Source organism: Schistocerca gregaria, chromosome 8, assembly GCF_023897955.1.
Source record: "Schistocerca gregaria isolate iqSchGreg1 chromosome 8, iqSchGreg1.2, whole genome shotgun sequence".
NCBI classification, from domain to species: domain Eukaryota; kingdom Metazoa; phylum Arthropoda; class Insecta; order Orthoptera; family Acrididae; genus Schistocerca; species Schistocerca gregaria.
This window is the reverse complement of record NC_064927.1, coordinates 307,971,090-308,115,268: the sequence shown is the minus strand read 5'-3', so window position 1 is coordinate 308,115,268 and position 144,179 is coordinate 307,971,090. Positions and strand designations below refer to the sequence as shown.

The window sequence follows — 144,179 nt, the reverse complement described above, 5'->3', positions numbered from 1 at the left end:
CCTTAGGTCATTATGACGCAATTTTTAAAACATTTTTATGCTAGTAAACAAATAGGCTACGTTTATTAAACAAGGGAAAAGCAATTCAACCAAAATAAGCTATATTTCATTAAGTAAACTAATTTCAAAATTAGAGTTACATTTGCGTAAGATAAAAGATTCACTTTTAAAAAGACAGAAAATGTATACAAAATTTGAAGAGATGCCAATCTAATTCTAATTAAAACTTTGTTGGCCGATTTTGCTGAAAATCTTACTAGTTCTCACGGCAGGGGCCTATCTTTTAAAACATCAAGAAAAACCAAAGTCTCATGGTGTTTTTTTTAATTATGATCACAATCCCTTCCTCACACAGGCAGTGAGAAGCAAAATCAATCATACAAAGCGAACTGAAATGAGTACCTGATTTACTTCTACATGATGATGTACGTACGCACAGCCTCGTAAAAAACAGAGAGAGAGGGAGAGAGACGAGAAGAGAATGGAGTGATTGCAGAGAAGATGAAAAAGTACTTGTACTTAAAGCAGCTGTCTTTCTAAGTCCATATGTCAGAGACGTGAAAATACACTGTCCAAAATTCCGCAACCAGACAAAGAAGCTATTTAGGAAATGAAACAGGAGATGTATCAGAGGGCTATACGTCAGCACATTGAAAACATGATAAGCCCACAACGTTGTCTTCAACCAAAAAGCGAACCGTGGCAGGAGAGGGAGACAAAATTTCCAGATGTAGCCAGGGCGCTAACTAGCCTCGGTATCCAAGAATATAATAGACATCATTATGGAAAGATTGGCATTTCAAAAACGACAATTGGATAGGAATAAATTGGGCAACAAAGCTTTCTTGCTATTTCCTTTCTACAATGGATCAGTTACCACAACAAGAAGCCTTTCACAAAAGACTGAAAATAACGGAAATATTCTGAAATGCTGTGACAAATCCTGGACGTGTCTGACTTCGTTCCAGTTCTAGGAGAGTCCACCTCAGGGTCTTCGTACGCGGCATATTCAACTGCAACACCACCACTGTACAGCCAAGGCGATTCGAAATCTGAAGTGAATTTATTGTGTGGACTCTGAATCTTCCACTAAGCAGTTCATTATCTCTGTCTATTGACGAAATAATTCTCCGTGTCATCACGAAATCTCCTGCTGTCCCTTTTAATTCCCTCCCTATCTTTGCTTCGCTAGGGTATGGTAACCGTGACAGAAGAGTCACTCGTCCCCAGTGTCGAATTAGCCACGTAGCAGGAGTTAGCAAATGCTATGCTACAGGCTCCACGCGTTGGGGGGAGAGTTTTTTTTTTTTTTTTTTTTTTTTTGTAATTCAAGTATAGCATGTATTTATTGCAAGGAGACTAGTGAAGAAGGTAAATTATCTCACCATTTGATTAAGTTCGCAACATTCTGCCGACTTATTAATAATGTATCTGGCGTCAGGGTGAAGAACAGGGTAACTGGTGCGTCGGAGTTAACCTCGATGGCCAGCAATAACTTCTTAGTGACATTTAGTTCATGCAACAAACCCCTTGCATGCAACCAATGTCACCCAGCACAATAATTACAAATGTAAAATCGCATGAGTGTCCACGTTGCCAACCGCGACTCAAAATGGGCAGTCGACACAAGTCCCGAGAGGTACAGACATCTAACAATCTGTACTTGGAGACCAATCGTAACTTCTCTTAGAAAGTAGAAGTTTATTGAGTGGGTGACATCGATTTTAGGTTGTGATTCGAAAGTCAGTTACTTAGGAGAGGGAACCACTGAAGCATAAGGTAAGGTCCTTGTTTGTTTATATATACCCAGAAGTTTAAACAGTAAAAAAAAGTATGTTGGTTCTCGGTATGTAACCATGTAGGAATCAGATATTTGTGTTGGATATCGTCATAAAACACGGTAGTTTTTATCTGGATAATTTCGAATACAGTAGACATTTATTTAGCTCGCAGAATTTGTTTACTCTTACTACTGATATGTACTTGGCAGTTTTAATACCACGATGGGACATCATCGACTTGAAGTCATATTTCAAAGAGAAAAACAGAACAGCGGTGAAATGAGTTTTGACCATCTGTGATGTACATTTTAAGCATTAGTACGTTGCAGTACCTCCCTCTCCCGTCCCCCCACTGTACCCTCTTATGGTAAGGCGTGAAGCACGATCACAACTAATTGGCTAAAGAATAATATTAATACCAGGGTAACAGTTTTCAATTTACGAATGTGTAGTGCTGAAGAATGGTGTAGCTCTTAAATCTGTACTTCACATTAGTATTGTCAGCGTTACAATTCAGAGGAAGTGTTCCCTTAACGGCATCTCTAACAATTTTTCAAAGGATAGTGATCTGGGGTAACGTCCATCCAGCTACTCAAGACATTGGAAGTGAAATTCATTCAATATTGGACATAGCTTATCTGTATATGAGCCAGTACTCTTTGAAAGATACGCTCAGTGGTTTTCACTGTATTGTGAATTTACACATGTAAAAAATTGTAACTTGAAGACGTCTGTACGAAGGAAATACTTAAGAAAACTGAATGTGAGTGTGTTTTTTTTTAAGAAGAGCCATTGAAGCGAAAAAAATGGTATTTAGAAATTACGGGGATTACTCCAAAAGAAATGCACACTACTTTTGTAAAAATACAGTTTTCATTCTGCATGTGTGAAAGTTCTACAGTGTGTAGATACATCCTTCATGCTTGTTTTCAAACTTAGTTCAACCTGTTCCCGTGAGTGGCGCCGTCACAGCATGTCTTCAAGATGGCTGTTATACTTGACGTTCGTCAGAAGCGACGTGTTGTCATCGAATTCCTGTGCTGTGAAAACTAGACAGTGGGAAACATACACAACAGGTTGAAAAAGGTGTGTGGAGATGCTGCTGTCGATCGCAGTACAGTTAGTCAGTGGGCAAGTAGGTTACGCGATGAAAGTGGGCACGGCAATATTGAGTATTGTCCTCGCAGCGGCAGGCCTCGTACTGCACACATTCCAGACAATGTGCAGAGAGTTAACGAATTGGTGATTGTTGACAGACACATCACAGTGAACGAATTGTCACGCCACGTTTAAACAGGGGAAGGAAGTGTTTGCAGAATACTGAAAGTGTTGGTGTTAAAAAAGGTTTGTGCCAGGTGGGTTCCCAGGTTGTTGACAGTGGCTCACAAAGAAACAAGAAAGACGGTACGCAGCGAACTTTTTCAACAGTACGAGAACGGTGGAGATGAATTTCTTGGAAGAATTGTGACAGGTGATGCAACATGGCTCCACATTTTTCACCACAGGCGAAGTGGCAATCAATGGAGTGGCATCATGCAAATTCACCCAAGAAAAAAATTCAAAACGACACCTTCTGCTTGAAAAGTTATGGGTACGGTGTTTTTCGATTCAGAAGGACTCCTGCTTGTGGACATCATGCCAGGTGGAACCACCATAAATTCTGATGCACATGTGACAACACTGAAGAAACTTCAAGCTCGACTGAGTCATGTTCGACCACATCGGCAAAGACTCGCATTCGGGAGGACGACTGTTCAATCCCGTCTCCACCCATCCTGATTTAGGTTTTCCGTGATTTCCCTAAATCGTTTCAGGCAAATACCGGGATGGTTCCTTTGAAAGGGCACGGCCGATTTCCTTTCCAATCCTTACCTAACCCGAGCTTGCGCTCCATCTCTAATGACCTCGTTGTCGACGGGACGTTAAACACTAACCACCACCACCACCACCACATCGGCAAAAGCAGGATGTTTTGCTGTTGCCCGACAGTGCACGACCACATGTCCGTCAAAAAACCATGGAAACGATCACAAAACTCAGAAGGACAACACTGAAACACCCGCCTTACAATCCTGACCTGGCTCCATGTGACTATCATCTCTTTGGGAAACTGATAGAGACTCTCTTCGTGGAACAGGGTTTGAAGATGATGACTCCCTTGTGCACGCTGCCAAACAGTGGCTCCAACAGGTTGGTCCAGAATTTTATGGTACGGGTGTACAGGCGCTGGTTCCAAGATGGCATAAGGCAGTTGAGAGGGATGGAATTTATGTGGAGAAATGAAAATATTGTTCCTCAAGGATGTCTCTACACACTGTAAAACTTTCAAACATGTAGAATAAAAGATGGATTAAAAAAATAGTGTGCATTTCTTTTGGAGTGACCCTCGTATGTGTGTATTTCTGTACTCGCACCACGCAAAAATTAATGCACGGAATTGGATGTGATTTTCAGTTGTATTTTTGCAGGTGTAACTTAAAATGTGATACAGCTTTCGTTTTGCCACGCCAGGTAGAATCAAAGCTACCGCATAAAAGCATGACGTGCTGTTACAAACTATAGGACATTGTCGCTTGTTGCAATCAAATGTGCCCTCAGGACGGCAAAGCTCCGTGAGACGCCGCCCGCGCCGGCGTCTTTTATGTGCGGACGAAGTCACTGGTAAAAGCTAGTTGCAGTATAAAAATGTACAAAGCAAACATGTCTCTGGCACCAGTTACAGACTAATAAAGCACGTCAACAGTCTTGAAAGTATATTTCGCGTGAAGTGCCGAAAAAACAGTGTACGGGAGAGCGGTTAAGTGTGCGTGGCGTTGGCTTCTTTTAATGTTCGTTGCACGAAACTAGGCTCACAACTGTCACCATTTAGTAAATTTTTAGCAAAGAGTGTTTATTAATGTGTTGTTTTCGATCATTCTAATTTCTCTAACAACAGAAACAAGTCCGGGCTTATCTCAGACAGTCCCACCGCGCAATGGACAACCTTGTATGCGGTCAAAACGAAGACACATCCGGAGAAAGCCAGGCTTGTGACGACACTAAACAGGTAGGCAATCTTCTTCTACCTGGTTTTATCGTCATTCCGGAAACGGCAGACTCTTTAGTTCCATGTTCTTCATCCGTTGACAAGGATCTGTCTCCCGAAACTACAACACTGACCATTAAAATCGCTACACTAGAAGAAATGTAGATGATAAACAGGTATTCATTGGACAAATATATTATGCTAGAACTGACATGTGATTAAATTTTCACGCCATTTGGGTGCATAGATCCTTGATACGCCTGAGCATTGAGTCAAACAGAGCTTGGATGGCGTGTACAGGTACAGCTGCCCATGCAGCTTCAACACGATACCACAGTTCGTCAAGAGTAGTGACTGGCGTATTGTGACGAGTCAGATGTTCGGCAACCACTGATCAGACGTTTATGATTGGTGAGAAATCTGGAGAATGTGCTCGCCAGGGCAGCAGTCAAATACTTTCTGTTCCCAGAAAGGCCCGTACAGGACCTGCAACATGCGGTCGTGCATTATCCTGCTGAAATGTAGGATTTCGCAGTGATCGAATGAAGGGTAGAGCCACGGGTCGTAACACATCTGAAATGTAACATCCACTGCTCAAAGTGCCGTCAGTGCGAACAAGAGGTGACCGAGACGTGTAACCTATGACACCCCATACGATAACATCGGTTAATGGCGAATACACGCTTCCAATGTGCGTTCACCGCGATGACGCCAGACACTGATGCGACCATCATGATGCTGTAAACAGAACCTGGATTCATCCGAAAAAATGACGTTTTGCCATTCGTGCTCCCAGGTTCGTCGTTGAGTACACCATCGCAGGCGCTCCTGTCTCTGATGCAGCGTCAAGGGTAACCGCAGTCATGGTCTCCGAGCTGATAGTCCATGCTGCTGCAAACGTCGTCGAACTGTTCGTGCGGATGGTTGTCTTGCAAACGTACCCATCTGTTAACTAAGGGATCGAGACGTGGCCGCATGATCCGTTACAGCCATGCGGATAAGATGCCTGTCATCTCGACTGCTAGTGATACGAGGCCATTGGGATCCAGCATAGCGTTCCGTATTACCCTCCTGAACCCACCAATTCCATATTTTGCTAACAGTCATTGGATCTCGACCAACGTGAGCAGCAATGTCGCTTTACGATAAACCGCAATCGCGATAGACTACAATCCGGCCTTTATCAAAGTCGGAAACGTGATGGCACACATTTCTCCTTCTTACACGAGGCATCACAACAACGTTTCACCAGGCAACGCCGGTCAACTGCTGTTTAGGAATCTCACACTTAAAGCAGAGGCACAGTGAGAACATCGCGGGATCGTCATGTCTCAAAGGAGAGAACGGATGAAGTGAGCGAGTGAGTCAGTCATTGTGTTGTTTTGAAACATCATATGAAACATGTTATCTCGAACGATGTTGTAATGCAAACCACTGTTCGAGGTAACATACCAAGCGACAAAAAGATTCAAAATTGGGTAGCAATAATAGACTGCAACAGTACAGACTAACAACATCAAAATTATGACAATATAAATAATAACTATAGAAAAGCTTCTCCTTTCTTTTGTCAAAATCTTAAGCACACTTCACTTGCCAAGTTATTGCTCCTGGGCCGTTGAAACGATTGCAAGAAAGCTCCTATCTGCAGCCTATTTGTTTGCCCTCGCACTGGGAAAATTTGTTGTGCATGTCAAGCTATGTTCGAAAATGAATCCATCACGTTTTTTGACATAGCTATAAAGAATGCAGCAACTTTGAAAAATTTTCCTTGCGAATTCCTTGTCACCTACAATACAAATATGTAGAACACGCTACTTATTCTAAAATTCCACAGTGCATCTTGCAAGCTGTACTTGTAATTGTAGATTCTTTTTTCATTGGTTAAGCCCTTTTGTGCGTATGGTCGCATTACATGCCGTTACGCCTCATTTCCAAGAAGTAGCAGAGATACTGTTGGTCCTGCCAATGGAAGGGGTTTTTGTTCTGGAAGATGTAGTTACCCTGCTTAGAGTCTCTTGCAGAAATCTGAATTCTTGAAAATACTTGAATCAGCCTCGTGGTCATACGTATCAACGTCAGTAGCTGTGAAGTTGCACCATGTATCACATACAGCGGCTGACACAAGAAAAAAAATTTTTTTTTTCAATTGAAGCACTTAGTAACAAAACTGTCGGGCATTTCAAATGAATATTGGGCTTCAAAAAACACTTCATGGGGCCTTGATTTTATTTCATGGTACCAACATGCGACTGGCGATGTTAAAAAAGAAAAAAAAAGAAAAAAAATAAAAATAAAAAAAAATGGTTCAAATGGCTCTGAGCACTATGGGACTCAACATCTTAGGTCATAAGTCCCCTAGAACTTAGAACTACTTAAACCTAACTAACCTAAGGACATCACACACACCCATGCCCGAGGCAGGATTCGAACCTGCGACCGTAGCAGCCCCATGGTTCCGGACTGCAGCGCCAGAACTGCACGGCCACTGCGGCCGGCGACTGGCGATGTCACCTGTACAAAGATTAGCTATGACCCTGAGGTAAGTAGGATAGGTAAATGAAAAAATTCTACAGTCAGTCGTTATTTATTCATTATTTTTTCATTACAGCATAGGTACTGAATTTAGTAGTTATCTTGAGACATACCATGTAATTGGTCAGGTGAGAGTACATTCGGTCTGCTTTGAACCGTTATTGATCTTAATGTGTTGGTACTCGGTCGAGGCAGGCTAGCAAACAGGGTCGAAAGTGGCAAAATAGCTTCGTGCCGAATCTGGTCTAGAACTGTGTATAGCTTATGTAGGGGACGGTACTGATTATTTACAAAGGTCGTAATTGTTTTTAAGTCAATTACATGATTAATTGAAGAAGACTAGCGCATGATCTGTGCGTAGATGAACATTGGGTGTGAGAACTGCTGATGTGCTGTCTGTGTCTGACTGAAATATGGTTCGGTGTTTGTAATAATAAACAATGAACAGCGACTGCTGTGCGATCTATTTCAAAATGTATGTATTATATTTAACATTTCAATTTTTGCTGACTGTTTAGTGTAATCATCCAACTTTTTGATTAGCTTCATCAAGGAGACACAAAATGTTCTGTCTTCACTATGTTCTGCCATTTCAATTCATACAGCTTTTTAAGTTTTGTTTTGAAAAGATGTAAGCATTTTCTTTTTCTTATTCACTGTAGTCGTTGCACGTTATTAGTTGCAGTAGGTGGCGAAGCTTTGGATTTTCAATAGTTGCTGATGGTGATAGGTGACTTACAGTACTTAGTTGTGGTTCATTTCTCAGAGTGTTGTAGTTTAAAAAAGTTTTTGCTCTTTTGGCATGTGAAACAAAGAATAGCAATTCGTCGTAATATCTTTTTTTCCGCTTCTTTGCACCTTGTCTGGATGTAAAACATTTCTGGGCTTGATGCTCAGGCCGAAAATTGCATTTAGCTCGAATGTCTTTCCCTAAGTAAAAACAAGACTATATATTTACCTACTTATACCTGAATTTCATTTGTTACAGATTTATGGTGTCAGGCAACAGTTTTCATGACACTGTACATTGTTAAGCAAATTTGTAAGTGCAGGTTGCATACATTCGGTGGTGAACTTGATTGATTTGTGGCCCCCTACCTCTTCCATTAACCTAGTGTTACCCTAATTGATTTACGACCTCCTGGGCGTTGATTTATGATGCCCTGAGGATAATCCCTCCTTCTGAGAAACTCATACCCCTCCTCCTTCTCCCCTACCTCTCTGAGAAATTCCCAACCCTTCCCCTACCCCTCACCGATAAAAGCTCACTTATGATATCAAATTAATTGACTAACCAATTCAGTTGATCAGTCAATTGTCCCCTCCCCTCTTGGGAAATCCCCCAGCCCTTCCCTTTCCCCTTCCCTCCCAGAAAAGAATTGGCATGATAATTGCTCAGCCTGTGCAGAGCTGCTGGTGTGGAGGATACAAATATTACACCGTCCAGCAACTACATGTCCTAATTAAATAATTACACTGTTGCAGACTGGAGGTGTTGTCTTGCTGATTCCAATAAGGCACATGTGTACACATTGTAATGTGCAGGAATCGACTGAGGTAGTGCAAAATGCCACCACCAGAATGTGTCTCACCCATCACCCCCGCCCACCTCAACCCTCCCAGAAAAACTTGGAGAAAAAAATTCGCTGAGCTGTAGGTGTGAGAGGAGATAGGATCCCATCTGTCCCCTCCCCTCTTGGAAACCCTGCCTCACTTCTGATATCAAATTAATTGATTATTAATTAAATTGATAAAAAATTGGTGGGAAATAGCTTATCCACTAATATGACATCAAGGGTTTTTCCTTGTATGTTTAGCTCAAAATCCTATATGTTATAATACTGTCACTATTGGGATTTGATCCCTTGATTCCCCCACCCCTTTCTGAATGTACTGACACACTTTTTATTGATAGACTTGATCTTAACCCTTACAGATCACACTAAACGTATCTAGCAAAAACAGAGGTCTTTAAACAATGTTTGAGAATTATGCATGTCTCATGTACAGTTTATGATGGCACTTTTTACGATTGTGGAAAAAAAGAACACACATTGCATGCAAGTCGCACACTGAGGGGAGTTGGTCTGCTGGCATGACTCAGAGTGGCATCCATCTCGCTTTCCCACTTGCTGTGCACTAACCACATGTGCAGGGCCGCTGGCAACCCTTTGAGTCCTGAGCATTGGGTGGGAGGCGTCAGGTCACATACAAAACTTAACACACCCAAGGAATGCATGATATAGGATGTTGGTTTTGACACCAGGCCCAGTTCCTATCTCTCTCTCTCTCTCTCTCTCTCTCTCTCTCTCTCTCTCTCTCTCTCTCTCTCTCTGCCTCAAGTGGTTACTTCCTGTTTGTGCGGAACAATATGTGCGAACTAACACAGACCAAGATCTCCTCTCCACTCCTCCCCTCCCTTCCATCTCCCCTCACCCATCCTGCAGACCTGACACTGGTAGCTGGTGCATCGCTTTGTTCTCACACTTACACTGCTATGCAACAAAGATATTTAAGAAGAAGTAGGTAGTGTCTGTCAGGTGCCACACTGTCCCTTCCCTTGTCCTGAACAAAGCAACAGGTACGTGGGAAATCCCCAGCCTTCTGAAAATGTTGGGGTGAGAAAGATGTCTTGGAAAATCCCCTCAAACTGTCAGACTGACTGACTAATTGATTAAATTGATACCCTTGTGTGGGACAGTTTCTCCTTGCAGCCTATCGGTGGATACTAGGGCTGTTATATTTGGTGGGACTCGATCCTGCAACCACAAGGTTTCCAAACTTCCCTGTATTTCTTTTTCTTTCCTTGCCTCCTATTGCTGGATACTGGCACAGTTACATCAATTGATGGTAAGTCCACTGCATTGGAAGGAGCTGAAAATTTCAAATCTGCGGAGATATTGGATAGATGACTGTGCTTGCAGTACCACTACTGGCAACAATAATTTCATGTCTCGATTGGAAGCGGTGCTGTATAAAATCATAGGTCGTATTTCAAATATCAGCGTGAATTTACACTACCATGGTGTGTGAATTGCTGACCACTATGGGTCTGCCAAGTGTATTTTATAAAGTCCCATAAGCTACGCCAGGACAAAGGAGGATGAAGAAAGGGTCTACCAATAGATGGGATAGTAAAAACAACAACTAACACTGTGATACAGAGTGCCCTGCAATGTATTGAGAGGTGCTAAACTGCAATTCCAGATTGCTGAAAACACACATACATACAGTCCATTCATATCCCAGATGTCCACAAGTTGTGCATCCATCCCCTCATACACAGCCAGTGCCAATTCTCAGAGGCTGGAAAAAACTGCTGCTGTGACTGCAGCCACAGTCATGGATGAGATGTCCACTAGAGTGCTAGTGATTTGGATGTTAACAATATGTCTAGCGCAAACACTTGTCAATGATCGATATTCAATCCATCAATTTGTGATGGAGATTACATGCAACAGAGGCAATAGCCAAGGCTGCCCAGCACATACTGAGTATTAGTTCACTATTCACCTTCTCAGATGGTGACACAGTAAGATCAGCTAAACATAGTCGTCCTAGGAATTATGACTGTAGCACCAATCTGGTGACATTCGACGACGAGCGAAATATCGCAAATACCTCATCCTGACAACTGTGGCTCTGGAAATAGCAGTTTCCCAAAATTAAATATCAATATCTATAAACTCCTTATGACTACACGTAATTTTCATGTAAAATCTCTCATACTCTTACGGCTATCAATGCCTTGAAATTCACAATGTTCCATGTCAATCCACACCTTCCCTACAAGTGGACACAATCATTTTCTTTGCATGTGTTGGAACATAAGCAATAGTAGCTTCAGCATAACATTTCCTATTATGGTTTATAGGCATGTAACACCCGAAAAAAATTATGGTATGTCCAATTCACACCAGTTGGTTATCATTTCGCACTGCCCAGGGGCCAAACTTCTGATTCCAACACTTCAACGAAACCCTTTCGTATTTTTGAAAACTGTAAATCCAGCCACCACAGTGATGTCTTATATACTCGCCACCAAGTTGGAATTTGTGTTAGTGCATTTGACTATTGTTCTATGTTAAAACGCATAACTATCATAGACCTAACACCCAGATCATACAGATTTGTCGACTAAGACATCATTGCGAGCGCAATATTGTTGGTTATGTTCATTTGTGGTTAATTTTCAGGGCCAAGCGAATGGGTAGAGAACGGTTTGCATGTTACAAACCTGTTCTGTATCGAGTATCTAAGCACATTTTAATTTCCTCTTGCTACACACTGTACGTGTTTCACACTTTGGAGGAGGAACACTCTGAGACTGATCTTGCTGGCAAAAATGAGTTTGTTACGAAAGAAAAGGGCCTGTTAGAAAGCCATACAAAGATTTTCTTTGTTACATGTGTGAGAGTAACTATGACTTTGATCACTATTGAAATTACACCATGCATACTGGACGCCCAGAGAGTTCCGCAACAGCGTATGCAAGCTACATTTTTGTGACCAACCAGCAGCCAGGTAGGTGCGGTTCCCTTTGTACATGCGGTTCCCTCTGTTCACGGCGGTGTCCTTTGCTGGGGAATACCCACCTCAAATGGCTACTTCCAGCACCTCAAACAACTGCACCGCAGACCACGGTGTCCCAGAATTCTGCACCCCTATTGGTTAATGATGAGGCAGGTGTTCCAGAATACTGTGTTCCTGTTGTCTGATGCTGAATCAGTGAAGGCACATAAACTCTACCCTCTCCATTCCCCAGTCTCATTCTGCCTTCATCCGCCGCCGTTGTGTAATGTCGATTGTCCTGTTCTCACTTGTATGTGTTAATTGTTATTTTGGTTCATCCCTGATTTAACACAAAGCATTCAGCGGCATCAAGCAGTAGCAGTACCAATGGTGGCAAGCGGCAGAGACCATTAGGGGTTTATGGAGAATTGCCTGGTAACTGCAGATTCAAATCGAAATCTGCTAACTTTTTTTTCACTAAGGATTTCGCAGTGTTGAATACATGTCGTCTTATTGTTTCAGCGTAAATCCATTGAATCAGTGATGAACATACTGCTGAGATGCATCAGCGCCAGTAAGAGCAGTGGCAGATGCATAAGCGGCAGCAAGAGCAGCAGTTATATCGTCGTAAGTATATATTGTCTTCTTCCTTTTTATAGTATACGTAATTTCTTACTAAAAAAAATCATTATATACATTATATGTTGCATATTCTTTGCTATTATAGAAAATTTTGAGGGACCAAAATCAGTAACTGCAACTTTTTCTTCCACTAAGAATTTTGTAGTAGTATTAAATACATGTCGTGTTATTGTTTCAGTATTTGTCCATTGGGTAACTGACCAGCTGGATGCTTTTCTTAATGTACTTAATTTCTTTCATCATATACATAATATATTGCATATTCTTTACTACTGTAGATGATTTCTATGATTAAAAGTGATAACTGTAATTTTTATCACCAAGAGTTTCATAGTAGTACTGAATACATGTCGTCTTATTGTTTCAGTATTTGTCCAGCAGATAACTGAGCAGTTGGATACCGAGAAGAAGCAGCGACAGCACTATAAGTAGAACATATATTTTTTCTTTGTAGTACTATGTATACGTAACATGTTGCTGTTTGACAAAAGTTTTATTGTATATGTAATTTTGTGCATATTCTTTGCTGTTGTAGATGATATCCTGGCAAAAGAAGAAGAACAAGGAGGGGCAAGCCCTGAGGATAAGCAGGAGCCATCGCAGATCTCCTGTAAGTGCATGTCCTAAGAAATATTTTTGTAATCAATATTTTCTGTTGTAGGTTGTATGAATGAGATGGATAGGGGCTCTGCACCTATTTGGCCAAGGACGAGATGCTACAGTAGTTGGAGGAAATGGAGAGTGAGCTGCGTCGCCATGAAGAGATGTCAGATGCCCTGAGGGAGGTACCAAAGAGACAGAGCGATACAGGTAATTTACACAGGGAGTAAGTGGTATAAGCCGCCAAAATTATACAGACTGTACATGTTACTGTGCTTTACCAAAAGTCTAATCAAATGATGTTATATCACATTCTATTTTTGTATTCCTAAAATATTTATATTTTTCTGTTTACATTGTCAAATGATGACACACCACCTTGTTTGTGTATTATCAACATCAACGAGGCCGTCAGAGAAAGGTAACAGATGAACCAGAGCAATGTAAACATTGGGCATGTACAGCGACATGGTGTGGCAGCTAGGTACTATCGAAACATGCAATGTAAACAGTCACCAGTTTGTCAAGAATGTGTAATTCGTTTTACTTGAACAATGAACTTGGTACAACCAGACATTTTCTCTTTTACAACATTACCATAACGAAGGTTGTGGTAGTAAGAAAGAGCTAACATCAAATAAAATGTGCATAATTGGTTGTGCATTTGTTACAATTAACTGGTTCCTCAGTACCATAACGAAAATTAAACTAGGATTAGTTTCTTTTGATGCAACAGTACCATAATGACAATGAAAGTAACATAATTTTGTTTCCTGTTACACCAATATTACAACAAGTGTTCAAAGTGCCCCCCATTCAATTCAACACATGCTTCATTACAGCGAACTCAGTTTTGTCATACTTATTCATACACAGACTCACGTTTGCCTTTATGGTATTGGCAGCATAAAAAATCCTCTGCGTAAGTTGATCCACATTATTTACTTGCTGATCATACATAATCCAGTGGATTTAAATCAGGACTGCACACTGGCAATCGACGTGCACCAAAACATCCTATTCATCATCCTGGAAATCGTCTATTCAAAAATCTTCATACTCTGTGACAAGTGGGGTGGAGCACCATCGTGGAGGAACCACATGTTGCGACTTAAGTTTCACGGAATATTTTCTAATAAAGTTGGTAGCAATGTTGCCTCTGTAAAGGTTCAGTAATTGTTACCAGTAAACCATGCAGATAAAAAGTAACGCTCAATACTGTAATCGTCGATTACACCCACCCATGCATTTACCCATGCAGATTAGTAAACAGCCAGTATCTCTCAATCTATGCAAATTAAATATATACGTATAAGCTGTATTCTGTCATAATTTATTCAATAATAAAGCAAAAGTACCTCAGAACAGACAATATGTTTTTCATGCGGAATTAAAGGCAAAGATAACTACTGTACTTCGCTATGAATCAGTTGCAAAATAATCAAGTAAAAGGAGAGAATAATGATGATACAAACCTTTCATGAGCAGTAGCAAATGTATATTGTGTGGGAAGCATTCTTGATAAGTTCCTACAGCTTCCCTTGCAACACTTTTTGCCTCACCATAAATTAAATGATTATCGCATAGTTGAGTGATGGTAAATATCCCTTTCATCCTAATATTTAAGGATACAGGGTACTTTCCTGGCTCAATATTATGTAAAAATCAACACCTATTCTTCCAGGCACTGTTTATAATGTATATGTTTTACAGATTTTTTTGTTGATATCAGGTAATGCAGTACACTTTCTAAACAAATTAGAAGTATTTTGAATGTTTTTGAACCTGATTAGAGTTGTTAAAAAATTGCAAAGAAATTGAAGCAATTTTTTTTTTCAAAATGCTTCCTCAAATTGAAGTACCATTTAATCCTGTGTTATACATTTGAAAGAGACCACATTTTTACCAGATATGCATGACATGATGGTTGAGGTACTATGATGAGGTCCCATACTCCGAGGAGCATAGGGGACGATGCGGGAGACCCGCACCGCTGTTGCAATTGCCTTCCTCCGACCATAATGAGGATAAATGATGATGATGATGAAAACAACACAACACCCAATCATCCCAAGGCAGGAAAAAATCCCTCACCCCGCTGGGAATCGAACCCGGGATCCCCTGCATGGGAAGTGAGAACGCTACCGCAAGAGCACGAGCTACAGACATTTCAGTACTAGAATCTGTTTAATTGCACCTATTATGTATATTACAAGGATAAAAATATCACATCTTACCTTTTAATTTTTATAATTATTTTCCTAATAAAAATGTTATTTTTTTTATAATTTAGTTGATTTTACAATAAAGCTTAGGTCTACTACATAAGTATAGACTATTCCAAGATACAGAAAAATTAGAACAATGCTTTATAAACTTTAGGAAATATTTGTACCTGAATTCTGAAAAATATAATTTGCAGAAGAAAGCGAATGAAGATATGAGTCCAATGAAACTGTGTCTGAGAATATTCACGAAGCATGGTCTTCATCCTACAGCATTTCTTCAAGCTTTCTCTTGGCATTTCTTTTAGCACTTCTTGCTTCTTTGGTAACTTGAAGAGCGAAACTTTCAGCTTCATGCACCCGTTTGTCTGTCTCACGCAAGCAATTCATCTTCCATATTAGAGCTACATTTTATGCTTAAGTTTCTCAAGACTTCCAACTTGCCTATCACTCCATTATTGAAACATATCACTGCATCTACTACACCAACTTTTAATGTATTTAGTCCTACAAAAACATTCTTCGGTTGTCTTTCCCATATGGAATCGTTGAAACATTCATTTGTATCCTGAGTGACCCCATGAAGACATTTACAAAGCAAAACGGGGTCAATCAGGTCTCTAAAAATTGGTTTTATTTCATTCATAACAGACTCAGGAAGAGAATGCTTATGGTGGTATATTTGACCACTTTCTTTTGCTTTTCGGTAACCATGACAAGAATCTGTTCCTTTAGGGCAAAGTCCGTGAACAGGGTGCTCAACTGTGGACAACTTAAGAAAGTAGGTGGCCCATACAGGTTTCTCATTGCTGTAACATTATTCAGTGATGCAGTTGGTCTAATGGCCAGTCCACAGTAACTCTGAAGGAGATCTATTTCAGTTTCTGTCAATCTCCCTCAGCCAGGCAGAGATTTTCCATCAGATAGCAACTTTCCTTTCATTTCTCTTCATAGCTTCCTCAATCTAGCATCAATCCTCTTCTGCACATGTCCACAACACTCCAGTTTTATTACCAAGGTATCACCATAAACATTGAACTCATTAATTTTATTGAAAGCTTCAGAGCCCTCATCACCTAGGTACTTCATATATCCAACGTTATAAATGGGCACCGACCTCTGAAATAGTTTTAGAGCTACATACCTCTACTGTAACCATCATAATTCTTAGAACACTGATGTTCAATAAATCCTTCAGTGTTACCATGGCAGGTGAGGCAGTACTTAGATACGCACTCAGCATCAACAACTTTTCCATTCTCCAGAGAAGTAGCACTTAACAACACCATTCAAGGAACAATGTCCTTGATGTTGCTATGTCCCATCAAGTGCAACAGTAATGTCCTGGTTCCAAAAATATTTACAGTTTTGTAACTGCAACAAGAACGGCGGTGGGTTTGCCACTAATGAAAACATGGTGGGACCGAACTTGAGCGGACCTCAAACAAATAAGATGGTCGAACGGGAATGGAAGGACAAGCACGATGACAGACAACTGAGCAAGACACCAAGATCAACAACAAAGTATTAAGCAATGGAGTCACAAGAGATAACCTCACGAAATCAAAACAATGTCCACTCATAAACAGGAAGTAAGCACACGCAATGTAAACACGATGTCTGTAAGCGAGATATCAACTAACTCAACACGAATACCAGACTGCCTCGCTGAGTGAGAGGCAGCAGCCTAAATACACGACAGGGTATGTCGCTATTGGCTGCTGGGACCACGTGCTCCACAATGGAGCCCTCACGTTACAGACTCAGGGCCAGGATCGTGCGCAGCCACGACTTACGGCATGACTGCTGAAGAGACTTACATGCCATCTGGGATGGCTTCGAAACCCATGTTGCTCAGTACCAGATACAGTTTCTTCTACTGCGTGTTTCATAGATGCTTCACACACAACCGTCAAGGCACCTAAAAGTATTTTTATGTACTTGCTGAACCTATTGGGAGGAGGAGGAATGTCCATCAAACTACAAAACGTTTGAGCACCCCATTTTCCTTTTACTATTGCTCACACTGCATACACTAACTTCAAATACACATCATCTGAATTATGCACAATGTTCAAAGTCATTTTTGAGGTAGATTTAATGCAGGATCTACACAGAACTAATTTTGACAGTAAACATGTCCTGCTACTTTGTTGTTCAGTTATTTCCAGACAGCCTACACCATCACATTGTTTAAATTTCTCCACTTCCTTTATCAAAGAAGATAAGATGCCCACATCAGCAACAACAAATCCACTACAAACAGCGTACCTGTTAACAAAAGAAATTTGAATCACCAGGAGGCATGCCATGTGGGAGCTTCTTCCCTGAAGAACTGTTACATAGGTTACTTTCAACAGTATTGCTTGTTTTGTTTGTGAACTGGTTACCACAGAATCTCCTTTTCTTGTATTTCTTGATGCGTGGCATAGTTCGTATTTATTGCACACTAAAGTATACGTACTTCCACAAATATATGTAATTCTTGGGCAACAAACATTCAGTGACACGTGAACAAACTGCTTCAGCGAAAGAAAAGTAAATACTAGTAAAGATAACCATTTACAGACACTACACACCTGCACTGTTACCAGTATATACAATGTATCATACGTACGAGGGTCGGTCAAAAAGTAATGCCTCCCATTTTTTTTCTACTTAAAAAAATTAAGTTAAGTGAAAAATTTGAATTTGGCGCCATTCCTCAAACCTTCTTCTGCAATCCACTGCAGTAGTAACTTTCTGTGTCAACAGGTGGCAGCACAGCAGAAGTTTGTAAGATGGCCGACATCGATGTTCGTTTGAGACAGCATTGTGTGATTGAATTCTTGAATGCAGAAGTTGAAACGCCCATACGCATTCATGAAAGACTGAAGAAGGTGTATGGTGTTGTGACAGTGGATGTCAGCACTGTTAGACGATGGGTTCGTCGTTGTAAGGAAGCTGAAGGGCAAACACCGTTGACTGACGAAAAGCGGAGCGGCAGGCCGGTGAGTGCAGTGACTCCACACAACATTCAGCAAGTTAATGACATCATTGGTGGTGACCGTCGGGTGACTGCAGATGAAGTGTGTGCATTATTTCTCTTAGTAAAGGCAGTGTGATCACGATTATTAAACAATTGGGGTACTCAAAAGTTTGTGCACGGTGGTTTCCAAGAATGTTAACTGATCAGAATAAAGAGGCAAGGAAAACAATAGCCTCCCAACACTTGCAGCGCTTCCGTTTGGAGGGAGATGAGTTTCTGAAAAAAATTGTGACTGGGGACGAAACATGGGTGCATTTTTTTGAACCCGAATCAAAGAGGCAGTCAATGGAATGGCGTCACACAAGCTCGCCGAGGAAGAAAAAATTCAAATCTGTGCGATCGGCAGGGAAAGTTATGGCAACAGTTTTCTGGGATACAGAGGGTGTGATTCTGGTTGATTTTTTGGAGCAGGGATGCACAATAAATTCTGTTCAATACGTCACAACCCTCAAAAAACTTAAAGCACGTCTTCAGCGAGTTCGCCCAACAAAATCAATGGCAGATGTTCTTCTTTTGCATGACAATGCAAGACCACACACCAGTCGTCACACCTCTGACGAGATTGTCAAAATTGGATGGGAAGTTTTGCCTCATCCCCCATACAGCCCTGACCTGGCACCATCAGACTTCCATCTGTTCGGGCCACTAAAAGAAGCTCATCGTGGGATTCATTTTGAAGATGAGGAGGCCGTCAAAACATCCGTGCGTCAATGGCTTAAAGGAAGCAGAGCTGTGATTTTTACCGTGCTGGGATACATGCCCTTGTTCAAAGATAGACCAAAACTGTAGAGATGGGCGGAGATTACATTGAAAAATGACAAAATGATCCTCAATGTTGTGGTTTTCAACCTATGTAATTGCATTTAAATTTCCTGACAATTAAACGTAGAAAAAAAATAGGAGGCATTACTTTTTGACTGACCCTCGTATAATCGCTGGAAACAGAACATTCACAGTTCTTTTAGAAATAATACTGATTTCTGTAACAGAAATAAAGGGGGCAAGGTGGCATACATGACCGTAACTTTAAAATTTGATATACATAGCCCATTTTTCATTTGAAACCCTATAATGTATATATCAATATAATCAGGAAATACTATAGAATTTAATAAAGTCATAAAAAATTTAGTATTTTCTGCCATTTATAAGTACCCTGTATCCTTAACGGAGCTGCAATAATGTCTCCACAGATAAATTGATGAATGCTGACAATTCGCATATTACAGTGATGTAAGCACACAGGCAATTGTGATCTTTGTGTTTGCAACACACACATGATGTCAATACGGGCAGCAGTAATGTCTGATTTTCCAAAAACATTGCCCTGAGATGAACTGTTTTTTTCTGGGACAACCATAAGAAATAAACAAACATGTTAGTAGACACTTTAAATCAGTTACTTGTGTTCTACTAACCAGATTTTCTGGCAGCTTATACGATTTATATTCTATATATACATGTACTCATTCTACTTAAAAATAACTAATATTCTTTCTTTCTTTGCAGCATCAGGCGATGTCTGGAATGTTGTACTTAATTTCATTATTCTCTCTCTCTCTCTCTCTCTCTTCTACAGTGGCTGAGCCAGGGAAACATTTCCACAATACGCCATGGTGAAGGTACCCAGGTCCGATGAGGCATACCTTGCCAGTTGGGGGCACCGCTAGTCGCCATGCGGAAAGCCATGGTGGCCACTGCTGCCCCCACTGCTGTGCCACAGCACAGCTCTGACGTCCGTGGGCCACCCTCTATCCAGCAAGTGGGTCAGAGCTGCAGCAGCAACAGCCACTGCCAGCCTGCTGAGACTGGCTTGATACCGTAACATTTCCTTCTTCTTCTTCTTCACCTCCTCATCCTCATCGATCTCATTAGGTATGGCACCTCACCACAAGCAGCCTAGTCATTGTCATCAACTAATTGTAGTTATAATATTGGTAATAGCAGTTATCCTGTGGTTAGTGTCAGTTCCATTTCCTTTCTTTTTAATGAAGGACCTCAGGTCAATGACGACATATCACAGAGTATTCAGTGATTCCAGACGCCTTACAGAAGTGAATCTCGTTCATAAGAACCGAGAAGCCAGCAGGAGGGTACCATGAGCCTTTTGGGTTTTTAAGAGCATGCCTTCCTGCCTTGGAAATTGAACTCCTTGAGGTTGTTAATGATCCTTGGTATCCCTGCACTAAATGTGGCACAGTTCTATTGCACTGGTCTGTTGCATGCCTCCAAAGTTGCCTCTGACATTGAAGAGTCAAGTCTTCATTATGTTTGTGGTGAAAATGGCGTCATTTCATGATGCACATCCTTATAAGATATGCATATCCTTATAAGAAACAAAAATTGGTGTACGTGCATGAAACAGACACAACTTAAATACAGACAACAGCAAATAAAATACATAATTAAGTTTCTGCTGGATAGGACAAAATTTTCTTCATTATTTTAAAAAGATGCAATCATTCACTCTTACCCATTCTAGTTCACTGATACAGTTAACTTTCTTGTGAAAGGAAAAGCATCATGTAAATAAAATAGAAAGAAACTTCCACATGGGAAAAATATATTAAAAACAAAGATTCGAAGACTTACCAAGCGGGAAAGCGCCGGTAGACAGGCACAATAAAATAACACACAAACACACACACAAACATATTTTAGGAAAGGTCATTCAACATCATCTGCTGTATGTGATCTACCACAAACAATATTGATTAAATTAGATGACAGAGAAATGGGGCCATGCTTGTTTCTAAATCTATCAAATGAATTTATATGGTTTCCCACTGGCTGCTACTTAATAAACTGAAAACTACTAGCTGCTAGTTAATAAACTTAAAACTAAGGGTATCATAAGAATGGCTAGAAGTCTCTTCCAGTCATACTTTCAGCAGAGGTGCCAAGTTATACCAGCTGGACACAATGAGACTCAAATTATTAGGATGTACAGCTATGGTGAGACAAACTGAGCCACAAGAATCATTATGAAGCTTTTATTATCCATATTATATATTAAAGATCTACCCAGAGAACAAGGTAGAATCATTCTGGCACTTTTATTATCCATATTATATGAGGTTCTTTTAAATGAAACCTGGTCAGTGTGTCTACCTTTGCCTTACACATAAGGTGGCACCGTCTAACTGTGGGTATGGTGGCGCCATCTGTTGGTAGAGAGACTGATGCATGCACACCATCTGATGTTGCATAGTGCCAGTGTGGTTTCATGCCGAAGAGAAGGTGGTCACACAAGTTATCATCCTCTACCAAACACGCAGGCGAGTAAGCACAAAAAACAAGGAGTGATTCGATTTTAGGTGGCAGAGGGAGCTTGGGGCCATGAAATGTATCGACGGATGAAAGATGTGTACACTGAGGACAGTCTGAGTCATTCAAGTGTTGTGGAATGGCACAAATGATTTATTAATAGGCACGAGTCACTGGAAGACGAGCCCGACGGGCTCATCGTGTCATTACACCAGAAATGGTCCGGAAGTGATTGCTTTAGTCTTGGACAGCTGCAGAATCACCGTTAATGAGATCTGTTGGTTACTGTGTATTAGCGTGAGCTTTGCCCACACCATAATGCATCAGCAGTTGAACTTTCAAAAATTTGTGCTGTGAAGATGACATTGCAGCAGTTTCGGTGGGAAATGCTGGAACATCCGACATACCATCTCGACCTTTCACCATGTGACTTTCATATGCTTGGAAGCTGTTTGCAGACATTGATTCACAATGGCTGAAGAAGTGTGTGACTGGGTCTAGGTCTGAATCTGACAACTGGCGGCTGTTTCTTCAAGGATGAAATCAACCAGCTACTATCACAATGGGATAAATGTGCCAACAGTTTTGGTGACTATTTTCGAGTATGTGTGCTGCATATAACTACAATTTGAGTTAATAAAATCGTTACCATTACTTTACACTAGCGTCTGGGTTTCATTTGAACACCCCTTATATATTAAATGAAGCAGTGCACTGAAACATTGTCTGATGATGGTATGAAATTAATACTGTATGACACAACTGCCTACCTTGGGGTCCAAATGGCCTCCATTTTCTTTTTGACATAACCCCATCTATCCTGTTCTCCTAACTGAGTAAGGAACTATTAGTTCCAAAAGGTAGAACAGTGTCATGTTTTCTATGTGCCCATCAGCAATACTGGACTTTCGTGTTTTTTAGGGGACTATTGACCAGCAATACTCTCTTAAAACTTTTAGAGTTTCCTTAACAGAATTTTTCTTTCTATACAAATAACAATGCCATAATGTTAAGACAGGCATCCTCCTCATTTAACATCATGTTGATCTTTTATGACAGAAATAAAAAAAAAAATTCTGTTCCTGCAAAGACAACAATGTACATTCAACATCACAAGTGTGTGTGTGTGTATGGCATACTCTGCATTTGCGTTATCATACCTCACCTATGGAACAGAAGTATGGAGATATAAATAAAGTAATCCTCCTTTTAAAAAATGCAATTAGGATTCTGTTAAATCTCTGCTGTAATGAGACTTGTAAAGGGATGTTCATATGCAAGAAATTAATTATTCTGGCATCACTATATTTGACTGATATCTAGCAAAATGTCATTCTTTTTTCGGTGTCTGTTAATGACTCAATGGTTCTACTGTTTGGTAAGTCACTCCTACACAATTTACATTGTCAGAACCTACCATACCATATTTATATTGCCTAGTGGCTCCCTTCTGTCCTAACTTCATGCTGCTCATACTTTGTTACTGTCTCATAATTTACATCTGATTTGTCTCCCCCCTTATTGCCCGTCCACATTTTCCTTCTCACCTTTGTTATGGACATGCATCAACAGCCATGAATAGCATAATTATGTGCGACTTTTGTGGCACTCTGTAGACCAGTTGCACCACTCACCCATGAGAGGGCTGCATGATGTCATAAATGTCACATCTGGCTGGAGTAATAACACCTGAAGTAGCTTATACAGAAATATTTAACAGTGGCGCCTTACAGTTTACGAGTTGACAATTCTGCTTCTGTGCCAGCATGTGATGATGCTAGTGTCGTCCTCCGAAACACTGCTGTTTCATGACTTAATGTGAAATTTAAAAGATATCTAACAAACAAGTACAGCTATTTTATGTCATACTTAATATTTATGAAAGACATAATTTCTATTGATACTTCATTGTGGAATATACTTTTCACAAATACTGAAACATCCATATTTGTTATTAAGATAGTGTCACAAGAACATTATTCCTTTGTTTCATAGAATGATGTCAACAAAGAAAATTTAGATTAAAGTAAAAAGGTCCTCCAAATGTTGAAAATTTCTGCATTTCTTCATATCCACAATGTCCTAGAATTACTCTGTTTTACACCATATCTTGGAAATAAACTCGGCTTTTATGTGCTTCTGTAATAAAAAGGAAACAATAATAATAATAATGATACTCTTCAATAAATATTTGTGCAAGAATACTTTCAGGAACAAGTTCACCAACTTACTTCGTAATTTTTTCTGTTGCTTCTTGTGTAGTTCTTTATTTTTTTGTAGGTCAAGCATTATATTTAAACTATTTTCTTCTAAAATACCTGTCACTCTTAGATCAAGCTGCAGGAGTGTCTGGTTATGTTTCAGACCATCTTCAAGATATTTACCTCCTTTCTAGAACCACAAATATGGTAGTTCTTGATAATGTGATATAAACTATTACATGGAGTTAAGAAATATTAAAGTTAAATGGTCAATCTGATAAAGCATGAATGCAATTACGATAAAAACATGATGAGTACAGTAAAATAATGAATGAAACAAATATATTACAAGAAACATAAAAAAGCTTTACACTGGTACTGAGACATAATTACAATAGTAAGTGGCATCACTGACTGCAGAAATTCACGGGAAGTTTCAGTTTGGAATGATTTGCTTCCTTTGGTTGCACTGCACTTTCCCACAGTAAAACAGTGTGAATGTTTGACTATCAGGGTAGCTCTTTAGTGTAGATGACTATGGTGGGTGAATACAGAAAGTAGTTAATTCATGGTGATGAAGGAAAACTGAGATGGTGAAATGGAGTATTGGCACCATGGACACTGTTATATACCCTCAGTTCGTAAAACAATACAGATATGTTTGGAACTGAGTTTAGATTATTAATGTACAGTGTGCTGGTAATACATGCCATCGTTTATGCTCCCTAAGCAGCTAAAATGTGGGCAATGGACATTTCTTTCACAAGAAGATTCAAAATATCTATTTACGGATTTAATACCAACATACTGGAGGAATTACTGACTTCATTTGTGGAGGCTGATAGTGCCTAGGGGAACCTGACAAAAAGATGTCTTAGCTAAATCTGTTGTCACATTCTGCATAGAATCATTATTTGCTGTGCAATAAAATAATCCTGCTTGAAGTTAGGCGAATCACCATAGAAACTGGCTACTCAAATGCCTGAGGCTTCTGAAGCTTCAATTGACAGGATATTGAATGAAAAGCTACGCTACCACAAGGTGTGCATGCGCTGGGTGGCGCACATGCTTTCAGAAGTCCGCAAACAGCAGTGTGTCAACTGAGCTTGGAAGCTCTGGATTGAATGCAACAAGAATAAGGAAGACTCTTTTGATTCCATTGTTACGGGGGATAAATCGTGCTGCCATTACATTACTCTGGAAACAAAACAACAATCACGCCATTGGAAACACTGCATCGCCACCACCAAAGAAGTTTAAGCAGCAGCTGTCAGCAGGAAAATCATGGCATCGGTGTTTTGTGACCAGTGTGCTGTACTGCTCATTGATTTTATGCCTAGAGGGACCACCATAAACTTGACAGGTTATTGCAAGGCCTAGAAGAAGTTCAGATGGGCAATCCAAAATCGTCCTAGGGGAAAACTCAGCGAAGACATAAGGCTGCACCCTGACAATGCCCGTTCACATGTGTCTCAACAAACGAAGGAGTTAATCAACAAATTTGGCTGAGGTGTCACTGACCATGCCCCCCTTACAGCCCCGATTTGGCACCCAGTGATTTCCATATGTTTCCAAAATTGAAGGAGCACCTAGGTAGTCTATGATTCCAGCCGGACAAGGAGTAGAAAGAAGAAGTTTCTAAGTTTCTCAACGGTTTGGCAGCAGACTTCTTTGAGGTGGAAATGCAAAAGTAGATTACTCAACAGAAAAACTACATAGAAAAAAATGGAGACTATGTGGAAAAATAGCTTAAAGATCAATGTTTCCAATGGTGTAATCGTTTTTTTAATAAAAAATTCTTTGTGTCTAAAATACTGTGGGCACCTTATTTTTGAAACAACTGTCATATTTTGCAGGCCTGGAGGAAACTTATTCCTGAGATGGGATCAAGGCACTGGAACATCGTTGGACGAAGTGTATTAATATAAAAGGAGACTACATAGAAAAATTAAAAAAGGTTTCAATGATGTAAGTACTTTTTTTCTATTCTGTTCCAAGAAATTTTCAAACCACTCTTGTACTTGGTGAAAAAAGTGGAGTTCAGACATGAATCTATGCCTACAAAAGATAAAGATGTAATCATCATAGTGCACTGGAGAACAAGGGCTGATGCTTTGCTTGCCTGTTATTCGTCTACATAAATGATTTACCCATGATAGTGGAGGACTCTTCAAAAATGGTCATCTCTGCTGATGATACATGTTTAATGCATATTGATAAATGATTCAAGAAACATCCATACCAGACACAGCCAGAATAATAATGGTAAAGGTTTACAATTGGTTTGAGCCAACATCTTAACCCTTGATCTTACAAAAACTCACATTACACAACTTTTAACAAATAAAAATGTGTGAAATACACCAGAAGTAGAAATCAACAGGCATACACTTCTATCATAAATTCTTCTAGATGCCACTATAAGGAAAATTTATTTACATAAAAATGTTTATTAAAGATGTGGCAATCCTTCTTTCTCTTCATCAGCTCTTCAGGAGTAAGAATCTGAACTGTATCCTGCAACACTTAGCACATTTATTGATTCATATGACTATGAGGTTCCTGTATTCATGTGTTTGTCAGTTACATGACCTACCTCATCAAGTTGGTTATTGGAGAGGTCAAGTATTCGGAGACTCTGATTCTTGACCAGCATCTCCCCAATACTCAAGGCCCCAACTGAAGTAATAGTACATCCAGCTAAGTTCAGTTCCGCCAACCGTCCTTCTTCCATCAATGCCAATGCTGCACAGAGGAATGCCACTCCCTCATCCTTTATCATTGAATTAAGACGCAGGTTAAGGCACTTCAGAGGACAGCTTCCACCATGAGAAATGCCATATGCCAGACCTTCTGCACCCTTTGATCCTAGGTTAAAGTGGAAAATTCACAATCACTGCCTTATTCTTATTAATTAAAATGAATGTACATGATTGATGTAATGATAGCTAGTCCTTAATTAGTACATGGAGACTCTGCTAACAACAATGTCTACTGCAGAGAGGAAACTCTCTGATTAGCAACACTGGCCTGGTGTGAAATATGTGAGAACTATCATTCAGTGTGCTTTATGTTTCCATGAACAATTACGCATAACTGTTTTGTTACCACATGCTACATTTATTACATTTCAGGGTAAATTCTACATTGGTGACCCACAATGAATGCATACAACTCATTTGAATGCTTTTACATTCTCAGTTCACATACTGCTCATTGAGGATAGAGCCATCTTGCAACTGCCATGCACTGAAACTCCTATGAGACGACAATGTCTTCTGTACAGATGCATTTAGAGTTTTGCAGCAAAACACTCAGCAGCTGATGCTATTTAAGCATGACAAGGTCACTCTCAGTGCAGTGTCACCACTGCTGATAATGCTAACTATGACACTGAACAATGTATCCCTGCAGACAATCTATCAGAGGATTTTGCTTAAGACTTTACTTGGGATGCATATCATTCCATACTGTGTGCTAGCTTCTTTGATATGTGAATTCTCGAATGTTCATTGATGTTGACAGGCCTACTGCAACATGTCCAACCTTGGTCAATCTTTTCACACATCACATGATCCAACCTTTCAGACAATTTCCGGACATTGCTACTGAATTTTACATCCACACCACGTATGGATAATGTGAACTCATCTGTTATACCTACTCGAACATTGTCCTGGAAATCTGCAGAAACATGCATCAACTATTCCACCACCCAGTTTGGTTCACAATTTAAGCTGCCTCCATTCAGCTCAAATCAATCTGTGATTTGGGTTACAATTGCTCAGTGTATTCTGTTCAACCATGGCTTCTCAGATGACAGTGTAAAATTTACATCAAAATAATTAACAACCAACGCATAAAGGAAATTTTATTTCCTTACCAGTTTCAAGCACTTACTGCCCCTCATCAGAAGGGTGTACAGAAAAATTTACCACAAGAATATTAAAATTAAGAATGAAAAGTATAAAAATTTTTAAAATTTAAAGATAAAAAATGGTACATACTTATAACTACTGCATTATTTGCAAGTATCCACACTAAGGAGCATGCAGCATATTAAAACAAAAACTTAAAGTGCACATAAGCAGCATAATAAGTAATATATACACTGAAGAGCCAAAGAAACTGGTGCACCTGCCTAATATCATGTAGGGCTCCCGTGAGTATGCAGAAGTGCTGCAACATGACTTGGAATGGACTCAACTAATGTCTGAAGTAGTGTTGGAAGGAACTGACACCATTAATCCTGCAGGGTTGTCCATAGATCCGTAAGAGTATGAGGGAGTGGAGATCTCTTCTGAGCAGCACATTGCAAGGCATCCCAGATATGCTTAATAATGTTCATATTTGGGGAGTCTGATAGCCAGTAGAAGTGTGTAAACTCAGAAAAGCGCTCCTGGAGCCTCTCTGTGGCCATTCTGGATGTGTGGGGTATCACATTGTCCTGCTGGAATTGCCCAATTCTATCAGAATGCACAACGGGAATGAATGGACTCACGTAATCAGACTGATGCTTACGGATGTGTCAACTGTTAGCGTCGTACCTAGATGCATCAGGGGTCCTATATCATTCCAGTTGCACATGCCCCACCCCATTGCAGAGCCTCCACCAGCTTGAAGAGGGTCCATGGATTCATGAGGTTATCTCCATCTCCACACACATCAATCCGCTCGATGCAATTTGGAACGACACTCATCCGCCCAAGCAACATGTTTCCAGTTATCAACAGTGCAATGTCAGTGTTGATGGGCCCACGCAAGGCATAAAGCTTTGTGTTGTGCAGTCATCAAGGGTACATGAGTGAGCCTTTGACTCTGAAAGCCCATGTAAATGATGTTTTGTTGAATGGTTTGAATGCAGACTCTTGTTGATGGCCCACCATTGAAATCTGAAGCAATTTGCAGAAGGGTTACATTTCTGTCAAGTTGAATGTTTCTCTTCAGTCGTTGCTGGCCTCTTCTTGCAGGATCTTTTTCTAGCCACAGCGATGTTGGAGATTTGATGTTTTACTGGATTCCTGATATTCACAGTTCATTGCAGCAGTAGTAACCTATCTAACAACTGTGCCAGACACTTGCCATCATATATAGCAGTGTCGTATTCTGCCTGTTTACATATCTCTGTATTTGAATATGCAGGCCTATACCAGTTTCTTTGATGCTTCAGTGTGCAAAAGCCTAATGACAAACAAAAAAAGTTAATAGTTACAACAAGTGGCACTATAGGTGGGAAATTTGGGAACTAATCTCTAAACAGCTGTAGTGAGGTCAGCAGCATATTAACAGGGAACCTGTTAGCAAAAACCAATTGCAACGCTTATCATGCGGCTGGAAACTGTCACTGGAATAAGTGGCAAGACAGTTTTCAACCACTTGCTAGTATTAAGTATTGGAAAGTGGCTACAGAGGAAATGAGGTGAGGGCACAATTGTGTTATAGTGAAACAGCCAGTACTGGAATATTTGCAGGTCACAAGTACAATTCGTGAAAGATTTGTAACAAGTGGTATTCATACCAATTGTGTGATATACATATTTCTAAACTGGTGTAGAGACATCAGTAGTGTGGTAGCAGGAAACAAAGCCACACAAAGAGCGTGCAGGAAGCAATAACTGGGGTAATTGAGGAAACAATTCCTAGGCAGTAGCTAAAACAGAGTCAAAAGTAACCAGAGGTAAAATGTTACAGTGGAATAACTAGTTCAGAAATGCATACAAAGTCCAAAATGCTCTTCCTGAAGTAAATGTACCTAACAATATTCATGTAAGCTGTATGAAGTAACTACAATAGGTTTGGCTACCTGACTGAATGACTAAGACTACTCATTAACCATAAACACTACTTGCAAATATAAAATAGAGGATCTGTAACTTTAAGAGTAGCATGTCTGTAGGTCATTGTTTACATACAGCTAACCATCTGTAGCAAAAATAAATCACCACCTGTAAGTTGTCGATGGTTTAGTGTCTGCAACAATAAATGGCTAACTACTGAACAATGTTTTCCTCAACTGAAAATGCTTAACTTGTTATACAAGGGTAAGTCAATTATTATCCACAAAGTAGTTATAAAATTTTATTGTAAGCAAATAGGAAATTTACAAGAACATCATTTTTCAACATAGTCTCCTTGCATTTCAACGTACTTGGTCCATCGTTGTACAAGCTTCCTGATGCCCTCATAAAGGAAGGTTCTCAGTTGAGCTGTGAGCCAGATATCCACTGCTTCTTTCACTGCTTCATCTGAGGCAAATCGACGGCCCCTTAATGCCTGTTTGAGTGGACCAAACAAGTGATAGTCAGAAGGGGCAACATCGGGACTATATGGAGGATGAGCCAGTACTTCAAATTTGAGTTTATGGAGGATTTCAGCAGCATGAGAATCAGTACGCAGGCGGGCATTGTCGTGCAACAACACAACACCTTTTGACAGCAATCGTCGGCGTTTGCTTCAAATTGCAGGCTTTAGCCCGGCAGTAAGCAGAACAGTAGGCAGAACAGTGACTAATTTGCAGACGATGTGCCCCTTTGTCAATAGTTAATCGTCTGTCTAAGTGAATCATTTCAGGTGTATGCTTAATGGTTTCTTAATTTGTGGCAGTAAACGGTCGTTCGGTTCCTTCACCGTGTGTAACACTTGTGCGACCATTTTGGAATTTTGCAATCCATTCGTAGACACTCCATTGTGGCAAAATACTGTTCCCGTACTGTACCAAAAGTCTTCAATGAATTTCAGCCCTTGATATGCCTTCTGACCACAAAAAATGGATCACCGAACGTTGCTCTTTTTTGGTGCAAATAGACAGCAGAGCAGCCATGATTAACAGCATGGCAGCTATAACAAAACTAACCTAGCAGCTTGAAAATTGCAAAGATATAACAACAAATAAACAAAGCCTGCATCATCAACGTAAAACAACAGTATGACCAAAATAAACAAAAATATAACTAAATTACAGATAATAATTGACTTACCCTCATAACTGCAGATGCCTAACAACTTGTAACTATTAATGGTCAACTTACTATACTCCATTCAATGAAATAAGATGGCCTGTAAATACACCAAGATGCAGGAGTAAAGCACTTCTGTTGAAGAGTGAAAAATACGGGGAATGCTTACTCTGTGTGGCTGCGTCTGTTGCGCGCATAAGTCATTAGTGTACATTGCTATACATCAGTGATTTTAGAATCTCATTGTAAAGTCCCTCATTTTTAAAAGACCAATTACTGATTATTAATGTGGGAAAAGTGTTTGTAACTGCATTTGGCATTTATTGTTTCTGTGCCCACCCAATAGCCATTCTTTTTTTCATTGGTATTACATACGAGTAAACTTGTTCTGCCATCCTTCACAGATACAACAGCGGAGGTTGATGACTCACTTGCAAATCCATCCAAGAAGCGAATAAAGAAGAGCTCATTAAATTCTGAAGAGAAACATTTGGTTCTTAATCTTTATAAAATGGAACTGTTGCATCCAGAGCAGTCAATGGTCACTTTTGTTTTGAAAACAGCTAAGTCTACAGATGCTGATCATTCTTCAATGTGTCGTATGATAAGTGAGTACAAGGACACACTCTCTCTGAAGTCTCCCAAGAAAGAAAAATCACAACAGAATCTTTCAGAAAGTGTTGATGATTCTGATAGGAATGCAATATGAAGGAAAGTACACTCCTGGAAATGGAAAAAAGAACACATTGACACCGGTGTGTCAGACCCACCATACTTGCTCCGGACACTGCGAGAGGGCTGTACAAGCAATGATCACACGCACGGCACAGCGGACACACCAGGAACCGCGGTGTTGGCCGTCGAATGGCGCTAGCTGCGCAGCATTTGTGCACCGCCGCCGTCAGTGTCAGCCAGTTTGCCGTGGCATACGGAGCTCCATCGCAGTCTTTAACACTGGTAGCATGCCGCGACAGTGTGGACGTGAACCGTATGTGCAGTTGACGGACTTTGAGCGAGGGCGTATAGTGGGCATGCGGGAGGCCGGGTAGATGTACCGCCGAATTGCTCAACACGTGGGGCATGAGGTCTCCACAGTACATCGATGTTGTCGCCAGTGGTCGGCGGAAGGTGCACGTGCCTGTCGACCACTGGCGACGCACAGATGCACGCCAAGACCGTAGGATCCTACGCAGTGCCGTAGGGGACCGCACCGCCACTTCCCAGCAAATTAGGGACACTGTTGCTCCTGGGCTATCGGCGAGGACCATTCGCAACCGTCTCCATGAAGCTGGGCTACGGTCCCGCACACCGTTAGACCGTCTTCCGCTCACGCCCCAACATCGTGCAGCCCGCCTCCAGTGGTGTCGCGACAGGCATGAATGGAGGGACGAATGGAGACGTGTCGTCTTCAGCGATGAGAGTCGCTTCTGCCTTGGTGCCAATGATGGTCGTATGCGTGTTTGGCGCCGTGCAGATGAGCGCCACAATCAGGACTGCATACGATGGAGGCACACAGGGCCAACACCCGGCATCATGGTGTGGGGAGCGATCTCCTACACTGGCCGTACACCTCTGGTGATCGTCGAGGGGACACTGAATAGTGCACGGTACATCCAAACCGTCATCGAACCCATCGTCCTACCATTCCTAGAGCGGCAAGGGAACTTGCTGTTCCAACAGGACAATGCACGTCCGCATGTATCCCGTGCCACCCAACGTGCTCTAGAAGGTGTAAGTCAACTACCCTGGCCAGCAAGATCTCCAGATCTGTCGCCCATTGAGCATGTTTGGGACTGGATGAAGCATCGTCTCACGCGGTCTGCACGTCCAGCACGAACTCTGGTCCAACTGAGGCGCCAGGTGGAAATGGCATGGCAAGCCGTTCCACAGGACTACATCCAGCATCTCTACGATCGTCTCCATGGGAGAATAGCAGCCTGCATTGCTGCGAAAGGTGGATATACACTGTACTAGTGCCGACATTGTGCATGCTCTGTTGCCTGTGTCTATGTGCCGGTGGTTCTGTCAGTGTGATCATGTGATGTATCTGACCCCAGGAATGTGTCAATAAAGTTTCCCCTTCCTGGGACAATGAATTCACGGTGTTCTTATTTCAATTTCCAGGGGTGTATATTAACTTTTTTTCATAACATATTGCCAAAAGTTGACAAAGTGATTGCTTCTGTGAATACAGGTCCAGATTTGGGAAGTTTTTGGTGAACTATATTTTATAAATAATTAAAAAAAATGAATTTTAAACATGTTTGACGTGGATGTAATAGCATGCTAAAGTCAGAGACGACATTATTTTATGGAGGTGGCATTATCTATGAACCATTATACTGCTGAGAGATCAAGGAAGACCCATTTACTATTTGGACGAGACATGGTTGAATGCAGGACATACCAGAGTATCTTCTGGATACCATAACATCCTTTAAAAAAGCAGTTCTGTCCAGATCATCCACCAAAAAAAGAGGGCCACTGGGTAAAAAAACACCAGATTACCACACATGTTGCAAACAAGGGGTGTTTGTGGGCTTCCGTAACAGTGGAGACTATTATGAGGATACATGCACTGATATGTTTGAGAAGTGATTTCAAGATAATCTCCCTCAGCTTCATGAAAACACAGTTATTGTTCTTGATAAAGCTCTGTACCATTCTCATCAAAAAGGAAATGCATCTAATGTTAAGTCCAATAAGCAAGATATATCAGAATGGCTACAATCTAAAAATATCACTTTTGAAGATGACATTTTGAAGTAAGAATTACTGTAGCACACAATGAATATGCAAGACATGAAACAGATAAGAGTGCAGGGAAAACTGATCTTCCTCCATACCACTATGAATTAAATGCCATCAAGTTAATTTGGGCCAGAATCAAAGGCTGTATTGCAGCAAAATACATAACATACAAAATGTCAGATGTTCAAGAACTATTAGAACAAGTTGAAAGAACTGTGACTGCAGAAGAGTGGAACAAATGTGTCCTCCATGTGTTGAAAAATTTTGAAACACAAATGTGTAAATTAGTCTGCATTATAGAGGAGAGAGAAGAGCGTTTTGTTATAAATCACAATTAAAGTAGTTTAAGTTTGACAGAATGAACTTAGTTTTATCATTTCTTTAATATTGTATAGAATTGTATAAAAAAGTTAAAAACTAACTGTATGTAACAAATGTACCAACAGTAAAAGGTTGACTAATTGTAGCTGTGAGCAGCTGTTTTAATGTGACTGTACATAGCTAACTAAAAGTAAATAAATGTAACAGTATATGGCCAAGCTATGGGTGTCAAATAATACTAATGTGTTACTGGTTGTAAATAGCAAATTAACCTTGTGAAATGATGGTACCATACAATTAAAGCTGGCCTTACGTGTCACGGTGGTCACTAAATAGAACATAGACACTCTCTGTGCCTTCCTCGCAGAAGTCCTCTGTGGTGAGCTACTCCCTCCGCCTGCAGACTTTGTGCTGCAAGTAGCACAGACGAAGATTTGAGAACCCCGCACCCTCATCACACAAGCCCAACAACACATCGCATGGCTCTGGATACTGCCTCCACAGCTGCATAGTTCTCTGAAAATCTTCATCTATAAGCCACTAATAGAGTGCAGCTACTTCATGCTCTGGGATGACACTATCTGCCCTGTACTAAATATGCCTTATACTGGCCCTTGCGCAGCCATCAGACGAGGCACTAACACTTTCAACATATTGCTTCATGGTAGGCTTACCATTGCAGTGGTTAACTGATAGAAACCAGCTTTCCCTTTTGTGACATCACCCATACTGACAATGAACAAATACTGACAGCACATTCATATTCCAACTAGACATGCAGCACTTTCTGCCAGGCAATATTCAGGTTGAACTAGTTGATGATTTCCCTATGTTGAGGGGTGGCTTGAGATAAATCAGACTGGAAACTGATTTATTACCTGACATTTCTCCCATACTTCCAAAATGATGAGCACTGTGTACACAGCTGCAATCACATCATGACTCTTGGAATGAGGGCTTCCTCACCATCAAGACTCCTAGGACATCACAATGACTACAACTGATCTCTGCAGGATTACATCAACAACCCAGCTATTTTACCATGCCCACACTCTAGCAAAGCACCATTAATCATTCTCGTTGCACCCAACCTTCATGTCACCTCACGAAATAATATCTATATGCCATGGAGCACAATCGATGTCATTGTGCCCTTACCCTGTGTTCAATGAGAAATGGCCCAAATGCATGTTGCTTGGAAACCAGTCACAGTGTGATTCATCGCGTGCACACACATGAAGGCAATTGCAATAGTGTTGCTTCTAGGCTATGTCCTCCTCCCGAGGCTCTACACTCCCAGAGGACGTGGTGGGAGTCAGGGGGCTTGTGTGGTCTTGGCCAGTGACAACAGCAGCAACAGAGAGGTCAATCTCAGACTAATGACACTGGCCTGATTTGGAATGCCTGAGGAATTATGATTGTGTTTTGTTATGTCTTCCATTAACATATATGTACTCATTCTGTGTCAGCTATGGAATAAAGTGCATGTTATATGTAATTGTGTCATTACTATATGTTACCTTCATCTCACCCTGGGGTAAAATCTACAGGTATATTACTTTGTCAGATAACTCCAGATATTCAATCATCCACAAGATGCAAACCATGCAAGTTCTTTGTTAGTAATGAAAAGCATTAAAAATCACTATATTTTCCAGTACTACTTTTATATTTTCAGTATTAAAAATCTCTGTCAATTGCAAAACATTGTTGCAACTGTGTAATAAGGCAAGTTCAGTCAAGGCACATCTGTATATTCCATACACACAGACCAATCAAGACAAGTGCACAAGGTACGCAACGATAATGAACAGTATGTTGTCTGCATCCATGATAGCTTTTCCTATGCAACAGGATTAGTATCACTGGTATTAAATTACATGACAGAAAGATTGTTGCTGGTAACCTTTAGTTACATGCTTTATTACAGCTGTTCAGATCTGTTACAACAAAATTAGTGTTTGCCTCTTTAATCATGAAAATACCTTGATGGGCACATGATGCTGAATACTACAACACCAAAGCATTTATTTCAACTATTTCCACTTGTTACAGAAGTCATTGCCTCGATTTCCTGGTGACTGTACAGCAGCATCATATAAATAGCACCCAAAAGTAGTATTACATAGGAGGTTGACGCAACACTGTCTTGGCTTCCTGGATGCAAGATTGCTGCAATGACATCATAATATGGTTGATAGCCTGTGGTCCAGTGGTGTCATTAGCTGTTAAACTCCCACAATATGTGCTGAAATGTGACATGTTGGATTCTCTTTTCATGGATACCTGTTTGACACCCTCCTGTGACAATCTCTTTATGTGCCACCAAGAGGAAACCTTCCTAGCCATCCATGACTCCAAATCCTTTGCCTGGAGGGGGGTACATTAATTCAATGATTATGTCCTCATAATCTAGACCAACATACTATTCTCATTCTTCAACAGAAACACCTTCTCTCCCATCTGCTTCACCAGGTCCTTCTCAACAAGCATGTCAGCTTTCTAGACATTGACCACCACCTCACTCATGGATCCATCACAAACTCTGTCCATATTGAGCCCTCTAATCATGAACAATACCTGCATTTTGACAGCTGCTATCCTTTCCACACCAAAAGTCACTTCTCTGTAGTCTGGACAGCACATTTCCAGTAAAAAGCAATCCCTTGCAGATCTTGTAAAGGCCTTCACCGACAGACATTACTCCCCCCCCCCCCCCCACACACACACACCTAATCCTGTGACCACCACCAGGAACCAGCTCAAAAGGAGCATCCCTCTCATCATCCAAAATTATCTGGACTGGAACAACTAAACTAAATCCTTCACCAAAGGCTTCAGCTACTTATCTTTTTGCCCAGAAATGAGGAACCCACAGTAAAGCAGCAGAATGGGAGTGTCTCATCTGGAGTTAAGATAGAATGAAAACTTAATAAAAAATTATTAAAATCAATACAGACTGGTTCAAGCCACTACTATTTTCCATGTCCCTAACCTCTTAATAATGGTCTGCAGTAGCTGGATGGAGACTGCAGGATTAGAGGTGAAGCATAAAACAATAAATCATCCTGTTAAGAGCTCTAATGCATGTGAATACTGCTAGTGGATTACTTCTATCGAGAACACTGATAAACATAATATCGTTCACTTTATTAGACAACTTTATGCTAAAACAAATATGCACATTATACTGCTCTGGGTACTACATGACAGATTTGATTAGATTGTTTTCTTTCTATAGAGCCAAAAAATGAGATGATTCTTGATGGGTGAATATAATACTTACTACTCTGATCATTTGTCAGGAGATTGTCGAAATAGGTGAATACAATGCAGTAAATTGGAACAGCTAATATTCACAGAATTAACAGGCTGTCAGAATGAAACATTGTTATGCACAATTAATAAATTTATTATACAAAAAATATCTAATCTTGACAGTTGTGACCAACTGCTCTCAAAACTGAATTCTAACAGACGTTTTTACATAAGCTGGCTTAACACTCTGTGTTAAGATATTCATCTAAAGAGTAGAAGGAGTTGCCTATCGAAAAGTCATTCAAACTCTGTTTAAACCATGCTTTATCTGAAACCAAGTTTTTAATGGTTGCTGGCAATTTATTAAAAATGCGTGCTCCTGACTATTGGACCCCTTTTGAACAAGGTAAGTACTTTTATGTCTTTATGCAGATTGTTCTAATTTAACATATAAAGCCATTAAAAGTCTTAAGTGATAAGGTTTCATCATAAGCAGCTTCAGTTTTCTGAGCGAATCCTTTTGCCACTGATCTGGCATAATGCTGCACTTTACTTTCACTTCTGATTTTTTTTCTTAAACACTCATTTACACTGCACAGCACTAGCACTTCCTGGGACATCTACCATTTCTTCAAAAGCTTGGATCTCTACATCCATAGCACGTACCCATTTTTCCACATTAGGTCTACAAATGGCCCCTTCCACAGTTGTTGGGTCCTCCATCAGATCTGAAGTTCCTGCAGAGAACGTTGGGTCCTCCATCAGATCTGAAGTTCCTGCAGAGAGATAAGTCTCCCAATCATAATATCTCCTATTTGGTTTGAACTGCCACTGTGATCCTTTGATTTCTACACTTCATCTTCTTGTAAAACAAGTTTTTTGATCATCAGTTACTTCCTCTGACTTAAATGAGTCTTCTGAAGCATCATGCGAGCTTTCTCTCAATACATGACCAGTCTCCTTTTCTCCTTTTTCCTCCACTAAACTCATGATTTCTTCAGGATTCTTTACTTTAACTTCTACATCACTGACATTTTCCATTGTAATTATATCTGCACTTATCACTAAATAATTTGCTTGAAGATCATAGAGCCTTTAACCTTTAGCGGTATTGCTATATCCCACTCAGATGATTTATTTTGCCTTTTTATCCCATTTGGTTCTCTTAACTTTAGGAATATGTGGCAAGACCTTGCTTTCATTTATTCTGAGATGACTAATATTTGGTTTCTTGCCAGTCCACAGTTCATATAGTATTTAATTCCCTAAACTTGAGTTTACTGACCTTTTGTACAAATATACTACACTATTAACAGCTTCAGAATCTTTTGTAAAGTTTACCATCAAAAAATATAGATTTTGCCTTTTCTACAACAATTTTATTTAGTCAGCTGATGTATAATCCCATGATTTTTCAACACACTGCCAAAACTCAGACAACAGAATTCTTCAGCATTACTTACTCTTTTTATTTTGATTTTCCTATCTCATTGATTTTCTAGTTTTTTTTTTTAAATTCTTGAAATTTTTCCCAAGTTTAAGCCTTTTTCTTTAGAAAATACGCAAATACAATTTGGCTAAATCATCTTCAAAAATAAGAAAATACTTTGTACCACCTAATGATATAACTTCCATTAGCCCACAGATCTGTATTTATAACTTAAAGTGGCTTAGCAACTGTACTACCTTCATGTGGAAATGGCTGTCTCGTTTGATTGTCTTGATTATATACTACACGATTCTGTTTGCTAATACCAGTACTGATGTTAATGTCTTCACACACCATGCCTTCAGCAGCACCACCTTTGAATTCTATAAGATTCTTTGCATTTAAATGTCATAATTGTCTATGAGAACTAGATGCAGTAACATTTCTTAAAAAAAAAAGCTTCTTCTGTCAATATTCAGCTTATAACACCATTAACAAGATCTGTTGTTGCATCTGATTCGTGGTTGCTGTTAAAAATATTACAGAGATCACTACTAAATTCAACAGAGTTTCCTTGTTCAGCTAATGTACTCAATGGCAGTGAATTTTATGTCAGTTCTAGAGCACATTCATTTTTCACTTAACATCATATAAAGTATTTCCAACTACTTTTGTTAAATCTACTTCTCCAGAGTATAACACAAGAAGTTCTGTATGATTTGCTACCACAATTTTATGCATGATATCATCATGCACAATATTCTTCATCCCAGTTTTATTTGCAGTGAGATGCACATTAGTACCCATATCAACATACCAGTCGTTTCTATTAAAAGAACTACTTATTGCTACTTACCATAAAGAAGACATGGTAAGTTGCAGAGAGGCGCAATTAAAAGACACTTATATAAAGCTTTTGCCCACAGCTTTCATCAGTAAAAGAGAGACCACACCCCATTCACACACACAAGCATGCACACCTCATACACATATGACTGCCAATTCCAGCATTTCCTACCTGGAGTTTCCATTGTTTGAAAAGAACCACTTAGAAGCACTACACTGGAGGAATTTGTGGTTCCATTTTGTTCGATATCATTAACCTCATGGTTTGGGCACCTTTACTTTTAAAATGTCCTGGCTTTCTGCACTTACCGCAAATAACTCCTTTCTTACCTGACTTGTCAAACAACAACTTCAGTTTCTGCTATGAATCACTGCTGTTTTTGCTTCTTTTGCATGCAAATACAAAGATGGATCAGTAGTACCAATTATTTCCACCTTTGACTTGGCATCTACAGATACAACTACTTCTGAGATACATTTTGCCAGTCCTAGGAGAATAAGCATGTTCTTGATTACAAAAGCCCAGTCTCCATAGTTTTCACTCCCTTTCAACTTTGGCACACAAACCAAATAATTTGTCACCATCTTTGTTGGGTAAAACAATTCTTCTATTTAAGAACAGTATCCTAGTTGGCTCCATAACATGTTAAAAAATAGAGTTCTAATGCGTAAGCATAAGCATGTGGATGCTGCTAGTAGATTACTTCTATTGAGAACACTGATAAACATTATACTGTACATTTTTATTGGCCCACTTCATGCTAAAGCAAACTTGCATACTGTATTGCTCTGAGTGATGTATGACATACAGTATGACAAACATGGTACATGACAAGACATGACACAACACTGGTAAGTAGACAGACAGTCAAGTGGGCACATAATGAGATTAAGCAAAGACACTGGTACATAAAAGCAAAGACACACAAAGAACATGGTTCACCCTAGTCCACAGATGTTCATTTAGATGATTCTAACTAAATTTAACACACCCACAAATGGTGAGCATTATATACAGTAGGTCTTCTAAATGTAGATGTATCAACCAGCAGTAATTTGATGCTTACCATGGCTCTCTATGGGACACCACTCCACTCTCAATCTAGTGAAATAGAATGTGGCCAACATAGGATCTTAGTAATATTTAGACAAGGAAGGATTCGATAAATATAGGAAGTCAACCAGTAGAATACACGTGTGGAGTTCTTCTCAGCATTGCGAGCCTTAGGTGGCCTGCTGTATGTCTGCCTCACCCACAGCGAAGTTATCAATAGATGCATATTGGACACTACCAAGAACAGTGTACAGGGCTTTGGATTTCACCTCCCATATCAAGAACAAGAAAATGCACACATCCTCATTGTTAGAAATGAAATTCCAATTTTGTCAATCCATGATTTCTTTGTGCTGTCAAAAGAGTGGATCCATGCTAGCTGTCATGGTGACCCTGAGCATACTGTTCTGCTATTGCCTAGATAATGTCAAGTTTTTATTTGTTTCCAGACTTGTGTAAATACAGCTGATATTTGAGATCAGGATTTTGTGTATTAAATCCTCCTCAAGTTTACTACACAGTTGTGAAACTTGTCATTTGTTTAATTGACTTCAGGAACGCCTGTGATGACATTTTATTGATTTTCTTAGTCTGTCTTACTTTTGTCTTGTAACCCAAATGTGGGGGTTATCTGTACTTGGCCTCTACTTGAACTTTTGCAGCAGGGTGCACACATCTGTTCACAGAATGGCAACCACCATTCTACAAAGTAATAAGCTGTGTCCCAAGTTGCCCTTTAGATGTCAATGTGGATTTGTCAGCAACCTGATGTATCATCCTTGGGGGAAGATCTACATGCCCCTTGATGCTGTTAAAGTGACCAAACACAGTCACTGTAAAATTGGGTCCCTCTTAGTGCCAAAATGTGTCTTTGTTTTTCACTTGTCCTTACCTCCTATGTGAAGAAGAGTGGTTGGGGATAGAATTTATAATAATAGTTATTATTTTTTTAAAATGGACCACTAGCATTTTAACTGTCTCCATGTTGTTCATCATTTGCTTGGAGGAGACTGTGGCTATTTTCAGTGTGTACTCTTTTGTTCATTCCTGTAAACACATTTTAATAAATTTTAGAAACATTTATTTGTTTTATTGAATTAACTTTGGAACCACATTCTTCACAGTTGTGGACAATGTTAAAAAGATTGGTGACCACTGAGCCTTTTGGTTTGTTCACCTGGGAAAATGGAATTTGTTTCATGATTTTGATTTCTTGGACTTTCTATCCCTCAAGAGGAACACGACTCTCTTCTCCACACTGGAAGGATATTTGAACACTTGACCTAACAGTCACAAGAGCTGCATTCTGTTAATATACTGGTTAACCAAATTTCCTGCAGATAACCCATCCATACATAACCTAGATGTTGACATTTGTAGCAGTATAACTGGTAAACAATGTAAAGATTATTGTAAAGAGAGGAAATCTTGCCTTTGTGTACATTGACAAATCTGGTGAACTCAGTTGAATATAAAGCTGGTTGTTTTGTTTTAGATCCCTACTCACTAATGTCATTGTATTACTTACATCTGTTACCTCATCACTGTCCCACTTGTCTTCAAGCTGATTAATGTCAGCTGGCATTACTGCTATAAACAGTATTATGCTTTACATATCACATGGCATATTCCTCCAGTGTACTGGCATCCATTATCTGTAATACTTGGCATTTTGTCACCATTTCAATTAACAGAGACCCATTATCGGCCTTTTAATGCATTTTAACTGATACTCCCGGTGGTTTCTCTCCTTTATAACAGAACAACCCTAAATCCAGGCCATCTTAGGTTGATGGGTGTTAGCTCTCTCTGCTAGTCCACAAGAAATCTAAACACAGAACACTTTGCACGTGGGTGCTCAATATTTGGCATCAGCTATTTTACAGGATTATAAAGACACAATGAGAATTATGCCATGTTAATGTATGGCTTGACTCACTACACATATCTGAAGTTTCTTCTTCATGAGGAAATTTACAGAAAGCAATGAATGAATGATTAATCAATGTGTATAGAAACTTGTTCACTATATTGTTCATTAAGGTTTACTGTAATTATCATTTTACTCTTTTCTAACTGATGTATTAGAAAGTCTGATCAGTGTCTTCCTCTAATAACCAATTATTTGAGCACACTAACTTTTTGATAGTTACACTCAACCATCATTAACATTTGTTCACTCATAGTTCATTTAGCAATATTTTATAGGCTATGTTTGTTATGGCGCTTTTCTACCTCAACTAGATTTGTCATTATTCTTGGACAGGAGAATCCCTTGCCTGAGTGAAAATAATATCGTATTAACCATTGCCTAACTTCCAACTTATATATTTTTCTTGGCACCCATAACATTTATTTGTTATTGACAATTACTTTCTTGCACTAGATGAATGTTTGATACTAATGTATACTACTGGAATTCACAGTTTGAGACAAAGATGCTATCAACTAAAAAAAAAACAAAGACAAATCAGCAGTGACATACCAATCATATTGTTACACAGATTTAGAATATTCAATGTTGGATGAGATTGCAGCAACTTTCCTAAGGCCATTGCACCTGCATCACCCACCAAACAATGTGAAAAATCCAGTTCAATTAGTGTTTTATTGTTGACAAGATGTTGTAGCAGAGCAGCAAGGCGGATGTCATCCAATGTGCAACGATGTAGCCTGTAGAACAAAACTTCTTTTTCAGAAGCATGTAAATACACAGTACAGTATGAAGTCTTTTGTTATTTTTGTAGGTGTTATGCACCTATGCTCAAATTTTTAAAATGTAAATAATATCATTGTGGAATCTTTGATTATTCTGATTCAAATGTTCATTTAAAAGAGACAAATATGGGGAAGTAGGGAAAATAAAGTTGTAAAGCTCAGTCAATGTGATTTCAGTTTTATTTTTAGAGTAATTTTTGTCACTATCGGACTAGAGTATAGGAAATTTACATGGAGGACACACTTCAATACAAAATAAATATGACCATGTACCTAATACTAACATTTGTCTCTTATACATCTAAGATATTAAAAGTTATTTAGTTGAAAAATGACACTTTGAAATAAAGCAGTACAAGTCAAATTACTTTGTTATTGTCCATTTAGAACAGGTAACACACTTCCCTAACAATGTCTAAAGACATCCAGTCTTGTCAATCGCAGAAGCCCCTTCATTTATGTTCTACTATCAGTATGTTCCTCAATGACAATTACTGATTCATAAACACAACATTGTTTCAAACATAAATCTCATAATTAATCCTGTGTGCTTTTCTCCAAAATAACTGATTTACTGAAACATTTGTCTCCTAGGATGTAACATAACACTTTCAACTCTTAATTATCTTTCTACCAAATTCTTTATACTATTTAGCCACGATGCAGCCGCATGTGACCACTCAATGCAGGAGCCCCACAAGGACTCTACTGCCAATACCAAGATGGCACATGAAGACTACTGCTGCGGCACTGTTGTCATTAAACAGAAACAATGCTTTCTCAGAGAAAGGGCACACTGAGCTTCAAAAGTTCCAGAAGCCAGCAATAAGTAAGGAGTTTAACACCCCTTACACTCCCCCTCCCCCACTGCCAGTAGAATTTTTCCAAAACTGTGAGAAAAAAGTTTTTAAAGTCCCCCCTTCCCTCACCTCCCAAGAAAAAATCAAACAAGAAGGAGAAAAAGAGAGAGAGAGATACAGATAAAGATAGAGATAGATAGATAGATAGATAGATAGATAGAGAGAGAGAGAGAGAGAGAGAGAGAGAGAGAGAGAGAGAGAGAGAGAGAGGGGGGGGAGAGGGGGGGAGGAGAGAGGGGGGGGACGAGAGAGGGCGGGAGGAGAGAGGGCGGGAGGAGAGAGGGCGGGAGGAGAGAGGGCGGGAGGAGAGAGGGCGGGAGGAGAGAGGGGGGGGAGGAGAAACAAGAAGAAGAAAACAGAAATTCCACAGAAATTTTGACTTAGCAACAAGATCCCTACAGAAACAAATAACTGATTCCCAACCCAGCAATGGTTTCCTCCTGAGTTGTTATACTATAATACAACAAAAATATCATGCACATACCACACTCTGTCACCCATACAACAAAAATTTACAGCAATTCATATTTTGATTAGCATATTTGATAAGTGGACAGTCAACAGAAATAGCAATGAAAATGGTTGGGAAAAAAAAGGATAATTCATTTTTGTGTCAAATCTAAGTCTCTGTAACATACACCTTATCATCAATTTTTCTCCTTAAACAGAATATGTTTCTTTTTCTCTAGCCCAACATCACATCACTTAAAATACCTTATGACAGTAATCATACATGATATTTCACCCCCAGCAGTCATATTTCCATAAATTCTGGAATTATGATAATGTCAACTGACTTTTGTATTCAAACGCTGATCAGTCTATTCAAAAGGAATATTACTATACATATAATGGCTGCTTAGTACATAGCAGAAAGCATAAAAATGCAAATTTTCATTAAACTGCAGCTTAATTAGTACCATCTGATTACCTAACACAGTAAAGCATTTTAAACTGTACCTCAGCTAGTATGTTATTACTTATGTGATATCAAATTAAACTGAACATGAATTTATACATCTAAGGCAAACAACATGACACCAAGGTCAAGCATATTGTCTATCATGACATAAAGAATTAGATAATACTTTGTTTTTGTGTGGGTAATGTAAGATTAGCAAAGAATCCGGTATATAAATATGTAAAAAACATTTATAACACAAAGAAATACAAGCTGAGGATTAGCCATCTTGAACAAAACACTTACAAACACATGTCTAAGTGACACATTAATGTTTTGGTACAACACGTTTAGCAAAGTACTCACTCAATGGCAGGTGGATGTAGCAACTAATTTTGACATTCCTGCTCCTGTTGTGGATGCCAGGCAAGCATGGTGAGCACTGATTGATGCATAATAGCCATCGATATGGGTGAAGGTTGCTGACCTGCATGCAGTCCTTCTCAGCATATGTTGCCATGATGGCAGTACAGGAGGTCCAAAGAACAGTCACAGTTCTGTGCATTGCAGTGAACGTGGCCAGGTGGAAGGGGACACTGCATTACATCATAGCTCCCTCCCACTGTCATCTCAGCAGCTCCCCAGACATATAAATAATGAATGGCTCAGCGACAGTACACCCAATTAGAATCATAGCACTGCACAATGGATAACACTCCTACTCCTCTATCCATCAACTCATAAGTGTTGCAATTAAAAAAAAAGGTCAAAGAGAAAGAATATTCTACTATTCACTGGAAAGACAATCTACATTTCTGTTAGCCAAACATATCTGCAGTATTTTAACACAAACAGTATGTAGATACTAAGAAAATCAATGTTCATAAATATTTGACATGTCCTTTTATTTGTAAGTGCCACTCAGGCTTCTTGTGGCCATACAACATGCACAATACACCATGCCAATCCCTTCTCCCTTTCTTTCTTCTCCTCTTCCATTGTGTAATATATATGCCTTTGTAAAAGGTCGAATGAGAATAAACAACTTCAGTTCAGCATAGCCTGCTCTGTGCCATTCTGTACATGCGTTTATCCTTGTCTGTTCATTCCTTTCTCATTCCACTAAATCCTGTGTTTCTGTCAGTGACTCGGTGGGCTGTAATAATATTACACATACTTGTAGCAGTAATTGTGTCTTCTCTTGTTCTCTTTGTGTTTCCTCTCGTTTCCCATTACTTCTACTCTGATCCATTTTGTGGAGATCTTCCTCATGCCTGGTCTACTGTTTCGGGTATTGCGCCTGTTAAATGATCACAATCTTCACATATTAGCCATTGCATCACACCACATTTGATGTTATTCTCTTTGTACCATACTTCAAAATACTGATTACTTCCCATTCCCTTTTCCAAAAATTCTGTGTACATTTTGTTACAGCCCTGACAGTATGTAACATTAGAAATGAAATTTAAACTCTCCTCTTTTGTCATTTTCAATTTGTATTTTTACAAGATCATCATCTCAAATTCAGCAAATGACAAATGTTCTTTTTCTTGCTTTCCACCATCTTCAACTTTCTTCTCACGAGCTAATAAACTCTGACATCTCAGTTTTGAGTCTTGTTTTCATTTTGTAACAGTCAGCTTTTTCTCCTCTACAACAATAATCTTTGCATCCTCTGCCTAAATATTGCTTTTTAAAGTACATTCCTTATCTACTGACAAGACAGCTTAATCTGTACCAAAAAAGTTAGCAACCAACTGTGTACTATCATGGACTGTGCATGTGCTAGTTGTTTTACCATCTCAGATCACATCAGCTGGCTTTCTGCTATGTTCAGAGCTAGATATTTCAGTTAACAAGTTAGTGTCTAAAATTGCTTCTAAATGTGACTCTATAACTATTGAACATTCTGTGAGAATAGGTGTATTTTTCATATCTTCACATACATCTATGCGTTGCTCTTCTTGTCTCTCTTCAAGCATCTTCCCCATTTCCTCTCAAGCCTTCTTAAATGCAGATTTAATTTCTTCCTTTAATTCTTTTGCCATTTTTTTCAGTCAATTCATGGTTTCTTTTTGACTTTCTTCTAAGTTTTTCTCCATTCTCTCCAGATTTCTGTGCAAATTTCTCTTGGTCTTCTAATTTTTCTATCAGTTCTCCAAGTCTTTTATAATTTTTTCTTGGTTTTCCTTTAGAAACACCACTATATACAACAGACTGATAGCTAGGGGTGGCTGTTTTCCTAATAAACACTATCATATCTACAGACTGATACTTGGGTATGGCTGATGCTCAGTTTTACTACAAAGTGGTGTCTCCTGTATTTCTTCTCTTTTTTGCATTCAAGGTGTTGAAGTTTTGCTCACACTTGATTCTGTTATTAGTTCCATGTCTACAGACTCTCTCTAAGGTATGTCCTCATATCTGGAATCTTTGGACTTGCACTACCAAAAATACCCCCTCATTATGGGGTTGTCTTCTCACAACAATATTGAGTTATATTTGCTCCTTTCCTGACATCATTTTTGCACTTTAAAGTCGAAAGTATGAAACACATGCCTACCTAACTCCCACTATGCAAAATTCATCTCACACTACATGATTAAAAAGTTTTGCCTACAGCAGCAATTTCAAAACTACATGCAACTGGCAGTATTGCAACACTTACTATTCATCCCTCATTTTCTGCACAAATAGGCCAATGTAAGGCTGTATACCAAATTACCATTCTTCACTATAGTGTAGTTGTCATTCAACGTGTCATGAAATGTAAGGCTCCGACAATGTCTCTTTAGTTTTATTTTTAGATTCATTTTGCAGCTATTGGACTAGAGTATGGGAGCTTTACATGGAGAACACACTTTGTTATGAAATAAACCCAACCATGCGCCTAATACAATGACATGTCTTTTATACTTCTCAAATATTATAATTATTCAGTTAAAAATGGAGAATGCCACTTTGAAAAAATAACAGTACAAGCAAAATTAATTTGTTTTATTGTCCGTTTAGCATGTAACACACTTGCATAATCATGTCTAAACACATGCAGCCTTGTGTTAACAGATCAGCTGATTTCACATTCATTCTGAAATAACCATTGCTACATTGCATTCCAATACTAATTAAACAGATAATCACAGAGCACAGAAGCCGTTTCATTTATGTTCTACTATCAATATGTTCCTCCTCAACAATTACTGATATGGAAACATGACCATGTTTGAACCACAGATCTCATAACTAATCCCACGGGCCTTTCCATGAAATAATGAATTACTAAAACACTTGTATTCTATAAAGGGGCATAACTCTTTCAACAAATTTGTCATACTATTATTTGTGCCACAGCTGCATGCGACCACTCCTGCTCTACTGCCCACACCAAGATTGCTTATGATCACTAATATGAGGCACTGTTGTCGTCATACAGCAACACAATGCTTCCTCAGAGAAAGGCATTCTCAATTTCGAAAGTTCCAGAAGCCAGCAATAAGTACAGAGTACAATACTGACACATTATAACATCAAAGATAGCAGTACCTCCTACAAAGTGATGGGTTAAGATTATACAATACGGAACAGATTTTTTTTTTACCTTGCAAAATTTACATATTCTTTCTGAAAAGCTGAGGAAACAGTTTTACAGTTTGTCTTCTCTAATCATGGAAAGAACTGATATAGAAATGCCAGCCACTTGCAAGAAGTCAATTTATTTAATTATGAAAATCCCAAAGCATAATTATCATAGTGTTTTATGTAAATGACCCTGCTCTCTTACCTTTGTATCTCAAGGACCATTTACAGTAGTTGAGAGAGAGTCAGATAACTGGGATTTTTTGCAACTGCTACTACAGTCTCTTAACAGTTGAAAGAGCCTTTGACCATTTATGCTGCAATTCTTTTTATGAGTCAGATACATGCTTATTTCAACCAGACACTGATCCTTGAGGAATATTCCAGTATGAAAACATTCTCTTTTATAAAAGAATCACAGATTCCTAGTATCTTAAAAAGCCTGTAATTTAGTTTATCTATAACTGAATCTATGTGATGATTCCACTTGATACCTCCCCTCTCCCCCTGCCCCCCTCCCCCACCACCACCACCACACATATTTTTACACTGAGTATTTGCATGGAATCACTGATTACAGTTGAGACTCATTAGCTGCATAATTAAACAATGGAAAATCCAGAGTGGAATAACAACGACTTGGAAAAGAAAGATTGCTACACACTAAGTAGAAGAGGCATTGAGTTAGAGACAGGCACAACAAAAAATAATGCTAGATATATTTTGCTATTGGACTAAGTCTTTCATCAGACAGAAAACACACAGACATACACCATACAAGGACAACTTGCATAAAACATTTGGCCACAGTCATCTCTGGGCAATAAGGCACCTTGGTGCCTGGAGACGACAGTGACCATATGTGTGCAAGTATTGCCTGTGTGAATGTGTGTGTTTTCTATGTCTGATAAAGGACTTAGTCTGATAGTTGAAGATATCTAGCATTCTTTTTCATTGTGCCTATCTGTGACTCAATGCCTCCTCTATATGGTGTGTAGTAATTTATCCTTTCCATATTGCTGTTTATCACACAGTTAATTACTACTAATTTCTTATTTCATAACTTCACATTTCTCTATATTAAAAGCTAGTCCGCCTGGATCCATATGGATACCTCTACCCATGGTCATCACTTTTTAGTACACAATGTGTGAATATTGCAAGTTGGATTTTAAATTATTAGTATTATTTCCTCAACAGGATGCCAAGATGGGCTTGGTCAGTTCATCAGCAGACAGTGACAACAGAATAGTGAACACAGGTGCTAGTAGGCATGGCAAAACTGCACCAGCAAGTGCTGCTACAAAACTTGAGTCATTAATACACTCCTGGAAATTGAAATAAGAACACCGTGAATTCATTGTCCCAGGAAGGGGAAACTTTATTGACACATTCCTGGGGTCAGATGCATCACATGATCACACTGACAGAACCACAGGCACATAGACACAGGCAACAGAGCATGCACAATGTCGGCACTAGTACAGTGTATATCCACCTTTCGCAGCGATGCAGGCTGCTATTCTCCCATGGAGACGATCGTAGAGATGCTGGATGTAGTCCTGTGGAACGGCTTGCCATGCCATTTCCAACTGGCGCCTCAGTTGGACCAGCGTTCGTGCTGGATGTGCAGACCGCGTGAGACGACGCTTCATTCAGTCCCAAACATGTTCAATAGGGGACAGATCCGGAGATCTTGCTGGCCAGGGTAGTTGACTTACACCTTCTAGAGCACGTTGGGTGGCACGGGGTACATGCGGACGTGCATTGTCCTGTTGGAACAGCAAGTTCCCTTGGCGGTCTAGGAATGGTAGAACGATGGGTTCGATGACGGTTTGGATGTACCATGCACTATTCAGTGTCCCCTCGATGATCACCAGAGGTGTACGGCCAGTGTAGGAGATAGCTCCCCACACCATGATGCCGGGTGTTGGCCCTGTGTGCCTCGGTCGTATGCAGTCCTGATTGTGGCACTCACCTGCACAGCACCAAACACGCATACGACCATCATTGGAACCAAGGCAGAAGCGACTCTCATCGCTGAAGACGACACGTCTCCATTCGTCCCTCCATTCACGCCTGTCGCGACACCACTGGAGGTGGGCTGCATGTTGTTGGGGCGTGAGCGGAAGACGGCCTAACGGTGTGCGGGACCGTAGCCCAGCTTCATGGAGACGGTTGCGAATGGTCCTCGCCGATACCCCAGGAGCAAGAGTGTCCCTAATTTGCTGGGAAGTGGCGGTGCGGTCCCCTACGGTACTGCGTAGGATCCTATGGTCTTGGCGTGCATCCGTGCGTCGCTGCGGTCCGGTCCCAGGTCGACGGGCACGTGCACCTTCTGCCGACCACTGGCGACAACATCGATGTACTGTGGAGACCTCATGCCCCACGTGTTGAGCAATTCGGCGGTACGTCCACCCGGCCTCCCGCATGCCCACTATACGCCCTCGCTCAAAGTCCGTCAACTGCACATACGGTTCACGTCCACGCTGTCGCGGCATGCTACCAGTGTTAAAGACTGCGATGGAGCTCCGTATGCCACGGCAAACTGGCTGACACTGACGGCGGCGGTGCACAAATGCTGCGCAGCTAGCGCCATTCGACGGCCAACACCGCGGTTCCTGGTGTGTCCGCTGTGCCGTGCGTGTGATCATTGCTTGTACAGCCCTCTCGCAGTGTCCGGAGCAAGTATGGTGGATCTGCCACACCGGTGTCAATGTGTTCTTTTTTCCATTTCCAGGAGTGTACATGCTTGGAAAGTATAAAAGGATACCACATGAACGCTCAAGTGCTCCAACATTTTTTGTTTTAGATATTGGAACAGCAAATTCAAATCATTTCACAGTGTGTAGGTAACCCTGAAGACCTAAATAACCGATAAATGCTCTTTGAATAACTTCAGTCTAATGGCCTGTGCTGTAGATTAGACAAATGCAGTATATTCAGCTATGGCATATCCTGGATCTGAGCTTGGGGAGTGGGAGATGGGGAAAGGAGAGGGGCACCAAATATTACTTTCATGGTGAATGGCGGAATAATTTTAATAAACAGGCAGTTAGAAGTAGTCATAACAAAGAATTAAGGCCAGTTAGGGAAACGGATTAGTCCAAAACAGGAGAGCGATTTACTTCACTTTTTCATGCCCAGAATATTTCTTTTAAAATTTTTAGCCCAATATTTGGCCACATCTAGTGCTTCTTTCTTGTCAAGTCATAGGTTGTCAAGGGTACGTCTTGTAGGGCAGTTGAGACATTGTCAAAGATATTTTATGTCCTGAACTTCACCAAAGTTGCATTTGTTGTCCACTTCATCTTTAAGAATCTGCTTGATTAGACTTGATTAGACTTAGACTGACTTCTTCAGTATTTAGGATCTGAGGATCCAGCCACTTTATAAACCTTCCCAAGTGGTGTGAGTTTCATGCATCCTGTTGTTATCCAGCATGTCGGGTTTAGACTTGTATTGACTTTTTCTGATATTTGTGGATCTGATCCATACAGGGCATCCATTTTCTGCTGTGGAAAAGCAAATAGCCTGGGCAGTTGTTCTTAGTACAGTTGGTCTGATTCCCCATTTACTACTCATTAGTTTCCTCAGGATGCTGTTCCTGGAGGCAACCTTATCATGGGGCTTCTTGCATTGATATTTGCATGTTAGTGATCTATACATGACACACAGATATGTCGGTCTGTCTGTGTTGTGGGTTGCTGCCATTCCAAGATACTTTCATCTTTCTGGTTGCCTTTTTTTTGGCAAAGGTGGAATGTGCTAACTTGTACCTGTGAAAAGACATACTATTTAATGAGTTTTCCAATTCTACTGCCTCTATGCTCTTTCCTTCTGTGGTAATAGCCAGATCATTGGCATACAAGAAATGGGTAATATTAGTGGTGTTGGTTGATCATTTGTGTACAGGTTAAGAGGGCCAGATCACTGTTCTGTGTGAACATATTCTTTTGTTAACACCATCAACATTTCCTGACCTCCAGTGTTTTATAAAACTCTCAGTTTTGTAATAGGGATTCAACAATTTTTGTGGGCTGATGCTCCCCAAATTGTGTCTTTTTCATAAGTAATCTCTGGCTGACAGCCTTATATGCAGAACTTAAGTGTATCAGAACTACTCACATTATTTGTTTGTTTTCAACCCCTTCATTTATGCGTTCTTTACGGGGCAGGAGTTGACTGGTAAATGATTTTCTGGGTCTGAATCCAGCTTGCTGGAGAACGAGCTTTTGATCTGCAATTAAAATAATTCATTTGTACAGCTTATATTGATGGCATAGGAGAGCAATCACGACAGTAATTCTTCAGCTGGCTGCATGTTTCCCAAGTTTCAATAGCACTACTATGTCCGATTTCTTCCATGTCTTTGGGATCTTACACATTTTTAGACAGTGGTTAATGAGTTGTAAAATCTATTGTTTGGCACTACGGCCATGGTGTTTGACCTGTATTGTGTATATATTGTCAACTCCAGCTGCTTCCCAATTTTCTATTGAATGCAGTCCATGATTAAGTTCTTTTACAGTAAATGATGTCTTTAAAATGTCTGATTCTTGGCTCTGGCTTCTGATAATTTTTATTTTCTGACATTTCTTGTTGGATTTTCTATTTAGTAGGAGTTGGTGGACAATCTGACTGAATGTAACTGTAGGGGGTTGCTTGACCATCTTAGGATCACAATTATGTTCCCTGACTAGGTCCCAGGCCACTTTGCTACTGTGAGTCATATCCGTTCTTTCCAGGGTTTCAACCCATTTCCTCTCTACTGAGTCACAAATCATTTTCATTAGAGAAAAACAGAGGGACAATGACTGGGAACAAGGTAAACAGAGATCTGAGATGGTAGAGCATATAAGAGATATAGAAAGAGGGGAGGGGGTGTAAGGAGGGAAGAAGAGAGGGAGGTGAAGAAAGAAAAAAAGAAAGAGAAAGAGAGAGAGAGAGAGAGAGAGAGAGAGAGAGAGAGAGAGAGAGAGAGAGAGAGAGAGCTCGCATAATATGGGTGGTGGTGGGGGTCGGGGAAGAGTGGTAGACAAAGGCTGCACACTATCTGTATGGGGAAGAAGTGGTTTGACAGTTACAGAAAGGGAAAAGGTAAGATGAATCAGTGGGAAATAGGTCAGCAGAGGTTTAGGTCAGAGGGATTGCGAGGACACAGGATATGCTGGGGAGACAATTCCCGCTTGTGCAGTTTAGAGAATCTTGTGCTGGAATGGAGAATGGCACATACAGCAAAGCTGCAGTAAATAATTTGTGTTATACTGTGCAAAAGGTTTGTCAATTGGATGGTCAAGTTTGTGGTTTGCTTCAGTTTGGCAGTGGCCATTCATGCGAGTTGGTTGCCTGTCATGCCCACATAGAATGCTGCACAGTAATTCAGTACAGCAGATATCTAACATGGCTGCTTTCACACATGGGCCTGCCTTTTACTAGGTAAGAAATTCCTGTGACTGGGCAGTGGTAGGAGGTGGTGGGTGGGTGTATGGACCAGATCTTGCACAAGGGAACAACCCAAGGGGCACAGAATTGAGGGCAGTATTGGAATAGGGATGCATAAAGATATTCTGTACACTGGGTGGCCATCAGAACACTACTGTGGGTGGTGAGGTTAGGATTTTGGGTAGGATATCACACATCGCAGGACACAACAAGAGGTAGTCGAAGCCCTAGTGAACAATGTGGTTGAGATTTTCGTGGCCAGGGTGGTACTGGTTGGTCAGAGGAGTACTGGTCAGCAGCTAGTTAACAGGTTGACTGGTGTCAGAGAAGGAGATGGTATGAGAGATCTGCTTATGGATGAGCAAGATAGGATACTGTGTCAATAAACACTCTAGTACAGTTAGTGTATTTTCACTACATGCGTACATGCGGCATCCATGAGTGGGGAGGCTTGATGTGAAATGTGTGACAGGTGTCAAGAAGAGGTAACATTGAGGGTTGGTATGCTGGATATGAGCCAATGTACTATTTATGGAACCACCTGAGAGGTGGAGATCAACATCTGGGAAGGTGACTCGTAGAGTTCAGAGGGAACAGGTTAAGTGCACTTGCGAGTAGGTTTTGAAGCTATGGACAAGAGAGAAAAGGTCGTCCCTGACATGAGTCCACCTCACGAAAATGTCATCAACGAATCTGGACCAGACAAGGGGGTCTTAGATGTTGATTGGATAGGAAGGATTCCTGATGGCCCATAAGCATATTAGGCCCGAAAGGTGCATATGAGTATCCATAGCAGTACCACAAATTTGTTTATAGATTTGGCCTTAAAAAGTGAAATAACTATTAAGTCAAGAGGTGCTTGGGCAGGAGGATTAGGAAATGGATTTAGTATCAGAAGGGTGCTGGGAAAGGTAGTGCTCCACGGCTGCTTTTCCCTTTTCTCTTATGTCATTGTCGAAGTGTCCAAACTATTCCTTCCCTATCCAGATTGTGTACTCCTTTCTTCCACAACTCTACTTCATCCATTGTGAGCACTCTCTCTCCCTCTCCACCTTTCTCCCTTACAACCTCCTCCCATTCCTCTCCCTTGCCCTATACCTCTTACACCTCTCAACTCCTGTTTTTTTTGCAGCCATTGAGCCTCCTGTCTTTCCTTATCCTGTAATGCACTGTGTTGCTCTAGCCCTCCTTGCCTTGCCCATCCTTCCTTATTCCCTCCTCACATCCATCAGTCCAGGCACCTTTTTTCTAATAACCATTGTTGCCACTGTAGTATGACTGGATATGAGTACTTCCTGTCAGAAGAAGACCTGTGCTTGGCTAGTTAACAATGTGTTCTGTTATGTGTGTCTATGCACCACACATCATTCTGCTAAAGGTGCCTTTCCTTTATTTTGCATAGCATTCCCTCCAGGAATTTTCGTTATTGTTGTACCCTGGTCAATCTAAAATACTTGTAGTGAAACAAGTTCTGCATTATTTAATTATTTACAGAGAAATGTATGGACTTCAGTAACAGAAGTTAGTTGTAAATATTGTGGCTGCATTGTTACTAAGGTCTCTGTGTAAACTTCATGCCAATATGAATGAAGCTAATAATTAGGGAAAAGCCACAAAGACAGATATTATGTACTGCCTACCAAATATCACTTGCTGAAGCTTCCATTGCGTAGTCTCATTCTTCAGCATTAAACCACACCACTCACCTTCAGCAACTGGAGAGTTGATGAGTTTGTACATCCACAAGCAGAAATATAATATAGATATCTTGCAGTCTTCCCATATTCAAAACATACCTTGTTCAAATGTCTTAATATCTGTCTTATGCATCTCTGGATGCTAAGACCTTTCTTCTTTCGTCTACTCTTGACTCCTACATGTGCGTGTGCATGTGCGGGTGCGTGTGTGTGTAGAGAGAGAGAGAGAGAGAGAGAGAGAGAGAGAGAGAGAGAGAGAGAGAGAGAGAGAGAGAGAGAGAGGGGGGGGGGGGGGCAGGAATTAAAGTAGAACAAAGATTGAGGAAACACTAATTTCAATTACAAAGTTAACTTAAATCAACATATATTTTATCAGATCAGATTTGATTCTCCTCATTCATTAAGTAATCTTTTCTGGCTCTCTCTGGCAGAAAACTGAGCAAAAGAACAAATACACAAGATAAAATTTTGTCAACACTAACACCGAGTCTAGAAAGCTCTCATTATTTAAAACTTGAATAATGCATTTTGGCTTCAAATCTAGGAGGTGTCAGATCTAATTGACAGAAGATACAATATACTTCCAGGCCTTAAGGGCATAGAGCGAAAGGGCAAAAACTGCAGTTGATTGGTTACGTGGTTAGTTTTTTAGTTTTTGTGCAACCTCAGCCCACACTAGATTCATATTAGTGGTATATGGTGGCCAGTCCATGATGCTGAAATCCATATTACACAGCTGCCACTGAACAGCTGTGGACTTATACACTTGAGAGTGATCTTACTGCAATGTGAATTTTCCTTCATCGCCAGAACTTGCACTGAAGGCTGAAATAAGAATGTACTGCTTGTTATCAAGAGTTTCCTCACTTCTGTAAAGTACTCTCACTTGAAATGATACTTCAAGTGATTTATATTTTGCACTACAGATGCTATTTAAGATATGTAATTCAATGACTTTTTATAGTAAGAGAACGCAGACTTAGTGTATGAAGTATTAGTGATTGCAATGAAAATGAACAAAATGCTATCTCTGAATTTTTGTAAGTTGTTCATGACTTGTTTTTATGACTCACTCACTCACTCACTCACTCACTCTCTCTCTCTCTATCTCTCTCTCTCTCTCTCTATCTCTGAATTGCTCAAGAAACAGACACTTCTCTTTCCTGTCTTGGCTATTGCCTATGTAAGCATTTGTAATTTTTGTTAATAGTAAGTATGTTAACATGAAATTATATAAGTGTGTTTATTTATTTGAGATTCTGTAAGTACTTTTAACACTTTTCAGAAGAACAGCTTGCTGATAAACGATTAACAACCATTTTTTACATCTTGTGCAGTCTGCTACTAATGGTAGCAAACTTTTTCAGAGCCTGCAGTTATTAATCCTCTTCGAAGACCAATGTCTTAGCATGATGAAATTGATGCACCTGTAATAATAATTATTATTCACATGACTGAATTACAAATTGCGAGCATGTTATTAATGCACCAGACAAATGATTCTATGTCTCTCAATATCAAAATCACAATAATTAACAATATTTGTTCTCTTGTCCATATAATTCTTCCTCTCATCTGGAAGAGAGAGTTATACACCCTGCTCGTAGAAATGCAATCCTAATAAGAAACCAATTGCCAAGCACTTCTTTTGTCATGCTGCACATTTTTCATGATGTGTAGCCCCTCATGGCCTGTATACCACTCCTGTTCCATTGTTGCTCAGAGGAAACACCTTCTTAACAGTAAAAAGTACGTTCTCCAATGCCACTCTCAGAAGGTGCTCTGCAGATGCCATTCAGTAAACCAGAACCTCACCAAGTTCCTGATCTGATGGTAGTCCATCTTCCCTCAGTTTGCACTGAACTCTGTCACTGGAATTTGGGAGCTGGTCTCTTGTACCAAGTGTCTCATGTTTATGAATGGAAACTATTGGTTCTTATGCACAAGTTTTCTGTCCTGGTGTCAGCCCCATCTGTTTCTGCCATGGCTGGAAGCTCTGTTGATAATGCCTCTTTCAACATAGTTCCTCCACCATCTCTTTGCAGTACATGATGTGGCATTACCTGCTGCTGGCATCTCTATGGAAAACCTGCCTTTTTCAATGAGAGTGATGACTATCTTTAACTGAACATTCCCAGTGAGCCATTACAACTGACTGCACACGGTACGTATTTCTACCTGCCACTCTCACACTGAAGTCTGGGTAGTAAGTAATATATTTCTGTTAAAACGGGTAGCAGTAGTGACAGAGTGAACAAAGACGTATTTGAAAGCTGTTGCTGCTTATTTTATATCTGGTTGTAAGCCTTTGTGGTTCTGGCCTCTGGTGGTCCACTGCTCAAAGACACTATGACATATTGTCAGAAGTCTTGGTTTGACTGTTGCCCAAAACATATACAATTTTTTTCTGGCATCTGTGTTCATCTATGCATATCCGAGTGTGCCTAAATTTGAACAAGTTAACAAAAGAAAATGGCAGCTATACCAAGCACGAGTCAAAGTCCAATTTCTTAAAAAATCTGCATCTAAATCATGGATGGGCAAATAGTGGCCTGCAGGCCGGATCTGGACAACAATTACTTTCACTCTGAAATTTGAGGGGGAGAGAGTCAGGCACTAACACTGAACTCCACTCACACACATCTTCGGAAATTCATTATTCTGTTTAGCTTCTGTATAATACAGGTCAATGTGTGTAAAATTCAAGTGATTTCGACTTTTAAACTTTTTAAAATGAACAAAGAAATGATGTCTCAATTTGTTTGTTGTTACAGAAACAACCCATGCATAAGCCATCAGCCATCAAAAACATTTTTGGACAAACATTTTAAAATGCTTGCTAATAGTGTTTGTAGATATTAATACACTAAATTTCAAACACTCTAATAAACTGCCTGTGGCCATAAATTACAAAGTCGCTCATAGTTTCTTGTCGACTGAAATTGGCTATCTCACTGATGTATTTTATATTTATATTATTTCTTGTATTAATGTTAATAAATAATTTTTGTCCATTGTGAACATATTAGAACACTGCAAATGTTGAAACCAAAGGTAATTTATAATGAATCGGCTGCAACCAGTTGCTTCTACAGGTGTTTATTTTTCCATGATGACATTCCATGATGACATTCCAAGATGCTTGGCACCCGATCTTCAGGTGTTTACATTTACTTACATGTTGTGGGCATTGTTTCTTCACTTACAACATTGCAGAATTTTCCAATGGAAGTTTTTTGACAGCTACTGTAATATGCTGTAAGTAAAGAAACAAAGGTTATGACATGTAGGTAAAAGTAAACATCTGAAGAAAGGGTGTACATAAAATGAATTTACTCTAAAATATACAAGTTTTGAGGCATAATTTGCTGGCATGTCATATTGGGAAACGGGTGCCATTTATACTGGTGCATGACCTCATAAACATTACCATCACATGTGCTATAGTTTTGACTATGTGCTAAAAGCCCTGCTGTCATGTCATGTGACAAGCCAGCCTGCAAGCTTAAACAAGTATGTGCATCATGCCCCTGGGTCACCTATGGTTGCCCACACCTAACCTGCAGATGGAAATAAGATACTAAAATGAAGGTTGTCAGCTCAAACTTGGCCCAAGGCATAGTGATTATCATATAGTGTTTCTTTTATCTTTTTGAAAACTTAGTGAATAATAACATTGTTATTGTTGTTGTTGTTGTTGATGATGATGATGATGATGATAGAGCACAGTGAGTTGCTCTTTGGCCTAACTGTCAAATGCCAATGTTGAGAATATGAATCACTGTAACACATATGTGTTGCTACAGCAGAAATACATGTCGTGTGTGTGAAGTTATTGTTGGTTTAATATATTTGATCTGCAACTAAGGAACATATTTATAAAAGCAGATTTTTATTCTATAGGGTAAAAATTGTAGAGGGAGACCAAGAGATGAAAACACTAAGTAGATTCAGAAGGATGTAGGTTGCAGTAAGTACTGGGAGATCAAGAAACTAGCACAGGATAGAGTAGCATGGAGAGCTGCATCAAACCAGTCTCAGGACTGGAGACAACAACAACTACAACAACAACAGGAATTTTGTTGATTTAGACTGAATACCTTCCATTTACTGGGTCTGAATCTCAACTCTATTCCTAGACTCTTCGCATACTATAATTTCAACCATCACGTGGACTGATATTCGATCCAATCTGTGGATACATAAGAAACTTCCTTTCCTGCAGTCAGTCCTAGGGTTAATTTGTATAGCCTTTTACAATAAATTTTTGCTGCCACTTAATCTCTGTGTTACAGATGTACGATATGTACACATGCATCAAGTTATCGGAGATATGACGTGTGAATGGCAAGTCACTGTACCAGCATACTACAGGTGTTTGCTGAATCCTGTCCAGCAGCGACTGGGCCCATATTGGAAGACAGGCCATGCAGTCACAGAAAATTGTTTGACACACCTTCGACATCATAAGTATGAAAAGGAAGGCAAATGGACACTAAATCAATAAGCTGTGTATGACATTGGTTATAAACCCATTTGACATCCACAATCAGTACCATGGGCATATTACAATTAACTGGAGGTCATCAGTCTTAGTTGAACCCAGGACATATATGATGACATCCAGTGCTGTATTTGTCAATATGTGTTATTAGCAACTAGTGTCCCACTCTTCTTCAAAGGCCTATTCCGATTTCTTCCACTGCTCTCTGTACCATGTTATTGTTGCTATGATGCTTCACCATATGATTGCAGTCCATCTCGTCATCTTCTCTTTCTCCTTTCTTCTTTTAGGACAAGTAGTCTGTTGCCAATTTGTTTGTAAACCATTACAGGTTCATCTGCACAATATACAATGCCCCAGAATTCATGTCTGGGGGCTAAATGATGAAAACTGGTCTAATATTATAAAAATCACAAAGTAATTAGAGATTTTATGCCATAGTAGGGTTGGTAGACGTATATTTCACAGCATCATCATTGTACTAGACCCACTTTTTATACAAGCATTTTAGTCACAGGAATGTTAAGTGGAAAAATAGTTAGTGCATGTTACAGACAAGACTAGGAGGCAAATAATATTGTAAGCATTTTGCAACATTTTTCTTAACTGTACCACTGGCAGGAAGATACAGTGAATCACGATTTTTATAACTTTCATCATTTTATCCTAATGTTTAGTTCATATGCAATGAATTATAGTGAATCTCAAAATACATCCATTGTAATATCCTCATTACTTGAGATGTGAATGGATGAATTCTAACTCTTTCATAATGCTTATTTCCAGACTTCATATATTACAGACAATATTTTCTGACAAGAATGTGATCCAGTAAAATAGTGCTTTCATTATAGATTTAATGATTGATTGCAGGCACACAAATACTCATTTGCTGCTACTCAAAGTTTACTGTCATTAATGTAATGGAAAAATGTAATCACTGCTTCTAAATTCCTGGCAACAGTAGCATTTAGGTGCAGCTATATGAATGTCCAACACTTCTCATTCTGAACTAGTAATAATTTTTATGTTTGTATCTTGCTTTTAAGAATCACTCTCTGAAAATTATTGTGCAGTTGCGTCTTACTCTGACATAAGTCACCATATCTTCTGCTACTTTCTGAAGAAGAAAAATACTTGAAATGCAGTGCAGCTGATAAGCAGTAAGGCTAACTACTTCATTACTCTCATACTTGGTTGCATAATTTAGTTAAACATTATCTGAAATTTTGCCACAGATTTATTTAGTGAATTCTACCTGCAATTAAACAGTTAAGCCTGAATGGCTGATAGTGTACCCATATAAATGTGTTCTTAGAAGTTTAGTGTCCAGTTACTGTCACCATGATTTGAACATTCAGTCAGCTCCATAATCTGTCTTGTAGCTATGAGACATATGGAGTACCCCTATCAGCCAGTCCAGTAAGCACCGCTTAGTACATGTGGTATACACAATTACAGAGTGAGTGTCAGATATCTGGCATCTGACCTCATTTTGTGGACTGGTTCTTCTGTTGCTGTTGCCAAATGGTTTGAATTTCCTACCATTTTGGCTATGATGGCCAAATTGTTTTGCTGTTGAGTGTACAAACTTTTTTGTGTTTCTTCCAGTTGAGTGAATAATTGCACAGTGTGTGATCCAATTCTTTGTTTCTTGCTGGTATTGCTATGCTACTATTTCACCTGTATCTGTGGTCACAGCTTCTTTATCTGATGTAATGTCTTCACCGTTTCGTTACATTAAATCTCATGCACTTTTCCAGTCAATATGATTGTTCTAGCACTATTTTGGCCACCATTTCTACGCAGATTATGTTCAAGTACAGCACTTGTGATGTGGATAACTTTCAGTTTTCAGAAACTGTAAGGTAACTTCCATTGAACTATTATTCAATTATTGTATTTCTTGTTCACATGAAACAAAAATCATGATTTACACTTGATGAACTGTCAAGTCACTGCCATGTGCTATTTCCAATATGCACAGAATTCATTTTCTGTAAACACAACAAAGCATTTTTTAAAAAAAGCACTATTTGTTTTATTTTATATTTTAATACTTTCAAATAACAACAACCCTTCTTCAGTATGCATATAATCTGCTGCAGTTTTGTTTTGAGACATGGAGGCTGTTAGCAAAATTTTCCATTAAATTTCATTCTTATCATAATTGCCTGTGTATACATTTTTTGTGTGTGTCGCACCAGCAATGGGCAAAAATATTTGGTGATGGGTTGTGTGTCTCTGACTACTGCTCTGGATTTTCAAACTGCTGTTCTTCTGGTGTCTTGTGGTTTCAAATAACTGATTCTATGAAAATTAATCACCAGTACTGATTGATATGAAATATGTATGTTCAAGGGAATATTGTTACAGCAACCACAATTTTTTTATTTATTTTATATATTTGCCTTAGGAGTTTCCTAAATGTGCCTCACCTTAAAATTCATTAACTGTTGCTCTTACTGCTGTTTTTATATTCTTTAGTTCATTGCATACTATTAAGAATTAATTTCAATGTCTTTACAGTATACTATTTCCGTAGTTCATACTGTACAAAATGCTATCAGTATGTCTTTCTCCTATCTTACTTGTTTTCTAAGTTAATATGGAAGTACAGGCACAGTGTTCATCATACTGCTCTACAGATGGATAAGGGCAATATTTCCTTGTATATTTTATACTGATGAGAAGAGAAGGGAAGATTAGGACATAACATCCAAGAGTTATACTGGCATACATTTTGTATTAGAAACAGAGTACCTCAGGGGCTTGTAAAGTTCATCACACCACATGCACCTACTTGCAGTTCATCATTGATATGGAAAATGTTGGGCAAACATAAATTTACATACAATATGACACTTACTTGCAAGTAGTTCTTGATTTCACCAAGTTCAAAGCTGCAGTATTCAATTCTCACCTTAGAATTGTAATGTGCTGAAGGCTTTCCATGCCTATGCCAATGTTATGGCAATCAGATACAGCAAACTTGAAAAACGACCATTTAAAATCCATGCCACAATTCAGCTCCCCAAAAACTATGTCCAGCTCCTGAAATTACAACAAAACATTGATTTATAATGAACAAATTACTATCTCAGTCATTTGTTGCAGTTTAATGGTCAACAGCAAATGAATGCAAATCTCTGGCTTCTTCCCTCTTTTCAATCTGCTGCAATTTTAAAGCATACTACACAATGTGAAACACACATTGTTACTTGTAACTCTTTTCTCTTTCTTTTGTCATATCACTGTACTTAATATGTTGCTTCAAAGAACCAGTTGCAATTTAATCAGTACATGGTATCTTTGGAATAGTTACAGTATAAATCTGCTGCAGATTTTCAGGTTTTAAATGCTTTTCGATTATACAGGGTGGTCCAAAAGTCCGGAAACACCCTCATAAAACTCAAATGGAGTGGCAAACAAGGAAACAGACTCCCTACACATGAGGAATGAGAAAACTTTGTAGGCTATGCTACCAACATGGCGGCCATCTTGAAAGCCGCCATCTTTGATTCAACTCCAAAATTTCAAATGGGTATGTGGTCATGTGACATATCAAACAGATAGAGAATTTCACCAGAAAAACAATGCCGTTGTTATTTTAAACATAACTTTATTCATTCTCAGGTTATAGCCAGATACATGTGGCAGCGGTGGGAAGCTCGACAGCTTGTGTGTTATGTGTCAAAGAGACATTACACCGATGTTACACAGTACCGAGAGACCATCAACGTGGTGGCCACTCCACAGCACCCCTACGACCAATCCATTTTTGAGAGAACTGCACATCCAGGTATGCTCGCAAATTGTGCCTGTAATGTGGTGGGGCTCCATCATGCTGGAAGCATTCCGAAAATGTCCGTCCTCCATTAACAATGAGGCAAACACTTCTTCATACAATAACCTCAGATAACCATTGGCTGTTAACGTACCATCAATAAAAAAAGGTCCAACGACTTTGGTACCCCACACACCACACCAGACCATCACTTTTTGTGAGTCGACCATTTTGGAAGCATCAATCCAGTGCGGATTTGTGTCAGACCAGTATCTGTGATTCTGCTTGTTCACTTCACTATTGATAAAGCAATTGGCTTTATCACTGAACAGCACCTGATAGGGGAAACGTGGGTGTATCTGCAGCTGCTGTGTCACCCATTCTGCGAACTGTACCCAACGGTCTGGGTCATACTCGTTCAAGTGTTGGAGCAGCTGAATTTTGTACGGGTGCCATTTGTGCTGTGATTAAATTCGCAGTATGGAAGTACGGCTAACCCCACATTCTGGCGACAGGCGACGAGTACTCCGTTGCGGACTCTTGCTAAATGATGTCAACACGCTCACTCTTGTTGCTTCATTGGTGCCAGATTTTGGTCTTCCAGCTTTATGTTTTTCTGCAACAGAACCTGTTGCTCGGAATTTGGCCAAAAGCTTGGCAATTGCATTGTGAGTGATGGGCTGTCTGGTTGGGTGACGACTGTTTAAATCCTCAGCAATGACCCGTGTGCATCTTCCTCCTGACATCAAGATGATTTCAATGCATTATTCATATGTTAAACACATGTGTTGAACACATGTAACACACCAGGCATCGGATAGTCACTTTGCACCATTTCAGACTCCATTTTATGACTTCTCAGTAAGTAATACTCATGCTGCCGAGCGTCCCACTGCTGCCGCAAGTAATTGGCTATAACCCGAGAATGAATGAAGCTATGTTTAAAATAACACCGTCATTGTTTTTCTGGTGAAATTCTCTATGTGTTTGATATGTCACACGACCACATTCCCATTTGAAATTTTGGAGTTGAATCCAAGATGGCGACTTTCAAGATGGCCGCCATGTTGGTGGCATAGCCTATAAAATTTTCCCCTTCCCGTTCCTCGTGTGTAGGGACTCTGTTTTCTTGTTTGCTACTCCATTTGGATTTTATCAGGATGTTTCCGGACTTTTGGACCACCCTGTATATTTTTCTGTACTGAGATGCCAATGTTCTACCACAGCATGGGCTGCTCTTCATCCACCTGACAAATTAAAACTGTATGCTAAACTAGGACTCAATCCTAGACATCTGCTTTCAATAGGAAACACTTAAGCATGTGACCCATCCAAGCACTTACAGCTACCATCTGATACTGCTCCTTCCCCTCTCTAGTTCCTAATTCACACAACAGGAGAAATACACTGACAGACTGATGCTTAGGCTGGGCCACATTGCATGCCTGGTTCTTTCAATTAGCAGTGTGATGCTCTCAAAAGGATACATATATGGTAACCCTCTCACAGCGATGGTATACGGGCCAGGTGCTGACAGAACCCACAGTTCCTCAACCAGAGACTTGATCAGAACATTTGCTATGTATGAGACCATGCTGCATCACCCACCACCAACTGCCAGCACTTGCCTGTACCATCACCAGGACTTGGCCTCTGCAACAGAGATGTCAAGAACTTGGTATAAGCTGACATTATTCTGTTCTAATGCTGAGTGACCATTAACTTCCACCATTTCGTCATTACGGCTTTCAGCCAAAGTTACACTCTTATAAATTCAGTGATTAACTTGTTTCCAAAGGAGGAGTATTTGGTTTATATACTTTTCAATAAAACTGTTACACATTGTTTTCCTGGGCTGTGTTCACCTGTGTCGCAACATCATTGGATGTGATGTTTTTGGTACCCCATGTCCTAATCTTTTGATGTTACTGTGCAGGTGATGCTGTTATTCCAGAACATGCAACACACCATGCAAGTGATGGCACACAAAATGATGACCATCACCACATCCAACATGGATCTCTGGTTGTCATCCGGTTGACCTGCACTAACTCACTGGAAAAAGCTGGGCCATCACTGCTGTTCCACATGTTTGACCACAAGAGCGAGCTCTGGGTCAACTATGTGGTCAGACTGAAACACCACCTTCTGGCCCATGGCATCACAGGTGACATCCAACAGCTTGCATTCTTTCTGGCCTACGCAGGCCAAGAAATTTACCATTTAATACAACAGCTCAACCCTGAAGCGGGGACTCATACCCTCCCATATGACTGCTTGAAGACTTGTTTACTAGAATATTTTGACTTGCAAGTGCATGTGGCCCACCATACTTTTTTTATTTACCACAGGTTTTGTGGACAATCTTACGGAGAGTGGATAGGCAAATTGTGGGGTTATATCATGACTACTGATTCCAGTGCACTAATCCTCAATGTACACAGTTCTATGCAACTTCCCTTATCAGAGACATGTTTCTTGTACTTTCACCAGATGGAGGACTTCATACCAATCCCCTCAAATCCAAGAATCCCATGTCAGTGACTTGCCTCCCAAACATTAGGACTTTCAAAAAATCTTTGCGCTCATTGACTACATTACACAACCCTTTGCAGGTATTTGCAGCCTACCCAGCTTGCTGGCCCCAATCTCAGCCACAGCTTGCACTACATTCAGATTCACCTGTGGCTGCAAGCCCCCGACCAATGTATGTCACCCACAGCAGTTCATGCAGCATCTCGTTTTATTGCCCACCCATAGTAATAGTTTTATCATCACCAGGATAAATGTTCTTCCTGCAGCAAGACAGGACACAAGGTGGATGTTTGCCAATCTTCCCTTAAAATGAACGTAGTTTACACCTGCATGGAGCCCCATTTTCTGGGAGCTCAGGATCTTCTCTCCATGTATGAGTTTGTTTTATCTCATCCTACTATTGGCTTCACTAGTTGACACTCATGTCACCTCCCTCCAACAGCCACACCCTGCTTTGGCAAAGCTTGGAATGTTACATTTATCCGCAGAGATAAGCTACAGATGGAAGAGGCATTCTCATCACTGTCGCCAATGGTCAGTGGGCTACTCCCATCATGACTGGAAAAATTGAATGGATCACTTCGGATTCGTGATGACTTTCAGGTCACAATCAATACACAGTCTGTCAGTGACACCTACACAAATCAAAAAGTGGATACCATTAAGGCATGGTTTGCAGGAGTCAAGATTTTCACCAAGACTGATCTACGGAATACCTACTTTCAGCTCCTCTGGACGAGGCATCAGGCAATGCTCTAGTCATTAACACCGTGTTTCTACTATTATACTATCACAGTCTTCCTTTTGGCACTGCCAGTGCCAAGCTATTTCTTTAATGGCACTTGAAACAGCTGATGTATTGGCACACCAAACTATCTGCACAACATTATCATCATAGGGTAAAAATGCTCAGGACTTCTTGGCCAACCTTGATGCCTTTTCGGCTGTTCTGCAACAAGCTAATCTCCAGTTAATATGGACTAATGTCATTTTTTCATCCTTCAGGTAGAATATCTCAGTCATGTTCTCACTGGTTTAAGAGTACAACCTACAACACAATGTTCAAACCATCCAGCAGCTTACAGTCCCAATGGACTTAAAGGAACTACAAAATGTGCTTGGTCAACTTAATTACTATTGCAAGATCATCACAAATGACACTGTCATAGTGTAACTACTCCATCAATTGTTTCAAAACATTGTGAAGTGGAACTGCACTAGCATGTGATAAAGCCTTCAGAGATCTCAATCAAGCCCTGCTCCATCTGACATGCTTTATGGCATATGACCCACCAAAATCTTTATTTGTAGCAGCTAACACTTCTGATTACAGCTTGGGTGGAATGTTACCTCACAAAGTACATGTTGTGAAACATCTCATTGCATTCATATCCAAAATTCTGACACAGTTACAATGCAGCCAAATAGAAAAAGAGACTCTGGCTATTGTTGAACTTCTAGCATGCTGGAGTACTTTGAGTCAGCAACTTTTGTTAATCAATAGATCAAAAAACTAGTCCAAGTTGCAAATATTTTATTCTTCATTCAGTCACTAGTTAGCTGTATGCACTCTAAATGTCCATTACACATTTTTTGACATCTATGGAAATGCCGTTTTCGACTTCTGTTATGTAGATTTGAAAATGGGTCTCAGCCCAAGACTAGTCATTGATTGAAAAATAAAATATTTGCTACTTGGATTGGTTTTTAGATCTATTTGGCTATTACACTCCTGGAAATTGAAATAAGAACACCGTGAATTCATTGTCCCAGGAAGGGGAAACTTTATTGACACATTCCTGGGGTCAGATACATCACATGATCACACTGACAGAACCACCGGCACATAGACACAGGCAACAGAGCATGCACAATGTCGGCACTAGTACAGTGTATATCCACCTTTCGCAGCAATGCAGGCTGCTATTCTCCCATGGAGACGATCGTAGAGATGCTGGATGTAGTCCTGTGGAACGGCTTGCCATGCCATTTCCACCTGGTGCCTCAGTTGGACCAGCGTTCGTGCTGGACGTGCAGACTGCGTGAGATGACGCTTCATCCAGTCCCAAACATGCTCAATGGGGGACAGATCCAGAGATCTTGCTGGCCAGGGTAGTTGACCTACACCTTCTAAAGCACGTTGGGTGGCACGGGATACATGCGGACGTGCATTGTCCTGTTGGAACAGCAAGTTCCCTTGCCGGTCTAGGAATGGTAGAACGATGGGTTCGATGACGGTTTGGATGTACCATGCACTATTCAGTGTCCCCTCGACGATCACCAGAGGTGTACGGCCAGTGTAGGAGATAGCTCCCCACACCATGATGCCGGGTGTTGGCCCTGTGTGCCTCGGTCGTATGCAGTCCTGATTGTGGCGCTCACCTGCACGGCGCCAAACACGCATACGACCATCATTGGCACCAAGGCAGAAGCGACTCTCATCGCTGAAGACGACACGTCTCCATTCGTCCCTCCATTCACGTCTGTCGCGACACCATTGGAGGCGGGCTGCACGATGTTGGGGCGTGAGTGGAAGACGGCCTAACGGTGTGCGGGACAGTAGCCCAGCTTCATGGAGACGGTTGCGAATGGTCCTCGCCGATAGCCCAGGAGCAAGAGTGTCCCTAATTTGCTGGGAAGTGGCGGTGTGGTCCCCTACGGCACTGCGTAGGATCCTACGGTCTTGTCGTGCATCCGTGTGGTCCGGTCCCAGGTCGACGGCCACGTGCACCTTCCGCCGACCACTGGCGACAACATCGATGTACTGTGGAGACCTCACTCCCCACGTGTTGAGCAATTCGGCGGTACGTCCACCCGGCCTCCCGCATGCCCACTATACGCCCTCGCTCAAAGTCCGTCAACTGCACATACGGTTCACGTCCACGCTGTCGCGGCATGCTACCAGTGTTAAAGACTGCGATGGAGCTCCGTGTGCCACGGCAAACTGGCTGACACTGACGGCGGCGGTGCACAAATGCTGCGCAGCTAGCGCCATTCGACGGCCAACACCGCGGTTCCTGGTGTGTCCGCTGTGCCGTGCGTGTGATCATTGCTTGTACAGCCCTCACGCAGTGTCCGGAGCAAGTATGGTGGCTCTGACACACCGGTGTCAATGTGTTCTTTTTTCCATTTCCAGGAGTGTATGTTTACACTCAAGAAATTCTATGAACAGCTAACAGTTCATGTTACTGACTGACCATAAACCCTTCTTACCATTCTTAATGGGAGACTCCAATACACTGACCAAATTGCCACATTACTCCTAATTCAATTCAGAACCAGAGGTGTGTTGCCATACAGACACAGAGGCAGAAGAATTTGTAGCCAACCTTCACTGGGATGCACAGGTAATCACCTCTCACTCTTTGGGAGAGCTGTTTAACTGCAAATTATGCCATCTAGTGCACTGAGGTTGGCCGACAGATCTGAAACAGTTGGTTCATCCGCAAGGTCAAGCATTCTGGAATAAGTGCCATGAGTTTCCACCTTCAATGGAGTCCTTTTGTTGCAAGGAAAAAGTGATCACACCCACATTGTGATCCCATCCACTTGGAAATACTGCATCCTGTCCCTCCTACATCAGGTCCAGTGCAGGGGAAAGGCGTGCTCACCAAGAGGCTGGTATATCAACATATGTAGTGGCAAGGGATCCAAGCAGATACTGTCAATGTGGTGTCACCGCCAGACACCACACTTGCTAGGTGGTAGCCTTTAAATCGGCCGCGGTCCAGTAGTATACGTTGGACCCGCGTGTCACCACTATCAGTGATTGCAGACTGAGCGCCGCCACACGGCAGGTCTGGAGAGACTTCCTAGCACTCGCCCCAGTTGTATTGCCGACTTTGCTAGCGATGGTTCACTGACTTCTACACTCTCATTTGCCGAGACGATAGTTAGCACAGCCGTTAGCTACGTTATTTGCTACGACATAGCAAGGTGCCAGTATCCGTACTATTGATATTGTGAATCATGTACCATAAAGAGCGACGTTCTCCATGAATGGATTAAAGTTAAGTATTCCACCAGCTATGTCCGTTTTCCTCGATTGTAATTCCCCTGTCATGTTCCAGACCTCACGCCAGCCTGGGTGAGCTAAAACGCGTGCATTTCGGCCTCCTTTAGTACCAAGTGGTTGGTTCTCCTGCCAGCCACAACATTTTCGACGAGAGTCAAGATTTACTTGTGTAATGGCTTCGCCACAATCTCTAGATGTACTGTCCGAATTTTATAGCTTACAGAATCCGCAGACGCAGGCCTTACTGGATGCCCATGGACACCTCGTCCAGGGTCAACGCGCGATGCAAAACGATGCGGCAGCAGCCGCTTCACCACTAAGGCAGCCACAACACGCTGTTGCACCAACTTTTCGACGTTTTGATGCTGCACTGGAAAGCTGGATGGAGTGGTCACGCCAATTTGGATTCCATCTCACAGCCTACAGAATTCAAGGTAACGAGCAGCAGCCTTTACTCCTTTCCTCCGTTGGGGTACATACGTACGGTGTGATAGTCAAATTATTTCCCCGACGCAATGTAGCAACTGTGTCCTACGAAGAAATTTTGTCTGCATTAGATGCATATTTCAAAGAATCAGTCAATGTAGTTGCGAAAAGGTATACCTTCTTCCGTACAAAACGTACGGCAGGTCAGACTAATCGGGAGTGGGTTCCAACCTTGCAAGGCCTTACTAGGGATTATGCTTTTGAGTGTCAATGTTGACTCCCTTATTCAGATACTATGGTACGTGATGCAATTGCACAGAACATTTCTGATGTTCGTATAAGGGAACAAATTTTGAAAATAGTCAATCCCTCCCTTCAACAAGTGATGGACATATTGGATCGGCAGGACACACTTGACTTTGCTCAGGAATCATTTGAAACTTCGCCAGCAGTGTGTCAGGTTACCTAGCCCACCGGGCGAGCTGCGCGGAGGAGTAAACAGTACTCGTGCCCGACGGCGCCGCTGCCGCCAGGCTCTCAGCCACATGTGCCGCGCCAGCAAGCAAATGCAGTGATCAAATCATGCCCGCGGTGTGCTACTAAACATTCGCGTGAGAATTGTTCGTCACGTCAAGCTATTTGCTTTTTTTGTAATAAAAAAGGACATGTTCAGAGTGTTTGCGAGAAAAAGATCAGATTGGAAGCTCGAAACCGTTCCAGGCCCTTTGCTTCGCTCCGGAATGAGAATCGAACCAAGGATATTCAGGCTCACGAAACTTCGCCCATGGAAATTCATGTTGTTCATTCCACTCCGCGCAGAGCCACTATCTCTACCAGTGACTGTGTTCGTCCAAAAAATAGTGTGCGTCGACATTGCCGGAACTCCCGTCACGTCGCAAGTGATTATGTGCCAGTGTCAGTTCACGTTGCACAAGACAGTCGCTCTTGTCGTCAGCAGGACAATGAACTTTTTGTAGACTTGGACATTAACGGCAAAGTGATACCATTCTAGCTCGAAACAGGAGCTGCAGTTTCACTGACCAATCACGACACTTATAAATTGCTGGGCACACCTCCGTTGCGTGCCGCAAATGTTAAGCTACATAGCTATTCCAGACAAACGATCCCTGTGTTAGGACAGTGCAGCCTTCTTGCAACATAAAAAGGACAAACAAAACTTGTGTTATTTTACGTCCTTCGTTCTTCTTCTGCAGTGAACTTGTTTGGTTTCGATTTATTTCAGTTGTTTAACTTGTCTATAGTAAATCAGGTCCTATTAGTGAACCAGACTGTGCCTTCAGACAGTGTTTCTCGTCTATGTGAAGAATTTGCAGACATTTTTGCAAAGGGGCTCAGTTGCGCTAAGAACTATAAAGCACATTTGGAACTGAAAGTAAACGCGCAACCAAAATTTTTCAGAGCACGCAATGTTCCCCACGCATTGCGTGATGAGGTTGCAAAAACGTTACACGATTTGGAATCACAAGGTGTAATTGAACGTGTGCAGGCTTCTCTCTGGGCATCACCGTTAGTAATTTTGCCAAAACCTTCTGGCAAATTGAGACTTTGTGTGGACTTCAAGGCAACAGTGAATCCACAACTAGTGACTGCAACTTTTCCTTTACCCCGCCCGGAAGATCTTTTTGACAAACTGTGCCCGGGTAAATATTTTTCGAAGTTGGACCTAGCAGATGCGTACTTGCAAATACCAGTGGACCAAGAATCCCAGTGAGTTTTGGTGGTTAACACGCATCTTGGTTTGTATTGATTCGGGTGTGCATCCGCCCCTGCATTGTTTCAGCAATATCTACCAACTGTTTGTGCGTCGGTCCCTACTGCAGCAAATTATCTGGATGATATTGTGATCTCTGGAAAGATGGAAGAAGAACATTTGGCCAATTTCAGAACATTATTTCAGGTGTTGTGACAAAATGGTCTTCGCTTACGGAAGGACAAATGTGTGTTTTTTGCTCGGGACTTGCCATACCTGGGACATGTAATAAATGCCCAAGGCATACATCCCAGTCCCATGCACCTTCCTGCCATACAAAACTTACCGTCACCGCATAATTTGAAGCAGCTAAAGAGTGCGCTGGGAAAAATAAATTACTACCATCGCTATGTGCCACAGGCCTCTTCCATTTCAGCTCCGCTTCATCGCTTACGCCGTCAGGATGTTCGTTCGCTTGGACGGTGGAATGCGAACACGCCTTTTGCCAGTTGAAATCGGCGTTGCTTTCCAATACTTGCCTTACGCCATTCGATCCTCAGAAGCCCCTTTTGTTGATGGTGGATGCATCGGATTTCGGGATCGGTGCGGTGCTTGCGCACAAAGATGGATCACACGATCGGCCTAATGCCTTTGCGTCCAAATTGCTCTTGTCTGCGCAAAGAAATTATTCACAGATCGAGAAAGAAGCATTGGCTCTTGTATTTGGTGTTACAAAGTTTCATGATTTCTTGTATGGTCGTCACTTTACCATCATCACAGACCACAAACCTTTAACATCGCTTTTTCATCCGACCAAGCCTGTACCTCCACGTACAGCGCAGAAATTCATTCGCTGGTCTATTTTCCTCTCGCAGTACCGCTACGATATCTTGTATCGGTCCACTGCTAAGCATGGGAACGCCAATGCGTTGTCCTGCTTACCTGTTGCTGAGGATAGGACATTCGATTCCTCCGAACTTGCTTGCATGTTCATTGATGCGGAAACCGATGACGTGGTCGAATCGTTTCCGATTAATTTTCGTCGTGTACTACAACCACAGCTGCCGACCCTGTCCTTGCTCCCATTCTGCATTTTGTTGCTAAGCAATGGCCCTTGTCAAAGTCACTGATCGGAGACCCATTGGTTCGCCGATTTTTTGCTCACAAGGAGAGACTTTTTGTACGATGTGGTGTTTTGCTGTTGCGTTCTGATAATGATCAGTCCAGGGTTGTGGTTCCACATTCGTTACAGTCCTCTGTCTTACAGCTTCTCCACCAAGGACATTGGGGTATAGTGAGAACGAAACAACTTGCTCGTCAGCACTGTACTTGGTTCGGAATCGATGCCGCAATTACGAATATGTGCTCTTCTTGCATGGTGTGTGCTGAACAACAATCAGCACCACCGCAGAAATTCTTTGCATAGCCAAAAGCCACTTCCCCTTGGCAACGATTACACGTCGATTTTGCTGGTCCATTCTGGAATGCTCGATGGTTGATTGTGGTAGATTCAATCAGTAATTTTCCTTTTGTTGTCCGGATTTCTTTCACGACGTCATCTGCCACCATCCAAGCGTTATCCTCTATCTTTTGCATTGAAGGTCTTCCACAGACTATTGTTTCCGACAATGGCCCACAATTCATGTCCGCAGAATTTCAGTCATTCTGCAAGGCCAATGGTATTTAACATCTGACATCTGCGCCGTTTTCGCCACAGTCAAACGGTGACGCTGAATGATTGGTCAGGACCTTCAAGTCACAGATGTTGAAGTTGAAAGAGTCGCACTCTCAGGAGAACGCGTTATTGCTCTTTTTGTCCTCGTATTGCTCACAGCCCCGAGATGGTCGCTCGCCAGCTGAGTTGCTCCACGGTCGCCATTATCGAACCTTGATGTCTTTGCTGCATCCGCCGCATCAGGTTCCTGTGCATCGGCAGACACCTGCTTTTGCTCCAGGCGACATTGTCTACTATTGCCACTACCAAGGTTCACGACGTTAGCTCGAAGGGCGCATTCTTCGCTGCCTGGGCCACGCTATGTATCTGGTTTTGGGGGCCTCTGGTGAGGTGCGTCGGCATCTCAAGCAGCTGCGCCTCTGTCGTCACACGGAATCTGCCACTCGCCATCTGCTTTCAGCGACGGTGCCGTCCAGTCAGCACCCCGGGGACCCATCTACTGGCACGCCTCAGCCCCAGGTGTTACCGACGCTGCCTTCCATTTTGACACATGATGATGCGCCGCCGCCGTCGCCATCGCCACCGCAGCCTGTTCTCCTGTCGGCGACGCCCGCAGTGGACGCGTCGCTGCAACCGCTGGGGGCCTCCCTGGGACACGCACTGCCGATCGCTTCCCGTGACCAGTTGTCCTCCGACATGGAACTCTTGCCCGCTCCGGACCATATGTCGTCTTCGCCCGTTGGTTGCCCCGGCCCGATGGAGGTCGACCCTTCGGCCCCTCCTGTCTCCCTACGGGCGCACACACCGCATGTTGGCGTGCCCCCTGGAGCAGGTTTTCAGGCGTTTCCTAGGTCCCAGCTGTCCGAATGGCAGGGTGCGGGTGGCACAGGCTCGCCTGTTGATAGGCTCCCCACCTCGTCGCATACGTCAACATGCGGTCCTCCCCACGGTGGGCGGAAGCCTTATGCCACAACCGTACGCCGATTTGCGGGGGAGGAATGTGGTGTCACCGCCAGACACCACACTTGATAGGTGGTAGCCTTTAAATCGGCCACGGTCCGGTAGTACACGTCGGACCCGCGTGTCGCCACTATCAGTGATTGCAGACCGAGCGCCGCCACACAGCCCGCCACACAGCAGGTCTAGAGAGAATTCCTAGCACTCGCCCCAGTTGTACTGCTGACTTTGCTAGCGATGGTTCACTGAGTTCTACGCTCTCATTTGCCGAGACGATAGTTAGCATAGCTGTTAGCTACGTTATTTGCTACGACCTAGGAAGGTGCCAGTATCCGTACTATTGATATTGTGACTCATGTACCATAAAGAGTGACGTTCTCCATGAATGGATTAAAGTTAAGTATTATACCAGCTACGTCCGTTTTTCTCAATTGTAATTCCCTTGTCTTGTTCCAGACCTCACGCCAGGCTGCGTGAGCTAAAATGCGTGCATTTCGGCCTCCTTTAACCATACGGTTGGCTCTCCTGCCAACCACAACAGTCAACATGATGGCAGCATGCAAAACCTGCCAAAACAAACAGCCAGCACATGCTTGCTTATACTTCAGGTGGCCTGATCATTCAGTGTCCTGATCATGACCCCATTTAGACTTTACAGGCCCCTTCCTTGGCTGTTCATGGTTTATCATGGTCACTATATTGAATGTCTCCCACAAACCACAGTTATCAACAACAGACCTCAGTTCACATCTTCCGAATTTACCTCTTTTTATTTTTTTAATAGCATTGCAAGTGCACAGAGCATCTTTTCATCCTGCATCCAACGATTAGTGGAAAACTTTGTCCGCACACTGATGATAATTTAAATGAAGCCCTCATTCTGTTTTAGTCTCTTACCACTCAACCCCTCAGCATGGCATCAGCCCTGCCAAAAAACTCCCTCAACCCCTCAGTATGCCATCAGCCCTGCCAAAAAACTCCCTCAACCCTTCAGCATACCATCAGCCCTGTCAAAAAACTCCACAGACAGCAGTATTGGTCCAAACTCTCCATCTCCCTCTCCATGGTCTTGGCCCCACTACTGCTCTGTCGAAGATACCATTTGGGCAATAGTTTTCTCTAAGAATAACCTTTGCTCAGCCCTGGCGGTTGTTGCCCATTTATTAGGAAAAGCCATGGTGGAAGTACAACTTTGCAATGGCTTCATTTGCCACAAGCGTATTAATCAGGAGCACCTACAGAAAACAGCGATACCTCCTAGCAGTGGACTATCACATTCTTTTTGATCCCGAGTTGGTTTTTCCCCCTCCACAAACCTACAACAGTACAGCAGAACTGCCACAGCCACAAGGTCCATACCATCCAGCCTCTGGCAAGTTCAGCCAGACCCTGGTCCAGACAGCAACTCCAATGGACAGTAACCTCAGCCCACTGGGGTCACCAGTTCCACAGAAAGCCAACAAAGAAGCAACAGTTTTCTCATGCATCAAGATGTGCTACACCATCTATTTCTTGGGAGATGGGGTGTGGGGCAGAGGGATGGATGCTGTGTATGGTATGTACGTCCTATAGACTGACAACCTTTCTCACAACAATGGTATGCCAAGTGGCCTAACCTCAAAGGAGTCACATCACCAGATGACAGAGCTCAAACATGCATGCAGCCTAGGCCAGCAGGCGGCAGTGTGAGAGCTGCCAGTGATCATTGACCCTGGAGACCATTGGCCTCATGATTACAAATACAGCTAAACTTGATCAAATTGGAATGTGTGTAATTCAGAAGTCTGGACAAACTGTGCAGTATTTCAATCCTGGCACATTCAATTTCTTTATATGTGTCAGTTTTTTTTTGTATATGTGGAACATGCCTAACACAGAAATGGAATGCAAATTTAAGACATAATTAATATTTCATTGTATAATCTGAAAGAAAAACTTACATTTTGTGATCATAAAGTAACAGGAATTTTTGTTTTTCTGAAGTATTTCATTTATTCTCCATAAACTTTGTGCCCTTCAAAGTAATACCCCTCATACACAATACAGTTGTACCAGCACTTTTTCCAATCTTGGAAGTTCCCCCAGTACTCATTTTTCGTTACAGTGTTCAGCTCCTTCTGTGATTACGTTTTCATCTCATCAATGCTGGCAAAATGACATCCTTTCACCATTCCCTTCACACTCAGGAATACAAAGAAGTGGCAGGGAGGGCATGTCCTATGAATATCCTAAGACAACATAACAGTTTTATTTCCTGCCAAAAAATCATGAACAACCATTGGGGTATCAGTGGGAGAATTATTGTGATGCAGTTTCCACGAGTAGTTTGGTTTAGTTCTGGTCATTTTCTTCAGATTGCTTCATGCAAATGGTGCATGACTTCCAAGTAATATTCCTTACTGACTGTCCAACCATAAGGCAGGAACTCATGATGGACTATTCTACTTTAATTGAAGAAAACATGGAGAATAACCTTCGCATGTGACCGAACTTGTCAAATTTTTTTCGGTCTTGGCTTTTCAAGTGGTTTCCAGCGAGATGACTGAGCCTTTGTCTCAATGTCATACTCATCCTTCATCACCTGTTATAAACTTCTTTAGCAGTTCTGAATCATTGTCAACTTCATTCACCAATTCCTGAGCAATGTATATTCGACATCATTTTTTGGTCAAAATTCAACAATTTCGGAACAAACTTCGCTGCTACATGTTTCATGCCCAAAACATTCAAATAAATTGCTTGGCATGAGCCAAAGGATTGTCAGTAACTGATGTGCTAGAGCGTCCTGGGCAGTCTTTGCCTTTAGCATTTTATTGCCTCTCTTTATATACTTATCCCCGTCGTAAACTCTTGTCTTACTCATATTAGATCCACCAAAATCTACAGTAAACATTTGAAATGTGGTGCTGCACTTTATCCATTTACAGGCAAAATTTAATGCAAATGTCTGACACATCTTTTTGGAAAGTAAAAATTTGCTGAGCTCTCAAAAACACATATACGCTTTTCAGTTGTCAACAATACATTGAATATTTGGAACAACTAAAAATGCCAATGTGCCAATGTACATTAGGAACACACACACACACACACACACACACACACACACACACACACACACACACACACAATTGAAAATCAGATATAAACAGCCCACAACATTAAAAAATTCATGCTACCGTTCGATCAAACATTGTATACACAGTACTACTGTACTGGCACTACAGTATACATTAGTTATACATGTCTAGACAAAGAAGCTAATTTTATAAGATGATTGTACATCCCTGACAATCCCGTAATGTGAAAGAGGTGACTGTAGTTTCATTAACAATGGTTTTATCCAACAAGGTCAAGCAGTGCAAAGAAATGCACTACCTGCATTATTCTTCGCCCATTTCAGTTGACTTGTAGCACTTTAAGTGACAAAATGCTTCTGAACATAAAGTATCTATTGCTAACAATTAATAAAAGATTAAGGTAATGGAGGTGCATGAGAAAATACCCTCTATGCACAAAATAATCTTGCATTTCCAATGCTGTAAAACAAAATTTTTATGAAACTTGGAGAAATGAGGACATGATATAGAAAGGCGAAGAAGACAGGAAATGAAGAAATTAACAAGATAGTGCAGGAATGATTTGTAACTGTGTAGGCAAAAAACTTACCTTTGTCTGAACCAATGTTTCTGAGTGAGGCTCTGAAAATCACTAAAGAGCTTGGAAATATGGAATTTAAGGCATCTACAGGATGACTGGACACTCAAAACTAGACACAACTTTATGTCGAATGAAGTGCATGGGGAAGCTACGGATGTGCAGGAAAATCTAGCAGCAGAATAGAAGACAATATTGCACAAACTAAATGGGAATTATTACCCAAAAGATGTGTTCAGTGTCAATGGAATATATTTATTTTATTGCACGCTGCCTTCAAATTCTGTAGTAATAGAGATGAAAAGTGCATCAATGGCAAAATGTCCATGAAAAGACTCACTAATCTGCTGTGTGGCAACATGCTGGGTGAAATGGAGAAATCACAGGTGATTAGAAAGATGCCAAAACCCTACTGTTTCAAAAACATAGGTAAGCTTCCACTCACACAGTGAAGCAATAAACAGATGTGGATAGTAAGTGGTATTATGGAAGAGTGGCTGGGCTTTTTCAATGTGAAAATCAAGAAAGGATATCACCAAGTTCTCTTTTTCCTAGACAATACAACCTGCCACCCAAAAGCCAAGTTATCAAATGTGAAGTTGGCTTGGAACACACCAGGTTCGACCAGAATCACACCACCCATGGACCAGGGGCTTATTTACACATTCAAGACTCACTATAGGCAATTATTGATGCAGTCCCTTATTCTTAGTGATGAAGAAGCAGAAAGAGCATTTGATTTTGCACAATCAGTTTCTGTTCTGGTTGCAGTACACTGGATTAGCTTGGTAATAAGGGAAATGAAACCTGAAACTGCTGCCAAGTGCTCCTACAAAGCAGGCTTTGAAGGTGATAAACAAGATGCTGCTGTATTCACTGAAGCTCAATGAAATGCAGTAGCAATTGCTAAATTAATTCAAATCCAAAACATTTCATTTAGTCTGGATGACTACATTCAAAGTGATGACTGTCTGACAACTTGCTTCCTGTTTACTTTGGCAACAGATCTAATAGAAACCCACAATGCAGAAGGTGAAGAAAGTGAGATTTACACAGTCACACAGAATATAGTAATGTCCTGTAATTTATTGTCTAATGAATTAAATACATTATTTCTATATGTCTAAATAGCCTTATAAACATCAGACTCATGTAGAAATACAAACTGCGACTATTTGTAGTCAGGTGGTTAAGAAGCTACTTGTAAATTTTTTATTTTCTACAATTTTTTAAAAGAGCTGGCAAAAGTGAAATTGGACTTGTGTGTCTCACAGGAGGCATGACAGAGATATTTTCCTGCAGTTGCACTATCCTCTGTCCTTGGTGGCTCAGACGGATAGAGCTTCTGCCATGTAAGCAGGAGATCCCGCGTTCGAGTCCCGGTCAGGGCATACATTTTCAACTGTCCCTGTTGACTTATATCAATGCCAGTATGCAGCTAAGGGTATTCATTTCATTGTAACTCTTTAATTAATTCTGCTCCTGTTACATCATAACCACTACACATTTTTTATTTTAGACATTACTTCTTCTGTAGAAGTGATGGAGATATTCATATTACCTACTAAAGTTATTTGTAATGACACTGACATACAGCATACAGTGCTATTGTCATATGAATGTGTAAGTTTCTACCACAGAACTACATTAATGGATGGGGAATTGTCTATTTATATCAGAAGTAGAACATATTTCAAAGCTAGATCAAGATCAGTGTAGATAAACATTTTGAACTTACAGCCACTGAGCTAACAAAGCTAGACATCCATAAACAGTTTATCATTTTGTGTATGTACTGCTCCCTTGGTGGTAATTTGGACACTAACTTCAACAAATTAACTGAAGTCCTGAAAAGAGTCTCATCCCCTAAAACTAACATGATAATATGTGGAGACATGAAGTGTCAGTGAAATTAGTGGTAACTTTCTCAACATTTTGAACACTTTTGTCACAGCACAAATAGTAAACACTGCTATGAGTGTATCAAAAAGCATAGAATCTGTCTCAGACTACATACTTACAGATATTGATAAGGAAAATTATAAAGCATTTAGAAAAGGTCTTGGCCTCTTGGATTATTAGTCAGATAATAAAGCTAAAAACGGGTTTGGTAGAATCCACGAAAGTGCAGACCTACAAAAGGATCTTCTTGGAATGTGAAATACATTATTTTTCTATGTTATTGGCAAATAAAACCTTGGCTAAAATGTGAATGTAATACAATGTAGATACTAAATATAACATGTTATATATTATATAATTAATAATAATTGAAAAAGTAAAAAATAGAAATTAAAAAATAATTATAACTGATGACTTTTGTTGACATAATGTAAATACTAAATTCTCTAAATTGTGCAAACTATTTAATTTTTAAGAAAACATTTCCAAAGTTAGCCATTCCGAGGAAAATAAATGTATAACTATGAGTATTAGAAAGTCCTCCCAGGCTCTTACATTTCTCAGTTCTTTACAAAAGCACTTCAATAATTAACTACCAAATGTACAAAAGGTACTGCTTGCTGCAGAAAAGTCATTCAATGAAAAAAAACATTCTATGATGCAGAAAATAAAAGCAAAGTAATATCAGATATCATAAAATATGAAATTGGAAAAGGCAGACAAGTGTCATAACACACAAGGCAAAGATGTGGATAGAGAAATGGAAAATCCTCAGGAACTGGCAAATTCCTGAGGATTTATCCTCTGGTACTGCAGAGAAGTTGCAGCAAAATCTTCCTAAGGGACATGTAGCACCCACAATGAATTTCACGGCAAGTATAATGATGATGTTTCTCACAACCAAACTTGAAGTCAGGAATATAATACAGAAATTAAAGTAGTAAAAAGTGAGCAAGCATAGATGCATTTCCAGTCTTCCGAAGCATGCATAGATAACATACAAATCCATTGACACACATAATAAATGAGTTCTTTAATTCAGATATTTTTCAGAGTACCTAAACATGCACAAGTTGTGCACTTACACACACTAAATGAGGTACCTTGTCAACAAATCGAAGTTTGGTTTCTGAAGAGGAAGGAGGACAATAACGACTACTACAGAGTTTGCAAAAGCTCCTGTCAAAGATGTGCTACAGGCAAATTCTTAGACCTGTCCAAGGCTTTTGTCACTGTCAAAAGTGACAACAAAACACTACTAATCATATTAGAAGCATTGTGCATAACAGGAATAGACAATGAGTGGTTCCAGTTTTACATGGAAAATAGGCAGAGTTCACACGTCTGCTGATGACAGATTTTTAATAAAACAATACACAGACAATACATATATAAACATAAATGTGCATCAGAAGAATGCATTGGGTCCAATTTTGTCCTTAATAATTGTCCAAGACCGTACAGGCAATATAAGACAAGGAGAAAAGTTCTCTTTACTAATTGCAGTAATATTACTGACACCAGAACTCCTAATAGAGAAGACAAATGAAACCCTCAAGGATATTCACAATTGGGCAGTATGTGATAAAGTAACACTAAACATTTAAAAAACACCAGCATTCACTTCAGCATAAAGTGGGAAAGCAACTATGCCAAATTGAGCATAGACGATAAACATTGTGGAACAAACAAACTTTCAGCGATGAATACTGATTGTCAAATAATATGGAATAAAGATAGTGACCAAAAGAATGTTATCAGCATGTTATGTGCTTAGGGCTCTATCAACAGCTCGTAACAGCCAGAGTCTTGATGTGGGATACACTAAGTTCTTAGCTATGGGATTATTCTCTGGGATCAATGGCACAAATATTGATACAGTTCTTAAATTGGAAAAAAAGGGCAGTAAGAATAATGACTAGAAGCAGTTGTTGGGCTCACTGTAAAGAACTATCTTAAAATATGTGCATCCTTACATCACAAAATGGGTACACCTACCAACCTGTTGTGCATATCAGCAAAAACATTTGTAAGTATTTCAGTAATGGGTCTACACACAATCATGAAACAACAACCAGTTTGGACTCATATTTACTTAGGAGAAACAAACAGAAAAATTCAAAACAGAGAATTGAAACACATAATAAACTGCTCAAGGTGATGGAAAAGATCGCTTAATATGTCTGTTTAAATACCGGTATCATCAGAAAATTCCTTCTCACATTAAATAGAAGTAAGTTCACACATTTCATACCTTATGTAACACATATCTGCTGTCATATTGATAAAAAACATTGGGTGATGTTCTGACAGTGCATGAGGAGGCAAAAATAAATGATGAATTTGAAAATACAAACTACTGTTACAAGTCATACGTATTGTTCTTCCAGCTACACATTTTGGAGGATTATATCTCCATCACTTGGTGGCTTTATAAAATTAAAAAGGTATAAATAATTTGTATGTATGGCTGTTTGTGAGCAACTTTTGGACAAAAGGTCTTTTACCAGTTATATTTACATCAGATACACTTTCTATAAACTGGATTAACCAAAGAGGGCATTTTAGGACACTTCTTATATATCTAGGTGTCAATATGATGCTGTCAATATTTACACACCTCAAGTTCTGTAAGACCTCTGATGATGAGTGCAAGATCTATATGATTCATGGGTGGAAGTTCAGTGGAACATTCATCAGGCCCCTCCATTAATGGAGGCAATCGGGCAACCTTAAGCTGCCGTAGACGCAGGCGATGCACATATGAGGAACACAGAGAAACAAGCACTGCGACCTCCTGACCAACAAAATTTTCCACAGGCATCATCTCCAATTCATCTTGCAGATGCCGTTCTATATACAATCGCTTCCATGACCCTCCATAGTCATGTACGTCATTCATCTGTGGCAAAAAATTATTTGTTATATTGGTAACGTATGATTAGAACAAATTAACAGTTCAGGATATCTTAAGGACAATACTATACAACAAGTGATGGGCCACATACATAATCGTTAAGAAAACAGTGAAAAAATTCATTGTTTCATTATTAAGCTGGAGCTACATGAAAGTTAGGAAAAATTCAAGTTGGAGAATTATTATAAAGGTATGAGTTACAAATTTATTCTCATATCTACTGATTGTTTATTGTTGGCTTGTTAATCTTTCTAACTATACAACAACTTAGAAATGAGTGGCCAGTTGATCTACGAGAAAAGCAGATTTTGAAGCAGACAAAAAGGGAATAGTGTTTATCATTACAGAAACCATCTGACATGCTTTGAATGCAGCATTCTGTGGAGGGCATTGCTGATGAGCTCAGATGATAATTAAAAGAAGAGTAAAGTGTTTGTGAATATTTAAATGCACATGAATTGGTCTCATCAAATATGTCAATTTTCATCTAAATGCTTCTAGTAAGAGAAGTTAAGAATAAAGATAAACCTTTAAGGAGGAGGGTGCTAAAGATATCTTGATACCTTTACTTTTACCATAATAAAAAATAATCAAGTCCCTGCAAAGTTTAAGAAAGTTTTGTTTAAAATGATTGTCGGGCAGACAATGCCATCTTATTATATAAAAATGTTACAATTGTGGTTCTCTTCCTTAAATGATGAGTTCTATGCACCTTTTCTTCCAGCCAAATTGGTTAATTACATCATCAATAGGACAATCAATGTCAGGGTGAGTGTTCAACAGAGCTAAGCCATTATGTCAATCCTCCTCCACTGTCGACCTCAGCCATGTCTTCATATGTCACAATGTTGAAAAACTTCTTTCTACTGTAGCAATAGATGAACACAGATAAGCAAATATTTTATACAGCATGTGCAAAGTTGGCAGTCAGATCTAGGACTTTTCTTGAACAAATGCCAGACAAAAAAACATATCGAGATCATTAGAAAGACCACGACTTATCTCGTAGGTTGTTTGTTGTTAGCCGGCCGCTGTGGCCGTGTGTTCTAGGCTCTTCAGTCTAGAACTGCGTGACCGCTACCGTCGCAGGTTCGAATCCTCCCTCAGGCATGGAAGTGTGTGATGTCCTTAGGTTAGTTAGGTTTAAGTAGCTCTAAGTTCTAGGGGACTGATGACCACAGATGTTAAGTCCCATAGTGCTCAGAACCATTTGTTTGTTGTTGTTGTGGTCTTCAGTCCTGAGACTGGTTTGATGCAGCTCTCCATGCTACTCTATCCTGTGCAAGCTGCTTTATCTACCAGTACCTACTGCAACCTACATCCTTCAGATTCTGTTTAGTGTATTCATCTCTTGGTCTCCCTCTATGATTTTTACCTTGCACGCTGCCCTCCAATACTAAATAGGTGATCCCTCCATGCCTCAGAACATGTCCTACCAACCGATGCTGTCTTCTAGTCAAGTTGTGCCACAAACACCTCTTCTCCCCAATTCTATTCAATACCTCCTCATTAGTTATGTGATCTACCCATCTAACCTTCAGCATTCTTCTGTAGCACCACATTTTGAAAGCTCCTATTCTCTTCTTGTCCAAACCATTTATCATCCATGTTTTACTTCCATACGTGGCTACACTCCATAAAAATACTTTCAAAAACGACTTCCTGACACTTAAATCTATAATCGATGTTAAAAAATTTCTCTTCTTCAGAAACGCTTTCCTTGCCATTGCCAGTCTACATTTTATATCTTCTCTACTTTGACCATCATCAGTTATTTTGCTCCCCAAAAAGCAAAACTCCTTTACTACTTTAAGTGTCTCACTTCCTAATCTAATTCCCTCAGCATCACCCGATGTAATTTGACTACATTCCATTATCCTTGTTTTGCTTTTGTCGATGTTCATCTTATACCCTCCTTTCAAGACACTATCCATTCCATTCAACTGCTCTTCCAAGTCCTTTGCTGTCTCTGACACAATTACAATGTCATCAGCGAACCTCAAAGTTTTTATTTCTTCTCCATGGATTTTATTATCTACTCCGAAGTTTTCTTTTGTTTCCTTTACTGCTTGATCAATATACAGATTGAATAACATTGGGGAGGGGCTACAACTGTGTCTCACTCCCTACCCAACCACTGCTTCCCTTTCATATCCCTCGACTCTTGTAACTGCCATCTGGTTCCTGTACAAATTGTAAACAGCCTGTTGCTCCCTGTATTTTACCCCTGCCACCTTCAGAATTTGAAAGAGAGTATTCCAGTCAACATTGTCAAAAGCTTTATCTAAATCTACAAATGCTAGAACTGTAGGTTTGCCTTTTCTTAATCTTTCTTCTAAGATAAGTCATAGGATCAGTACTGCCTCACATGTTCCAATATTTCTATGGAATCCTAAGTGATCTTCCCCGAGGTTGGCTTCTACCAGTTTTTCCATTCGTCTGTAAAGAATTCGCATTACTATTTTGCAGCTGTGACTTATTAGACTGATAGTTCGTCAATTTTCACATCTGTCAACACCTGCTTTATTTGGGATTGGAATTATTATATTCTTCTTGAAGTCTGAGGGTGTTTCGCCTTTCTCATACATCTTGCTCACCAGATGGTAGAGTTTTGTCAAGACTCGCTCTCCCGGCTGTCAGTAATTCTAATGGAATGTTGTCTACTGCCGGGGCCTTGTTTCGACTCTTTCAGTGCTCTGTCAAACTCTTCTGCAGTATCATATCTTCCATTTCATCTTCATCTACATCCTCCTCCATTTCCATAATATTTTCCTCAAGTATGTTGCCCTTGTATACACCCCTTATATACTCCTTCCACCTTCCTGCTTTCCCTTCTTTGCTTAGAACTGGGTTTCCATCTGAGCTCTTGATATTAATACAAGTGGTTCTCTTTTCTCCAAAGATCTCTTTAATTTTCCTGTAGGCAGCATCTATCTTACTCCTAGTGAGATAAGCCTCTACATCCTTACATTTGTCCTTTAGCCAACCCTGCTTTGCCATTTTGCACTTCCTGTCGATCTCATTTTTGAGACTTTTTTATTCCTTTGTGCCTGCTTCATTTACTGCATTTTTATATTTTCTCCTTTCGTCAATTAACTTCAATATTTATTCTGTTACCCAAGAATTTCTACTAGCCCTCATCTTTTTACCTACTTGATCCTCTGCTGCCTTCACTACTTCATCCCTCAAAGCTACCCATTCTTCTTCTACTGTATTTCTTTCCCCCATTCCTGCCAATTGTTCCCTAATGCTCTCCCTGAAACTCTGTACAACCTCTGGTTGTCAGTTTATACATGTCCCATCTCCTTAAATTCCCGCATTTTTGCAGTTTCTTCAGTTTTAATCTACAGTTTATAACCAATAAATTGTGGTCAGAGTCCACATCTGCCCCTAGAAATGTCTTACAATTTAAAACCTGGTTCCTAAATCTCTGTCTTACCATTATATAACCTATCTGATACCTTCTAGTATCTCCAGGCTTCTTCCATGTATACAACCTTCTTTCATGATTCTTGAACCAAGTGTTAGCTATGCTCTGTGCAAAATTCTACCAGGCAGCTTCCTCTTTCATTTTTACCCCCAATCCATATTCCCCTATTAAGTTTCCTTCTCTCTCTTTTCTTACTGTTGAATTCCAGTCACCCATGACTATTAAATTTTCGTCTCCCATCACTATCTGAATAATTTCTTTCATTTCATCATTCATTTCATCAATTTCTTCATCATCTGGAGAGCTAGTAGGCATATAAACTTGTACTACTGTAGTAGGCATGGGCTTCATGTCTATCTTGGCCACAATAATGCGTTCTCGTAGATGTGCGTTACCTATCTATGTGCTGGACAGAAACATAAAATATGATGATGCAGACACGGGTGGTACTTAGAAATGTACAACTACTCGATAACTCGATTCAGTCGAGTCAAATGACAAAAGAAACGAAAGAATAGCGTGCGGGCTGACTGGTGGGGGTGGCGCAGGTGGCAATGCGGGCGGCCCCCATACGTATCTACCACTTAATAAAAGTGTCCTCTCAAGGTCAAGGTCATTTAAGGTGGGAGCACAAGGTTTGGACTGACAAGGAAAAGGCAGAAAATCAACAGTGTTCTTTTCAAAGAAATCACATTCACTTTAAGCTGTAGGTAGATTGTTGTATTTCTGACTACAATGCATTGGGTACATTTTTTTACACTTTATTAGAGAATGTAAATACACGTAACAGTCTTGGACTAAGACTCAGATGGCATTACCCTCTGTGAAGTCCAAAGACTGTTCTTTTCTCATGGCAGAGGGTCTCCGGAGACTGCATCGGGATCGATACTCACACAAAGAATTTTAGGAAACCTATTGAAAAGCTAAATCTAGATGGCCTGTTAAGGTTTTCAATTATGTCCTCCATATTGTGAATCCTGTGCCTGGCTCACTGCATCACCTCACTCAGCATGCCTTGGGGAAATCTCTAGTTTGATATTATGCATGTTTCACCAAAGTGGAAAAGGTTTCCTAAATAACTAGATAATATTCTAATTTCACCCCAGGGAAACCTTAAATTTGTAATAACAAATTGAAATTTCATGCCGTTATCCTGTAAGTTGGTAAGCATGCTACAAACAGCTTGCAGAATGGCCTGTAGGTGGCAGCATAGTGCAAATGCACACATACAATCGTGGTATCAGTATAAAGATAGCAGCCTCACTTGCGACTTGCACCAGGGAAGAACAGCAAGATGCTTGTTAAGAACTTCTTTGGTGCTTTGAACGAGAAGGTGATGGCTTCCTTGCAAGAATCGTTACTGGGAACGATACCTGGGTTCACTTCCACTAACCTGAAATGAAGAGAGCGAGCAAGGAATGGCGCCATTCCTCATCAACAAAACCAAAGAAATTTTGAACAGAACCATCAGCAGGGAAGGTTATGCTCATCCAACAATAAGACAAGTGTGTCTATTCTGGTGATGATTATTGTGAAAAATTGCTCATACACGGCTGTATTTGTAAACTTGTAGCTGGAATTCACAGTCAAAAATTTTTTTGAAGGACATCATCTTGATGACAGTGACCGTTATAAGTTTTTATCACACTACTGCAATTTTGGTTTTCGGCCATTATGAAGTGCTGATTTTATGGCTCATCAGTATCTCTGTCACACTCTCCATTGGATCAAAAAACTCGTGATCATTTGTGTTGCACTTCTTTGTATACATTCAATATCCCCCGTCAGTCCTTTATTGTATGGATCCCACACACTTGAGCAATATACTAGAACTGGTTGCACAAGCAATTTGTATGCAATCTCCTTTGTAGACTGTCTTAAAGTCATATCAGCACTTGATAGTGGCTTAAGGTCAAAATTGCAATAGTGTAATAAAAACGTTTAACAGTCACTGATGTAAAGATGATGTCCCTCAAAAAATGTTTTTATTTGTTGCCAGTGAAGTTTTTCATTTAGGTGAGTTTTGTTTGTAAGAATTGGGAAATTTAATTTCTGGGTGGCCTTCATAATTACTAAAGACAAGAATTCCATTCAAATGGATGTTTTTGTTGTATCACTGGACATATCTCAGACTTAGTATTTATCCATTTCATTACTTTTGTATTATGAATATGTATACTTTTTTCCATACACATTTGCATATATAATGCTTTTTAGTTCAATTATGGATGTACTATACATTATTTTCAGTTTAAATGCCTCTTTTAATGATTGTTAGCAGACGCCTCAGTTTTCTTATTTTTATGATAAATATTTTTGCTTCAGGAATAAGGATTGTGGAGAAAAAATGGGGAGTAACAGGAACAGAAATTTAAGATTCATACAGTAGGATGAATGTTCCAGAATTTTACCGACAACCCTCTGCAGAACACGTGTCATAAACAGATTTATTTCTTCACAATGACCATCAGCGAGCCTTTGAACTTGCAACAATAGAAATTTAAATTTTTAAGCCAGGTACCTACATCTACATCTATACTCTGTAACAACCATGAGGTGCATAGCAGTGGTTATGTCCCTCTATCACAGAGTTTCTTCCCATCCCATTCACATATGGAACACGGGAAGAATGCCTCTGTGCATGTAGTAGTTATTCTGATCTTATCTCACAATCCCTGTGTAAGTGATATGTAGGGGATTGTAGTATATTCCTAGAATCATCATTTAAAGCCAGCTCTTGAAACTATGTTAATAAACTTTCCAGGGATAGTTTACATCTGTCTTCAACAGTTTGCCAGTTCATTTTCTTCAGTATTTCTGTCACACTCTCTCTTGGATCAAAAACCTGTGATAATTTGTGTTGCACTTCTTTGTATATGTTCAATATCCCCCGTCAGTCCTATTTGGTATGAATTCCGCACACTTGAGCAATATTCTAGAACTGGTTGCACAAGCGATTTGTAAGCAATCTCCTTTGTAGACTGATTGCACTTCCCCAGTATTCTACTGATAAACTGAAGTCTACCACCTGCTTTTGAGAGATCTACAACAGATTATAATCATAAGGGGCAAATTCAGTATAGAATCTGGCAGGGACTCAATTGGGCCCTGGAGCTTTGTTTAATTTTAAGGATTTCAGCTATTTGTCAACAACACTGATACTAATTCTTATTTCATTCATCTTTTCAGTGGTGTAAGGATTAAACTGGGGCAATTCCCCTGGGTTTTCGTTTGTAAGGGAACATTTGACAATGGAAATAAGCATTTCAGATTTTGATTTGCTGCCCTCAATTTGAGTTCCTGCCTCATTTGCTAGAGACTGGACACTAACTTTGGTGCCACTAACAGCCTTTAGAACTTTTTTGGGTTTTGTGAAATATCATGAGACAATATTCTGGTATGGAAGTCACTGAAAGCATCATGCACTGCTCTCTTGAAAGCCAAATGCGTTTCATTTAGCATCTCTCGATCTTTAGCCCTACACTTTGTTTTACATCTATTATGCAGTAATATGTGTTTCTTTCTCAGTTCCTTTACAGTGACAGTATACGATGGCGGCTCCCTCCCATCATGAAGTGTTCTACTGGGTACATATCTATCCGGTGCATAGTCAACTATTCCTTTAAATTTGAATCATTGTTCCTCTACAGGCTCATGTCCTGTGCTGAAAGTTTCAAGTTCCTCAGTGAGGTATGACAATACTGATTTTTTACCTAGTTCGCTGAACATACATGTCTTCTTGTATTACAGGTCCTTTGTACTTTGGTAATCATTGTTGTCACAACTATGTCATGATCACTGTTACCAGTTTCAATATGAATGTCTTCAAAGAGGTCAAGTCTGTTTGTTGCCACTAGATCCATTATATTTCCATCATGAGTAGGGTTCCAAACTATCTGTTCTAGGTTGTTTTCAAAGAAGGCATTTTGTAACATTTCACAATGTCTTACCATGCAAAGTGCTTACAAAACTGTAATCTACACAATTAACTGTTGGATGATTAAAGTCTCCACAGATGATTACGGTATGATTGGGGAACTTAGATACAAGTGAACTGTGGTTTTTTCCTTAAGTTTTCGGTTACCTCAGGAGCTGACTCTGGTGACCCATAGAAGAATCCAACTATCATTCCCCCCCCCCCCCCCCCCCGATACAAAATTCGTTTTTTTTTTTTTTCATTTTTGAACTAATTCCCATTAACATATGTGACTATAATCTGCATTTTCATAAAAGAGCAAGGTTGGCCCTCAGTTTTAAAGAATATAACTCCAGATCTAATTTTACACTTTTTTAGGTGTTTAATTGATTTTCTACTTTTTATTTTGGATCTCCGGGCGGGGACTACTCAAGAGGATGTCGTTATCAGGAGAAAGAAAACTGGCGTTCTATGGATCAGAGTGTGGAATGTCAGATCCCTTAATCGGGCAGGTAGGTTAGAAAATTTAAAAAGGGAAATGGATAGGTTAAAGTTAGATATAGTGGGAATTAGTGAAGTTCGGTGGCAGGATGAACAAGACTTTTGGTCAGGCGAATACAGGGTTATAAATACAAAATCAAATAGGGGTAATGCGGGAGTAGGTTTAATAATGAATAGGAAAATAGGAATGCGGGTAAGCTACTACAAACAGCATAGTGAACGCATTATTGTGGCCAAGATAGATACGAAGCCCACACCTACTGCAGTAGTACAAGTTTATATGCCAACTAGCTCTGCAGATGACGAAGAAATTGAAGAAATTTATGATGAAATAAGAGAAATTATTCAGATAGTGAAGGGAGACGAAAATTTAATAGTCATGAGTGACTGGGATTCAAGTGTAGGAAAATGGAGAGAAGGAAACGTAGTGGGTGAATATGGATTGGGGCTAAGAAATGAAAGAGGAAGCCGTATCGTAGAATTTTGCACAGAGCACAACTTAATCATAGCGAACACTTGGTTTAAGAATCATGAAAGAAGGTTGTATACATGGAAGAACCCTGGAGACACTAAAAGGTATCAGATAGATTATATAATGGTACGACAGAGATTTAGGAACCAGGTTTTAAATTGTAAGACATTTCCAGGGGCAGATGTGGACTCTGACCACAACCTATTGGTTATGACCTGTAGATTAAAACTGAAGAAACTGCAAAAAGGTGGAAATTTAAGGAGATGGGACCTGGATAAACTGAAAGAACCAGAGGTTGTACAGAGTTTCAGGGAGAGCATAAGGGAAAAATTGACAGGAATGGGGGAGAGAAATACATTAGAAGAAGAATGGATAGCTTTGAGGGATGAAGTAGTGAAGGCAGCAGAGGATCAAGTAGGTAAAAAGACGAGGGATAGTAGAAATCCTTGGGTAACAGAAGAAATATTGAATTTAATTGATGAAAGGAGAAAATATAAAAATGTAGTAAATGAAGCAGGCAAAAAGGAATACAAACGTCTCAAAAATGAGATTGACAGGAAATGCAAAATAGCTAAGCAGGGATGGCTAGAGGACAAATGAAAGGATGTAGAGGCTTATCTCACTAGGAGTAAGATAGATACTGCCTACAGGAAAATTAAAGAGACCTTTGGAGCTCAGATGCAAACCCTGTTCTAAGCAAAGAAGGGAAAGCAGAAAGGTGGAAGGAGTATATAGAGGGTCTATACAAGGGCGATGTACTTGAGAACAATATTATGGAAATGGAAGAGGATGAAGATGAAGATGAAATGGGAGATACGATACTGCGTGAAGAATTTGACAGAGCACTGAAAGACCTGAGTCGAAACAAGGCCCCCGGAGTAGACAACATTCCATTGGAGCTACTGACGGCTTTGGGAGAGCCAGTCCTGACAAAACTACCATCCGGTGGGCAAGATGTATGAGACAGGTGAAATACCCTCAGACTTCAAGAAGAATATAATAATTCCAGTCCCAAAGAAACCAGGTGTTGACAGATGTGAAAATTACCGAACAATCAGTTTAATAAGCCACTGCTGCAAAATACTAACACAAATTCTTTACAGACGAACGGAAAAACTAGTAGAAGCCAACCTCGGGGAAGATCAGTTTGAATTCCGCAGAAATACTGGAACACGTGAGGCAATACTGACCTTGCGACTTATCTTAGAAGAAAGATTAAGGAAAGGCAAACCTATGTTTATAGCATTTGTAGACTTAGAGAAAGCTTTTGACAATTTCGACTGGAATACTCTCTTTCAAATTCTAAAGGTGGTATGGGTCAAACACAGGGAGTGAAAGGCTATTTACAATTTGTACAGAAACCAGATGGCAGTTATGAGTCGAGGGGCATGAAAGGGAGGCAGTGGTTGGTAAGGGAGTGAGACGGGGTTGTAGCCTATCCCCGATGTTATTCAATCTGTATATTGAGCAAGCAGTAAAGGAAACAAAAGAAAAATTCGGAGTAGGTATTAAAGTCCATGGAGAAGAAATAAAAACTTTGAGGTTCGCCGATGACATTGTAATTCTGTCAGAGACAGCAAAGGACTTGGAAGAGCAATTGAATGGAATGGACAGTGTCTTGAAAGGAGGATACAAGATGAACATCAACAAAAGCAAAACGAGGATAATGGAATGTAGTTGAATTAAGTCGGGTGATGCTGAGGGAATTAGATTAGGAAATGAGACACTTAAAGTAGTAAAGGAGTTTTGCTATTTGGGGAGCAAAATAACTGATGATGGTCAAAGTAGAGAGGATATAAAATGTAGACTGGCAATAGCAAGGAAAGCGTTTCTGAAGAAGAGAAATTTGTTAACATCGAGTATTTATTTAAGTATGAGGATCTCATTTCTTAAAGTATTTGTATGGAGTGTAGCCATGTATGGAAGTGAAACATGGACGATAAATAGTTTGGACAAGAAGAGAATAGAAGCTTTCGAAATGTGGTGCTACAGAAGCATGCTGAAGATCAGATGGGTAGATCACATAACTAATGAGGAAGTATTGAATAGGATTGGGGAGAAGAGAAGTTTGTGGCACAACTTGACCAGAAGAAGGGATCGGTTGGTAGGACATGTACTGAGGCATCAAGGGATAACCAATTTAGTATTGGAGGGCAGCGTGAAGGATAAAAATCGTAGAGGGAGACCAAGAGATGAATACACTAAGCAGATTCAGAAGGATGTAAGTTGCAGTAGGTACTGGGAGATGATGAAGCTTGCACAGGATAGAGTAGCATGGAGAGCTGCATCAAACCAGTCTCAGGACTGAAGATCACAACAACAACAACTTTATTTTGACTATATCTAGTTAGTATCTTTTGTTATAGGGCAAAATCAGTTATTGTTTTCTAATATAAATTCTATTATTGACATATAAACAAATATAAATTCTGTAATAATTATAAACATTTGGAAGACAAAATGTTAGTAATCTTAAAGTATCTACACTCCTGGAAATTGAAATAAGAACACCGTGAATTCATTGTCCCAGGAAGGGGAAACTTTATTGACACATTCCTGGGGTCAGATACATCACATGATCACACTGACAGAACCACAGGCGCATAGACACAGGCAACAGAGCATGCACAATGTCGGCACTAGTACAGTGTATATCCACCTTTCGCAGCAATGCAGGCTGCTATTCTCCCATGGAGACGATCGTAGAGATGCTGGATGTAGTCCTGTGGAACGGCTTGCCATGCCATTTCCACCTGGCGCCTCAGTTGGACCAGCGTTCATGTTGGACGTGCAGACCGCCTGAGACAACGCTTCATCCAGTCCCAAACATGCTCAATGGGGGACAGATCCGGAGATCTTGCTGGCCAGGGTAGTTAACTTACACCTTCTAGAGTACATTGGGTGGCACGGGATACATGCGGATGTGCATTGTCCTGTTGGAACAGCAAGTTCCCTTGCCGGTCTAGGAATGGTAGAACGATGGGTTCGATGATGGTTTGGAAGTACCGTGCACTATTCAGTGTCCCCTCGACGATCACCAGAGGTGTACAGCCAGTGTAGGAGATTGCTCTCCACACCATGATGCCGGGCGTTGGCCCTGTGTGCCTCAGTCGTATGCAGTCCTGATTGTGGCGCTCACCTGCACGGCGCCAAACACGCATACGACCATCATTGGCACCAAGGCAGAAGCGACTCTCATTGCTGAAGACGACATGTCTCCATTCGTCCCTCCATTCACGCCTGTCGCGACACCACTGGAGGCGGGCTGCATGATGTTGGGGCGTGAGCGGAAGACGGCCTAACGGTGTGCGGGACCGTAGCCCAGCTTCATGGAGACGGTTGCGAATGGTCCTCGCCGATACCCCAGGAGCAAGAGTGTCCCTAATTTGCTGGGAAGTGGCGGTGCGGTCCCCTACGGCACTGCGTAGGATCCTACGGTCTTGGCGTGCATCCGTGCGTCGCTGCTGTCCGGTCCCACGTCGACGGGCACGTGCACCTCCGGCCGACCACTGGCGACAACATCGATGTACTGTGGAGACCTCACGCCCCACGTGTTGAGCAATTCGGCGGTACGTCCACCCAACCTCCCGCATGCCCACTATATGCCCTCACTCAAAGTCCATCAACTGCACATACGGTTCACGTCCACGCTGTCGCGGCATGCTACCAGTGTTAAAGACTGCGATGGAGCTCCATATGCCGCGGCAAACTGGCTGACACTGACGGCGGCAGTGCACAAATGCTGCGCAGCTAGCGCCATTCGACGGCCAACACCGCGGTTCCTGGTGTGTCCGCTGTTCCGTGCGTGTGATCATTGCTTGTACAGCCCTCTCGCAGTGTCCGGAGCATGTATGGTGGGTCTGACACACCGGTGTCAATGTGTTCTTTTTTCCATTTCCAGGAGTGTATTTGGCTATATTCGAAAACATGTTAGCAAAGCCAGCCCTTAATTAATTTCAAAGTAATTAACAGTTCTGTTAAAAGTATTGTTTACATAATTACATATGTTAATTTCATGATTTAAACAAATAATTCGGTTTAACCCTCTTAGTAGAAGAAACTGTTAACAGAAAAAAAACAGTTTTTTGATGTATTCAGTTAATTTAATGAGTTAAGTTTTAATCATAATTTCTGTAAATTTAACTTCAAACAATGTGAAGTTTCAGTATCTACTGCTGTGTGGATATTTAAGGGCTCAGTTTTTGGTCATGAGACAGTCAGTCCATGGCCGAGTTTCAGACGAGGAACCTATGTTGGTCAGAACGACGACAATGCTTCAACGTAACTGTGGAATAAGTGTTAAACAATTAGGCCATGTGTAAAAACAAAGACAGTGACTCTTTCCAGACATACCTTTATATTCTTCAAGAACTGTGAACTTTGTGGTTAGGCTTTTATTGCTTGTAGATGTTCAACAGGAAACCATTGTAGCTGTATGTGGATGTTTGCCTGTAACCTATTAATGAGTGTTATCGAAGGTTAAACAACAGTGCACTGGCCATATCACTGTGTATTATTGGGAGGTTGTGAACACCAAAATTAAAAGACTGTGAAATGTAACTATGAATCTGTCGGCTACATTATTTACTGTAGTCAGTGTCTAAATTACAAACCCCATTTTTCAGCCAATGTAGCAACACTATATGTCGACACTGAGGACAACAAATGGAGGAAATAAAGCAGGCGAACTGCTACAAAGTCATACCCAAAAAATCTCACAGGTGGCTTCAATTTCTATCTTGGTGGTTTTGAGTTTCTTGTCTACTAAGACAAATACACCACCTCCATTTGGCATTTGTCTATCCTTCCAATATACACTCAAATTTTCCCCAAAAATCTCCCTGCTATCAATTTCAGGTTTCTGTACCTAATATTATTAGAGCTCCACTGCTTTTTATGAGTGCTTCAAACTCTGGCATATTGTTGTGAGTGCATTGCCAGTTTACCATTAGGTTTTTAATTGTCTCACCTGTGGAAGGCTTTCTTGTGATCTTACACTAATACTTTTGAGTTTCTTACAGTTATCATCTGGATTGGAGGTAGAGTTGCCTAATCTAAAACATCCTTGTATGCACCTGACAGACAGTTAGGTACCTGAGTAGTAGCCTCTGATGTGCTGTGCACACCTGACCCATTTTGGGGGACCCTACAGTTCTCAACCACATATCACAAGTCCAGGAATCTGCAGCCTTGCTTGTCACAGAATCCTTGAAGGCTCTGTTTCAATCCTTCCACTTGACTCAGAACCAAAGGGCCATGATCAGTTCTGGGGAAAATGTTGCAAATTGTGAGCTTAGTTGAAACCCTTTGAGCAAGGCATGTCTTCAAACCTTCTCTGATAGTCAGTGGAATGACCCATGTATGACGGAGCCCAGATGACAGGCATCATTAGTTCCAACATGCACCACAATCTGCTGTTGGATGTGCCCTGTTTGCTCAATGGCTGCTGGAACAGCTTCTTCAATGCCCCCAAGCTTACATACAGAGTGTACCTGGTGCTATTTCCTGTCCCTTGCTGCCATTCTGTCATTTCCCTATAGAGTATGATCATTCACTGTACGCCTGAACTGCCTGATAATGAATATACTCCAATCATTTATGTTTGCCTCCTCTTGACAACAGACAAAACTGGTATCCCAAAACAGGTGACGTGAGTTACACTGACTAAGTTTCAGTTTCAGTGAAAACAGCGCCTCAGACTTGTTAGTTAGGGGGATCAGTACACCAACCTGAGTTTCCCTGGTTGCCGTCCAGGCTGTACAAGACACCTAGATCTACCACTGATGCACCACTTGCTGTCAAGTGGATGAGTAATGACAGATCCTGTGCTTTCTGCAGAGGAGACAGGATCCACAGGAGAGGATAGTACTTAAGGTACCTCTGGTAGTGGAGTCACAGGAACATGACCCTCAAGACCTCTTTCAATACATCGATCCGCAGCAGCAGCCAATCATTTGAGAGAAGTCAGAGCGACTTTCAGACATCAACCAATTAATCCTGCATTTGAGAACAGCATTCACAATGGGGCTTCATTTTGGCTGGTGCAATGTATTATGAGGCTGTGAACAAGTAACTTTTAATTAAGCCCTCTTATTATGGTTTAATCTTCTGAGCTAAAAAGTTGGTAATTTCCTATAAGAATTGAAGCAAATACACAAAAGGAGATTTCTATTAAGGCAACAAAAAAACCTATGGTGAAAATGGTTAGTTTCCTAAAACATTTTGAGGTTAACTACAGCTGTTAGCAAACACGAAAACAAGAGTTAATTTATGATAAATGCAGATAATATATGGGGCCACTCCTCTGTAAGGGAAAACTAGATGTAGCACAATTGTTAGTTAGAATATCTGCTAAATCACAAATGCTGATTTCTTACAAATTGGTTGTAGATTATGAAAAGGACAATGGTAGCTCCTGACAATTCTCAAAAATCTACAGCTATTTACATTCATATACAGGGTAGATGTATTCTTTGGCAGACTGTGAATCATAAATGTTGATTTGCTATCAAATAAGTTACATATCCAAAACACTCCTACCAGTAACTTATTAAAAGATAGTTTTGTAAGTATCCAGATATTCTAAAAAATAACCTATTTCTTGCATAATTGCACAATGAAATTAGAGAATAATAGTTTTCAACAAGGATAGGTGTACTGTTCTCAAAAAGTTTAAAAGAGTAAAATTAAGTCTAAGTCTATAATTGATGATAACAGTGTGAGTCCATCACAGCACTCACAAATGTTTGAAATTTCACAATATATCACAATTCAAACGGGTATTGATATAATCAATGAAAGATTATGCAGAAGCAATGCAAACAGTAAAATATGAGAATCTAGAACATCAATTCGACACAGGAATCTCATACATGCAGTCTCTCACAAAGGAAAGTTCCAAAGTTGGCTTTTGTATATAAATAAATGTGCATATTGTACAGATTTTCACTTAGCTGTTTCTATGCATACTTCTACACTGGGGTACTGAAGAAGAACACTGTAAAATGAGTGTCTTGGTCAAAATTGCTAAAATGTGCTGCACCAACAAAGCACATCCTCTGCCTGTTGCAGCTAACAATGCTGTTGCAAAAATAACACAGCTCCAGAGTGGTTTTGTGGAATTTGAACAAACCTCACTAGTAGTGTGTGTATGAACCTCATAAGTTTGTTTAGTTCTTTTTGTGTGTGTTAAAGTGCTACTAATATGCCTCCAATTAAAAGTTCCAGGAGTGCACCACTTGCAGAATGGATAAAAGGAAAAGATTTTATCAGGTCAGATGGAGGTATTGTACTTATTGTACTCTGTGATTGTTGGAGTAAACAAATAAGCTATTCTTTTTCGGAAAATATTCTGTGGCACTTGTCCTTTGGAAAAAAAATTGTTTTAAATAGTTAATTAAATAAGGATGCCAGTTTTTTTAAAAAAAAACATATCTACATAACCAAAGGTCTCTTATAATTTCAGATAAACTGTACTAAAAAACTCAAGCCAAACAGCATGTCAGATCTGCACCATATATTGCAAGAATCGAATAAGGAAAGAATCTGTACCACACTAAATATATTCATTTATTACTGCTCCCATACCTAATGGATTTTACATGGATCTGTGTAATGATTTTGTAGAAGCAAATACACTGCTTGAGGAACTCAGAAACCCAACTCCTAAGGGCTTTTTAGAGAAGTATACATCAGAAGATGTCCCTCATCCCTCAACATGGGGGAAAAATTATGATCCAAAATCTTATGGGCCTACATAATGTATTTGCCGAAATAAATGAAAACAATTTTCACACATGATGTAAAATTGCTCCATGTTTTTGCTAGCTAGGTATTGGATAAAATTCACGAGGACCTGGGAACTTTAAACATATGGATATCTGTAGATGAAACAACTGATCCTATGGAGCACTATGTTACTAACTTACTTGTGGGAAAATTAGCTGAGGATGGGATAGGCCTAGTCAATCTGATCTAGTGTGCTATAAAGTCAGTAACAAGCAAATAATTCCACAATTGCTGCTTTCTTTGATGATGGACTGTTTATGTTTTAGTCAGGAACTATAATTGGATAACATTTCATACAGCTAGTTTATTCTATTCTAAGTCTATTTTTATAAAATCACTTTCTGAGGAAATGCTTCTTATATTTTAGGTATACAGTAGCCAAATAATCTAAATAAAAGCAGAGTTCTTTCACTGCTAAGTGATGCTGCTCCCTACTTGTGAAAGGCCAGGAGCATAATCAAAATATTCTATCCAAATGTAAAACACATTACATTTCTTGCTCATGGGTTCCATCACGTTACAGTAACAACATGCTCTAATGTTGACAATATCAATAACTTGACATCTTCAACTAAAAAGGTAGGTTAAAATTTAGAGATATATTAATTACATTAATCTCAAAGCTGTAAAAATAAATCAGTCATCTTAAAATGATATTCTGTTCTACAAAAGTGTTTTTAAAAGCCCTTGCATATGTAGCTACTTACAAGAAGAGTCTACCTCAGTTACTGTTACCACCACAGCCCATCCTTACTAGATGGAGTATCTGGTTGGAAGCTGCAATGTTATACTCTGACAGTTTTGATACCAGTAAATTTGTATGAAATAAAATTGATACATAGTTAATTGAAACAAAACTAATACTTCAATATTCAATTCCAAAGTAAATGCTTTTATTTTAGGTAGTAAACAGTTTTTTGCCAGATGATGCTGTATGTATCGGAGATGCAAAAGCAGCATTTAAATGCAAAAAAATATGCAGCAGGATTTAAATAACGTTAAGACAAACTTCTCTAAATTGTGCTCTACAATAACAAAATCAGAAGCCTCGTGTCTGCCACTGGTAGACGATGTCAGTTGTTGAGGAATTCCAGTGATACCACAGTCATGCGCAAGGGGAAGTAGGAGTAGACGCTATGAACAAATTGGATTGTGTCATAAACCAGAACCCAGACTAAGGATTATTTTGTTCGATGAAGAAGGTATTTTGTGGTATAAGCACAAATGAAGAACTTCCTGACACTGCCACAAATATGTTCCTTGAATAGAAAACAGAGCACGTGCAGAATCAATGCTAAGAGGTTATTCTTTAACACTAACCTCTACGTACATTCTGCTTTCCTTGTAGACAACTGGTCAATTTGCACTCCAGTGACCACTTTCTTGTCTGGGTACATCCTGAAGATCAGCCAATGCCAGCAATTATACTGCTGAAGTGGAAACGATGGTTACCTTAACAGCTCTCAAGCTAAATGTAAAGCTGCATAGGATGTTATCAAGATTTATCCAGATAGAAGTAAGGATTAAAAAAATAATAAATAAATTCTGCAATACTGGTATCAAGCCAAATTATTTCAATACTAACTTCATTATAACTTGTGACATTGCTGCAACTGAATTAAGTCATTAATAAGACAACATTCAGAACTTAAATTGCACTAACATCTCCCTGCAACACTTTCAAGGTTTACTTTCCGAGTTCAAATGGAAACAGGATAAAAGAAGTGACATTGCAACAGCAATAGCAGAATTCAACTACTGTGATCCAAAATGTTTCTCATTGTAAACTACTTCATGTTCCACAGTTTTTACTGTTTTCAATTGGATAAACAGATGCTAACAATTTCCGTAAAATTTCAATGTGTTTTTCATGTTGATTGTACCAGAACTCTTGGATATATCATGATATATTATGTATTATCAATCAACGAGTGCTGCCAAAAATCGTATTTTATATTATAGCATTAGTTGTAACCTAAATTTGTTTCTCACAAAATATTGGCAGTAATACTTTTCTCCAGAAAAAATTATTGTTTTAATGTTGTGGCACTTGACTCATTGTCATTCATCTTCTTGTTATTAATCACTTAATTCTGTACACTCCTTCAAATGTTCTTTGTTCATGATTCAACAAATCTTGTGACACAGAACAAATTCTGAAGATGGCAGGGTGGAGACCTTATGCAGGCCGGCGGCCAAACAGTAGTCAAGCAGAATGTTGCTCCTCTTCTTGGCCCATCAAGTGCTATGAGTCGTCCATAAGGTTTTTCCAGATCTTTCTCTCACATGAAATTTTATGATATTGTGTTAATTCTTCTTGAAATTTGTTGTTAATAATGCATTTCACTGCAAAATGCAACATATTAATTTATTCCAGTCTGCTTAATTTTTGTGTCCTTTATGCTGGAAAATATGCTTTTTCATTACCATTTAAGCCACACTGAGAAAGTATCCAATGAACTGCAATTGTCTTCTTCTTCTGTTGTAGATATTTAATTACTTCTTGAACTTCTTTAACTTGAATGAATTTCTGATCTATGTTGATAATTCCTGATACGGCTGCTCTGGAATCTTCAGAAAATTGTTCTTTCTAATTTCAGTGTATATCTACATGAAATAAGTATATTTTTGAGAATTTTCAGAAATTTATGAATGTTGTGGACAACATATTTCATAGTGGTTACTAGTTACAGTTGTGTATTCTGCACATTTCACAAGAATCATTTTCCCCTTAGTGTTTAGGAGCTATAGGTCCACAAACTATCAGTAAAGTGTGTACAGATGGGCATGTTCCTGTCATGATGATTCTATCTCTTGTGTGTTCCCGTATCTTGCAATCAAGTATTAACATGTTGTATGTCTTCTTCTTACACTGCAGACTGATCTGAAAGTCATTGTGACTGCCTTGGTCTCCCAATTCAGAACACACAATCAGTCTCTGAACTTCCAGGAATCAGAGATTATAAAAAACATGACTATTCTCCTTGAAAATGATACAGAGAGTGTGGAAGACATCCAGACATTAGGATTTGCTGGAGGCAATGGAAAAGAATGGAATGAGGAAATGTGCTTCAGAGATGATGGTGGCGATAAGGAACTGCAGTGCTTTTTGCAACAGTCGCATCCTTCTATGTTTAGTTCATCAGCATCAGAGTATGTGCTTTTGCTCAAAATCCAGAAGCATAATTGTCCAGCAGATATGACAAAAGGACTGGACTGATCACAAGCATGCGTTTCAGTGTACTGGACTGTAGATTCCATGACAGGCAAACCTCGGACGAAATATCTTTCACATGCATCAGTAATGAATCAGTTCTAGAAAATTAAAATATTAACATTATGTACAATTTAGAGAAAAAAATGAGTGCCCCATCGATCCAAAAAAACAATCTAGCTGTCCTGCAGAAATTCAAAGAGAAGGAAACAGAAGGAGCAATTATTCATGAGCAGAAGTTGTGACTGTGGGCCATGCAACTTAAGATACCAATAGACTCACAAAATAGAATTGATTTTAAAGCTTCTGATTCCTGGGTATACCACTTCAAGAATCAGAATAACATTGTTGACCGAGCAATACTAAACAATGTCGGCAGGAATTGGCAGGATGAGGAAACTTTTTCACAAGTGTGTGATGATTTTGTTGCAAAGATTCACAGCCTCATCATTACAGAAAACTTTCCACTGACATGCTTTCAATGCGGACCAGAGCAGATTTGACAAAGAGTTACATGGCCATCGAACCCTGCAAACCATAGGAACAGCAGTTGTTCACACTGTTGTTGGATCTGTCTCTGCAACACAGCAGAGTATAATGATTATGCCACTGATTTCAATGGAAGGCAAAATACTGTGGCTAATGTATGTGCTTGTATCTGAGCCATCTGGAAAATTCCTGTTGTCAAAAGCCAGCACATCCTCCAAATATAAGATCAGATGCTGGAAAAAACAGTGAACATGTCAAAAGCAGGCATCAAACGGTTCTATCGTGATGTATTTTGGTGAAGTATGTCTGATGACAGGAAGAAAATGCTGTTCTTAGAGGATTCATGGTATTCTAACAAAGATCATGCACTGTCTGCTTCTGAAGTACCTGATGGAAAAGTTCTGCAAACAGAACTGGTACCTGAAGGATAAACAGGAAAGATCCTGCCTCTGTATATTCAGTTTGTCAGACACCACAAATCTTTTGTTCATTACACAGCAAACACAATCATTATCGAGATGTTGAAGAACATTTGGCACTGTGACAGTTTTCTGGCACTGCAGTCCTTTGTCTATACTAGTTCAGTGCTACTTGATTAAGTATGATTTTGATAAGGGCAGATACTTGCATGACAAATTTGAAACATGGATTGCGTCAATAGATTATTGCTTTGATTCACTGGCAAATGATGAGTGTGCAAAGAATGAGGCTATCGCTTTTTTGCTTCTGTAAAATGTGCCCATTGTGAACTGTCTTCCTGCCCATCTCACTTTTTATTTCATGAATTTCACATGGATTGTCTTTTGTGATAGATTTTGTCTTAAGTCAATAACATGTCACATTTTCAAAATTCCAACACACATCTGAAGCCACTCTTTCATAGTACAGTAATTGAAATATTTATTTTTACTTAATTTGAGCTATTTAGTTGACTTATTATGTCAATTTTTGTTTGAAATTTATAAGTTTATTAATATAATACAATAATTTAGATTTTTCAAGGAAGCTAAGGGCTTCAGAATAACAAGAAGGTGTTACATTGTTCACTGGTTTGTTTTTAGTAGAATAAGTTTTAGACAGCAGTGATATCTTCCGTCCTGTTAGCTCTCTCTCAGTTAGATTTATGTTTGTTGTTGAAAATGTCATTTGGAAAGTTTTGTTTTGTATGAGTTAGAATCAAAAGTAATCTCTGGTTCCCCTTCAATATTAATGGATTTTAATATGTGCAATTATTACATCTGAGGCCAGTTGGTTTAAAAATACTGGACAGCACTTACTATAATTTTGAAGTCAGTGTCATTTTAACAGCATTTAAACAACTTTCATGAAAAAGTTAACTTCCAATCACAGCACAAAGCAAATAGGTGACTGTCATTTATTTGAAGAATTTCACCAACTACATTGCAACAACCTCTCTGACTTTCACCATGTAAACTGAAATGAAAACTTAAATTAGAATGAATATAAGGTGTAAAGGGATTTATTTTCAACTGTGAGTGCTTGAAATGAATTCTAATTTAAAAACAAATAGTGTTTGTTCACTGAATTAGATTGAGCTTGCTTAATAACAGGGCTTCTGAATAAACAATTTACAACAATATCAAGCTACGTTATGTCTGCTATTACTGTATCAAGAGATTTTAATGAGGTTTGTGACTCATCCTCCCAGCTTTAAATAGAAATAAACTGAACACAAACCTGGAGATTGAAGACATCACCATCCGCCAACTTAATAAACTAAAATTTAGCACCCACAAAAGACTACAAAATGGAAGAGAAGTCACACACTGTTTCTTTTCATTGAATTGTTTCCTCCTTTATACTGAGGTTCCGACTTCTTACCATGTTCTTAGTTCATATGAATACATGAAATGAGCATTTTAGCAACTTTTGGTGTCATGTTTCCAACACTTAACTGATACTGTGTGGGCCCTATAGCTCCTAAATGCTTGTCTCTCTGCCCCTAAGATTTCACAGTTTCTTTTAATAGTGACATAAGCTTTCAGAAAATATATAGGTTTGTGGCAAAACCAGTTTCAAAGGAGAGAAGGTTTACTTGTCAGTGCAGCTGCTATAAGATTCAGTAAAATATCGCCAATCTTGGAGATTTTTTGTTCTTTTAAATTTGGCATGCTTTTTTTTGTTGCTTTTGACACAGTGTTTTGATCTGTTTTGTGTACAGTGGTGAATCAGTACCATCTTTTATTAATTTATTCAGTATAAATCTCTCAATTAACATAAAAATGTTAAACTCAGCTGCAATAGTTTAATCTGCAAATACAAGAGGACATCATATTTTTCAAATGATGAATTTGTGAAAAAACCTCATCTTATAAGTGTGCGAATAAACTAAATTGCACAGTCACACTAATACTCAGAAAAGGAAATGAGAGTAAAAAATCAAATGGCTCTGAGCACTATGGGACTTAACATCTATGGTCATCAGTCCCCTAGAACTTAGAACTACTTAAACCTAACTAACCTAAGGACATCACACAACATGCAGCCATCACGAGGCAGAGAAAATCCCTGACCCCGCCGGGAATCGAAACTGGAAACCCAGGCGTGGGAAGCGAGAACGCTACTGCACGACCACGAGATGCGGGCTAATGAGAGTAAATCAATAAATTACATACACATATCACTCACATTGGTTTGCATTAGGATTTTGGAGCATGTACTATATTTGCCCATTATGAATTACCTTGGAGAAAGTGGTCTGTTGACACGAATTGAAATATTGTTCTTTTGAAACACAACTAGCCCTTTATTCACATAATGTAATGAGTGCTTTCTACAGGGGATCTCAAACTAATTCCATACTTGCATATTTCCAGAAGGCTTTTTACAACATTTGTCACAAGAAGATTTCTAATCAGATTGCAGGTCTATGGAGTATCACTTCAATTATGCAAATGGATTCACGATGTCCTATCAGAAATGTCAAAGTATGTAGTAACTGATGGAAAGACAAAGTAAAACAAGAGGATATACCCAAGGATGTGTTATAACCCCTCTGCTATTACTAATCTACATACATAATGCAGGAGACAATCTGAGCAGCCATCTTTGATTTTTGTAGATTATGCTGTCATTTACTGCAAAGTAAAGTCATCAGAAGATCAAAACTAATTGCCAAATGACTTAGACACAACATCTGTATGGTGCAAAAATGGTTTCTGAATAAGGTAAAGTGTGAGGTCGTCCACGTGAGTACAAAAAGAAATCCATTAAATTTCAGTTTCATGATAAATCACAAAAATCTACAGGCTGTCAATTTAGTTAAATGCTGGGGAAGGCAAACCAAAGACCACACTTTATTGACAAAACAGTTAGAAGATACAACAGATGTACTAAACAGACTACCTATACTATGCTTGTCTGCCCTCTGCAAGAGTATTGCTGTGCAGTATGGGATACTGACTACCACATAGGATTGACAAAGGACAACAAAAAAGTTAAAAGAAGGGGAGCTCATTTTGTATTAGTGTGAAATGGGGGGGGGGAGCATCATTAATATGATTAGTGAGTTGGGGTGGCAATCATCAAAACAAAGACATTTTTTTGTTTTGATGAGATCTTTTCACAAAATTTCTGTCACCAGCTTTCTCCTCTGAATGTGAAAATATTTTTTTGGGGACCCACCTAAATAAGAAGGAATGATCACTGTACACACACACACACACACACACACACACACACACACACACACACAAAACTCAGAAACACATGTGACCAGCCAGTGACTGTGGTCATGTGTGTGAGTTGCATTTGCATGAGTGCATGTGTGTATGTTGTCTATTTTCGACAAAGGTCTTGTTGGCCGAAGGCTCAGTTTCTGACAGTCATTTTGTAGTGCCTATTTGTGATTAGCATCTTCACTACATGGTGAGTAGCAACTATCACTTTCATAATATTATTACATTCCATCCAGGATTTTCCACAACTTTTACAGAAAGATTTAAGTTTTCATTTTTTCAACATGCTGATACAGAGTGGAAATATAGAGAAATAGTCTGAAGGTGGTTGGAGGAATCCTCTGCCAGACACTTAAGTTGTTTTCCAGGGTAATCATGTAGATGTAGATTCAGCAGCGGAGGCACAATATTATCAATATTATTTCAGTGGCTGTGTGATACTTGCTGAAGCCACACCGGAAGCAACCAAGAGGTTGTCTGGATTCTAAGATCGGACAAGGCAACAGTTAATTGCCTGCTCCAAGACCTAACCCTTGCAGTTGGTGAACGTAACACAACTGTACCATAACTACTTGGACTTGTACGGTTCTTCCCAGGTTTGAGAATGGGGATTAAAACAGCTTTATTCAAGTTAAGGAATAGTCCCATTTTAAAATCAAATTATACAGAAAGACTGAGGATTCTTTTGGCATTTCCACTGAGGTGTTGAATCATGTTGCAGTGAATGCTGTTATGGTGCTGTGATATAGAACATGCCACAAAAATTGCAGGCTCATACTCCCACACTAAGAAAATGCAGTTGTAAACTTCATCTTTGAAAGAACTGAAGTCAACACAACCCTCTCAGTAATTGCTTGATGTTGACAGAATGCTGGGTCTTGTCTGGTGGTAGCAATTCTGTGACTAAAACAAACAAAAGTGAACCTTTATTAGCCTTTCGGCATACAATCAGCTCCATTAGTATGAGTTAACATTTGAGCAATACATACACAAAAAAAAGTTTACAAGTGCTTCTTGTTATGTTATCTCCATTTATGAACAAGTTTACATTTTACTTTCCAGTTACACAATATAATCTAATATTGTTTCAGTAACTACATTATTTTTTTACAAAACTGAGATGATTGGAATGGGTCAGTAGTTACTTCGTTTGTCTGTATCACACTTTCTATAATTTTACTTCATCTGGGAAAGTGTTGTACTCAGGAATTCTACTCTCAAGATGGAGGAGGGGCTTTCTCATTTCAATAATTGTACATTTTAAAATATAGTTATTGAAATCATAGTAGTCCGCCATTCTACCATAGCATAGGCAATATCTCCTTTTTTTCTGAAGATTACCATTCTTCACTGAAGCAGTTATAGGACACCTTGCACCTCTGCCTAGAATTGACAGCTTAGTGGAATGGTTTATGGATTTCATTAATGCTTGCAATGACCTATTATACCTCCCTTTAATAACATGGTGGCATGTTGGTCATGCAACCTGTAAACTTGCAAGGTTTTCAGGGCATGATCTGGTCTTGTGATGTAATCCCCCCCCATTCCTGGATCCTGTGTCAATGTTTAAATACTGCAAGCTGGCTATACAAAAGCCAATGTTCCTTCCTAAGCATCCATTGTGGCAAATTGATATTTTTTCATGCAAGTGTTTTCACACTGGTAAGTGGTCACTGAAATATAGACATCAATTACTCCCAACTAGGTCAATGACAGATAATGACCTTATAGCAGTGCCGCAGTTCATGCTCTAGCCTGCATTCAGACGATAAAAGAGATTACCAGCAAATCAGCCCATGGGCAGCTGGTAGAAGTATCCCATATTATATGCTGAGCATTACAAACCTCAGCGAAGAAAGATGCTGGGGGAGATGCGTTACAATGTTTCTTAGAATCTCCTGGTCAAGTGGTTTGTGTGGGTCAGCCAGAGGGATCATAAGTAATTCTATGTTGCACTGGCACAGTAACAGCAACTGCTTTGAAGCTCGTCTTAACAGGGAGAGGCAAGGAGAGATATGTATCATCTACAAAGATGACTACTCCTATATAAGAACGTAGGCCTCCGTGACCGGTGTCATAGTGATTAAAATTCTTCTGGGTATTATGCTGTGACATTGCTAAAAACTAACAACAATAATAAACTAAAACTGACGTTTCGGCCAAATTGCAACAGCCTTCCTCAGGGCATGACTGGTTTTGCATGGGGATAGGTGCTTCTATTTATTAGCAACTATCGATGTCTGACGTCACTGTTGTAAAACTTTTAATTGGTCCTCTAATATGATTGGCTAGTCATGACGTAAGGGAAGATGGAAGAAAAGAGGCTATTCAAGAATGTCTATATCATCAACGATTGGTAGCTGTCCGCCAATCAGCGTTCGGCTTCTGGTCGGCAAGGTTTCCTCCTGGTGTGCGCGGAAATGGACTGATAGTTGCTCTACAGCTGCTTGTGCAGATACATCTGTGTTCCGTGCAGCTTCTGCCCCGCGATCACTCACGGGCCGTTGGACTGGGATGGCCGGCAGCCAGGACGCCAGGAGTTTGTAGCCACCTTCTCTGTTGATGTTGTCAGGCTGTTTAATAATTTCGATTGCCTCCTGAATTTTGCGTTCTAGTATCCACGATTCTTTCCCCAGTACTCGGGCTTCCTGGAACCTGATAGGCTGTCCACAGTCACAGTGGTGTTCTATTGCCAATTTATTATGTTGTTGTAATCATACATAGCGTTCATGTTCTGCTACTCGTAAGTTGACAGGTCTCCCTGTTTCTCCTATGTAGGCAGCTCCGCACTCACACCATAGTTCGTAATCACCTGCAGTGTTAAGATTGTTGACTACATCCTTGGTGGAACCTAGCATTTCGTGGATCCTGTGACTGCTTCAAAAAATCAGTTTGAAACCTCGTCAGCGGAGGACGTTGCCTAGCTGTTCACTGACAACTTTTACATATGGTAAGTGTACCAGTGGATGCTTCTCTTCTTTTCCTTCTTCTTGTGTTCTGCTCCCTTTGTTTTTAGCTACCTTTCTTACGATGTTGACATCATAGCCGTTGGCATGAAACGTGTGTTGTAGCTCCTTTAATTCTTCTTTGATGTTATTTTCATCGCTTATCCAGTAGACTCGGGCAGTTAACGTATGCAGAACAGAATACTTTTGAGCTGGGTGGTGGTGACTCTCCGCGTGCAGGTACCGATTAGTGTGTGTTTGTTTCCGGTACACTTTGTGTCCCAGTTTACCTTGGGCAACTCTGTATATTTCCACATCGAGAAATGGCAAGGTACCATTGTTTTGAGTCTCATGTGTGAACATTATATTTTGTGCAGGCTATTTAAGCGCTGGAGGAAGTTTCCCAATTCCGCTTCACCGTGAGGCCAGATGTTTAGCAATAATGCGGCATATTACCCAGAAGAATTTTAATCACTGTGACTACTCCTACTTTAGCTCTCTGTCCACTTAGGCCAACATTTCTGTGGAAGTTAAAACCTCTTAATACGTGTGTGAGATAATTAAAAAGTTCTTTCTTGTAAACATAAGCACAAAGGTCTTGCCTGAGCTAGGAGCCCAAATTCTTCCAGATGTGTCTTGAACCCATTCATATTCCACTGTAAAATAGGAACCATGTTAATGGTGAGGTTTATTACTGTCTTTGCCTTCATCTTTCTGTTGAGATGACTATTGTGATAGAAGGGGTTTCCTGGTGAGGACTGTGTTTCTTCATCAGATAAATGTTGTGAAATTCAGTAACAATTAGGTATTCGCCAAGAGTTTTCATTTCTGTAGTAGTTCAGCTTTATGTAGCTTGGCACTTTGCACAGATAATGTAATGTTCTTTAAGTGCCTGACCGATATTAGTATGCCTGCTACACAAACTAAACCTTTATTTATACATAAAGGCAACACTTTTTTGAAGATCCTGATCTGTCTCTTACTAATCAAAAACAGATTTTGGGAACTGTAAATATCCTTTTACTCACAAACAACTTCCCCAGAGGTTCCCCACTATTGACTGTTTCACCTCAACTGCCATCTGTTCCATTGGCTCATTGCACATAACTGAGAATGAGGTTTTTCTTTACACAGGTTTCTATCGTCCTCATGATCCACACATTTACGTCAAGATCTCATTCCCTGCAACACACAATATTCCACCACCACACTATATGAAGCTTACTGAAGCAAGCTGAGAGCTTACAGTTACGGAGGGCTGGTGGCACTCATCAATCCTTATCTCAGAAAACTTGGGTTTGCCAAACCTGACCAAGCAAGGTGGCACAGTAGTTAGCACACAGGACTCGCATTTGGAAGGGTGACGGTTCAAACCCATGTCCGGCCATTCTGATTTAAGTTTACCACGATTTCCCTAAATCGCTTCAGCCAAATGCCAAAATGGTTCCTTTGAAAGGGCATGGCTGATTTCCTTCCCCATTCTTCCCCAATCTGATGACCACGCTGTTTGGTCCCCTTATCCAAATCAACTAACCAAATTTGTACCCAAGTGACAAACTGTCTAAGATATTCTCCATTTTACACAAACAAGTAGACACATATGGCTGATAGACAGCCATAGATGTGACAAGCATTATCCCCCACTGCTCATTTGTCTTCTAGTGTATTTATTTCCCCCATTTCAATCAATTGTTGCTTGACACTTCCTTTGGTACTCTCAGCAACTTCTCGTTCTTTCAATTTATCCAATCCCCATCTCTACACTCTTTATCCACTGCTACTTCTCCCATTTCAATCCGTAGCTTATCAGCAACTGATTAGGGTCAGAGTCCATATCTGCACATGAATAGATGTTGCAGTTTAAATCTGATTTCAAAATCTCCATCCTGCCATTATGTAATCCTTCTCAAATGTTATGATGTCTCCAGCTCTATTCCACATATACAACCCACTTCATGATTATTATACCTGATGTTAACAATCATTAAACTATGCACTGAGCAGAAAAATTCCACCAGACACTGCCCTTTCATTCTTTTCCCCTAGTTCATGCCCTTCTACCCTTCTACTACTTTTTTTGCTCTTCCTTTTCCTAGTACCGAGTTCCAGTCCCCATACCCATGGAAGGAACTATTTGTTCTGAAACAAAGATTGTGTGTGTGTCTTTTACTTTTATATGGGTCTATTGGCAGTATTTTGACTCCTGAAGATAAGTTATAAATTCATCACAGATTTTTAAGTACTGAATAAGTCTGATAATTTTATTTGTAGTTTCAATGTAACTACAGCAAAAGATTATTAAAAACTGATCTTAAAACAGTCTAAGTCAGTTTTTAATTATATTTGGTATATATTGATTAAATCCTTTTCAGACAAAAATGCCAGTTATGAGTGGGAACATTGATGAAGTAATACCTCAGGCTATTGACGTAATTTGGCCAACTAAATAAAATACTTAATGGCCTTCTGAAAAATGACGACTGAGAAAGTAATGAAAACAAATCCAACTACGGAAGAACTTCAGGAAGCATTTATTCATGAAATAAAATTATTGTAATAGCCTTGTGGAATATTGAAAGCCTACATTTATGGTTCAAGGTAGAGAGGGCAAAATTAAATACATTTGAGTGGAACAATGCAACTTACACTTTTCCAACGGTTACGAGCACTTCTTTCCCAGTAAATTCCATCTCTAATCAGTGGGACAGTAAGTTTTACAGGGAGATCAGTTGGTAATGTTTCCAGTAGTAGGTCAAGTGCTTCTGGTGGCAGTAAATTTAGTACTGGTCTGTCTGTAACAGTTACGAATTACTGAAAAAATTGATAGGATCTGACTTTTATGCTACATATAAATATATATATAATTAAATCTATATAATAGAGGGAAACATTCCACGTGGGAAAAATATATCTAAAAACAAAGTTGATGTGACTTACCAAACAAAATCGCTGGCAGGTCGATAGATTCACAAACAAACCCAAACATACACACAAAATTCAAGCTTTCGCAACCAACGGTTGCTTCTCCAGGAAAGAGGGAAGGAGAGGGAAAGACAAAAGGATGTGGGTTTTAAGGCAGAGGGTAAGGAGTCATTCCAATCCCGGGAGCAGAAAGACTTACCTTAAGAGGAGAAAAGGACAGATATACACTCGCACACACACACACACACACACACACACACACACACACACACACACACACACACACACACACACACACATCCATCCGCACATACACAGACACAGACACAAGCAGACATTTGTAAAGGCAAAGAGTTTGGGCAGACATGTCAGTCGAGGCGGAAGTACAGAGGCAAAGATGATGTTGAAAGACAGGTGAGGTATGAGTGGCGGCAACTTGAAATTAGCGGAGGTTGAGGCCTGGCGGATAACGAGAAGAGAGGATATACTGAAGGGCAAGTTCCCATCTCCGAATGGACAGTTTGTTGCTGGTCATTCCCACATAGAAAGCTTCACAGTGTAGGAAGGACAGTTCGTAAATCACGTGGGTGCTTTCACACGTGGCTCTGTCTTGGATCGTGTACACCTTCCGGGTTACAGGACTGGAGTAGGTGGTGGTGGGAGGGTGCATGGGACAGGTTGCGAAAGCTTGAATTTTGTGTGTATGTTTGTGTATCTATCGACCTGCCAGCACTTTTGTTTGCTAAGTCACATCAACTTTGTTTTTATATATTAAAAACAAAGATTCCAAGACTTACCAAGCGGGAAAGCGCCAGCAGACAGGCACAATGAACAAAACACACAAACACACACACAGAATTACTAGCTTTCGAAACCGATGGTTGCTTCTTCAGGAAGGAGAGGGAAAGACGAAAGGATGTGGGTTTTAAGGGAGAGGGTAAGGAGTCATTCCAATCCCGGGAGCGGAAAGACTTCCCTTAGGGGAAAAAGGACAGGTGTACACACACACACACACACACACACACACACACACACACACACACACACACACACACACACATCCATCCGCACATACACAGACACAAGCAGACATATTTAAAGGCAAAGACTCTTTGCCTTTAAATATGTCTGCTTGTGTCTGTGTATGTGCGGATGGATGTGTGTGTGTGTGTGTGTGTGTGTGTGTGTGTGTGTGTGTGTGTGTGTGTGTGTGTGTGTGTGTACACCTGTCCTTTTTCCCCTAAGGGAAGTCTTTCCGCTCCCGGGATTGGAATGACTCCTTACCCTCTCCCTTAAAACCCACATCCTTTCGTCTTTCCCTCTCCTTCCTGAAGAAGCAACCATCGGTTGCGAAAGCTAGTAATTCTGTGTGTGTGATTGTGTGTTTTGTTCATTGTGCCTGTCTGCCGGCACTTTCCCGCTTGGTAAGTCTTGGAATCTTTGTTTTTAATATATTTTTCCCATGTGGAAGTTTCTTTCTATTTTATTTACAACTTTGTTTTTAGATATATATAATTAAATCACTATAATTGCATACTATGATTGCATTAGCACATATTCACACTTATGTTGTAAGAATAACAACAAATTATAAAAGGCATAGTATTTATTCAAAAAGTCCCATAATACAATTATCTGTATTTGGAGAAAAATGTACAACAGAACTATTATTCCACAATCTTAAAATATTAAAGACCTTATAATACAATTGAAATTTCATATGGAAAAGCTGTGTTCGATGCATCCATGTATTACACATAGTATTAAGCTCCGGAAATGAGGTGTTTTTAACAGTGCATACACATTAACTTTGTCCATAGTGGCTATTTTACTTGATTGTTTTAGCAAATCCAGTATGTTCATTGCTCCATAATGTTTTCCTTTTATTCACGAGAGAGATAATTATTGCATGACGTCAAGATTCTTTATAGTTATCATCTAAAATTTGTTAATGTTATCTCAACTAGAAGACAGTTTGATCCATAATTCTTAACTAACACCATTCAGTTTATTATTTTAATTTCAAACAGATAAATGCGGAAACTAAAACTAGTTTTTGGAATGACTACTACCTTCAATCTACACAATTCAACATAAACTGTAATTACAGCAATCATGTGTTAAATGTCTTACTAGCACAGCAATTCAGCAGTTTGTGAGGAAAGGAAATTAATTTTCGTATTATACTGGTATTGGAGTCAGCATCTGACTGTCTAATACTGACAATGAAAACAATGTTGAGGTACATAATCATGAAAGACAATTATAAACTTGAGGTATTATGTGAGCTAAAGTTATTATGGCTATGCTCATTCAATTCTCAATATAAAAATAGACCTGATCTGATCAAATGTTAACCACATACTATTATTTTTCTATCAATGTTGCAACTATATTTTTAGTTTTTCTGGACACACATCACTGGAGGGTACATCCAAGATTACAGCTGCATTTTCTCTGTGACAAGTTGAATGGCCACCAGAGTATGTTAGTGTCGCTCATGTATAATGTTGTTACCAGGCTTGCCACGGCATGTATAAGAAGCATCAGATGTTGAGTAATCCCTATGAAAGTCATGAAATTGCTACGTAATCATACGGGACAGCATTATCAGCACCAAACAGAGTTTGAAAGGGGTCTCATTGCTGGTCTCTTTTGGCTGACTGTTTGAATGGTGTAATATTCTAATTTGTGGAGCATTCAGAGGTTCCAGAGACCCAATGTTGGCTGCATGGGAATATGAGGGCAGGCACACTTACTGTCAAGGTCCCAGTCAACCATGTCTGACTATCACAACACAGGACCACTATACTGTGCACCAACCACATCACAACCCGTTGATGTCTCCATCTTCCACCTAAGAACGAGTAAGGTACTTGTCGCCCTGCACCACAAGTGGGAGACAAGCAACAGCCAAACTAGGGAGTAACTGTCCTATTCATAGGCTGCAATCAACAGCACAGCACAAAAGCAGCTATGTTCGGAGTGCTGCCATGACTGGGAAGCAAAGACTGTTGATGAATAGCATTGCATTGTATTCAGTGATGAATGGCAGATTTGCACTATCCTGGATGACCACTGACTGTGACTCTGGGGAGGCATGATGATTTTACTCCTGGAATCAGGGTGTGAGGAGAGTCAGCTGTGGCATCAAGTCATGGCTGGCAGTAATTGAGATAATTATGACAGTGCAACATAATGTCACTAACATCCTTTGTCCTCATGTATTTCCTTCCATGTGACAGTATCTTGGTACCAATTTTAAACGGTACATTGCTTGTTCACATATGGCACTTGTCTCTATGATCTGTCTGCTTGATGTTGAGGTGCTCCTGTGGCCAAAAATACCCACAGATAAGTCACCAACATATCACGTGAGGGACCAGCATTAGTGTTAACTCTGTCCCAGTGCCAATATTAAGGATATCATGTAACAGATACGACGGTTGTGAGTTAGGTTGCCTCCGGAGAGGGTACTATGGCTTTATGTCACCCTTCCCAACTGAATAAGTGCATGCATCCAGGCCAGAAGGGGTGCTATGTAATGCTGCCAAATTCTTTGTAAATTTGACTCATTTTGTAATAAGAATGAGACATTTACAATGTGGTTCCAATGAAGGAAAGCACAGAGACAGGCTGGACAGTGAAGGCAGAGGCGTGTTTATAGCGATAAGAAGTGCAGTAGTACCGAAGGAAATTGACGGAGATCCGAAATGTGAAATAATTTGGGTGAAGGTCATGGTTAAAGCAGGCTCAGACATAGTAATTGGATGTCTCTGTAGGCCCCCAGGCTCAGCAGCTGTTGTGGCTGAGCACCTGAAGGATAATTTGGAAAATATTTTGAGTAGATTTCCCCACCACGTTATAGTTCTAGGTGGAGATTTTAATTTGCCAGATATAGACTGAGAAACTCAAACGTTCATAATGAATGGCAGGGACAAAGAATCCAGTGAAATTTTTTAAAGTGCTTCATCTGAAAACTACCTTGAGCAGTTAAACAGAGAACTGACTCGTAGCGATAACATATTAGACCTTCTGGTGACAAACAGACCCGAACTATTTCAAACAGTTAATGCAGAACAGGGAATCGTGATCATCAAGCAGTTACTGCATCAATGATTTCAGCCGTAAATAGAAATATTAAAAAAGGTAGGAAGATTTTTCTGCTTAGCAAAAGTGACAAAAAGCAGATTTCAGAGTAATCACAAAAGTTTTGTCTCAAGTACAGATAGTGTTGAGGATCAGTGGAAATGTTCAAAACCATTGTACAATATGCATTAGATGAGTATGTGCCAAGCAAGATCGTAAGAGATGGAAAAGAGCCACTGTGGTACAACAACCAAGTTAGAAACCGAAATGTAGTGTGAGGAGGGATATGTGAGAGGTGTTCAATGAATTCGAAAGTAAAGTTCTATGTACTGACTCACCAGAAAATCCTAAGAAATTTTGGTCTTATGTCAAAGTGGTAGGTGGATCAAAACAAAATGTCCAGACACTCTGTGACCAAAATGGTACTGAAACAGAAGATGACAGACTAAAGGCCGAAATACTAAATGTCTTTTTCCAAAGCTGTTTCACAGAGGAAGACTGCACTGTAGTTCCTTCTCTAGATTGTCGCACAGATGACAAAATGGTTGATATTGAAATAGATGACAGAGGGATAGATAAACAATTAAAATCGCTCAAATGAGAAAAGGCCGCTGGACCTGATGGGATACCAGTTCGATTTTACACAGAGTACGCGAAGGAACTTGCCCCCCTTCTTGCAGCGGTGTACCGTAGGTCTCTAGAACAGAGTAGCATTCCAAAGGATTGGAAAAGGCCACAGGTCATCCCCGTTTCCAAGAAGGGATGTCGAACAGATGCGCAGAACTATAGACCTATATCTCTAACGTCAATCGGTTGTAGAATTTTGGAACACGTATTATGTTCGAGTATAATGACTTTTCTGGAGACTAGAAGTCTACTCTGCAGGAATCAGCATGGGTTTCGAAAAAGACGATCGTGTGAAACCCAGCTTGCGCTATTCGTCCACGAGACTCAGAGGGCCATAGACACGGGTTCCCAGGTAAATGCCGTGATTCTTGAATTCCGGAAGGCATTCGAAACAGTTCTTCACAGTCGTTTAATGAACAAAGTAAGAGCATATGGACTATCAGACTAATTGTGTGATTGGATTGAAGACTTCCTAGATAACAGAACGCAGCATGTCAATCTCAATGGAGGGAAGTCTTCCGAAGTAAGAGTGATTTCAGGTGTGCCACAGGGGAGTGTCGTAGGACCGTTGCTATTCACAATATACATAAATGACCTTGTGGATGACATCCGAAGTTCACCAAGGCTTTTTGCGGATGAAGCTGTGGTATATCGAGAGGTTGTAACAATGGAAAATTGTACTGAAATGCAGAAGGATCTGCAGTGAATCGACGCATGGTGCAGGGAATGGCAATTGAATCTCAATGTAGACAAGTGTAATGTGCTGCGAATACATAGAAAGATAGATCCCTTATCATTTAGCTACAATATAGCAGGTCAGCAACTGGAAGCAGTTAATTCCATAAATTATCTGGGAGCATACATTAGGAGTGATTTACAATGGAATGATCATATAAAGTTGATCGTCGGTAAAGCAGATGCCAAACAGATTCATTGGAAGAATCTAAGGAAATGCAATCCGAAAACAAAGGAAGTAGGTTACAGTACGCTTGTTCGCCCACTGCTTGAATACTGTTCAGCAGTGTGGAATCCATACCAGATAGGGTTGATAGAAGAGATAGAGAAGATCCAACGGAGAGCAGCACACTTCATTACAGGATCATTTAGTAAACGCGAAAGCGTTACGGAGATGATAGATAAACTCCAGTGGAAGACTCTGCACGAGAGATGCTCAGTAGCTCGGTATGGGCTTTTGTTGAAGTTTTGAGAACATACCTTCACCGAGGAGTCAAGCAGTATACTGCTCCCTCCTACGTATATCTCGTGAAGCAATCATGAGGATAAAATCAGAGAGATTAGAGCCCATACAGAGGCATACCGACAATCCTTCTTTCCACGAACAATACGAGACTGGAATAGAAGGGAGAACCGATAGAGGTACTCAAGGTACCCTCCGCCACACACCGTCAGGTGGCTTTCGGAGTATGGATGTAGATGTAGATGTAGATGTAGATGTAAAAGAAGGAAGTAGTGGAAAAGAGAAAGTGAATGGAAAAATAGTCCATGGTGATGGAACAGCATAATAAAGGAAGTAAGAAAATAGCATATGGAATGACAAGAAATAGAAGAGGAAAGACTGAGAATGAAAAAATTGGTTAATCCTCAAAAGAGGAGGATGACCACAAAGAACTGTGGAGAACACAATGATATGCTGAGTCTAGGTACAGATATGCAAGGATACAGAGATATATAAGAGGCAGTCAAATGAAAATGAGAGATGGAAAAAAAAGTTAAGCCAACTATTTATTATTTTAAACGTAACTGCCATAGTTGTTAACACACTTTCCCACTGTGAGATAAGATGGCCAACACCTTCATAGAAAAATGTTTGCGGTTGGCTATGGAACTGTGATTGAACCCAGGCATGCACATCTTTGTCCGAAGCAAATCAGGAGCCATGAATGTCTCTCTTCAGAGCTCCAAAAATTTGAAGTTACATTGGGAGGGATCAGGACTGTATGGAGGGTGTGTAAGGACTTCCTAGTGTAGTTAAAACAACTTTGGCAATATGTGGGCAGGCATTATTCTGTAACAAAATGATAACATCTGCAAACACTTCTGGGCATTAGAACTTGACAGCATGCTTCAATTTTTGCAAAATGTCCACATACTGCTGTGCATTAATTGAAGTGCACCATCAAGTCCAAATGTTCAGGAATGCAGATGGATGACGCCGCTCTGTTGCAGAATAATGCCTGCCTGCAAGCTGCAAAGGTTGTTCTGACCACACTGCGGAAGTTTCGCTGGGAAGCTATTACACACTCTCCATGCAGTCCCAATATCTCAAGTGATTTCCAAATTTTTGGCACCATAAAGAAAGAAATTCACAGCTGTCAATTTGCTTCTGACAGGGACATGCACACCTGTGTACAACCATGGTTCTGTAGGCAATCACAAACATTTTTGCATGAAGGCATTGACCATCTTGTCCCATAATGGGATAAATCTATTAACAGTTATGATGATTACTTTTAATAAATGTGTTAACAGTTATGGTGATTATTTTTGAAATAACAAACTGTTTACTCATCTTTTCCCATCTGACTCACTCTCATTTGAATGCCCTTATAGATAGAGGATAAATGAGGGATAGCATATGAAATAACATGAACAGAACTGAAGGTGGCTCTGATGAACACAATAGGAGGAAATGTACCAGTATTTGAGGACCTAAATATGGAAATGAACTTGGCTGCATAGAGTTGAGATCAGTATGGAAGGAAATGAGAACTTCAGAAAATTGAAAGAAGGGAGTAACTGCACTTCTTCCAGAAGGGAAGCCAAAAGGACATAAGAACTATAGCCTAGGATTACTCTTATGTGCCAGTCAGCTAAATGTTTTGAGATCCTTGAGAGATGAATCTGTTGAAAGCTGCTGAAAAGCTGCTAAAAGAACAGTATGGCTTCAGGCAGTACTGCAAATATGGGACACATTTACTGATGATCCTCATGAATTAAGAGAAAGAATACAATACTGTATACAGAAGAAAAATTTGGAGGTACTAAAAAGGAAAGTGAGAGTTGGAGGAGGGATAACAGGTATGCTGAAGCAGAGAAATTGTCTTGAAGAAGGAAGTGTTCCATCTCCATTACTTTTCTTAATGATGATAGATTCCATGATGACAAAACTGGCAAGAGAGATAACACACAGGGTGAGAGCAACACTGTTTGCTGGTGATTTGATGGTGTTGGGGAACAATGATGAGGAAGGACAGATGAACATACAAGTTTGGTAACAAGCTGTGAAAGTGTATGGCCTAAAAGGTAATGCAAAGAAATGCAAGAAGCTGAACACAAAAGATAGATCTATAGTAAACATGATACTGGGTAGCCTAAAAGATAATGCAAAGAAAGGTGAGAAGTTGGACACAAAAGATAGATAGTAAACATGAAACTGGGTGGAACGCAGCAAAAAATGATGGAAAGTTTTAATTATCTGTGGAGTAAAATATAAGAAAATGTTATAAAGGGCAAATAGACATGAACATATTATACAAGCTGATAACTTTATGAAGAGTGCGAGAAGAATGATATGGAACAAAGGAATCCTCAAAAAGGTATGAAAGTGATATACTAAACATAATATATACCAAATCTATTGTGTGAAGTGAAGTTTTTGGGAAGTTGAATAGGCGAGAGCAAAATGGAAAAGAGGAGAAATAAAAAGTGTTATGAACATAAACGCCTGGAAAACAATATTCAGGAAAAAGTATGCAAATGATATAGGCTTATGAAGAGAACGTTTGAGAAGAAGATGCCCAAAAAGACGTCTGAGATAAGGATGGAAGGCTAGGGCACAACATGAAAGTGAAGTGACAAGTGACTAAAAGAAGTGGAGGAAAACATTCAGGAGAGAGAAGACTGGGCCAAAGTAGTGATAGAGAGTAGTGGGAAGACTTGAGAAGATGGAAAGCCTTGTGTTCTAAGTAGTCTCTATCAGTGGTAGGAAACTGTACAATATGATGATTATGGTGGTGATGATCTTCTACATCTACACATATACCCTACAAGCCACTATAGAGTGTGTGGCAGAGAGTATCCTCACCAATACTAGTCATTTCCTTTCCTCTTTATCATCATCAAGTTTAATATCCAAAAATTCAAAGAGAGGAAAAGAAATTTACCTTTGAATGACTGTACAAGGCTCTGTACACACAATGTAACTAGAGTTGGAGGTATATCTTCATCCCAAGTGATATTTTCAGCTTTGATTGGTCTTGCATCCTCGCCAACAAGATTCAAAGTTGTCCTGGAGGGTTTATACACCTCATATGCATTCTTTGGGACAGTATGTGGTATTCTCATTTTGACTTAACTGGAATCAGTATATGCTATAAACAGAATACATGTATCACATTATACATATTTTTTTTCGTAAGTTGTTAACAAATTACAGATTAAATGATGAGAAACATGAATGAATGAAGTAAAGAAACTAATATACACATAAAATTGTAATTATGCTGTCTAAATCTAAATATATACTCTGCAAACTAAAACTATCATGTTGTAAAAGGCAGAGGGTGCTTATCATTATACCACACATTAGTGTCCCAGTGAGAGTGATCTGTAGGAAATTGTACTATAATTCCTTGTTTCTTCAATTACTACTGTTTCTTGAAACTTAGTAAGTGGCCTTCATGGAGCATCTCAGTGACATCTACCATGGATCAAACACACTAGTCACCATTACTGCTGCCCTTTTTTGTACATGTTTAATATCCCTCATTAGTCATATCAGACTTGGGTCTCACAAACATGGCAACATTCTAGGAGCAGTCGTACAAGTGTTTTGAACGCAACCTGCTTTCTAGGTGCATTGCATTTTTTCACTATCCTACCAACAAACTGAAGTCCATCATCGGCTTTACCTACGAGTGATCCTATGGGATCATTCCATTTCATTGTTGTTGTGGTCTTCAGTCCTGAGACTGGTTTGATGCAGCTCTCCATGCTACTCTATCCTGTGCAAGCTTCTTCATCTCCCAGTACCTACTGCAACCTACATCCTTCTGAATCTGCTTAGTGTACTCATCTCTCGGTCTCCCTCTACGATTTTTACCCTCCACACTGCCCTCCAATGCTAAATTTGTGATCCCTTGATGCCTCAAAACATGTCCTACCAACCGATCCCTTCTTCTAGTCAAGTTGTGCCACAAACTTCTCTTCTCCCCAATCCTATTCAATACCTCCTCATTAGTTACGTGATCTATCCACCTTATCTTCAGTATTCTTCTGTAGCACCACATTTCGAAAGCTTCTATTCTCTTCTTGTCCAAACTAGTTATCGTCCATGTTTCACTTCCATACATGGCTACACTCCAAACAAATATTTTCAGAAATGACTTCCTGACACTTAAATCTATATTCGATGTTAACAAATTTCTCTTCTTCAGAAACGCTTTCCTTGCCATTGCCAGTCTACATTTTCTATCCTCTCTACTTCGACCATCATCAGTTATTTTACTTCCTAAATAGCAAAACTCCTTTACTACTTTAAGTGTCTCATTTCCTAATCTAATTCCCTCAGCATCACCCGATTTAATTTGACTACATTCCATTATCCTCGTTTTGCTTTTGTTGATGTTCATCTTATATCCTCCTTTCAAGACACTGTCCATTCCGTTCAACTGCTCTTCCAAGTCCTTTGCCGTCTCTGACAGAATTACAATGTCATCGGCGAACCTCAAAGTTTTTACTTCGTCTCCATGAATTTTAATACCTACTCCAAATTTTTCTTTTGTTTCCTTTACTGCTTGCTCAATATACAGATTGAATAACATCGGGGAGAGGCTACAACCCTGTCTCACTCCTTTGCCAACCACCGCTTCCCTTTCATGCCCCTCGACTCTTATGACTGCCATCTGGTTTCTGTACAAATTGTAAATAGCCTTTCGCTCCCTGTATTTTACCCCTGCCACCTTTAGAATTTGAAAAAGAGTATTCCAGTCAACATTGTCAAAAGCTTTCTCTAAGTCTACAAATGCTAGAAACGTAGGTTTGCCTTTTCTTAATCTTTCTTCTAAGATAAGTCGTAAGGTCAGTATTGCCTCACGTGTTCCAACATTTCGACGGAATCCAAACTGATCCTCCCCGAGGTCCGCATCTACCAGTTTTTCCATTCGTCTGTAAAGAATTCGCGTTAGTATTTTGCAGCTGTGACTTATTAAACTGATAGTTCGGTTCCATTTCATATCCATGTAAATTGTTACAGCCATCTATATGAACGAGATGACTGTTTCCACCTGCGAATCATTGATATTTCAGTCATGGGATGCTACTTTACATTCTGAACATTTCATGCAACTTGCCTATCTTTGATCACTTTGAAATTTTTCAAGGTCTGACTGAGCACTTGCACAGCTATTTTCAGACTATACCTACCTTTAGATAACTAATCATCTCCTCTGAGGTTACTATTAATAGTGTATGCCAGGACGTTAAATAGCATATAAGTAAGGGTCATAACACACTTCCCTGGGGCATGCTTTAAGTTAATTCCACATCTGTCAATGGCACTCTATTCAAGATAACATACTGCAACCTTCTTATGGCAATATCCACAATTAGGTGACAAATTTCATTTGATATCTTATATGATTGTACTGCAAGAGTTCCGTTTCACATGACTGATGCTCAATGACATGGAGATATTTCATTATGTTTGAGTGCAGAATATGTTCTAAGATTCTGCATCAGATGGATGTCAAAGATACTAGGCAGTAGTTATGTGGATCGCTTTCGCTGCCCTTCCTGTAGATGGATGTCACATCTGCTTTTTTCGTACTACTTGGTAAAACCTTTTGTTCAAGGGATCTATGATATATTTCGATTAAAAAGAGAGGATAGTTCAGATACAACTCTGTATGCAGTCTGACTAGGAATTCACTGGGCCCTGGAGCTTTGTTCAATTTTAGAACTTTTAGCTATTTCTCAGCACCACTTAAAGTAATGTCTATGTCATTCATCTTTGCTGTTGTGTGAGGAATTGTGGTCGTATTCCTGGATATTTTTTTGTGAAGACAGATTTCTGCTTTTGATCTGCTACCCTCAATTTCAGTTACTGTCATCTGCAGATGTCCGGCCATAACTTTGGTGCCACTAACAGACTTTTTATAGGACCAGGATTTTGTAAGAAGTATTATGATAAGACTGTCATCGCAAGCATTGAAGGCTTCATGCATTGCCCTTTTGTCAGTTAAAAGCATTTCCTTTAGCATCAATCTATCTACAACCCTAGAACTTGTTTGAACCTAATGTGCATTAGTCATTGTTCCTTCAACAGTTTCTTTACAGAGCCTTTATGCTATGAATGATACCTCCCATAATGAACTAATCTGCTAAGTGAATATCTATGCTGTACTTGGTTAATTATTCATGTAAATAAAATAGAAGGAAACTTCCACATGGGAAAAATTTATTAAAAACAAAGATTCCAAGACTTACCAAGCAGGAAAGCGCCGGTAGACAGGCACAATAAATAAAACACACACAGAATTTCAAGCTTTCGCAATCGACGGTTGCTTCTTCAGGAAAGAGGGAAGGAGAGGGAAAGATGAAAGGATGTGGGTTTTAAATGTCTGCTTGTGTCTGTGTATGTACGGATGGATATATGTGTGTGGTGCGCGAGTGTACACCTGTCCTTTTTTCCTCCTAAGGTAAGTCTTTCCGCTCCCGGGATTGGAATGACTCCTCCCTTAAAACCCACATTCTTTCGTCTTTCCCTCTCCTTCCCTCTTTCCTGAAGAAGCAACCGTCGGTTGCGAAAGCTAGAAATTCTGTGTGTGTGTGTTTTATTTATTGTGCATGTCTACTGGCGCTTTCCTGCTTGGTAAGTCTTGGAATCTTTGTTTTTCATATGGTTAATTATTCATGTACATATGTGCCTCCAAAATGCTAAATGCTTTGAGTTCCTGTTTGAGATATGAGACTACTGCCTTTTTACCTAGGTTACTGAACAGGTGCACCTTTGTATTTGTTTTGGTAGCCCTTCACAATTTGGTAATGTGGAAAGAAAATTCTGGGACTCATAATTAACCGGGGTGGCTGTTGGTGCCACTCATGTATAAAGAGGACTGTCATATGGACGACAAAGAGCTAGGCCTCATAATTAACCAGGATGGTTGTTGGTTTCACTCATGTATGAAGAGGACTGACATATGGATGACACCAAGTGTATCACATTTCCCATAAATTTCAATGACTTTGTAGCTAGTAGGCTATTTCAAAAAGCCCCTTACAGAGGGCAGTATAAACTATTTTAAGATTTATTTTAACGAAGAATGAGAAAATCATTTTTCTAATTGTTATCATCAAATTTTAATAGTTTCAACTGCAATTCTAACTAAGCTGTATGTAATCAAACCACTAAGAAAATAATACTGGTACCAAAAACCAAATACTAAGTTATTTTCTTCAGTCATTCATGTCTTGACACCATAGACTGGGATCCAGCCCAACCTATCATTTACAGCATTAACAGACTGTGGACAGCACTCATGGTCTAAATTACAACTGAAACTAATACTATTTATGGATTGTCATATCCAGAAATGATGATGTTCAAAAATATTTACATGTACATCATGCTATACATCTGTATATGTTTTTTCCCCTCGTGTGTTCTGGGCTGTATTATGGATACAAATTTTACAGATCAGCAAGACCAAGATATAATTAGGTACTTTTTAACATGTACATTTCGGCATGCACCCATCAACAAATTTTATTGGTTTCGACTATTAAATGTATTTTCAATTACAGAATTCATAGTAAACTTATCACACACACATAAATGTCAAAAGGACTGAACTAAGCTGTATAAGGAATTTCCAAAGCTATTACAGATTGAATTCACAAAAGAAAACCATTTACAACACTTCCTTACACATATTACAAAATCTTTCAGGCTCCTCTTAAACCAAATTTTATTGGTAACTAAATTTTTATGTTTTCCAGTAAGTTACTGGGAATGTGTTCCTAACAGTAAACACCCTTCTGTGTCACAGTAAGTGATAAGGAATATTTATGTAGATCTTTTTATTCTTAGTATCGATTCCATAAACTGAGCTGGCTGTTTGAAATATAGATACAACATTATCGACAAATTTTATCTAGGAACAAATATATGTAGTGGAAGTAGTTAGTATACTATGACAGCGTACAAAGCAGCACAATAATAGTAATAAATAACAGATAATGTGCAACAAGTTGGAGTGAAATGTATAGTAATTACCACAATAGAAACAATTCCTTTTTCTTACAATCAAGGAAATTTAAGACAATTCCTTTGGTTTTGGTAAGATATTATCCTTCTGATAATTATCTTCAGATTTCAACTTTTTATATAATACTGCAAGTAATACTTGTATATTTGTTCTTCCTTGTCAAAATGAATACAAACGTCACCTGTAACAAGAAAAAACTAACTAGTTTATTTAAAACAGACCTTTTTATTAACAGTATGTTAAATATTGCAGAGATACTTTTCTATAAAAGCAAGACTAGATAATGAGTACCTAGTAACAATGCTCAAACAAGAACAACTGGAGCAAGTCTGGTAGACACGCAAACTCAAAACCACTATTGAATACCCATCTTCTGGAATGCTAAGAGTTTTGAAATCTGAAGGTACTATTATGTTTTCAAATAGTTTTGTCAGTTCTGGCATACTTACTCTTCTTTCCCAAAATATTGAATACACTCATGTCTCAAATATTGTCCATATTCATTAACTTAGGTCAGAATAGACTTTCAAAAGAAATTCAACTAAGATCAGAAACGCATAACAAATGCATGAATTGTGTTATTATAGATGGCAAAACATCAGAATGGTTTAGATCAGATAGATGGGTTCGACAAGAAAGTGTGCTCTCACTAACACTCTTCAGTATAACCATGGACAATACACAAGGAAAGTTTGCCAAGGGTCAACAGTAGACATAATCCGCAAGTCATCATATAGCGCATGGCAATGGGTACCTCGTAACATTAGTCATTTCCTTTCTTGTTCCACCTCCAAATAGAGAGAGATTAAAAAACTGACTATCTATTAGCCTCCGCATGAGGCCTAACTTCTCTTATCTTTGTAGACTTTATGAAAAATGTATGCTGACAGCAGTAGATTCTTACTGCAATCAGATTCAAACCCGCTTCTCTAAATGTTCTCAATAGTGTTTCATGAAAGGACACCATCTTCCCTCCAGAAAATCTCATTTCAGTTCACAAAGCATCTCCATAATACAAATGATCCTTCCGACAACAAATCTACCATCTTGCCTCTGAAAGGTTCGATGTTTTCCTTTAATATGACCTGATGGGAATCCAAAACACTTGAGCAGTACTCGAGAATGGGTCACACTTGTGTTCTATATGAACTCCCATTTACACATGGGCTACACTTGCCTAAGATTCCAAGAAACTGAAATCAACATTCACCTTACCTATTACCATCCTTATGTGCTTCTTCCTTTTCAAATCACTTTACTACATTACATCTAGATATTTAATCTATGTGACTGTCTCAAGTAGCACAGTAACAATGGTGTGTTTGAACATAACAAGACTGTTTGTCCTACTCATCTGTATTAACTTATATCTTTTCTTCACGCCAACTAGAAATCCTGTCTGTGTCATCTTACATCCTCCTACAGTCACTCAATGATGACAACTTCTCACACACCACAGCATTGTCACAAACAGCTGCAGATTTAAAAAAATGCACAAAACACACAAAATATTGAACTTAATTAATGAAAGGAGAAGATATAAAGCAAGTAAAGCGAGCAAAAAGGAATACAGCCATCTACAAAATGAGACTGACAAAGAACAAAATAGTCATGCTGCAGGAGCCATCAATGGGTGTACAAATTGTGTGCAGTGATAAATTATGTTTTATATTATAAGTTAACTGGTGTAAACAGCTTATTACCAAAATAATATTGCAGAACAGGGCACGACGGACCAAGCGAGTGAGGCAGTGCATTTCTGAACACACTGGTTTCTTATTTGGGAGGATTTGACTTTGGTCTATGCAGCCATCGTGGTTCAGTTTTCTTGCAGTTTTTGTAAATCTTTTCAGGAAAATGCTTGTCCTACACTCATGAAAACATACTTATATATTCTATGTGTATTTATATTTTGAGCTCTCTATTTGCACTACATTATTACGAGTCCTGTATCATTGAGAGGTGAATCCCTGGATAAATAAATAGCAGAGCACAATGGCTAGAGAAATACAAAGCTGTAGTAGCATGAGTGACTATGTGGAAAATAGGGCACATATAGCAAAACTGAACAAACCTTTGAAAAAAAGGGAGAAGCAACCATATGAACACCAAGAATTTAGATGGAAAGCATGTACTAAATAAAAGGAAGACTGAAAGGTGGGAAAAATATGTAAAAGGGCTATATAAAGGAAAGAGATGTTATCATATTACTATGGGAAAGGAAGCACAGAGGTGGGAGATGTGGTCTGTGAAAAAAAATTGTTTGTCTCATGTCTCTTGCCTACCAGATGACATACTTTTGTCATGGTTGAAGCTCCCAGAAATCTTAATTCTGGATGGATGTCCTCTGCCTCTGGCGGCCACTTATAAATTGATCTTAATATACAAATTTAGTACTGTTCAAGGAAATGTGATTTTATAGCATATTTTAGCTTCCCATGTAATAAGCTGTAATTATGATAAATAAATAAGTAAATAAATAAATAACTATCTATTTTACACAGTATTCTTATAGCTCACTTGTGCTGAATGAAAAGTGTATTTATTTTAGGTGTACTGCTGCAGAAGATAATTCCGTAAGATCACGGACTGAAAATACGCAAAATAAGCCAACATTTTTGTTTTTATGTCAACACAATACAAGATGTTTCTAAGGGCATAACACACTAAACTGAACTTCTTGATTAGTTTATCTATATGTTGTAATGCACCTAGATGCCAACAAATTTTACACAATGTGCTTCATTCACTGTTTGACCATTAATGTCTACATCTGTTATTAAAAGGTAATTATTGCTCATTTAACCCTAGCAACACCAATGCATTTTCTGTGTTGGGTACTACCAGCGAAGTATTACATTATGGCTACCACAGAAAAGCTTTCATAAAACGAAATTTTGTTAATTGTCATTGACTTTTATTCACAACATACTTTTTACAGATATATTTAAGTGTAAGAAAGATTCTGAAACTGAAAATGACATTTGTTGTGAAAAGTCACATCCATTAGTGAGACTTAAACCTTTGGATTATGTTTTACTGAAAAATTTAAAATGGTTGCCGAATCTGATAGAAGAAATTATTAAAAACAATACATATTTTGACAAAATAATAAAATATAAAGCACCTGATTAGATTACAATATTTTCAAAAGGTGAGTATAAAGCAACCCCCTTCCTCTCCCGCATGGTATTGTGAACGTTAAAACTGCACAATATGAGTCTTTGAGAATAAAATTTAAACTTTTAGTTATGAACTATTTTTAATCTTGTTTAGCTATCACCAGAGCAATGTCTGCTGGGGTTGAATCTGGACGCTTGATTAGCACGCTTGTGTCATCAGCAAACATCACTATTTTTGAACCTGCCTGACCTTTAAGGTTATTGAAAAATCATTTAGATATATTTGAAATTAGAGTGGGCCCAGTACTAGGTCCTGTGACCCTCTAAATGTTATGTTCCCCCACTGAAAGATTATTTTCATGTCTGAGATATAGCCTTAGAATTTTGTGACTGATCCACACAATCAAAGGCTTTGGCAAGGTAACAGAATACTAATGGAATAATTTTTCTTGTTTAGCTTTGCTAGCACTTCATTCATGAGGTCTTGTATTGCTTTCTTTGTGGAGTTCTTTTACGAAGGCCGAACTGAGACGCAGATAAAAAGTTCTGCTTGATTAAATGAGTCAGTATACTATCATAGGCCACTTTGTCAAACATTTCTGAAAAAACCTTGAAGGAGTAATATAGGTCTGCAAGGTGGGAGAAAACAAAAGAATTTTGTTGTAGTCATTCAATGAATTAGAAGTTTAGTAAATGTCATTGTCTAAGTTAATGAATCATCTGCTTCTTTCTTAAGTGTTTTTGCATATACCAGTTGCTCACAAATCATCTTCCAGTCTTTTTTTTTCTCTCACAGTACATAACCATGCAATACTCCTATTGCAGTCTTCTTTTGATTCACACCATCCTTCTTCACCTGTTCTCTCCATTTTTTTCTCATCTTCCTTCTTTTAATGTGGCCAAAACATTTCAGCATATTTTTCTCCATAGTTTCTTGTTTGCGATTGATCTGAAGAGTGTTTCATTTCTTATAATGTCCCTTCTTGTCATACTCAGCACATCTCTGTTGCTTGTGTTCTATCCAGATCCTTCTTTGACCAGGTCCAACTTTCCAAAATAGGTAGATAATATGACCTGAATATCATCATTTCTGCTTTGGCAGATATCACACCTCTTTTTTTTTTTCATTTTCCCTACTGATTTTCGTTAACTCACTTTTTTGCTGAGATATGTAGGGTGCCCCTAAATGCGGCAGGTGTGCGCTGCACACCAGAGGCTGCTGCTCAGTTAGCTGACTGTGTTTGGGATGAACACAAGGTTTTTTTTTTAATTAGGTGACTCTCCATCTAATCCAGATAATGATAGCTGTAGGAAACACAAAAGTATCAGTGTAAGATCAAAAGAAATGCCTCCCATAGGTAAAAGTATCAAAATCCTAACGGTTAACCACCAAAGCACTTGGAACAAAGTGCCAGAGTTTGCAGCACTTCTGAAAATCAGTGAAGCCCACATAATACTAGGTACAGAAAACTGGTTGAAACTTTTAATTGATAATAGTCAGATTTGGGGGAAAAATTGACATGTATATTGAAAGGATAGGCTAATGGGAAAGAGATGGTGTATTTGTCACAGCAGACAAGAAACTCCATCAAGATAGAAATTGAAACTGCCTGTGAGATTATTAGAGCAAGACTCAATACCAAGGGCGGGCATAAAATGGTAACTGGATCCTTCTACTGTCCACCAGTGGTTTTGAGAAACAGCTCAAATCGCTAAAACTGAACAAAGCTACAGGGCCTGGTGGAATCCTTTTCAGATTCTATATTAAATTTGCAGCGGAGTTAGCCCCTCTTGTAACTATAAACTACAGAAGGTCACTTGAACAAAAAGACTATGTCCAGTATTTGGAAAAAAAGCACGGAAACACCTGCTTACAAGAAGAGTAGTACAAGTGATCTACAAAACTAATGTCCAATATCTTTGACAGTGATTAGTTGTAGAATGTTACAACATATTCTTAGCTGAAACATAATGAGATATCTTGAACAAAATGACCTCCTTCATGCCAAACAGCATGCTTTCCGAAAACATCAATCATATGAAACCCAACTAGCACTTTTCTCACATGCAAACTGAAAGCTTTGGATTAAAGGTAGATGCAGTATTTCTTGATTTCCGAAAACCATTTGACTCAGTACCACACTTATACTTATTGTCTGAAGTTCGATCATATGGGACTGAGGACTTTTTAGTAAGGACACAGTATGTTATTCTCATTGGAGAGCCATTGTCAGATGTAGAAGTAACTTCAGATGTGGCCCAGAGAACTGTGCTGGGACTGTTGCTGTTTGTGTTTCTTATCAATCATCTTGCAGGCAGTAGCAATAGTAGCTTCAAACTTTTTGGAGACAATGCAGTTATCTGTAATGTTCCATATGAAAGAACCTGCATAAAAATCCAGTCAGAGCATGATAAGATTTCAAAGTGGTACAAAGACTGGCAACTTGCTTTAGATGTTCAGAAATGTAAAATTGTCCACTTCACAAAATGAAATAATGTAGAATCCTGTGACTACAATATCAATGAGTCACAGTTGGAATCAGCCAACTCATACATATATCTGGGTGCAGCACTTTGTACGGATATGAAATGGAATGATCACACAGACTCAGTTGTGGGCAAAGCAGCTAGTAGATCTCGGTTCCTCGATAGACAACTGGGAAAGTGCAGTCAGTCTACATACCATTTATTTGACCCATTCTACACTCCTGGAAATGGAAAAAAGAACACATTGACACCGGTGTGTCAGACCCACCATACTTGCTCCGGACACTGCGAGAGGGCTGTACAAGCAATGATCACACGCACGGCACAGCGGACACACCAGGAACCGCGGTGTTGGCCATCGAATGGCGCTAGCTGCGCAGCATTTGTGCACCGCCGCCGTCAGTGTCAGCCAGTTTGCCGTGGCATACGGAGCTCCAACGCAGTCTTTAACACTGGTAGCATGCCGCGACAGCGTGGACGTGAACCATATGTGCAGTTGACGGACTTTGAGCGAGGGCGTATAGTGGGCATGTGGGATGCCGGGTGGACATACCGCCGAATTGCTCAACACATGGGGCGTGCGATCTCCACAGTACATCGATGTTGTCGCCAGTGGTCGGCGGAAGGTGCACGTGCCCGTCGACCTGGGACCGGACCGCAGCGACGCACGGATGCACGCCAAGACCGTAGGATCCTACGCAGTGCCGTAGGGGACCGCACCGCCACTTCCCAGCAAATTAGGGACACTCTTGCTCCTGGGGTATCGGCGAGGACCATTCGCAACCGTCTCCATGTAGCTGGGCTACGGTCCCGCACACCGTTAGGCCGTCTTCCGCTCACGCCCCAACATCGTGCAGCCCGCCTCCAGTGGTATCGCGACAGGCGTGAATGGAGGGACGAATGGAGACGTGTCATCTTCAGCGATGAGAGTCGCTTCTGCCTTGGTGCCAATGATGGTCGTATGCGTGTTTGGCGCCGTGCAGGTGAGCGCCACAATCAGGACTGCATACGACCGAGGCACACAGGGCCAACACCCGGCATCATGGTGTGGGGAGCGATCTCCTACACTGGCCGTACACCTCTGGTGATCGTCGAGGGGACACTGAATAGTGCACGGTACATCCAAACCGTCATCGAACCCATCGTTCTACCATTCCTAGACCGGCAAGGGAACTTGCTGTTCCAACAGGACAATGCACGTCCGCATGTATCCCGTGCCACCTAACGTGCTCTAGAAGGTGTAAGTCAACTACCCTGGCCAGCAAGATCTCCGGATCTGTCCCCCATTGAGCATGTTTGGGACTGGATGAAGCGTCACCTCACGTGGTCTGCACGCCCAGCACGAACGCTGGTCCAACTGAGGCACCAGGTGGAAATGGCATGGCAAGCCGTTCCACAGGACTACATCCAGCATCTCTACGATCGTCTCCATGGGAGAATAGCAGCCTGCATTGCTGCGAAAGGTGGATATACACTGTACTAGTGCCGACAGTGTGCATGCTCTGTTTCCTGTGTCTATGTGCCTGTGGTTCTGTCAGTGTGATCATGTGATGTATCTGCCCCCAGGAATGTGTCAATAAAGTTTCCCCTTCCTGGGACAATGAATTCACGGTGTTCTTATTTCAATTTCCAGGAGTGTAGAATGTTGCTCATGTGTTTGGGACTCGTACCAAATAGGACAAACAAGGGACATTGAACATATATAGAGAAGGGTATCATGAATGGTCAAAGGTTTGCTTGACCCGTGGGAAACTGTTACAGTGATCCAGAATGAGATTTTCACTCTGCAGCAGAGTGTGCGCTGATATGAAACTTCCTGGCAGATTAAAACTGTGTACCCAACCAAGACTCAAACTCGGGACCTTTGCCTTACAGTGATGCTGGAGAACGTGAACTGGCAGACTCTTGAAGATAGACAAACTATAACAAGAAAGTCTGCTAACAAAGTTTCAGGAACCAGCTATAGATGGTGATTCTAGGAATATCCTACAGCCCCCTTCGTATTGCTCACATAGGGATCATGAGGACAAAATTAGAATAATTGCAGCATGCACAGAGGCATTCAAACAATTATTCTTCCTGCACCCCATGCACGAATGCAATGGATAGAAGCCCTAACAACTGGTACAATGGGCCATACCCTCTTCCATGCACTTCATGGTTGTTTGCAGAGTACGGATGTAGATGCAGAACTGTGTTATAAACAGTCACAGTGAAAGGCACAAAACTTATTTTTGTAAAAACTTTGCCTCACTGTTCAGGGTTCAGAATGGAGTTATGTACCCTCATTGTAAGATACTAACACTAAATAGGGGAAAATGTTACACTGTTACTAAGCTAACATAAATTTTACTACTCCATATTTTATTCAAAAGAAGCCATAGTTTATAGTCTACACACTAGTTAATTAGAATTACATTGATTAGCAGAACATTATGATCATCAAAAGAAGCCATAGTTTATAGTCTACACACTAGTTAATTAGAATTACATTGATTAGCAGAACATTATGATCACCTACCTACTAACTAGTATGTCCACCTTTTGCACAGATAACAGCTGTAATGTGTCATGGCATAGAAGTAATGAAGCCTTGGTAGGTCACTGGAGGAAGTTAGCACCATACCTACACACAAAAGTAAGTCAATTCCCATAAATTATGCGGAGGGGGAACAACACATCAATTGGAACTCCATACTGTGTTCCTTGAACCACTCCATCACACTCCTGGCCTTGTGAGATGGCACATTAACTTGAAAAATGCCACTGCTGTCGGGAAACATGATTATCATGAAGGGTGTATGCAGTCTGCAACCACTGAATGATACTCTTCGGCTGTCATGGTGTCTTGCTGGACCCACAGATGCCCATGTGAATGTTTCCTGGAGCATACAGGACCTGCCACCAACTTTTCTCCGCATAATAAAGAAGGTATAGGGATTCATCAGACCACGCAATGGTCCGCCACTCCACCAATATCTAGTGCCTACGCTCATGTGCCTATTTAAGTCATAGTTACTGATGACATGGTGTTAACACTGGCACATGCATGGGTCGTCAACTGTGGAGGCTCATTGTTAGGAATGTTTGGTGCACTGTGTGTTCAGACACACTTGTACTCTGTCCAGCAGTTAACCGCCTGTCCCATTTTACCAGTCTGTCCAGCCTATGACATCTGATATCTGTAATGAGGGGTGGCTACCAAACCCCAAGAAGTCTTGACATAGTTTCACCTTGGTTTTGCCATGTGTTGAAGACACTCACTACACCACTCCTCGAACACCTGAAAAGTCATACATCTTCCAAAATGCTCATGCTGAGCCTCCAGGCCATCACAATCTGTCCTTGGTGAAACTGATAGATCACCCACCTTTCCCACTCTACACACGGACTGCACACTCACTGATACTACTTGTACCAAGTGTGTGACTGACTAGCAGTCTTTCCTCGCCAGATGATGCTGCTATCATCTGGACAGCTTTGTAATGATAGTAGGTCGATGGTTATAATGTTCTGGCTGATTAGTGTATAGTCTCCAATGACACATCACATACAAAATGTGCTGTTTTAAATGTCCTGTTTTATCCTTCACACTGATAATATCCAATTGGCAGAAATTGCAAATTAGTATCAGGTGCAGTTGTAAATTTCATCAGGGTTTAGTAATCTATGGTTAATAAGCATGGCACCATTCTGTACCAACTTATTTATTGACCACTTGGAGGAATCCTTCCTATCTAGTTAACACCTAAAACATCTTGTATGGTTCAGATTCACTGACATTTTCATGATCTAGACTCATGGTAAGGACAATCTTTGCTGTTTCCTCCAAAATGTCAATACCTACTTCCAAATCCAATTCACCTCTTTCTTCTCAACAAGCCTCCTTCCTAGATGTCAATCTCCATCCCTCAGATGTCTGTTCATATTCAGTGCAACCAAATAGCTCTACTTGACAGCTATCATGCTGTCCATGACAAAAAGTCTCTTCTTACAGCCTCACCTTTTGTGGATGCCACATCTGAAGCGGAAAGCAGTGGTTGTCAAAATATACCAATAACCTCACCAGAGCCTTTATTGACAGACAGTATTGTATCCAGCTCACCCATATACAGATTTTCCATACCATCTCCTCCTCTGACAATAGTTAACAGCTGTTAACAAGCTGATGACCAGTCTTTGACTGATCATCATCCTTTACCATTCTCTCCTCGAAAAACTCAGTCACAGGCTTCACTAGTCCTCTGACTATCTCTTGTCATGCCCCAAGATGTGGGATACCTTACACAAAATCCTAACTACATCACCCAAAATACTGTTCTGGTGACCACCCAACCTACATAATATCCTTGTTCATCCCAACCCCAATACAGCTCCTAACCCTGCACCTCTTGAGTCATTCCCTTGTGGATGGCCAACATACAAGACTTGTACCATTCACCCATCCATCAGCTTCTACTGTAGTCTAGTCACAGGCATCTCCTGTCCAATAAAAGGCAGGGCCACATGTGAAAGCACTGTGTTATGAAGCTATGCCAAAATTACTGTGCAGCATTTTTATTTTTTATGTGTGGGTATGACATAACAACTGCCTATTCCCGTAAACAGCCACTGCCAGATTGTAGCAAAACCACCAACTCTATCACCAAGTTTCCAAACATGCTGTGCACCACACCACAAATTACTTACAGTAGCTTCACTATGTCTGCCATTTGGATACTACTTTCCGGCACGAATTTCTCTGGACAATGCTTGTGGGAACTGTCTCTCCAGCATATCCTGCATTCTCACAACTCCCTTGACTTAAATCCCTGCTAACCTGTTTCCCACAACCTCATCTAACCATTTACCTTTCCTGTCACTGTCCACACCAATCCAATCCTGTCCAAATCAAATCATGTACTGCCTTCTCCTACAACTCTACCCTCCACCCTCCTGTTCCCCAAGCAAGCAATCACTCCCTCTCCTCTTCCCCTCTCTGCCACCTCCATCTTCCTACCCTTTTCTCCCTCTGTCTCCCTATGTCTTATGTGTGCTACCTCCTCAGAATTTTTCATCATCTTCTGCAGCAAGTCATATGTCTCTCCTATTCCTGCCCATCCTCCTTGCCTCATCTGTCCTTCCTCTAATCCACCAGCACAGGCAACTCCTCTCCATAATTGGTAACCAGTGTAGCCTAAGGTGTATGTGTTTGGGTGTCTGTGTCTATTTTCTGCTAGCAGGAGAGTCAGAGATTGAAAGCCAGTAAATACTGATTTCTACTGCAGGTGCTATGCACCATATAAAAGTTTGCTATAGGTGAGTGGTTGCATTTCCCTTATTTGATGTATATTTAATAAGTCATGATTGTGAAATATTGATAGGCATCATTTAGTGAAGAATGGAAAAAAAACGGTTAAAAGCTGACCTCGGGAATGATCAGTACGGGTTCTGGAAAATGTAGGAACACACAATGCAATGCTGACACTATGACTTACCCTAGAAGACAGGTTGAAGAAAGGTAAACCTATGTTTGTAGCACTTGTAAATTTTGAGAAAAACGTTGAAAATGTGCCCAGGACTACACTCTGAAATTTTTAACACAGCGAGTGAAAAGTTGTGTATAACTAGTACAGAACCAGAATGCAGTTATGAGTCCAAGGGGATGAAAGGGGAGCTGTAGTTGAGAATGGATTAAGACAGGATTGTAGCCTACACATGACGGCATTCTGAGCCAGCTGTACAGAAAACAAATAAGAAATTTGGAAAGGGAATTAAACTTCAAGGAGAAAAAATCTAAGCTATGGGGTTTGCTGAAGACATCGTAGTTTTGTCAAAGATGGTCCAGGACTTGGAAAAGTATATGAATGGGAAGGATAGTGTCTTGAAATGAGATTATAATATGGAAATCAATATATGTAAAACAAGTACAATGGTAACCAGGTGATGCTGAGGGAATTAGACCAGGAAATGAGACCACAAATGTGGTACATGAGTTTTGCTAGTTGAATAATAAAATACTGATGATGGGTGAAACAGAGATGATACAAAATGCAGACTGGCAATATCAGTAAAAGCATTTATGAAAAACAGGAGTCTGTTAACAATCAACATAAATTTATGTGTTAAGAAGGCTTTCCTGAAGCCATTTGTCTGGAGTGTAACATTGTATGGAAGCGAAAGTGGATAATAAGCAGTTCATAAAAGGAGAGAGCAGAACCTTTTGAAATGTGGTGTATAGAAGGACACTGAAAATTAGATGGGTAAATGGAATAACAAATGAGAAGGTAATGAATTGAACTGTGGGAAAAAAATAAATTTATGTCACAATGTGACTAAAAGAAGGGATTGGTTGATATATTCAGTAAAGTACTTGAAACTGTATTGATGACACAACTCAGTGATTATTCCTCAAAAAATAACATGCTAACAAAGACACACCATCGGTTCCAAGAGGGTCACAGTATTGCCACAGCAATTACAGAGTTTCTTCATGGAGTCTATGGTGTCCTTGATCAAGGTGTACAAACAGCAGGCATGTTTCTAGAACTCACCAAAGCCTTTGACTTGGTAAACTAAGAGTTACTCTTAAATAAACTTGATACCTACAAATGGTGACTACATGCATAGTTAACTGTAAGCAGTGTAGAAAGCTGGTACAAAATCAATGAGCCAGTTATAAATTTTGCAGTCAGTCACACAAAGTGTACCCCCAGGGCTTCCTCTTACTTGTGTACATACATGATATAAAGCCACCTCTCAACTCCCACTTGGTAACCTATATAGTTGATATATCATTGTTATTTGTTAGTGAACAAAATGATGAGTTAACACTTGTTGCAATGGAGGGATCAGACTAAATAACTATGGTACTTATTTCCAGGTTTCAAGGTTAATACCAGCAAATGAAAATTTTTGCCATTTTAACTTGCAAATTCTCACCAAACTCTGTTAGTAATATACCTGGAATTAAAAGAGTAGTGTCCAATACTGTAAATTTCTCGATATTTACCTAGGTGAAAATCTATGAGTAAACCATAAAAATTCTATATGTAGACTAATAAAACCGGTAGTTCAGTACATTTAATAAACCAGGTATCAAAAATAGCATCCAATCAGACATTAAAAACAATTTATTATCAGACAATTTTTAGACATTAATTATGGAAGAGATATGGGGCTGTGTTGCAAACATACATATTAAGAGGAGATTAATGTTGCAGAAAAGAGCTGTCAGGATTATCCATGGAATAGGGTACACAGATTCTTGTAGGGAAATGTTTGTAGATCATAAATGCCTCACTGCTTCTCTACAAATTGATTACATTTTTGTGACACTTAAAAACAAATCAACCAAATACTCCAATACGCATGACTGTAATACAAGAAAGAAAGATTACTACTACAGATAACGAACAAGGTTAATAACTACAGGCCATAAGCCATGCATTAAAGACCAGATACAGTATAGCAAACTGCCAACCTCTATACGGCGGCACAAAGGAAACTTATTCAAAGTGAAACTAAAGTCATTCCTGAATAATAATTGCTTATATTCTCTGAGTGAATATCAATAGAAAACCAAATTGAACTCCTTGAGTATTTTTATATGTAAAATCTGATCATTTGCGATAATTGTGATGTAATAACCAATTGTGTTGTCTTTAGTAACTACACTGATATTTGTATCATGTATATGTTACCACTTATGCATACATAAGATATAGCTCCTCTCTGTTTGTACAAAATTTGTAAATTCTGTTGTCTTCCTAAGTTCACATATAAACGTATCCTCTAGTCCAATACGTAATCACCTGTGTCAGCAAGGGATCATCAATTTGGTCATGCTAGAAAATGTGTGGGATAAAAATTGTAGGAGAGGAAGGCTTGAATACAGTAAGCAGATTCAGATGGATATAGGTTGTTATTGTGCAAAGAGGTAGAAGCTTAACCAGGATAGGCTACTGGTAGTATCGACAGCTGCACCAAACCAATCTTTGGTATGAAGACCATAACAAGATTTAAGAATACTTGCATTGTAAATTTACTTTATACACCGGCACAGAAAGAATTTTCAAGTGTTTTATTTTACATGGATGTGTGAATTTATTATTACACCCCAGATTTCGAAATTCTTTTACGCACTATCATGTACCACGCCCCTTTGTTTAGACTTTTTTTCTCGAGGAAACGTTGCATAGTGCACTCACTTGCATTTTTTATTGTTTATATACTATAAATGTACATAACATACATCACGATACTCATCGGAGACTTTTCCGTTACCTAATATAAGTTTCTTGAATTTACCTTGCGATTTTAGTTTTTATGATGACACGTGTTTTTGAATACCGGTACTGCGCGAACGTAGACAGTATGCTACTCTTGTTATACAGGCCAATCTATTACCACAACCTTTATTTGACATGAACATTCGACGTTTTTCCCAATTTACTACCGTAGCATCACCTTCTGGCCTAACATAGAATTCGTGCTACGCCACTTAAAACCAGCATAACCATGAGTTCTGATGGCATTATCGCACTCTGGCTCTATTCCCATCCTGTCGCGTGGAAGAGCACATTCCTACCTAATAGGTTTAATACACCCACACAGTATCTACATTTAATAGTGCAACTATCGGTACTTTTGTTAGAAAAAACTTGTAAAAACTAAACAATGGGCGAGTGACGGTTTTACGTCAGAGTAAAAGTGGGCGAAGGTGCACAAGGAATAATGCCGGTCAGTTTGCGAAATTGACAATATGTACTCGTATGTGCGATAAATTGAAAAATGGAAATGATAATGATCATTTAGAGACGTTAAATTCAACTTACGTGTGTCAATATTTAGCAAATAATCACGAGAAATATATATGTTTATGTTCATGGATTATAACAAACAGTAATGACGTCGTTGGCGATGGAACAGGAAGGACAGGAACACCTCACCCCAGATGCTATGTGCCTGTAAACAGTTGGTAGCTATGACGACCGTATGCCTCACACAGTCAACCCCTAGTAACAGTTGGTAGCTGTGACGACCATACATCTCACTACAGATGGGTCGAACTCTTTCATTCCCATGAACAACTTCATTTCACTCTTCGCCGTGAAGCGTTCAAATGAAATAGTTCATTCATGAAGTACGTAAACCCGGCGAAGTTGCCCAGTTCGCCGCGACTACGCTCGCTTCGCCTCGCTCGTACAATAAAGCTTCGTAATACTTCATAATATTACCAACAGATGGCCGAACTATGCAGTAACATGCACGCAACGTTTTACGATCTTACAGCGTCTGATTTAACTTAAATAGAGCGTGGTCGAAGGGGACAAAGGAAAGATAAACAGAGAAGCCTGTCACATATAAAGAAGGTATTACATTTAATCTTGCTCGACATTTCCCCATGAAGCGCCCAAAAAAGTCTTTATCTGCCAAGTGAAACCTTATTTGTTGTAATCAAGGACTGAAAACTAAGGCTACCATCGAAATGCTGTCCAATTCTATGTTCCTTTTAAATTTTAATCCAAAATAGAATGATTACGTTTACCAGTGTCGCAAAGTTTATATATCTACGTTAAGTAATTATTTAGAAGAATAAAGTAAGAAAATTTTTGAATTTTTTAAAAATAAGTTCGCAGGCGTGCACGAAACTGAAAAAGATGCAGGAACAGTTAAAAGAGCCAATTCTGACACTAAAACAGGACACTGATACAAGATGGAATTCAACCTATGATATGCTGCGAAGAATAATCGAGGTTAAGAATTCCCTAATGACAGTTATCACTGTGAATTATCCGGGTCTTCCAAATCTGACTGCAGAGGACATTGCAAGTGTAACACAAGCATGTGACCCATTGAAAGTTTTCAAAGATTGCACCGAGGAAATGTCAAGTGAAAACGTTGTCACTGCTTCTAAAGTTGTACTCCTTAGTCGCTCGATGAAAAATTGGTATTGCAGGTTTTTTAACAACACTGAAATTCATGTGGACGTGCAACAGATGGCTGAAAACTTAGCTGGAGGCCTGAAACGACAATTTCGAAACAGAGGAAAATTCCATTTTCGCAGAAGCAACTTCATTGGATCCCCGGTTCAAATTACATGATTTTTCTGATAAAAATTCTGCTGAGAATGTGAAATTAAACTTGATCACGCACTGTGAGAAATTTGTAACGAACACATCCACTGCTACTGCAACAATCTCAGTTCCAACCACAGAATCTAGTCTCTGGCTAGAATTTGATTAAGTGTTTTCCAGGCTGCAGAATAATCCTCACCCGGGAGCCTCTGCAATAGTGGAAGTGGGCAAATATTTCCAAGAGCCCCTACTATAAAGACAAGGCAATTCACTTCAGTGGTGGTCTGAAACGGCTGTCAGTACACCCCTCGCTCTTTGAACTTCCGAAATTGTGTATTGTTGCAGCCTCCACATCGTGTGAAAGAGTGTCCTCGAAGGCAGGACACCTTATTACTGACAGAAGAAATCGCCTGACAGAAAAAAGTGGAACAAATCATGTTTTTAAACGGAAATCTCTGAACATTCCCCAAATCCGTTGATGTTTATCCATAAATATATATGTATTTTTTAAATTTAGTTAGGACAATCTTCAAACTGACATTTAGTGTAATTATTTCAATAATGTGTACGAGGTAAACATTCCTACATGAACGATTATCTTTCAATCATGGATTCCACGCATGCTTCAGTTACAGACTCACAAGGTGAGCATTTTATTTGCTTTTTGGCTGTGCGTGCTCACACAGCCGGCCTCTTCGTTTTTATCTTTAATATTCATTTGTCTGCAAGCGCTGCCAACGGTAGGCTACCCGTAGACGCAAAGTATAACTGCACAAATAGTCACGGGTAATGATGTCAGCACTGCAGGAAGTAAATGACGCTGCCTTCCCCTCACCTCTCACCACCCCAACCCGTCCAAAACCTATCGTTCCCCACAAACATCGCGCGATTCGTCGACAGGCAGTAGAGGGAGGACTGAAGTGAAGGGAGAGTGAATGACGAAGCGCCGATGTACTGGGAGAGGGAGAGGGAAACAGTGAGTGAACTAGAAAAAAGTGTGGAGTGTGCTATCTGTGAAGAGTTTGAAGCACCAGTTCATTGAAATTGAGTGGTTAGTTCACACTTCACTGGAGTGAAGCGTTCATTTGAACGACTCATTCACGAGCTCCCATCACTACACCTCACACAGTCAACCCCTAGTATGCTGTTCACTAACAGTTCAACATCATTACGTTATTGTTTGAAAGATGGAAGTGTTTCTTGGAATCATGGAACCGCCGTACGGTATATACTTCACATGTTCCGTTGCTGTGATATATTACTGTTTTGCTACCGAAAACATACTATACACAAAGAAAAACTTATAAGAATCTAGGACCCCGTGAACGATCAAACGTGTTTGACTAAATCGCCCTTATCTAGACAGGGATTTGTCAAGCAAGCACATACATGTCATAACAATGTTTGCCAGTTAAGCCTCACGTTGAAGCAGACGCTGTTGGTGTTTGCGTGTATTTTGACAGTAGTGAGAACGGCC

At 39.9% G+C, this 144,179-nt stretch overlaps 1 protein-coding gene across 5 annotated transcripts; it reads right to left on the bottom strand.

Moving 5' to 3' along the window:
- Nucleotides 1-23,450: 23,450 nt before the first annotated feature.
- Nucleotides 23,451-141,613, bottom strand: LOC126284241 (dynein regulatory complex subunit 5). 5 transcript variants are annotated; one of them, XM_049983026.1, is made up of 10 exons: nt 141,461-141,613; nt 127,044-127,216; nt 121,933-122,139; nt 112,817-112,962; nt 83,421-83,702; nt 63,059-63,189; nt 42,917-43,104; nt 26,413-26,684; nt 23,847-24,006; nt 23,451-23,754 (listed from the first exon to the last, which is right to left on the bottom strand). In XM_049983026.1, exons 3-10 carry the CDS (start codon nt 122,111-122,113, stop codon nt 23,714-23,716), a joined length of 1,401 nt encoding a protein of 466 aa, XP_049838983.1. In that variant the 5' UTR covers nt 122,114-122,139; nt 127,044-127,216; nt 141,461-141,613; the 3' UTR covers nt 23,451-23,713. The 5 variants fall into 5 exon arrangements, with proteins under 5 accessions (XP_049838983.1, XP_049838985.1, XP_049838984.1 ...); XM_049983028.1 differs by having other exon boundaries at nt 127,072-127,216; nt 141,461-141,611; XM_049983027.1 differs by lacking the exon at nt 141,461-141,613 and adding an exon at nt 140,934-141,314.
- Nucleotides 141,614-144,179: the final 2,566 nt, after the last annotated feature.

Excerpts from the sequence above, each read along its gene's own strand:
- LOC126284241 (XM_049983026.1), bottom strand. The coding sequence starts at position 122,113 with ATGAGAATACCACATACTGTCCCAAAGAATGCATATGAGGTGTATAAA. Across the intron at positions 43,105-63,058 it reads CAGCACATTACAATTCTAAG|GCTACATCGTTGCACATTGG; the intron begins GTGAGAATTGAA and ends TTTGTTCTACAG. Across the intron at positions 26,685-42,916 it reads TCTGTGTAACAATATGATTG|GATCAAAGGGTGCAGAAGGT; the intron begins GTATGTCACTGC and ends ACTTTAACCTAG.